Source organism: Ahaetulla prasina, chromosome 4 (assembly GCF_028640845.1).
Source record: "Ahaetulla prasina isolate Xishuangbanna chromosome 4, ASM2864084v1, whole genome shotgun sequence".
NCBI classification, from domain to species: domain Eukaryota; kingdom Metazoa; phylum Chordata; class Lepidosauria; order Squamata; family Colubridae; genus Ahaetulla; species Ahaetulla prasina.
The window spans coordinates 23,791,209-23,934,801 of NC_080542.1; the positions used below are offsets into that span (position 1 = coordinate 23,791,209).

Consider the following 143,593-nt stretch of genomic DNA (forward strand, 5'->3'; position numbering starts at 1 on the left):
TATTGTCATTTGTCGAACACCAACAACCCCTTGCAATGTCACCTTTCCACACCCTCCCCCCATTGGTTCAGCTCCCTGCTTGTTTATTGTTCTTCAAAGAATGACACCTGACCTGTGATATCCAACCTCATCACCATCTCCGTTGTTTCCTGCCCAACTCCATCTTTGTTCCTTCCTCCATCTTTTAATTCTCCACGCTTTGCTTTCCCCACCCCCACCCCACCCTTGGCTGAGTGACAAGAGTTCCAAAAGTGTTGCAGGCCACCCAACTTATGGAAAAGGGGGCCTAATATTTGAATGGTTGCGAGAGCATTTTGTAAAACACACGGTCTCACTTTTAATCTCCAATTTCACCCACACACTTTTCCCAGGTGTCTTCTAAAGCCAAGAGCTAGGAGGGCATCACAAAAGGAACCTGAGCCCAAATCTGGGAAAGCCCTGGAAACATCTGCAAGAATTCCACCGCATCCTGGCACCAACTCACAATGACTGAGCCTCTTCCCCTGCCCCCCCTCCAAGAGAAGCAAATCCACTGACCAGGCAGGCCAAAGAGCAAAGCTGCCATCTCCAATCACTCTTCTGTCCTCTGGAGACCAGCAAACTTAAACTAGCACCCCACACACACACACACACACACCCGGGGCTAAAAAGAGAGTTGGCCAAGAAGCTGGCCACTGTCTGCCTTTCTTGACAAATAAGTCCTGGCTCCAGTGAATGGAGCTGGATTGGTGGGGAAGTCAGCTATGGATTTCCAACCAAGAAGCTGGGGAACCCAAACTTCTGTAGGACGTGAGCTGAGAAACAGGGGACCAGCCAGTGCAATCATTTGGGGAACAGGTAGCTTGAACCAATGGGGTGCTCTGGCTTCTTTCCCAATCTACCTCAACTTTCTACATGTTTCTCTTTCGTGGGGTGGGGGAGAGAAATAAAACCTGGCGGATTTCCATTGTCCTTAGCCCCTTTTGCTTTGAAGTGCCAGCAATGAGGGGTTTTTTTTCTTTCTTTCTAATGACCAGGAGATAAATCACTCTGCAGCTCAGCCTCTGAGCCTTTCCATTCTGTTCACGAAAACCCGCTCCCTTAATTCCCATCCTACCTGTCAACCCCCTTATTAAGAGGCCGATTTAGACAAACCTCCAATCAACCTAATCATGCATTCCACCTCCCCCCCCCCTGCTCCCATGGGCAAGAGTTGCCTTTTTAGGAGCCAGTCTGCTGCCTAAAGAGGTGGAAAAGGAAAGCTCCTAAGCCTTCCCTCCACACGTCTTCAAGACACCTGGTTCTCTTTTGGGCAGGCTTGGGACTTCTCTCTCCATTCCAGACCCCGAGACCTGCGGTCAGAGCAGCCCTCAGCTGCCATTCCTCCTGTTGATGAGAGGTGTGGTTCCCCCATGTGTGGGGATGGATAGGGTCGCCCCAGCTCCACCAGCTCACCTTAGCCAGCTTCTCATCCAGGCATCCTTTTGCTTGGGGGGGGCCCTCACCCCGAATTCCTCCAGCAGACCTAAAAGGGGCCCATCTTCTTTTGTGCTTCCAATCCCAGCATCAAATGGCATTCTTAGCTATCTAAGGCCCTGCTATATGCATGTTGTGTGTGTGTGTGTGTGTGTGTGTGTGTGTGTGTATGCGTGTTTGTGACTGTGCGTGTCTTGGAAGCTGGACAAAACCCAGCAATACCCACCCCTTGAGCTATAACTCTCTCATTCCACAGTCACCCTCCCTTTTGCAGTGGGGACGATGCCCTGTTACTTTAATCACAAAGCCCCCCATAGAGAGCTAAAGATGCCTGGATCGGATGCCACTTTAACCACTACTACTAGTCCCCCACTACTTTCATTAGACATCTCTTCCTCACTAGCCTTTCTTTTCCGGGCTCAGCCCAAGCCCCATAACCATTAGGCTCGTCTCTCCTTTTTCTAGGACTCAAGTCACCCTCCCACTGGTTCCCACTCCCAAAGGGCCCAGGGGATCATTCCCAATTTTAAACCTGCCCACTTCCTGACGGCCACCCCCTGCCCTCCCTGCCCAGAGGCCACTCCATACCACATGAGAAAAGGAACTCTTTGGGGTGAAAGCAAAGGGGCATTTCCCCCCCTCCCCTCCCCCCTCTTTCTCTCTCCTAAAGGGGAAAAGAGAGCAGATGCCCTTCAGTTAAGCTGCATTTTCTCCCCTTTTCAACCAATACAGATTCCCTTCTCTGCTAAGAAAAGGCAGAGGCTGCAGTGAAGTCTCTATAGTCTACATGTTTCTGATTCTTTTGCAGTTCCAGACCAGTCTGGATTAATTCAGAATACAGTAATGAGGTTAAAATAAAAACACCTTTTTGGGGGGCATTTCATATTCTTGCAGTCTGGATGATCAATGCCACAAATAAACCAGGGGCGAAGGTACGCGCTCTCCCTCACACACATGATCGGAAAGGGAGGGGGAGACTAAGAGAGGGGCTGTCACCCATTCTTTTCCCCCCCTGCAAACCAAGCGGGGGGGGGGGCAGGTAAGAAGAGGCAATAAATGTGATGAGGTCTGAACTCAAATGAGGTCTGAACTCAAACCTCAGGCTGGGGGCACGTCCCACAGAAAAGGCAGAGGACAAAATTGTGACATCAGGGTGGAGGGAGAAATGGGCTTTTTTTCCCCAAGGGAGGGAGGGTCTCCTTCATTTTCCATCAAGGGTTCCCCCCTTTCCCTGGCCCCACAATAAGAAAAAAATGCCCCCCCCAAAGAGGCAGTGATGGAGCAGAAGACCCCCACCACCACCAAGTAATAAACCTCAGTGCCACGACTCTTCCACAGCACCGGGACATTTGCTGCGGGAAGGCACACATTCAAAACATAAAAGAAGGGGGGGGGGGAAGCAATGAATTAAATAATTAAATCCGGCTTACCTTTTCATGACAACTCCTGAGAAAAGGATAAACCAGGAAACTGAAGAGAGGAGCAAAATGTTCTCCGCCTCTGGAGATACACAGAGAAAAAAATGGTCTGTATTTTTCTTTCTTGATTTTGGGTGTTTTTTTAAAAAAATGTACTATTATTTTTTCCTAGCCTCTACCCCCCACCCACCCACCCCCATTTCTTTTCCTCCTGCGGGAAATTAAACAAGCGCTAAATCCAACCAGCCGCGGAACCAACAGCAACATCTTCCCCTGTCCTTCCCTTCCAAAAATTTCTTTCCGATCTTTATTCACCGCTCAGGCGCCCCCCCCCTTGCTTTTCTCTCCCACCCCCCCAACCCCCATCTGTCTCCGTTCAAGGTTGTTGCAGGCTTCCGCGCTACACATGTTGCATCCCAAAGTTAAAGCAGAACCTGGCGCCGAAGCGGGCCGGGCGAGGAGGGGCTAAAATAAATAAATAAAGGGGGGGAAGCCCCGCTGCCTTCTGCTCCCCACCCCCGCTTCCAAGCTGCCTTTCCCGGGGCCTCCAGCGTAGAAATCTCTGCATCGCTCACAGCTTTGAGTTTCCCTTCCTTTCCTTTATTTATTTATTTATTTATTTCTCTCTTAGACCACCCCTCCCTTTTATTCTTCTTCTTCTTCTCCTTCTCCTCCTACACCACCACCTCCCCCTCACCTCCCCCCCCCCACTCCCTTTTCCCGGGTCACCTTTCTATAAAGACACGCGGCGGTGCAAAAATAAAAAAATAAAAAAAAAAGAGGGGTGCGAGGAGACGGAGGGAGAGAAGCGCACGGGGAAAAGGTGGAGGAGAGGAGGGGGCGGACCCGTTGCGGGGGGGAGGCTTGATATATTTTTATTCCTTTAATGCAGACCAGACCACGTCGCCTGTCCTTTCCCCCCGATCTTGCAAGGCAAAGGCAGGCGGGCAGGCGCGCGCGCGCGCAAGCACCGGGGAGGGTCATTAGCATTCAACACCCATCCCTGAGCCTCACCACCAGCGCGGCAGAAGCAGGTTGCGAAGCCGGCGCAGCCGAAGGAGCCCAGCGCCGCAGTCCTGGGCGCTGGAAGGCGGGGAGGGAGGGAGGGAGGGAGGGAGAGAGAGAAACAGGGATCCGACCCGATCCCTGCCTTTCCAGAGAACCGACTCCCCGAGCCTGAGAAGGGAAGCTCGACGGTGCACGCGCACACGCCACCTGGCACCGGCAGAAGCTGGGTCCGGCGTCCTGGGTCTCTGGGCAGGTCTCAGAGGCCGCCGCCGAGCTCAAGGAGAAGCGACAGCTCGCCCGCTCTCGCTTGGAGGGTGAGATTGCGCTCCCCCGGGGAGACAGGATCTCTCTCCACCATCGGAGAAGATACCAAAAAGCAAATTCACCGCAGAGGGAAGAAGGTGAAAATTGACCCCCACCCTCCCCGGCTCCATTGGCTTCAAAAGTCCACCGCCCCTTTCCAAACTCACCCACGAGGGAAAGAATGGAGTGAAGGAACACACCCCAACACTTTCCGTTGCATAGGAGAATCATGGAGATCTGTGTAGATGGAGCCGTCCCATGTTTTAATAGGGCTCGGAAATAAGCACAGCAGCAACCGGGTTGCAGAGAAGATGGGGTAAGGTGGGGTGGGGTGGATCCTGCCGGTTCTCCTTGGCCGCCATCGCTTACGCCAGGAAGATCCCTTGGGTGTTTTTGCAACGCACGGGAGAGGACTTTTAAAAAATAGGTGTGAGAGTGCATAAAATATCCTGTCCCAAAGGTCAGGATAATGCACAAGGCAGTTGCTCTCTCTTTGCCTTTATCATTTCCGCCTTGTAGCCAAAAGGCCGAGGCTCGTTGTCAGGGGGACGGATGGGAGACCAAGCGGAGTTTTTTTTTAAGGGGCGGTAGTTATTCAGAGAAAGCTACAGAGGGCGCTGTGCCGCTTCCATCTGGAGCTGTAGATTGACCCCAGAGGGTGGCGTTTGGGAAGAGTTTCTAATAACAAAAAACGGGACCGCTTAACCCATTTTTGCGGGTCAGGGCACAACCGAAGGATCCCACTTAGGAGAAGCGGGGAAGCAGTGGTTGGATGCGTGTGTATGTACACTCCAAGACTGGGATGGGCTGCAAAGGTACAAGGAAGAAAGCACCCAACCGGTCACCTGAAAAGCAGTTTTATTAAGAATCATGCCATCAGCCTAATCCGGAGCGCATCGTTGAATTAACGCTGCTGGGCGGTCATTCGCCTTCATCTCCTGCAAAGGTCTTTCCCCGATTTCTCCGGGCTTGAGCCCACGCGAGGTTTGTGCCTAAGCGTAGCCGTTCCCGAGTGAAAAAGCATGTGCCGGCTTAGAGCCCCGCCAGCACCTCCCTACCTCAGCCTGCCTTTCGGTGCCTGTTCCTTGACCTGTTCAAGGGATCGAAGGCTTGGAAAAGCAGGAATGAGCGAGACCCACGGCTGTAAGGCCATGGATGATGCGAGGAATCCACCTGCTGCCCCTTCCACTTCCCTTGCGCTTTAGGACTTTGGTTCACCTACCTGAGCTGCAATTCTCCCTCTGACCAGGAGACAGCAGCAAAGAGTCCGACCGGGCCGGGTCTCTCTGCAGCCACCTAGTGGCCGCCCGCACGTGGGCCGCAGCACCCCAACTGGAGAAAAAAGAAAAGAAGAAACGAGGCAGTGAGGGAAGAGCCGTCGCCTTCAGGGAAGCGGAACATCCTCTTGTTCTCGCTGTTTTCCACTTTCATGCTGCTAGTGAGGGAGACCGTGCACAAGAGAGACTGTGTGTGTGAGAGAGAGAGAAGAGAAAGAAAGAGAGGCGGGGACGGAGGTCTTTTGGAGGGAGGAAGCGAAAGTGCGTGCGAGCGAGCGAGCGAGCGAAAGAGACTGTCGGGCGAGTACCGGTACTTATCTTCCCAAGAGGGATGTGAGGGGTGGGGGGTTACTGAGTTATCTCATCAAGGGAGTGGGGGGGGAGGGTCCTAAATTGCTCACCAAGAGGTTTACCTATGTGTATGTTTGTGGGTTTTTTTTACCAAGGGTGGGGGGATTTGAGAAGTTTGCTTTGGGACCCAGAAACCTTTGTGCACCAAGTGGCATCACAACTACCTCCTTGCCCCACAGACTTCTCCAACCCTGCAAGGCTTATAAATAGCTCACTTCACAGGGTTGTTTTTGTTATGGGGAAAATTGGAGGAGGAGGGAATATTAGATATGTTAGTTGCCTTGAGTTATTCATAAAAAATAATAAAGGCAGGATATAAAATCAAATAAACAAACAGATTCCAGCCCTGAGAGAGGAATGGGAAATACCATGTCACTCCTGTCTGTTTGTGCATCGGTCACATAACTGAGCACTTGGGGGGATCCTTGCCCATTTTCACATCGCTAATGCCAGATCAAACAGATTTTCAGTCTAATCCATTCAGCAAGACATCTTGTTCCCCAAAGTCCTTTCACCTTTGATTGGTGAGATTCTGAGGACTGGCATCTATCTTAACCACACCAAGAAGGAGAGGGACAGGATTTATGATGGATGACTTTGTCTTGGTGCTCAGTCTGCAAATGTCTTAACATTTACACACACACACACACACACACACACACACATTTCCCGTTTAAATCACTGGTACTCTTCTTGCCATACAAGGATGCTCAGATTTGGAGGGTTAATGTTGATGGTGCTCAGAGAATGATGCCAGTTTAGGGGCATAGGGCTAATTAGCAGGATGTTAGAAAAGTTGGCATGACTGGGTACCCTGCAGCACAGGTCCAGTTCGTGCAATTCTTCAGTGCAGAGAAGGCTTCTGCATCCATTAGGAAGGTGATATTAGGAAGATAAAACAGTTTTGCTTCTTCCGAAAGGCCCAAACAATTGTTTTTATTAACTATTGTTCTCCCCCAAATAAACAAAAAAATAACACCATCAGCAATGCAACACAATCTTATTACAGTTGCCAAAAAAGTTTTTGGAACCTCTTTGCTGACATCTAGCAGTGGTTGGGATCTTTTGTAGGTCTGCTACTGTTTACATTTAACCCAAAGTAGGCAATCTCATGCTGCTCCATCACAATAGGGTTTCCTCCTTGAGCAAGGAGTTGGACTAGAAGACCTTCAGGGTCCCTTCCAAGTCTGTTATTCTATTATTCTGTTAATTCTGAAATGCTGGCTGGGAATGACAACGCTTTGTGATCCAGAGCAGGGGTCTCCAACTTTGGCAACTTTAAGCCTGGAGGACTTCAACTCCCAGCAAAGCTGGCTGGGGATTTCTGGGAGTTGAAGCCCTCCAGGCTTAAAGTTGCCAAGGTTGGAGACCCCTGATCCAGAGACCACCAAAGGCTCCACGAATTGTGAATGGCTGTTTCAAAACATGGGACTTTCATCAGCTCCTGTTTCTCTCCACATTTTTTATTTATTTATTTATTTATTTAGTCACAACAGTATATATAAGCATAAGCATGAAATAACTATACGACATATAAGCATATATATAAGTATAAGCATGAAATAATTATACGAGTTGGATACGATCGAGGGGAACGGTAGGACAGGAACGGTAGGCATGCTGGTGCTCTTATACACGCCCCTTACAGACCTCTTAGGAATGGGGTGAGGTCAATAGTAGATAGTCTTTGAAACTAAACATTTTTATTTCCCAAAGAAACAGTGAATTAGTTTTCTATGCAGATAGTCCTCAATTTATGATCACAATTGGGGCGGAACAGTTGCTTAACCAGGCAGTTGTTAAGTGACTCACACCTAATCTTGCAACCTTTTTTTGCTGTGGATGTTAAGTGAGTCACTATGGTGGCTAAGCAAATCCAGCTTCCCCCATTGGTTTTGCTTATCAGAAGCTCCCTTGAAAAGTTGCAAATGGCAATCACATGACCTCAGGGTGCTGCATCCATCATAAATACACACCCAATTGTTGAGCACCTGAATTTTGATCACATGTGACAGTCGTAAGTGTGAGGACCAGTTATAAATCACTTTTTTCAGTGCTGTCCTAACTTGGAACAATTATTAAATGTATGGTCATAAATCAAGGACTACCTACCCTGTTTCCCTCAAAATAAGACATCCCCTGAAAATAAGCCCAATCGGGCTTTTGAGCACATGGCAATAAGACCAAGCGCTTATTTCAGGGTTCAGAAAAATATAAAACGGGTCTTATTTTCAGGGAAACGCGATATATTATTATTAGGCAGCCTTTGGCAGGATGGATCAACTATTTTGACCCTTTGTCTCCTTTGAAGGTGTTGCAACTTTGGGATGGAAATTTCCTTTTTCTTGCTGATACTTCTGTACTCCCCCTTTCCTTTCCTTTCCTTTCCTTTCCTTTCCTTTCCTTTCCTTTCCTTTCCTTTCCTTTCCTTTCCTTTCCTTTCCTTTCCTTTCCTTTCCTTTCCTTCCTCCTTCCTTCCTTCCCTTCCTTCCTTCCCTCCTTCCTACCTTTCCTTCCTTCCCTCCTTTCTTTTCCTTCCCTTCCCTTCCCTTTCCTCCCTTCCCTTCCCTTCCCTCATAGCATCTGCAACACTTGTCTGAAATGGTATGGGGGCTCCTGCTTACGTGGGGGGGTAGGGTTGGACTAGAAGACCTCCAAGGTCCCTTCCAGCTCTATTCTGATGGATAAACAAACACAACATTAGAACTGGGAAGTTTAAAGAGGGAGGCTAGAATAGGAGGAGCGTTTTAGCTGAGTCCTTCTAACAGCAGCAGGAAAGCAGAACAGCTTAGAAAAACAAAGAACTCCCTTCTCTATTCATGACGCTCGACTTTTGCTGGCAGGGAACAAGGGAATGGGAAAGAAAAGGAGAAAAAAATAGAAACAAGAGAATGAAAATTGCCAGGATTCCAGCTGCCTTTAATGAGGGAGCTCCATCCCATGTTTTAGGGAAAAAGGAAACCAGACTAATAAATTGAGGCAGGATAAAACTCCTACTTCATTCTCTGAATAGAAGAAAAGCACTTACAGAAAACCAGAACAGGTATCGGAACTCTTAACTTCTGAATACTTGCAAATCTGAAGAGAGGAAAGGCAACATGACACACAAAAATGTTACCCTAAGGAAAACAACACCCTGCATAAATGTTGCAGGGATTGGGGGGGGGAAAGGCAGCATAGCCACTTGGGGTTATTATGTTGGATTTCTGCAGGAATTTTGCAGATAGAATTCATAAATTGGGGACTACATCCTACTCCCATTTGCTCATATATCTTTCCTGGAGATTCTCTATAGGCTTTCTGCCTTCTTCCAAGGTTATTGTTCTCCAAGTGTAATCATTTGTGCACACACCCATTCAGAAAAGGAAGGGACTGTGCTGGCACTATGGGGAAAAAAAACCTGATCCTCACTGAAATCGCTTTCAGTGTATCTTCCATCTTTGTGCCTTTTTCTTTTGTGCTTCCTGATTTATATGTATGGGAGCTACAGGGAGATTGGAAAGGCTCTAGTACCATAGGTGAGGTGGTGTGTGATTGCAAGTGTGTGTGTGTGTGTGCGTGTGTGCATGCGCGCACATGTGTGCTATCCCTTAGAAGGACCCACAAGCCTGGTTATGATCTTGCAAAGTGAGGCGACTGCCACACTTCTATGCAAGCAAAACATGTGCTTCTGGTGATAAATGTCTACTGACACATGGGCTATAAAATAAATTCAGCCATGCAAGCAATCCTTTGAGAAGTAGATATTGATACGGCCTTTAGACATTTACAGATGCATGTATTCATGACTGCTACATGCATACACTATCATAGTGGGAGAGCACCAGGCTGTTCAGACCCATGCTTAAATCTAGCGTTCCTGTTTCCAGAGATAATTAAGCCAAGCCAAGTGCCAATGGGTGCACCCTCTAGACTTAAAATAAGCACCTCCCTTTTTGGTTTGGCACCAGCATCTGTCTTCTGGACTGTACGAGTAATTCTCAATTTATGACTGATTGCTTAGTGACAGGTTAAAATTAAGACAGACCCAAAAGCTACTTACAATCCCATTTCAAAGATACAGTGCCACATAACACATAACCCCCCAGAGTCACATGATCACATTCTTGGCGCTTGGCAATCAGCCCACATTTACGGAGGTTTGCAGTGTGTCATGGTCACATGACCACAATTTATGATGGTTTTGTCAGAAACCAGCATTTACTTCCGGTTTCTGGCAAAAACTGCTGCAGAGTGAACAGCGGATTTGCTTAACCATTACTCCAGAAAGGTTCATAAAATTGGCTCCGGTCACATGGTGGTTCATTTTATGACTGTCACCAGTTGCAGGGATCAATTATAGTTGTAACTTGGGGACTACCTATACCGATTCGCTGTATGAACGATTCATCTAGCTGTTATGACCTATTGCCATTGCTGGAACTAAATGCTGTTAATTTGGTTTTAATTACTAAATTTTAATTTTAATTTTAATTTTAAAATTAATTTTTTAAATTATCACATGCTACTCAATTATTTATTTATATTGCATGCTACTCAATTATTGAGAAGTAAAATAAGAGTTTGCAATGGTCGTTCCCTTTTCAGATTAACTACCAATCAGTTTGGGGTGATCTTGAACTCCAGTTTTTAAGAAAAACTGAGGGTAGTTTCCTATTCTTTTCTCTAGATGCCATTTATAAAACACTATTATGTCTCCCTATGCCCTATTTATTAAGTAATGCTTTTTGTTGTCCCTGGCTTCATTAAATCACACTTAAATTCAAAGAATCAGCCAGCTTCTAGATCAAAGATCTACATCTAAAAACTATTTCCTTCTCATACGCAATATTCCACGGAGATGTAAGCCTGTCTTATAGAAAAAGTATTCACCAGTTTGTCATACGAACATTTCTAAAAAACATATAAGCTCATTTCCAGGTTCCTAGGTACATCAAGGCAAGCAGGAACTGTTTGCAGTATATGTACAATTAAATATATGCATGCCAGAAAGTAAAGATTCTGATTTGCACATACTTTCAAACATAAATACGAGACACTATTAAAATACAAAGATTTAATTGAAGGACTTCAGTGTGCACCATTTTACAACTTCATGTCCATCTCCCCCTTTTTCCATCTCTCTCCAGCCCCATTAAGTGAATTTTTAGGGACAATATGTTCTTTGTTGCTGAGGGAACATTTTGTTGCAAAAGATGTACAGTATTCTAATTTGGTTCCTCCCTCCAGTATCACTCTAATACAATTAAGATGTCCATATCCAGAGAAAACCAACAGGCAAAGGCGCAATGGCTAATAATTTAAACAAACAATATATTTCTAGTTGACAAGAGAAAATTATTTGAACCAACTTACCAGGATCAGTCTTGTTTCTGGTACAAATTCTGGTATAAATTTTGCTTTCTTCTGTCTTTACAGGTACCAAAATTATTGCAAACCAACCAAGCTACAGGCCAATTCTCTGGAATATTCCAAGAAATCCTGGAAGTTTCAGTGATTCAACCATCACTCTGAAAATTGTGTGTCTTCATTGGTGCTCAAGAGAAAAAACACAGGTACTTAGAGGCACTTTTCTCCGTTAGCTGGAAGGAGGGATAATTTGAAACAGACTTGAAGAAGGCCTGGCATCTCAGCATGGTTTGGCTCCATCAACCCTTCACCATTGTGGTTCCCAGCCTCTTTTCCTTTAACTGCACAAAAGTCACCAGAGTCTTGATCTGGCTCTCATTCAGAATGCTCCTTTACTCCCTTTTATTTTTATTTCTCACACTACCAATGTTCACTAATATTTCCTAGGAGATATTGTATGTGGCAATTGACACCCCCTTTTATTGCTCTTCCACAAGCAGCATGAGATGCCATTTGGCCTCGAAGGTCTCTGTGGTACTGAACACGGAAGAAAATGATTCATTTATTCCTCCCAGCCACCCTTAATGATGTTGCCATTGCCATTGGCCATGGCTGCCTGGGTAAAATTAATGTTTCCCTGCTTTTTAAACCCTTTGTTAATTGCTTTTCTGGATGTGCTCTGCTCCGCATGAATGCGACCAAAACAACTATTGTGCTCGGAGATCTTTGGGTTTTCTGCAAGAGTAATGAGAACAACCCAGTGGGTTTCACAGGGAGAAAATCCACGTGGCTAAGGCAGATCCGGCAGTCTAATTGAAAATGAGAATGGTTAGACCCTGGATTTTCTGGGGCAGGAAACAGATGGGCTTCTTCAGTGCAGGGAGAGGAATAAAGTATCTTACTGACTGGTTCACAAAGGAGGGGGTTAGCTCCCTTTCAAACATTCGTTCCACCTGAATGGTTGCTAACAGCTCTATTATGAAAGAAAGCAACTCTGCCCAGGTTCTCACAAGCTGCCTCACTGTCTTGCATAGGATATCGATAGGCCTGGTGCCCTGGCTCAGGTTTTAAAGATGGGACACATGGCTGTGAAATGTCAGATATGGCAACACCACCAACTAAGCACTAGTAAAGGAACCTTCCAGAGAAAGAAGGAAAGTTTTAACATGTAGAAGGCTTCAAAGTCTCTTTCTCTCTCTCAAAAGAAGGAAAAAAATCTGGTAGCACCTACTTGTCTTGGATTACAACTCCTATAAACACCAGTCTGCATGATTATGAGATCTGTAGTCCAAAGCATGGAAAAGACCAGACTGGCTATTCTACAGAGTCTCTATTAGTGTTGAACAGGTAGTCCTTGACATATGACTGCAATGGAGACTGCCCATTATAGTTGTACATCAGGAATCATAAACTGACCGTCCTGATTTTAAAAACTTTTTTGCAGCAGTTTTTAAAGTGAACACAGCAGTCCTAAAACGAATGGGGATGTGTGTCATTAGACTGGCGCAGTTTTTCTGAAAGGCAGAAGTAATGTAAAATGTGGTCACATGACCATGGGTTGTTGCAAAAGGATGTAAATTTGGTTGTGTTGCTGAGTGCTCAAAGTGCAGTCACGTGACCATAGTGTGTTTGTGAGAGAGTGTGGGGGGAGGGAGAGAAGGAGGTGGAGAGAGAGTGAGTCAGAATTTCAGAATCTGGTCATAACTCCCTTTTTCCAGGTAAGTTATAACTTCAAATAGTTGCTAAGTGACCGGTTGTAAGTTGAGGACTTACCTGTAATACGTAAATGAAGTAATGGCGTGATTTGATTACTTTCTAAAATATAGAACACATAAGGGTCAGCTGTGACACATTTTAGTGAAGTGTGTCAAGGAAAAACAGGCTCAGGTCAAGATCAGGCAAGCTGCAAACTTGACATGGAAATAAGAAATAAACAAAGCATGGATGGAATTTAGAGAATGCCCTCTTTTCAGTTACCAGGTAGCTAATAATGAAAGAAATGTGCAGAAATTATCTTGCTCTTTTTATTTCCTTGCCAACCTCTTACCTAGAAAACCTTTAAGCGTTTTCCCGTCCACTTGTTAACTGGTGTATGAGTTATATCCCCCTGCCTGCATTTGAAATGCTTAAGTATATTCACGCACACATTTGCAGTGGAAGTACTGGAAGAAACTAGAGACTAATTTTGAGGTTGAACTGCCCTCTGTTGCCCACAGCAGAGACTGCAAATGCAAGGGGGGAAATCATTTTTAATGATTGGAAAGGAGCAAATGTAGATATTTGATGAAGTGCCTCAAGATTCTTCCCTAAGCAAGAATTGCTTCACATTCAATGCTGGGTAATAAATTCCGTTGAAGTGCATATGTAACTGTCATATGATTATCATAAATGCATGCACTTTACATGCAAGTACATATAAATACATGTAGTTGAGAGGAATACTCATCTTCGTGGGTGTGGGGGGAGTGAGTTTGGATGTTTACAACTTTGTAGACAGTGTGTTGCATGGGTCATCACTTATGCATAGAGACTCTGGGAAGCGAAGTTAAATAGCTCCTAGAAAACACTGCTAACTGCCAAGCTGATAATAAGCACAATCTTACAAGGTGATGTGGATATTACCTGCAGTTTGTAAGCAGGTAAATAGAAAACAAACAAAGGCCAAAGGATTGGAAAAGATCAATTTATTTTCCAGTACCAAAAAGATAGTACTGAATACAGCTCAAACTACTGAACAACTGCACGATTTTACATATGATCATGGTGAAGATTTTACAATCTAGACTTCAATAAAACAAGGAATTAGAAGTCTGTTAAGTTGGGTTCAAGAGACGCAGGAGCACCTTAGTTCACACTGTTAATACCTGATGGATAAAGAAGAGGTTTCTATTTTGTTTCTACTCCATTGATAGTACAATGTCTGTTGACTGTATAGATCACAATAAGCTCGGGATATCTATGAAATACACGGGTGTCCCAGGGTACCTCATCTACCCATTAAAGAATTTGTACAATGATCAGGAAACAAAAGAATGGAACAATTAGTCCTTGACTTACGAGCACAATTGGGACCAGAATTTCCATTACCAAGCAATGTGATTGTTTAGTGAGTTGTGCCCAATTTTACAAGCTTATTTGTATGCTATGGATATTAAACGAATCACTGCAGTTCTTTAGTGAATCTCCTGGTTGTTAAGCGAATCTAGCTTTTTCCTATTGACTTTGCTTATCAGAAACTAGCTGGAAAGGTCAGAAACGGCAATCGCATAACCTCGGGACACTGCAACCATTATAAAAACATACAGAATAACAGAGTTGGAAGGGATCTTGGAGGTCTTCTAGTCCAACCCCCTGCCCAGGCAAGAAACCCTATAACATTTCAGACAAATGGTTGTCCGATCTCTTCATAAAAATCTCAATTGATGGAGCATCCACAATTTCTGAAGGCAAGCCATTCCACTCCTGGTTAATTGTTCTCACAGTCAGGACATTTCTCCTTAGTTCTAGGTTGGTTGTCTCTGTAATTAGTTTCCATCATTGTTTCTTGTTCTGCCTTCAGGTGCTTTGGAGAAAATAGCTTCTTTGTGCCAGCCCTTTAGAAACTGGAACATTGCTATCATGTCACCCCGATCTTTCTTTTCATTAGATTAGACGTAACCGGTTCCTACAACTGTTCTTCATATGTTTTAGCCTCCAGTCCCCTAATCACCTTTGTTGTTCAGTTGCCAAGCAGCCGAATTTTGATCATATTACCATGAGGATGCTATAATGGTCATAAGTGCAAGGACCAGTTGCAAGTCATTTTTTTCAGGGCTGTTGTAATTTCAAATGATCACTAAATAAGTGATTATAAGGACTACCTGTAAATGGAAAAGAAGTGTACCTTATACAATCACTTTATTTATCTAAGTTACATGCATAATACATGCAGAGATGTTGGACTAAAAGAATTAGAAATTGGAACTAAAATTGTTGGGAGAAACATTCACAGCATGAGATATCCTGACTATACCAGTTTGATGGCTGGAAGCCAAGAACATAAGGAATCTCTTTTGAAGGTGAAGAAGAAAATGAAAAAAATTGGGCGACTGCTGAAATTAAAGAAACCTGAGATTGCATGAAAAGGCAACATCAATACAATAAAAAGGTGGAAAAGAAGCTGAAGCAGTAACAGATGTTTACCTTCCTAGGCTCAAAATTTGACAAGAATGGGGGCTGTGTAGCCATTAATTAAAACAGATGTCTGTAACTCAGAAGAAAAACAGATCTGGACAAAATATTATAGTTTAGAACCATCACGCTGAGAACAAAGTTTTTGTTGTCAAACCTGTGGTTGTAAGATACAGCTGCGAAAGTTGGACCCTCTCGAGAACCGAACAAAGAAAAATGGATATCTTTAATTGTGATGCTGGAGAAATACCTTGGACCACAAGAAGAACCTATTATTCAATATTAGATGAAGGAACAACCAGATCACATCACTGGAAACACCAACAATGAAGTTAAAGCATAAATATTTTGCACACATAATGACTAGCAAAAGACCCCTGATGCTTGGAAAAATCCAAAGCAATTTGGATGCAAGAGACAATCAATAGACAAGATGGTGGCTAGACTCCATTGTTGATAAAGAGTCAGAAGTGGCTAAAACACAACAAAGATAATCATATATGATATGCCAAGCTTGGAGCTCAAACAAACAGCCCATATATCAGGGGTGGTATTCAGCAGGTTCTGATAGGTTCTGGAGAACCGGTAGTGGAAATTTTGAGTAGTTTGGAGAACCGGCAAACACCACCTCTGGCTAGCCCCAGAGTGGGGTGAGAATGGAGATTTTACAATATCCTTTCCCCAGCAGTGGGGAGGGAATGGGGATGGAATGGGGATTTTGCAGTATCCTTCCCCTGCCATGTCCACCAAGCCACACCCACAGAATCAGTAGTAAAAAAATTTGAATTCCACCATTGCCATATATGATAGCGTTCAAAAAGGAATGAATGAAATCATGATGATTTCCATACAGAAGTGCCTTCCTTATATGATCTTCTTCAAAGAGAAATGGCCTTTAAAGGCACTTAGACTTGATCCTCCTCATTCCCATTGTAAGTACTTCTAGCTGATTTCAGCAAACATATTTTTGGAATAGTCTCTTAAACAGAACGCCCCTTTATTCTACCCACTTTCGTTTTTTCCCCATCAGACCCTTTCAACTCTTCTTAATGACAGGCTTTTTAGTTCTTGAGCAGCTCTCAGAGCTGAGAGGCTATATTCCAGTTTTTTCACTAAGAGAAGTAACTGGCCCATGTTCAGATTTAAGTCCAAATAAGCACCAGGTTTCGCACTGTGATTGCTTGTATTGTCACAAGGGGGTTCTGATTGGATTGATAGTACCGCAAGTCCTTACATTCATTCTTTTTCCTAAATAAGAAGACAATATCTCATTCAAATATTTCATTGGAAACAAGAAACAAACAGCTTCAAGTATTGGTAATTGTCAAAATGGTGTCCTGAAAAATTTATATCCTGGAGAATGTCTATATAGCCTTAGTGAGTTGCTTTTAGTAATATAGCAGAGTTTCTCAAACTTGAGTAATTGGCTGGCTGGGAAATTCTGGAAGTTCAAAATTACACATCTTAAAGTTCCCAAGGTTGAGAAACGCTGGACGATAAAGCTATCAGGAGAAATGTAGATGGTGAAGTGTTCCACATCAGGAATATTCATGTAGCGATGGAAACACCTTTAAAAAACTTTAAATCCTGATTTGAAATTGGTAGACACTAGCAAAAATAACCTTCTCCTTTTCTCCTAAAAACTGATGTGAATTGCAGCTTTGTGAACATGCACTGAGATTCAAGATTCCTGGACTTCCTTGAGGGCAGGTAAGTAGGTCAAGAACTAATACATCTAAGGGACTTCCAGATTCATCACTGTTGTGTCTTTTCTACCGATCAACAAAAGAGTTAAAGGTAGGTTTTCCTGCCTCTTGCTTTACTAAAAATTTATAGAAGACAGTGAGACAATAGTAGGTTTGGGCTTAGGGTCCTCTCAATTAAACTGTATCACCTTGTGGGTGTGAGGAGGTGTGTCTTCTCTGTCACTGCCCTGTTGTCTGGAACAGCATCTTCCCAAAAGATATGCAAACCCCTCCCCCATCTCTTTAATACCTGGGTTTGTTCCCAGACTGGGGTTAGTGTGTCTGTAGAACTCCTGTTTCGCTTTTATTGTTATGGTTGTTTTTAGCTCAGACTGCCATGTCTTGTTTTCATGTTTTTAAACTGTTTTTTTATTTATTAGAATTTTATCCTGTCTCTGGATATTTTTATCCTGTCCTGCCTTTATCACTTTGTAAGGAACTAAAAGTGGTGAACATGCACAATATTTCTTGCCTCCTCCTGTTTTCCCTACAACAGCAATCCTGTGAGGTGGGTTGGACTGAAAGAATGGCTGGCCCAAGGTCATCCAGCTGGCTGATACTTAAGATGGGACTAGAACTCACATTCTCCTGGTTTCTAGGCTAGAATCTTAACTATTACACCACACTGGCTCTTTTAGTTGTATATTTGGATACGATACTACCCGGAGTTTTTGGAGTGAGTAGCTGAGGATTACTGTTTGAATGTCCAACCACATCAGCTGCAACTTCTTTATGTTGCTCTGTGTTTTTCAGGAGGTGGTCCATATGCCTTATTTATTTATTGTTATTGTTGTTAGTTGCAAGTCGTGTATGACCCATCGCAACCCCATGGATAATGTCCTCCAGGCTTTCCTATCCTCCACCATCCTCTGGAGTCCATTTAAGCTCACACTTACTGCTTCAGTGACTCCATCCAGCCACCTCATTCTCTGTCGTCCCCTTCTTCTTTTGCCCTCAATCTTTCCCAGCATTAGGCTCTTCTCCAGTAAGTCCTTCCTTCTCATTAGGTGGGCAAAGTATTTGAGTTTCATCTTCAGGATCTGGCCTTCTAAAGAGCAGTCAGGGTTGATTTCCTCTAGGACTGACTGGTTTGATAGCCTTGCAGTCCAAGGGACTCACAGGAATCTTCTCCAGCACCAGAGTTCAAAGGCCTCAATAGAATAGAATAGAATAGAATAGAATAGAATAGAATAGAATAGAATAGAATAGAATAGAATTTTTATTGGCCAAGTGTGATTGGACACACAAGGAATTTGTCTTGGTGCATATGCTCTCAGTGTACATAAAAGAAAAGATACCTTCATCAAGGTACAACACTTACAACACTTAATGATGGTCATAGGGTGCAAATTTAACACTTAATGATACAACACTTAATGATAATCATAGGGTACAAATAAGCAATCAGGAAACAATCAATATCAATATAAATCATATGGATTACCAGCAACAAAGTTACAGTCATACAGTCATGTGGAAAGAGATTGGTGATGGGAATGATGAGAAGATTAATAGTGCAGATTTAGTAAATAGTTTGACAATGTTGAGGGAATTATTTGTTTAGCAGACTGATGGCATTCGGGGGAAAAACTGTTCTTGTGTCTAGTTGTTCTGGTGTGCAGTGCTCTATAGTGTCGTTTTGAGGGTAGGAGTGAAACAGTTTATGTCCAGGATGTGCGGGATCTGTAAATATTTTCACGGCCCTCTTCTTGATTCGTGCAGTATACAGGTCCTCAATGGAAGGCAGGTTGGTAGCAATTATTTTTTCTGCAGTTCTAATTATCCTCTGAAGTCTGTGTCTGTCTTGTTGGGTTACAGAACCAAACCAGACAGTTATAGAGGTGCAAATGACAGACTCAATAATTCCTCTGTAGAATTGGATCAGCAGCTCCTTGGGCAGTTTGAGCTTTCTGAGTTGGCGCAGAAAGAACATTCTTTGCTGTCATTTTTTAATGATGTTTTTGATGTTAGCTTGATGTTCCATTTTAGATCTTGCGATCTGGTAGAGCCTAGAAATTTGAAGGTTTCTACTGTTGATACTGTGTTGTCTTGTATTGTGAGAGGTGGAAGTATGGAAGGGTTTCTCCTAAAGTCTACCACCATTTCTACGGTTTTGAGTGTGTTCAGTTCCAGATTGTTCTGGTTGCACCACGAGGCTACTTGTTCAACCTCCCGTCTGTATGCAGATTCATCATTGTCTCGAATGAGACCGATCACTGTTGTGTCATCTGCAAACTTTAGTAATTTAACAGATGGATCGTTGGAGATGCAGTCATTGGTATACAGAGGGAAGAGAAGTGGGGAGAGCACACAGCCTTGAGGGGGCCCTGTGCTAATTGTATAGGTATCTGATGTGATCCTGCTTAGCTTCACCTGCTGCTTCCTGTTTGTTAGGAAGCTTGTGATCCACTTACAAGTCTGTTCAGGTACCTGTAGCTGGTTTAGCTTAGTTAGAAGAGTGTTTGGGATAATGGTATTGAATGCTGAACTAAAATCTACAAAGAGGACCCTTGGAGATTCAAGATGTTGTAGGATGTAGTGCAGAGCCATATTAACAGCATCATCTGTTGATCTATTTGCTCGGTATGCAAATTGCAAGGGGTCTAACAGCAGATCCGTGATGGTTTTCAAGTGGGACAGCACTAGCCTTTCAAAGGTTTTCATGACTACAGATGTTAAAGCAACTTGTCTGTAGTCATTCAGTTCCTTGATCGTGGGCTTCTTCGGCACTGGGATGATGGTAGAGCGTTAGAAGCAAGAAGGAACATAGCACATCTCTAGTGATTTACTGAAGATATGGGTGAAGATGGGGTCCAATTGGTCAGCACAGACTTTTAAGCAAGAAGGAGTTATCTTGTCTGGGCCTGGAGCTTTTCCTGGCTTTTGTCTGTGAAATAGGTCCTGCACTTCCTTTTCTGTGATCACTAGGGGTTGTGAACCCAATGGGATGGGGTCAGTTGTAGGAGGTTTGGCTGTTGTTGGTGTGTCTGAGATGGGGGTTGTGGAGATAGGTGACTGTAGTTTGCTTTCAAACCTGCAATAAAACACATTCAGGTCATCTGCCAGTTGTTGATTTCCTTCAGCCTGGGAAGGAGGTTTGCCGTAGCCAGTGATATTTTTAAGTGTTTTCCACATGTTTGCTGGTTCATTTGCTGAAAACTGATTCTTTAGCTTTTCAGAGTAGCTTCTTTTTGCTGCTCTGATCTCCCTTGTTAGTACATTTCTGGCCTGATTGTACAGCATTTTATCACCTTTTCTGTAGGCTTCCTCTTTGGAATGACGTAGCTGCTTAAGTTTAGGTGTGAACCAAGGTTTGTTGTTACTGTATATTTGCAAGTTCCTTGTCAGTACACATAGGTCTTCACAGAAGCTGACATATGATGTTACAGTATCTGTGAGTTCATCCAGGTCTGCGGAGGTATCTTTGGCGCTCAGCCTTTCTTATGGTCCAACTTTCACAGCCATACATTGCAACTGGGAAAACCATAGCCTTGACTATATGCACTTTTGTTGGCAGGGTGATGTCTCTGCTTATTAGTATGCTGTCTAGATTTGCCATAGCTTTCCTCCCCAGGAGCAAGCATCTTTTAATTTCTTGGCTGCAGTCCCCATCTGTGGTGATCTTGGAGCCTAGGAAAATAAATTTGTCACTACCTCCAGTTCTTCCCCATCTATTTGCCAGGAATTGAGAGGGCCGGATGCCATGATCTTAGTTTTCTTAATGTTGAGTTTCAAGTCAATATTTGCACTCTCCTTCTTCACCTGCATCAAAAGGCTCTTTAGTTCCTCTTCACTTTCTGCCATTAGAGTGATATCATCTGTATTTCTGAGGTTGTTGATATTTCTCCTGGCAATCTTAACTCCACCTTTTGATTCATGTAGCCCCACCTTTCTCATGATTTTTTCTGCATATAAGTTAAATAGACAGGGTGACAGTATACAGCCTTGCCAGACTCCTTTCCCAATTTTGAACCAATCAGTGGATCCATGTCCAGTTCTCACTGTTGCTTCTTGACCCGCATATAGGTTTCTCAAGAGACAAATAAGAAGATACTCCCATCTCTTTAAGAACTTGCCACAATCTGTTGTGATCCACACAATCAAAGGCTTTAGCATAGTCAATGAAGCAGAAATAGATGTTTTTTCTGGAACTCCCTAGCTTTCTCCATGATCCAGCATATGTTGGCAATTTGATCTCTATTTCCTTTGTTTATTTATTACTGTTTACTTATTAATTAGATGTTTTACCTTTATTATTTTTATAAATAACTCAAAGAATCAAACATACTTAATACTTCTTCCCTCTATTTTCCCCATAAAAACCACTCTGTGAGGTGGGTTGCATTCAGAGAGAATGACCTGCCTAATGTCACCCAGTGAGCTTTCATGCCCCTAGGCCAATAACTTATACACTACACCGAATGGGCTCTCTTCAGTATGAGAAGATTGCTCATCCTGTTTAAGCTATTTAACCTGAACACTTTTTCTCTAATTAGATTTGAGATGATCCAACCTTGAACATAAGATATATCTTAAGCACAGGGTTCATTTTCTCTAGTGGCGATGATGTCACTTAAAAAGTCTCAACAGCCTAGTAGCATTCGATCTATGGCTCTCGGCCAAAAGATTGGTGTTGATGCTACTTCAAAACCAAGTCTGTTATAATGATATAATCCTTGATGTGTATCTTTGGCTCACATTATAAGTGAATGGCAAAAAAGTATCAAAGCCCTTGGATGCTGATTTTGCTTTTTCAATTCTATCACAATATAAATTGGAGAAGCATTTTGCTAAACTAAAGCCAGAAATGTAATTTAATTTTTATACTTGAAAAAATATAATTCCCATTGGACGGATACCTGTCAACACCTGCCCTATGTGCTTCCTAACATGGAGGCCACGAAAAGTAAGGTGAAAAAGATACTGAGCGATGGTGCAGGTGTTGTCAAAAGATGGCACTGGCATACGCAAACGCATAAAATACTGTTACAAAAAATTACACAAACGTATCCAATCCCATAAGCCATCGCAAAAAACAGAAAGTGACATAGATCAGAGGAAAAACTGATCCCGCTACCAAAAAGAATACTGTAGAACTGTCAGGTAAAATCATCTATGGTGATTTTTGAATTACCATGCTCCACTAGATGTGGTTCTTGACTTAAGACCAGAATTGGGAAAATTTCCAATGCTAAATAAAGTGATGGTGAAGTGAGTTCCTACTAATCTTTTTTGCCAATGTTATTAAGTAAATTACTATGTTATTAATCACGTGTTCATTAAGCAAATCCAGCTCCATTTTTTGACTTTGCTTGTTGGAAGCTGGTTGGAAGGTCACAAATGGTGATCACATGACCCCATGTTGTGACCCAGACCCAAGTAGGTAGTAGTAAATGCAATCAGTTCAAAAGCAAACAGACTTTATTAGAACAGCTGAGAATTAACTCATTCTCAGGATTGTCCAAACTAAATCAAAGAAAATTCTTCATAACACAATTCTTCAGTCTTATCGCCAACCTTGGTTTAATTAGACAAACTGCCAAAGTCTTTTCTTGGCAAAAGTTCAAAAGCAGAAGACGCCAACAAGAAATAAATGCAGCAAGACAAGGAGCAAGGCTATCTTCCAACAAAGAGCCCAAACGCCATTGCTGGTCTTTTAAGCCTTATGAGAGGGGCCAGTCATCTTTTGACCCTACTCCTGAGTCGTCCTTTTTGCTTTAGCTGCTCTTGCCTTCTGGCAGCTCTTTTTATACATGCATTAGGAACAGGTTCCTCCTGTTCCTCTGCCTCACTACTGTCAGCCTCTGGAAGCTCCAGAGTCCACACATCACTCCCTGATAGCCCTGGCACCACCTCTGCCTCCGACGCAGAGCCCTCATCCGGGCCTTCCCCAGCCTCCAGGAATGGCCCTGTTCTTCCTCAGCCTCATCGCTGTCCGACTCAGTTGCCAGCTCCGCAGGCTGCTGGCAGACCACAACATCCCAGGATGCTGCAATTGTCATGCAATTGAGGATTGTTGTATTAATCTTGGAGCGCAGGGTGGGTGAGGAGGAACATTTCAAGAAACAGACCTAGCAGAACCTGAGGTATTTATGGTAGACTCTGGGTATTCCTCATCATAAATTGGCACAAATAGTTATATCATTATAATAGAATCAGTTCTAAATAGCATCTGCATCAATGCTTTAGCAGAAAGCTGTGCTGTTACAAGACAGTACTGGTACCCTGTGCTGTGTAGATAATATCATTGTCATTAGAGAAAAGGATCTCAAGCACTGTGCCAGAGATCGGTGGCCTATAGCCTTCAAGCACAATGCAACCCATCTACTTCTTTATACCAAATATTACATACTGAAGTCTAGCTACTGCAAATGTATAGAGAATATTCAAATAGTTGTGAAATCTCGGAGGCCACTCTCAGTTATGACTCTTTTCTAGGATTCATCAGTTATTACAACAGATCCCTGCCAAATGTAGCTACTACGCTATATCCCTTGAACATTTTACAGTATTTTAAATGGGAACGGCATGGCCCTGGCCAAAACAGCACACACAACCTCTCAGAGGAGCAAATCAACACCATCATATTAGTCATAATGCTCACATGTCATATTGTGCATTTACCAGTGAAATTCGTCTGGGATACCTCACAATATGGCTTTAGTGTAATTACAGCACTCAGAACATCTGGCAGTGAATAATACAGGCAGTTCTCAACTTACAACCATTCGTTTATTGCCCGTTTGAAGTTACAGTGGCCCTGAAAAAGTGACCCATGATCGTTTTTCACACTTACAATGATTGCAGCATCTCCATGGTCATGTGATCAGAATTTGGATGCTTGGCAATTGGCATGTATTTATGACAGTTGCAGTATTTCGGGATCAAATGATCACCTTTTGTGACCTTCTGACAAGCAAAGTCAATGGGGAAGCCAGATTCACTTAATTACCATTACTAACTTAACAACTTCAGTGATTCACTTAACAACCGTGGCACGAAAGTTCATAAAATGGGGCAAAATTCACTTAACAAATGTCTTGCTTAGCAACAGGAATTTTCGGCTCAAGTGTGATCAAGGACTGCCTGTAGTAGCTTTTCCATTATGGTCACTCAACATCTGAAGAGCAAAATTAGGCACAAATAGGCAGGAAAATACCAGTTTGGACAATTAAAAGTTTCAAGCAATATTTGTATGGAAGTAAAGTACCCTGATCCCTGATCAAAATCACGTGAAGTATTAGTACCGCTTTATAAAGTCTTAGTAAGGCCATACCTGGAATACTGCATCCAGTTTTGGTCACCACACTACAAAAAGATGTTGAGACTTCGGAAAAAGTGTGAAGAGTAACTAAGGTGATTAAAGGCTGGAGACAAAAACATATGAAGAATGGTTGCAGGAATTGGATATGGCCAGTCTAGAGAAAAGAAGGAGTAGGGGTGACATGATAGCAGTGTTCCAGTATTTGAGGGGCTGCCACAAAGAAGAGAGGATCAACTTATTTTCCAAAGCACCTGAGGGCAGGACAAGAAACAGTGGATGGAAACTAATCAAGGAGAGAAGAAACCTGGAATTAAGGAGAAACTTCCTAACAGTGAGGACAATTAACTAGTGGAACAGCTTGCCTTCAGAACTTGTAAGGGCTTCATCACGGGAGTTTTTTCAGAAAGGACAGGACAACCACCTATCTAAAATGGCATGCGGTCTCCTGCTTGAGTAGTGGATTGGCCTCCAAAGTCTCTTCCAGCTCTGTTCTGATTGATCATCAACCAATGTTGGCAATCATCAGTCCATAAGAAGAAATTCTGCTCATAGCATCCATTCAAAAAGTTTGGCTTTATTTTTTAAAAGGCTTAGATACTAAACAGAACTAAGGGATGCATGAAAAAGGAACTATTGAATTTTGGGAATTGAAGTCCACACATCTTAAAATTCCAAGATTGAGAAATAGTGGTCTACAGAGCTATCAGTAGAGACTGAAACTTCCACATCAGGAATATTCATGAAGCAATAAAAGCTTTAAGCCCCGATGTGCAATTGGTAGACATTAGCAAAAATAATATTTTCCTTTTCTCCTCAAAACTACAGTAATATGAGTTGCAGCTTTGTGAACGTATATTGACATCCTGTCTTATTTTGTTCTATACAGTAAGCAAACTAAAAAAACTGCAGGTGATCCTTGACTTACAACCCATCACTGAGAAATTATTTGAAGTTTCAACTTACTTGCAGAACGGGAATTATCTCAAAAGGGTAATTTACAACATGATGGTTGCCCACCCCCCATAATATGACCATACTTCAGATGCTCAGCAACATGGCCTTGTTTGTGGCCGTTTGCAGTATCCCATAGTCATGTTATTGCATTTTGCTGTATGATTTTACCAACAAGTTATATGTACATACATATGTATATAACAAGTAATCATATGCCAGTGATGTTCTTATATTTAAGGACGAACCTTCTGAAACCTAAGAGAACTGCTCAGAGAACTAAGCAGTCATCTCACACCAAAATGCGATTTACTGACCAGCTGGAGAAAAAACAGAAATACAAAAAGAAAAGATTATAACCAGTTTAGCTCAATATACTCAACTGTAATTTCTAAGTTACCAACAAAGCATCCGTTAATGATAAGTAGACATGGATAGTTGTACCAGTACCACTAGGCTGTGGTAACATGCAAAAACCACTAGTCTTTGATTTGTAATTATAAGGGCTATTACATTGGCAGAAAGTCAAATGGACACATGGACAGGCATGGTTAATGCCTTACTTGGGAACAACAAAAACCCCATACACTAGAATTATGCTCACTACAGATAAAAATTATAATGCTTTTATTAAGTACTATTAATTTATATAGCAGTCTAGAGTCACTTCATTAGCAAAATGATGGCATATGAATTTAATAAATAAACTAAGTTTTTATGCTATTTTCTGGCCAAAGGCTTTCAAAGCAGCTGTATACAAGAAAGTTAAACCATATAAAGGTATATCCTCGATTTACAACAGGGGTAGTCAACATTTTTATACCTACCGCCCACTTTTGTATCTCTCTTAGTAGTAAAATTTTCTAACCGCCCACCGGTTCCACAGTAATGTGCCATGTATTCCACAGTAATGCGCCATGCATGCCTCTTGCGCATCGTGGATTGGGTTTGGGGGTGGGACGCCGGCCAGCAGCTTTGCTTGTCTGTTACAGCTGGGTGGAGTGGGGGGAAATGCACGAGCTATTCTGGGATGAGGCTCTTTTGTTTGCGGTCGCACTGTAGCGCCATTTAGTTTTACTTACGTAACATGAACTAAACTTATGTGCAGGCGATACAAATAGTATATTTTCAGAAATTTAAATTGTCATGGGGAATTTTATGAAAACCTAATGAAAATGTTTTTAAATAATGCCATGATTTTTTTTAAAAAAGTCAATTAAATTTAAAAAAAAGGAAAGTGCTTTAGTATGGGACAAAACTCCTACCGCCCACCATGAAAGTTGGAACGCCCACTAGTGGGCAGTAGGGACCAGGTTGACTACCACTAATTTACAATCACAATTGAGGCAAAAATTTCTGTTGCCATTTATTGAGTTTTGCCCCATTTTGCGACCTTTCTTGTCACAGTTGTTAAGGATATCATCCCAGTTAAGTTAGTAACATGGTTGTTAAGTGAATCCCTCTTCTCCATTGTCTGTGCTTGTCAGAAGGTCGTAAAATGGGATCACAGGACCCTCGGGCACTGCAACCATCATAAATGTGAGTCAGTTGCCAAATGGCTGGATTTTGATGACGTGACCTTCGGATGCTACAACGGTCATGTGAAAAAAAGGGATATCCCTTTTTTCTTCGAACTGTCACTAAGCGAATTGTTGTTAAGTCGAGGACTACCTATAAGCCACTGGGTTAGAAAGGGACACATAGGCCAATATCTCATAGGTTTGTGTGTAAGAAGGGGTGTGTTTATGTGTTGGAATTTGTGCCACATAGTATGTTCAATCCGTTTCCTGGTCTAGTGCAAACGTGGCCCCAGCTGAGCGGAACGGTTTGTGGGGAGGCGCCTCTGCTAAATCTCTGGCACCGTCCTCGAAAAGCACAGCCGTTCCTCTTTCTTGCTTCGGGCAAAATGCCCGCAAAGTCAGACCCCCAGCTTGCCTCCGAGAAAGCTTTAAAAAATTATTGGTCGTGTTTTAATTGCTACAGGGCGAAGGCAGCGCAATGCATCCCTCCCTCTAAACTAAGCCTTTGCTCCACTCATTGGCGCCTCTTCTGGTGGGTGTGAAGGGGAAAGGGTCGCTCCGGCCCTCTTTTCCCACAGCCAGACGGAAGGCAGTTCTACAGAAATATAAAGTGTCCTTTTAAAGCTCCCCAGGAAGACAAACGCTCCCCGCCCCCATTTTGGCTTTCCACACCGGGGGGGGGGGGAGCGCGCAACTACAGCAAGAAAGGGCCCGCCCACCCGCTGGATTAATCCAGCCCATCTGTGGGTGTGGCGAGGCGTTTTCCCCTCCCCTTTCGTGGCCTTCGTTCCCAGCCATCCTTATGCTAAACTCTGATAATCCGTCTTGTCGGTTTAGATTGAAAGGTGGGAGACAATAAAGCCATTTCTCCTTCATCTCTCCCCCTTCCCCCGCCTCGGTTCTGTTGAGGGTCTCCTCTTGCCCCCTTCCCTCCCCACCCCCAACAGGCTCCTCTTCCTCTCTTTCGGCAGATTTCCCCCTGAGAAAGTAAAGCCAAGCTTTTTCTTCGGCAGCCCATCCGGAACGCCATGAATCTATTCCGCTTCCTGGGAGACATCTCGCATCTGTTGGCTATAATCATCTTGCTGTTGAAAATTTGGAAGACCAGATCCTGTGCTGGTAAGAAAAACGGGGGGGGGGGGAGAGAGAAAAGGGGAGATCAACTGATTCTTTCCTTAGGTCTCTGGGTGGCTTTATTTCTGGCCTGAAAGTGTTTGGAACTAGTGCAGGTATCTGAGCCTCAACCAATTTGGGAACTGATTTACATGTGCAATTTACCAAATTTGCTCTAATCCTCTCTTCCTTCTCTAAATCCTTCCTCTTTCTGTATACCGTGAGGGTTCACTTCCATGCTAAAGGTTACCACAAAGTAAACCTTTTAAAATCACACACAAGTTGAACTTTGTCTGTCTGTCTGTCTATCTTATCTATCTAGTCTTATCTTCTATCTCCTTTTTTAATTATATAGATTTATATTTCTAGAACTCAACTGGGTTGTTGTGACCTTCATTATATATATTTCTGTCTAACAGACAAGTGGTCAAAATTGGCAATGCTCTATCAAATCCTGTTCCTGTCAAGAGTGGCGTTCCTCAAGGCAGCGTTCTTGGACCAACACTCTTTATACTATACATTAATGATCTTTGTGACCATATCTCAAGTAATTGTGTTCTCTTTGCTGATGATGTCAAACTATTTAACATCACAGACAATACTTCTATCATTCAAAACGACCTTGATCATCTAACCGCTTGGTCTAAAAATTGGCAGCTCCAAATTTCAACCAGCAAATGCTCAGTCTTACATATAGGAAAAAAGAACCCCAAAACTAAGTACATACTAGATGGACATTACCTTACAGATGACCCCCATCCCGTTAAAGACCTTGGAGTTTTCATGTCAAATGATCTAAGTGCCAAAGCCCACTGCAATTACATAGCAAAAAAAGCTCTAAGAGTTGTAAACCTAATCTTGCGTAGTTTCTTTTCCAAAAACACCACACTATTAACCAGAGCATATAAAACATTTGCTAGACCAATTCTAAAATACAGCTCGCCTGTTTGGAACCCTCACCACATCTCTGACATCAATACAATTGAACGTGTCCAGAAATATTTTACAAGAAGAGAATAGAATAGAATAGAATAGAATAGAATAGAATAGAATAGAATAGAATAGAATAGAATAGAATAGAATTTTATTGGCCAAGTGTGATTGGACACACAAGGAATTTGTCTTGGTGCATATGCTGTCAGTGTACATAAAAGATACGTTCATCAAGGTACAACTTTTACAACACAATTGATGGTCAATATATCAATATAAATCATAAGGATTGCCAGCAACAAGTTATAGTCATACAGTCTCCATAGAGTTCTCCATTCCTCTGAAAACAGTAGAATACCCTATCCCACCAGACTTGAAATCCTAGGCTTAGAAAACTTGGAACTCCATCACCTTCGACAAGACCTAAGCTTAACTCACAGAATCATCTATTGTAATGTCCTTCCGGTTAAAGACTACTTCAGCTTTAATTGCAATAATACTAGAGCAACTAATAGATTTAAATTTAATGTCAACCGCTTTAATCTAGATTGCAGAAAATATGACTTCTGTAACAGAATCATCAGTGCTTGGAACACTTTACCTGACTCTGTGGTCTCTTCCCATAATCCTAAAAGCTTTATCCAAAAACTTTCTACTATTGACCTCACCCCATTCCTAAGAGGACCATAAGGGGCGTGCATAAGCGCACAAACGTGCCTACCGTTCCTGTCCTATTGTTTTTCTTTTCTTCTTTCTATATATATGCTTATACCTCCTTATATTTACCCATATATGTTTATATACTATATAATCTTTTGTATGATTCCTACATATATTGTTGTGACAAAATAAATAAAATAAAAAATAAATAAAAATAAATATATCTGGTATGACACAGTTTTAGAAAGACCCATTATTTGAAACTTGTGTTCTATATTTAAAGCCTCTTATTTATTACTTTTAGAGAAAGAATTGCTTTGAAAAAGTGAATGGCCATTCTGGTTTGGACAAAAAAAGCAGGGAGAAAAGAACCATTCATGCAGAAAAGTTGATGATGCTCTTTCTTGTGGTTTTTTTAAAAAACTAATTTGGTAAAGGCAATGAATAATGAGATGGAAGCTATCTGAGGTGGGATTGGATAAAACTGGGTGATCTCTTTGTTCTGACAATCTCTTTGGCCCTATAGAAAAAGAGGAAAGCCAAATTGTGGGTGTGGATTTTCTTAGACTTGAAGAAAAAGCATGAGTAGATCTGGGAAAGAGCACTGATTAAGCCCTGCTAGTGATGCTTTTTGATGGTGGGGAATCTCTTATTGTGCCAGTTCCAGGCCTCTTCTGAGTTATCTAAATTTTTTAATGCTACAAACTTTCTTTGTGTTAAGGAGGTGTGACATTGGATGATAAATCGTGAGGAGTTTTGAAGGATCATCTCTGTTTTTCCTAAGAGTCAAGACCTTCTACTCTTTCCCTTAATGTCAGAAATGGTTATTTTCTCATCTGATCATGAGTTACGTTGGCTTGTGCTTTTCTTGCAGGGATCTCTGGGAAGAGCCAAGCTCTCTTTGCCATTGTCTTCACTACTCGGTACCTAGACCTATTTACAAACTACATCTCGTTGTATAACACTTCCATGAAGGTACAGGAGTGATGTTGGATTATATAGTGTGTTATTGTGACTAGTTAGAAGGCTAATAGGCTTGGTGCCACAGAAAATAAAATAGTTATGAGTTTCCATTGTCTTCTACTTCTTTTCCGTATGCACACTTTGCTTCAATAATGTGGCATCACTATCAGCTACAAAAGGGGATAAGATAAGGCAAACAGTCTTTTATAATGGTGGTTTATGCAAAAAATCCAAAAGTACTTTCTCCTATTTTAATGAAACTTCCTGCTAGCTAATTATGAAGTCTTCATTTGTTTATCACAGAGCTTGTCATGTTAGCAGCATTTGCACAGTACAAGGAAGTAAGTTGATGAAGAAGATTTTGATGTGGACACCAGGTGCTGCACTGGCAGAGAATAAGTGTTAGATGATTGTTAGCAATGTTAGGTTTTAGTCTTAAAGAACCTCTTCACCCTGCGAGTAGTCCTGGATAAGCTAAATGTAAGTAGGTAGCATATTATTATATCAGTTAAAGGATAAAGCCAGTGTATTGGTTGACAGCTCTGACCTTGAAAAACAGTTGTAGAATATGTTAAACTGATTCCTGAGATTGGTGTCCAATTCTCAGTGTATCTCAATTAGAGATGGAAACAGCTTAATGGTATTGGGGGAGGAATTGGTTATAGCTGTCATTAGAAGAATTGTGGGAACTGATGCCCTCCAGATAATGCTGAACTTGAAAATTTGGCGAATATAATTATTGACAAGTTGCTTGGGAACTAGTTCAGCAATATCTAGAAGGCTTCATGATCGTCATACTTCATATAAATGAGGAAATACCAAGAAGGGATCTAGCTTGCAAGAAGGATCCCTAATATTTCAGAAAGATCCCCAGGGTAAAGGCATTGAAGGGTTCAGAGTTTTGGCATTGATTACGCTAAATATGAGAGATGAAATAATATTTAATCTCAATGACCCTTCTTGATCTACGTTCTCCTGCAGGTGGTGTATGTTGCCTGTTCCTATGCTACAGTATGGATGATCTATAGCAAATTCAAAGCCACCTATGATGGCAACCATGATACCTTCAGAGTGGAATTCCTGGTTATTCCAACAGCAGTGTTAGCTTTCCTAGTAAATCATGATTTTACACCCCTAGAGGTAATTAAATGTATGCTAGTGTAAACAAGCCTAAACCCCAAATACTTAACTTGCAGCTATATGATGTGTTTGAGTCCTATGGCTAAAATTGTTCATTTAATTGGCAGATGGCCATCTTTAATATTCTAGTCCCTGCTTGTTCTGCTACTTTATAGCTAGTTCCTTTTAGGAATACAAGCTCGAAGTAATTTTGCTTTCCAAAGCAGCACAACATTTATTCAGCTATTCTTATCTGCTCATGTGTTGACTAAATGCTACTGAATTAGAATTGTGATATACCTGCAGTCCAGTGGTGAAATCCAAAATTTTTTACTACCACTTCTGTGGGTGTGGCTTGGTGGGTATCGTGTGACTTGGTGGGCATGGCTTGGTGGGGATGGCTTGGTGGGGGTGGCAGGGGAAGGATACTGCAAAATCTCCATTCCCATCCCACTCCAGGAGAAGGATACTGAAAAATCCCCATTCCCACTGCTGGGGGAAAGATATTGCAAAAACTCCATTCCCACCCCACTCTGGGGCCAGCCAGAGGTGGTATTGGCTGGTTCTCTGATATACTCAAAATTTCCGCTATTGTTTTTCTTTGAACTGCCCAAAATTTCCTCTACTGGTTCTCCAGAACCTGTCAGAACCTGCAGGATTTCACCCCTGCTGTAGTCATTTAAACTGGAAACTGTTCTTTCTAACAGAAACAACAAACCAGCAGAAGACATTATTAAGCTTTATGTGATCTATGAGTTTACAACTTCCATTTTTATTTTAAAAAGAAAACTATCCAACAATAGATTGGAGCAATAGAGGTGTCAAGAGAGTACTTGGATCTAGATATAATTTAGTTGTAACTTGCCAAATCTTGACCATCTTGACTCATTGAATTCTGTGTAGCTGAAGCATGAACTGATTCAGCCTGGGTTCAGCCTTATATTGTGGGCGGATAAGTCAAAGGTTCAAACTTCAAAAACAATGTTGATTTCTGGCAATCTTCTTGCTGTAGTTTTCTGGGCAAGAATGCAGAAGTATGATTGACTCACTGCCTTAGTCCAGGGTGATGGTGATGATGTTGATTTTAATTTCTTGATATGGCCCGTAGCAATTTCCAAGTGTTTCCTCTCTATTATTATTATCATTGTTATTACTATTATTATTGATTAGACAATATTTGACTCAGCACTGCCATCTGTGTAGGCAGATCTCAAGACAATTCAGGCAGTCCTTGACTTACGACTTAATGAAATGATAACAGACCTCCCCAAAAGTATTTACTATCCAGTTCTGACAGCCAGCCCACATACACCCCCCACAGTCATATGACTGCATTTTGAGCGCTCAGCAACTGGCCCACATTTATGGCCATTTGCAGTGTCCCATGGTCATGGGACCATATGAAGTTTCTGTCCAAAACCAGCATTTACTTCCAATTTTGGGGGGAAATGCCCAATAGCAAACAATTGACTCACTTTATCGATCACGGATTCATTTAACCACAGTAATTCGCTTAATAATCACTGCCCAAAAAAAAAGACAGTAAAATTAAACCAGTCATGTGATGATTTGCTGTATGACCAATCATGACAGTAATGGGCAAGTTCCATTATGGTTGTAAGTTGAGGACTACTTGTAACCTATTAAAGGATGAAGGTACTTGGAATTCACAAAATACCCAGTAGAAAGGGTTTTTGAGGGACAGTTTAGAAAGAGATACATGTTGCACTAAGATTTGCAGAAAAAAGTATCAAAAAGTGAGCTGGAGCAGACATGCCCTAAATCTGTGACACAAATCCATCCTGAATCTTGCAGTGGAACGGTGGACCACACAAATGTTCAGTTCTGACTAACTGCTGTGATAGCAATACAAATTTGGGAATATAATGAGCTGTAATCAGAAAATATAAAGCTGTTTTTCTCCTGGATTCCTCCAGATTCTCTGGACCTTCTCCATCTACCTGGAGTCTGTGGCTATTTTGCCACAACTCTTCATGGTCAGTAAAACAGGTGAGGCAGAGACCATCACAAGTCATTATCTCTTCGCTTTGGGAGTCTACCGTGCCCTCTACCTGTTCAACTGGATTTGGCGCTATCAGTTTGAGGGCTTCTTCGACCTCATTGCCATTGTGGCTGGCTTGGTGCAAACAATACTGTACTGCGATTTCTTCTACCTCTACATTACAAAAGGTATTTTGCAACAAGAACAAACGGAAACTAGATCTGCTGACTGAAATCCCATTAGTATGAGATAGAGAAGTGCTCTTCTACCTGGAGTTACCGTGTTTGAGTTGGGCGGCCATATAAATGTATTTAATAAAGAAATAAATCTGTGGCAGCTTTAGCAAGGTGCTTGGGGATTTTAAAATGATTTGGGAATCAGTACATCTCAACCACATGTCTCAATGTGCGTTGACTAAATGTTATTGCTAAACTGGAAGTTCGCTAGAGGGCACTCTTCAACTAAACACAATCCTTTTTGATGCTGGGAAGTGTATTAACCAATAGCTCTTACTAATTGTAAGTTGACAAATTAATTAGCAGTTTCATCACCTTTTTTTCCTAGGATCAAAAAGAAGTTGCAGAAAAATAGTGTTCGCATATTCAAGCATTAAAAAGCTATTTCTAGAGGATTGAATAAAATAAAATCTGTTGGACTAGCCTAACAGAAATTGAATTAGTTGTTTTATTAAAGGGCAAGTGTATTAGTTCTTTTATTAAAGAGCAAGTTTATTAAAGGGCAAATATGTATTGCTTTTTTTACTGTTTTTACTTGTATCAAAATTATTTGAACTGTCTGTTGAGCACTGGAAACCTTAATGAAATGTGTGTCAATTTTTTTTAAAAATCTAAGATTATTACATTCAATCTATGTTCATGCATAGAGATCTCAATGGTTGGTTGAGGAATTCTGGGAGTTGAAGTCCACAAGTCTTAAATTGCCAAGTTTGGAGACCTCTGTGCATGCACCTAGGCATACATGCACCACTAAAGTATAATTACAAAGATAATATAGAAATTTAAAAGCAACCATAAGAAAACATTTTAGTTTGCGATACAGCTAGATATGTCTTCTTTCAGAAATTTCCTTTCAGTCCAGCTCCCCACCCTTTTTTATTTATTTATTTATTTATCTATTTATTAGATTTCTAGACCGCCCTTCTCCCGAAGGACTCAGGTACAGCCATATTAAAACACATAGGTACACAATAAATTTAAAATACATTTAAAATGAAATATTTAACCGGCCAATTTAAAACTAAAAACGGTCAAAAGACCGATATAAAACCCTAAAATATAAAATTATAAATAGATTAATACAGTTTAAAATTCAATTAAAACTAAATTAAACTAAAATCAAATTAAAATAATATTTAGGCTAGTCCCGCCCGATTGAATAGCAGAGTCTTCAGTTCCCGCTTGCAAGTACGGAGGTCGGGAAGTTGGCGTAACCCAGGAGGTAACTCATTCCATAGGGTCGGTGCTGCCACAGAGAAGGCTCTCCCCCTGGGGGTCACCAGCCGACACTGTTTGGCTGATGGCACCCGGAGCAGGCCCGTTCTGTGGGAGCGCACAGGTCGTTGGGAGGCTATTGGTGGCAGAAGGCAGTCTCGTAAATAGCCGGGCTAAGCCATTTTCAGCCCTCTTCAACAAATATTGGCATTGTCTATTTGCTACATATACTCAGTTCTTATTACTTGATTTAAAAAACTGTTTTGGATTTCTGCAACTTGTATTTTCGACTTGTTAAGACAGGTAGTCCTCATCTTACGACCGTTTGTTCAGTGACTGTTCAAAGTTACAATGATGCTGAATGAAGGGCCTTACCACAGGTTCTTGAAGTTATAACTGTTGCAATAACGCTATGGTCATGTGATTGTGATCTGGGTGCTTGGCATCCAGTTCACAATTACAAACAGCTGCCAACTATCCTACAAGCACGTGATCACCATTTGCAATCTTCCCTACTGGCTCCCCCAAAATGTCAATAGAAAAGCCAGCAAGGAAGGTTGCAAGCTACCACTGCCTGCTAAGAGAATTCCCTGTCATCTCTGGGGGCTGCCTGAAAAAGCTCCATGCTGAGATCCAAGTAGGATTTTTGCACAGGCTGTTTTCAAACCCACCCACCCGAGTTGAGGCCTCTCCTTTGGCACAAAGTGTTTTCTATATACAGTCCTGCTTGGTTTTTGGCACAGAACTTTTTCAGTCAGCCCCAGAGACAAGAGTGAGTCCTTTCCACTCTGGAGGCTGAAAACACTGCTGAAATCCAAGCAGAGTTTTCAGCCAGACAGGATTTTCAGGCCCAGAGTAGGGAGGCTTCAGAAGCCTTTGGAGCTGAAAATTCAGGCACTTCACAACTTGTCCCAACCCTCCCTCATATCCCCTCACTCCCTTTGCCACCCAACGCCTGGGACTTTTAACTTCTTACCAGCTTCCCAATTGACTAGAATTACGGGAAGCCACCAGGAAATGGCTTCACTTAATGACCAGGGCATTCACTTAAAAACAGCAACTGAACTACCTGGATTCCTGGCACTAAGCACAGTGGTTGTACTTTATTGATATCATTGCTTTATGACAATACTCCTGATCCCGATCGTCATTGTAGGTTGAAGAGTACCTGTATTGTTTTTGCTTCCTACAGATAGGCAAATAATTGAGATTATTACTGAAATATATACAGTAGAAGTAATAGTATGTAATATTTCTATTCTGCCATAACTTCTTCCCCTACATCTTCTTTTCATTTTTTGATTCCCTTAACAGTATGTTAGTATTTCATGCCCAATAAAATTGCTATCATTGTTTTGGGCAGTATATGAGCCAAGGTGGTGCAATGGTTAAGAATGAAGTACTGCAGGCTACTTCTGCTGACTGCTTCCGAGGTGGGTAAAATGAGGACCCAAATTGTTTGGGGGCAATATGCTGACTCTGTAAACTCCCTAGAGAGGGCTGTAAAGCACTGTGAAGCGGTATGTATGTCTAAGCGCTGTTAATGCACATATAGTGTTCTCATAGTGTTGTTTTGATAGGATGACTAGCATCCCAGCCGCCGCCACCCCGAGCCCTCCGCCTTTTAACTTACATTCTTGTTATATATGGTTCCCTTTTATTGATGTATCTTTATATGGTTTTTATACTTTTATCTGTATAGTGCCTAGTCACTCATGAATGAGATGACCAGTATCTAAATTTAATAGATGGATGTATAGATAAAAATCAAACATTGCTATCAGTATATGAAATAAGAGCACAAATGTTATGGTGTCCTATGTATAATGACTGTTCTTGGTTAATGGTTTCTTAATTAAAATATTATTAAAATACATTTTCTCTCTAGAAGCAATGGCACTATATTACTTGATATGTTGCCTAAAGTTTAATGAAGTTCTTACCTCTTCTTATTTCTATTTCCTCTTGCAGTTCTAAAAGGCAAGAAGTTGAGTTTGCCTGCATAAGTCAAGATCAAGACTGCAACGAAATACTTTGGCCAAGGAGAATGAAGGGAATGCTTCACAGAAAATTAGACATGCAGATTGAAATTCCTTTTAAAATATTAGTGTCCTATTGATCTCAACTTCCACCCTGAACTTTGATCTAAGTGTGGTTTGAGACAAAACATGGGATGGTCTTTCTACAAAACAGACTGCTATAATTGGGGGTGAGGTGAAGCACAGCTTGAATCCCAAGCTAACAATGACTACTCCTGGTTAATATGTAAATTGTAGATTTTGGGTTTTTTTTAACCCATTTTGATCATTCTGTGTCTATAATGCTCGAGTATTATTTTTAATGAATCAGCACAAGTAGGGAATACATTTTTTAAAAAATCTGTCCTCTCCATTGTCTTAGTTTGCACTCATTATTTTGAGTGTTATGTTGATAAATGCTAATATGAAATGCAAGCTTTTCTGTTTATGAAGGCCTGGTGCTACAAAGCTATCCAGATAGACAGGAATGCTTGCAGTTTCTTTCTTTTAAGTATGGGTTTCCTTGGATCTGTTTTTGAAACATTAGTGGCAAGAAAATACCTTTCTCCTTTAAATATTTGTCACCTACTCTTTCTTCATTTTTGTATTTGATGGTTAAATCTTCACTACAAATAAAATGGAAAAACTCTTCCCCTTATTAATTAGTGCCTTTGTGGGAAGGATGGGAATTTAAATAAAAATAATTCTGCTTTTCGCCAGTTTGTAATCTTTGTGCTTCAGAGTATATTGTGCTGTTCGTCTTCATTGTCCCATATTTTTTATAGTGCTTTTTCTGATCTCTCTTAAAGTAATCTTATTCTCCTGGGGCTTATGTTATTAAATACTTGTATTAGAACATGTTTTCTACAAATGCCCCATCACTTCTTGCTTCATCTCTAAATTGATAAAAAATTGTATGTTTTCATATGAAAACATTTTTAATCTGTTGTACTGCTGCTATGAACCTGAACAATCAGTGAAACTAAAATTCAAGCTATATTTCAGCCAATCTAGACTTCCAATTTGTTTACATCTTAAAGTACATTTATGCTTACTCAAAAGCAAAATCTTTAGAATACTTGCTTTGAAAACTATGAAGGCAAGATTGCACAAACATGCAATTTTATAAAAAGGTTCTACATTTAGGCAAAAAAAACACAAAATGCACAGGTACTGTATATGTGGTACCTTGCTCAATACTAGTACTTGTGAGAGGGATCTTGGAGTCCTAGTGGATAACCATTTAGATATGAGCCAGCAGTGTGCAGCAGCTGCTAAAAAAGCCAACACAGTTCTGGGCTGCATAAACAGGGATAGAATCAAGATCACGTGAAGTGTTAGTGCCACTTTATAATGCCTTGGTAAGGCCACACTTGGAATATTGCATCCAGTTTTGGTCGCCACGATGTAAAAAAGATGTTGAGACTCTAGAAAGAGTGCAGAGAAGAGCAACAAAATGATTAGGGGACTGGAGGCTAAAACATATGAAGAACGGTTGCAGGAACTGGCTATGTCTAGTTTAATAAAAAGAAGGACTAGGGGAGACATGATAGCAATGTTCCAATATCTCAGGGGTTGCCACAAAGAAGAGGGAGTCGGGCTGTTCTCCAAAACACCTGAGAGTAGAACAAGAAGCAATGGGTGGAAACTGATCAAGGAAAGAAGCAACTTAGAACTAAGGAGAAATTTCCTGACAGTTAGAACAATTAATAAGTGGAACGACTTGCCTGCAGAAGTTGTGAATGCTCCAACACTGGAAATTTTTAAGAAAATGTTGGATAACCATCTGACTGAGATGGTGTAGGGTTTCCTGCCTGGGCAGGGGGTTGGACTAGAAGGCCTCCAAGGTCCCTTCCAACTCTGTTGTTATATTATATTATATTATTATATTATACAATCACTTAGAAATAAGTCTCATTGAATTCAGTGTGTATAGGAAGGAGCCATTTCTAAACAGTCATATTAAATTACTATCTGTTGAAATAATTCTGTTTTTCCATATCAATCCATAGCTGATTTTCTTAAATTTATAAAGCAAAATTTGCAATTTGTTTTGAATTGTGATTAGTCATTGGAAAACGAATGTCTAGGCTAAGATTCAGAGCTTATTTACATAACTATGATTCAGCAGCAATTGATAAGTTGTCTGGTTTTGGTCATTGTGAATAACCATGATTCCAGTTGCTTCCTGTAGAAAACTGATTACTTAAAAATACAATTCAATACTGTATCATTATTAGATAAATTAAGATGCGGTACTTTATTATTTACATTTTCCATGAAATTCCTTGCAAAAATTTGTATTTTGTGCTACCCTCAGATACTGCCTGCAATAGCTGCTAGCCACTTCTGTGATCACATGAATTATAAAATTGCCCTAATGGTTATGGCAGTTACATCTGACCATCTGGGATGAATACACAGTCCCTGTTGTTTATACTGAATTTTTTTCTACATAATCTTATACTGTAGCATCCATATAACCCAAATAAGCAGCATAGAGCATCTGAATCAGTGGTTGGACAAAGGCATAATATATAGAATTCTTCATACAGCTTTACAATTTGTCTCTAATTTACCAATGCCAATAGAGAAAAGAAAATAGTCTTCCCATATGTTTGCTTTTATATCTTAAAAGAAGTTTTTAACTATAATACTTGCACAATGCTATATCCATTCCTGAAAATATAACAGTACCTTTGCAGTTCCATATGCATTATTTTTTCCTCCTGCATAATGGCTTTTAGCATTTTAATACACAGGTCCCCAATACATGAGCCTTAATTTGGCTTTAAAGGATAATCGGTATGTACGCCATCCCAAGAAAGATAGAAGATCTGGACTAACATTCAAGCTTTATGAAGCATTTATGTATTATTAATATTACACACAATGACATGTTATACTGTACTTTACAAATTCCTTGTCCATCCATCTTTATTTTTGCTTTGATTCAGTACAATCAACTTAGTAAAATTTATTTACTACAGGAACAAATAACTGCTTAGTCATCAGTATTCATTAATGTTAGTCGATGGGGTACAGGAATGGATGGGTAGGAAGCTGCACCCATGTTTTCAGGGAACCCCATATTATTGGGAAGAGAGGTGGTGGTGGATGTAGAAAGGGTGGTCAGAGCAACAGATCCTTCATCCAGCGTCCGCTTATATGGCACAGGTGGCTCAGCCCACAGATTTTTCACAGCCAGATAGGCTAGATATCCCTAAGGAGGAGAAGCGGTAGCAAGTCAAGTACCTGTAATCTTACATTATCTTATGATAAGAAATTTGATCTTGTCCCGGGTGATTTAGGATGATATTACAAAATATGATATAATAATAAATAAAATATTAGCCTTTCTGAAATAATTGTAAAGATTTATGAAATAATGAAGTATTTAGCTTGATAAGTAATATATTCTCTCAGCTATTTTACAACAACCACTTTGTTTCCAACAGACTAAGTAAAATATACTGAGTTTAATCATTTTCAAATGATGAATTGAAAAAGAAAAGTTTTCCAGAATAGGATTTTTAGGAGAAAATTGAGAAAACAAGTATTGGGTCCTTAATGTGATATGTATGTTTTCTGCAATGAACAGAATATCTACGAATTAACTATTCTTCCCACTTACTGCAATGCAGAACAATATTTGGATAAAGCTACAAATATAAACATCTATAAGCTACAAATATCCAAATATGATTTTAAGGTATCATAAATACCCATCAGTAATTGGGATTTTGTAGCAGGGTGCTATGCCTCAAAAATATTAGCTTTAAGATTAGGCAGCTAGACTAGTAGAGGATTAGAGGAGAAAAAACATGCAATAGCGTCTACCTATCTCTTTAGATTGGAGGCCCGGATTCTTTGAGAAAAGCAAGAACATCTTTTAGTCCAGATTGAGCCCAAACTTTTTCCGCCTACATTATATTATTAAAGTCTCTAATTCATATACTCTCTTTATGAAGTCTCCTACATATCAAAACAGTATCAATGACTATATGCTAATATTCTCCAGAGCCACATATATGGTCATATTCATGCTGAATTTAAGTGAAAAACTAAAGCCCAGAAGATCCTTTGTAGTAGATAGGAAGCAGTCTTGCCATGGCTAGATATAAGATCTAATTTTCCTTGGCCACTAATTATTTGGAACCACTAAAATTATAAGTGCTTTTTATAATCATATCTTGCAGAGCAGTAAAACTAATTGGAGTCCTCAAGGAAAAATATGTATTCCTGAGGCCATGGAGTGATAAAATATTTCATTTTTCTTGCTTTGGATACAGATATAAGACCTGTTAGCCTTGTTATTTGCTAGAGAAACATTAAGATTAACGACGACTATGGCAAATCATTGAATTCCCAAATGAACACTATTGGTGGATATTCCATTCCCTTTTATCATATAAATATTCCACCTCTCACAATACTAGACAACACAGTATCAACAGTAGAAACCTTCAAATTTCTAGGTTCTACCATTATCGCAAGATCTAAAATAGACAGCTAACATCAAAAACGTCATCAAAAAAGCACAGCAAAGAATATTCTTTCTGCGCCAACTCAGAAAGCTAAAACTGCCCATGGAGCTACTGATCCAGTTCTACAGAGGAATTATTGAGTGTCATCTGCACCTCTATAACTGTTTGGTTTGGTTCTGCAGCCCAACAAGACAGACACAGACTTCAGAGGATAATTAGAACTGCAGAAAAAATAATTGCTACCAACCTGCCTTCCATTGAGGACCTGTATACTGCACGAATCAAGAAGAGGGCCGTGAAAATATTTACAGATCCCTCACATCCTGGACATAAACTGTTTCAATCCTACCCTCAAAACGACACTATAGAGCACTGCACACCAGAACAACTAGACACAAGAACAGTTTTTTCCCGAAGGCCATCACTCTGCTAAACAAATAATTCCCTCAACACTGTCAAACTATTTACTAAATCTGCACTATTAATCTTCTCATCATTCCCATCACCAATCAATCTCCTTCCACTTATGACTGTAACTTTGTTGCTTGTATCCTTACGATTTATACTGTAATTGTTTCCTGATTGCTTAATTGTAGCCTATGATTATAATTAAGTGTTATACCTTGATGAAGGTATCTTTTATGTACACTGAGAGCATATGCACCAAGACAAATTCCTTGTGTGTCCAATCACACTTGGCCAATAAAAATTCTATTCTATTCTATTCTATTCTATTCTATTCTATTCTATTCTATTCTATTCTATTCTAGGTAGAACAATTATGGACAGGTTCTTAAATCTTGCACATGTTCTGCTGATATTCAAAATAGGCCTTTCCTCAATCCAATCAAAAGGTGACAGTGCATTTGTTTCCTCTTACTATTTAAGTGGACTTGATCAGATGTGTGGGTCAAGACACAGTTTGCCCTGAACTAAATGTAGAAAAAGTGTGTATTATTATACTATTTTCAGTACCAACCAATTTATACTGAGATTCTTGTCCTGAAATTAGCAAACTTTGGAGAAAAGAATCTGTGACTCGGATCTGATGAAAAAGGCTCCTGAAAAAGTTTACTCTTTAAGGGAGTTATAGAAATACACCATCTAACTTCCCTGGGCAATGATTCTGTTTCTGAGCTGTTATGATTCTCTGAAAAAATAGAATAAACCACTGAAATGTCTGAATACTTTCTGGCTAATGGCACACAATCTAAACAACTTGACATTCAGGGTGTGTGTACAAAAGACAAGCAATACCACACCCAAATATGGACTTACAAATGCTTGATTTCCCATGTTATATCTTGCTTGAAATGACAGTAACTGTATGTTTAGTGTTGTCCCAAGAACTGCATCTTGAAAAAAATAATTTTTCTCCCATATCTATCAGAAATACATATATTCTGTAGGCAGTGCAGTATTTTTAAAATAATACTACAGTGTGCTGAATGGTAGACCTGTCAGTTTGCTATTAAGGAAAGAGGCTTTTAATAATCCATGTGTAGGATACATAGTAGGGCGGAGACTACTATGTCATTCTTTGTCTTAAAGGGTTGGAAGATAATGCTTAAAAGTTCAGAAGGTGAAAGAATGTAATTGTAAGGTTGTGGAAGGAAATTTAGATTATCAAGAAAAATACTAGGGACTCCCAGTTGGTTTGCTAAGAAAAATGATCTTATTCTTGCATAAATTCAACTAAACAGGTTTAAGAGATTGTTAGTTGAGGCAGTTGTATTGGGAAAAGAAATTAACTGTATTTACCCAATAAAAATACACTTTCCTCCAAATAATTATTGGTAAATTGGAAAGTGGTTTTCCATATTGCTATTAAACAAATGAGCAGGGGCTGCAACTCTTACTATTGCTACCAAAAGGTATAGGTGACTGATTATTTGGAATATTCCTAATTAATATTCCCAAAAATTATTTGCCTGCTTTTAGTAATGCCTAAATCTTGAACTTTCTCTTCCATTTCTTCTTCTGAGACACAACAGTGATTGGTCTCATTCGAGACAATGACGAATCCGCATATAGACGAGAGGTCGAACGACTAGCCTTGTGGTGCAACCAAAACAATCTGGAACTGAACACACTCAAAACCGTAGAAATGGTGGTAGACTTTAGGAGAAACCTGTTCTGTTTCCCTCCCCCCAATACTCCCAGCAAAGAGTCAGTCAGAGGCCTCCTTTTCTCCTTTTATTTACATAGATATATGTCCTGGCCACGTCTACCCACGGGCCTGCCAAGTTTCTGGAGATAACGAGGAAATTATAGATAAGGCCAGAATTACTCACGAATATATTCTTCCCTCCATTGATACAGTTTGCCCACGCAAATTCATTGCTTTGTCCAAGACAAAAAACCAGGAAGTCCCGCCTCCTATTTATAGTCTCTGCAGATGTCACTGCATGACAATTATGACTTGGCTTTATCCCAACGCTGCTTCTGCTGCGTGCGCTGGTCACGTCTGCGCAGTCTTGCATCACTCCAAAACTGTTCTTGGGGCGTTGCCAAATCAGAAGAAGGCTCCAGAGAATCAGGCCTTGCCGGCCCCTCCTCCTCCCTTTGAGTGGGTGCCAGGGAGGGAAAGGGCTCAAGAGAAGCAGGGCTTGCCAGGTCTTCTCCCTCACTTTCTGAATCATCCGAGTCCAGGAGTCCGGGTCCAGGAACCTGGGTCACAACACAACCCTTCCATACTTCCACCTCTCACAATACTTGACAACACAGTATCAATGGTAGAAACCTTCAAATTTCTAGGTTCTATCATATCACAAGATCTAAAATGGACAGCTAACATCAAAAACATCATTAAAAAAGGACAACAAAGAATGTTCTTTCTGCGCCAACTCAGTAAGCTCAAACTGCCCAAGGAGCTGCTGATCCAATTCTACAGAGGAATTATTGAGTCTGTTATTTGCACCTCTATAACTGTCTGGTTCGGTTCTGCAACCCAACAAGAAAAACACAGACTTCAGAGGATAATTAGAACTGCAGAAAAAATAATTGCTACCAACCTGCCTTCCATTGAGGACCTGTATACTGCACGAATCAAGAAGAGGGCCGTGAAAATATTTGCAGATCCCTCGCATCCTGGACATAAACTGTTTCAACTCCTACCTCAAACGACGCTATAGAGCACTGCACACCAGAACAACTAGACACAAGAACAGTTTTTCCCGAAGGCCATCACTCTGCTAAACAAATAATTCCCTCAACACTGTCAGACTATTTACTGAATCTGCACTACTATTAATCGTTTCATAGTTCCCATCACCAATCTCTTTCCACTTATGACTGTATAACTATAACTTGTTGCTGGCAATCCTTATGATTTATATTGATATATTGTCCATCAATTGTGTTGTAAATGTTGTACCTTGATGAACGTATCTTTTCTTTTATGTACACTGAGAGCATATGCACCAAGACAAATTCCTTGTGTGTCCAATCACACTTGGCCAATAAAAATTCTATTCTATTCTATTCTATTCTATTCTATTCTATTCTATTCTATTCTATTCTATTCTATTCTACTCATTTATCCGTTTCCATCACTGTATCTCCAGCTTTATTTCCCCCCTTTTTCTTTCCTTGCACTCGCCATACATCTATTCAGTAGCCTTTCCTCACCTTCATTCTAGGGTGAGGTGGGTTGAAGGTTGTTATTGGGGTTTTTTTTGCTTCCTTTTTACCATTTCTCCTAAGATGGAGTAGAACATGAACAGCATGTTTGATAGATTGCAGATGATATGTTTTTTTTAAAAAATAAATAAGGCATCTTATTTTACAGGCAATTAATGTTAGATCAAGAGCCAGTTTGGTGTAGTGGTTAAAGCATCAGGCTAAAAACTGGAAGACTGTTTCTAATCTGCCTTAGGCACAAAGCCAAATGCGTGACCTTGAGCCACTCACTTTCTCTCAGCCTTAGAAAGGGAGCAGTGGCAAGCCACTTTTGAAAAAAGAAATGCAACAACAACAACAACAAAACTGCAGGGACATATCCAGGTAGTCTCTCAAAATCAGACACAATTGAACAGAAAAAAAAAGTCAGTAGCCATTAATTAAATTTGTATTAATTTTGTTTTGTATTGATTCTTCCCTTTTTTTGAGTGTGATATATGGTAGGATTTTTCCTATACTCATTTATTTCTGTGTACTCCAAGGAAGAGTACACAGAAATAAATAAGTACAGGAAAAATCCTACCATATATCACAGAGTACCTTATAATTCAGGGTCTTCTTCTTTGGGATATTTTTTTTGGCAGGACTATATTTTTTAAGTCTTGACCCCTGTTAACTACCTCTATACTCAACTCTTAGAAAGCAGTTTATTGCTACCAAGCTTTTAAAAGAGCTTTAAGGAATCCAAGAAACTATTAAGCATAACAGTCCATCTGGTTAAATTGATGATAAAATCATAAAGCACTCAGAAAAACACAACCTGTGGAAGAAAGATCCATAACCCTTCTACAAAGTTTAGTCTCAATTCAATAATTTCCTGTTAACTGTGATCATCTCTCTTCATAAGTGAGGTAAACTAACAAGAAATCTGCAATTTTCTGTAGTCTTTAAGACTTTGTTCAAAGGTGTACTTTCTGCAAAATGTACTTAGTAAACTGGCAGAGTAAGCAGTGGGAATTAAAATGCTCTGAGCTTGGCAGGAGGTCAAGTAAGTTGTTACCAATATGGTCTCTGCTGGATGTAAAATGTATGTTAACTGTTCAGTCTTCCTGAGTTAAAGAAGATCATTCATGAACTAGCCTGAGTTCTGAATTGCTTTACATTTTTCTGTGCCAAGTTTGTAAATAAATGAGTACTGCTATTGCCTGTACATGAAGGCTCCTCTGATTGATTCTATATTTTTGATGGGAAATGTGAGTCACCCAGTTCCATAACAAATGAAGGAATAAACCTGCTTCAGAACTCATTCTTGAGCTAGTTTTCTCATTCCCAGAAATTAAAGATACTAGATTTTAACTTTAAAGTTTTGAAACAGAGAGTAAGCATATTTTCCTCATTGTTGTATTTCTATACTTAAAATACTAATTTAAGTTGGTTTAATGTTTTCAATATAAACCATCAACTTTAATTACCAGTCTAAAGGAATCAGGGGTCCATTTCATGGTAATGCAAAATTATTTATGCCCTGGAAGCAATCTTTGCAGGAAATGGGTGACCTGGGTATGATTCCAATAAAAGAGAATATCGTAGCTCAGGGTTGAATTGTGGGGTCCTTGTGGCTCTCTGAGCTTGGTTTTTTTCATTATCAGAATTGACAATGTTCCCTAGTTTGGTAATGAAACATCTGCAAGAAAACAACCAAGCTCAGAGCACCAAGGACCCCTGAGTACGATAGTACAGAAAATTACAAAGAAATTCAACAAACAATGGAAGAGATAGAAACAGCAGAAAGCAAACAGAAAATGTTGTCTATTTTTTTCAATACACAAACATGAGTTATCTTGTGTAAGTTCAGACAAAATCTGAGAATAGTGCAGGGATACAGAACCTGTAGTGTTCTAAATGTCACTTAACTACAACTCCCGTCTCCCTTCTCTTAGTAACCCATTCTAGTAAAAGCTAGTAGAAAATTGGAAGATCAGTGGCATCTGAGGAATCATAAGATCATTAGGTTTATAATATGAGTGTCTATTTGGCAATCACTCCAAATCTAAGTGTTACATAGGTGTGCTAGTTTGATTTAGTTCAGTCTGATACATTGTTTTGAAATACCTACATTGTAGCAGTAGTACATTTAAGAATGATCAAATACAAATGTTATGCATGCTGAACCAATCTGCTTTTACAATTTAAAAAATTAATTTCATTGAAAAGTAAACATCATCCATTATGGGATTATCCTTATCTGATTTAATGAGTAAAGTAAATGATATATGCTTCCTTAAGGCAGTTCATTTGGCCTTAATAAGATGAAATTGCCTTTGTGGCTAATGATACTCTGCAGGGATGTACTCTGCTTCCATTGCAGACTCATTCTGAAATAATAATGGATGTACTTGACTGACTCACCCAGCATGGAACAGAAAGGAAGGCAAAGGCAATGCTAGCCCGTGCAGCACTAGTTCCCAGCAGGTAGGAGTGAGTTGACCGGTTCCACTGATTGGTTAGGATACAGAATCCAACAAACCACAGGCATGTCCAAGTCACTGAGGAAAGAAGATGACTAAGAATGTGACACAAATAAATAAGTAGTGTGTTAGCATAAGTCCTGTGAGACCCACTACTGTATCTAAGGAAAAAATAGTATTTTCATTATTTCTTTTATTCTTTTGCCATACCCTATATAAGGACTTCTAGACCACCAGTGCTTAAAAATGATTGGATATTGGATTTTTTTTGTTGGTGCTGTAAGAAAATCGAGGGTTCTTTAACACTAATGTTTTTGACTTGTCCAATTATAGCTTTGTTTCAGTTTCAAGCCAGCACATATTAAAATAATTTTAGAATAAATTATTCCACGATTTAAATCAGATTTAAATATTATTTGATTGATAAAAGATGAACTATATTCTTAAAATATGAAATTATTTCATGAAAAGTTTGGCTCTATTGATAAAGATATTATATAAATGGACTAAACTCATCCTTTTATTAAGGAATTGAATCAGAATCTGAAATCTATTTCTGAAATGTTTTCTGTTCTAAAAATGAAGATAAAATAATATGTCACTACATGGTATAGATTTAATAAGCGTACTGCTCTTCACTGTCCAGCCCCAGTACAACTCCTTAATATAAAGAAAGATAAATTGTATTTTTTAAAAAAGTGGTTACAGGTAGTCTGCAACTTATGACCACAATTGAGCCATCTAGTCATAAGTTGTTCCAATTGTTGATTACCATGTGATCTGACTCAATTTTACAACTGGTTTTATGAAGGTTGTTAAGTGAATCAAGGGATGGTTAAAAAAAATTAAGTGAATCAAGCATATCTAATATCTGCTAGAAAACAGCAAAAAGCATTGCAGATTGCACTAATGTGACTGTGGAATGCTGCAACTAATCATAAATCTGAGCTGGCTGCCAAGTGCCTAAAATGTAATTTTGTGACACAAGGAATGAGTTTGGTAGTCAAGGATGAATCAAAAGTAATTTTCAAGTCCTTCATAACTTCAAATGTTAAACAACTGGTCATTAAGCAATGAGTAACTGTATGGTGATCAAGTTGTTGACTCTTAGCAACTATATTAAAAAAAATTCTCCATAGTGATCAGTCCCTACATGCACTACCAAGTCATTTATCAATGAACCCACTAATGATTATCCATCCATCCAGCTTGCTGCTGGTCATCCTCTTCTCCTCTTTCCTTCTACCTTTCCCAGCATTAGAGCCTTCTGTAGAGAGCTAGGTCTTAATATCTAAATAATGTAGTTAATCCTTTGTAAATATTAATAAGAAAGTGTACACCATTAGTCAGATCAACACATAAATTATCTTAAGGTCATACATTTTCGGGGGGGGGGGGAGAGGAAAGAAAGCAGTTTGAAATAGCTAAAAGACCAGAAAACAAGATAAAAAAAGAAAGTGACCTAAAACTGCAAAGTGAGCAGAGCAGAACAGAAAGTTTGTATCTCTTCCTTCCACAATCATTGAATTTGTATTGTTTCCTCATTAAGAAAACAGAATCTTGGCTTTAGTTTCTCAAAGAAACTTACAGGAAATTATCAGACATATTAAAAACAATAAATAAAGGCAACAAAGAGCAATAAAATAACTAGAGGGCCCCAAATTATCTGAAGTAAAATTTTTAACAGAAGATCCCCATGGAAAGGAGAAGTTGTTTTCCCTGGAAATAAGGTACAAAGCCTGGAAATGTGCCCATTTTCATCACTACTTATTGTTAATACAAATAATAAAGGAACCCAAAGAAGATCCTCTGAAACAATTTTAATAACTGGATAGATTCATTTGGAAGATCAGCAATAGTGTAATCACAACATGGTCAAATGTAGATGAAATCTAACAGCAGTTGGATTGTAAAATAAGGTTGACATTTTCATTTTGATAGAACTTGTGGTTTCAATGGGGAAGGTGGTTGGGAGACACCACGATTGTAATGGCTTGCTATCTGGGGGGATAGTATAGGAGTGAGAAAATATGAGGACAATTTTGATAGATCTACAAAGTAAAATATTTAGAATATAGGGGTTCTCAGGCATCAGCTATCTTCTAATTATTGTTAAATATTGAAATTTAGCTGATTATTTTCAAAATAATGACAAAACTACTCACTAGAGAAAGTAACATCCAATATAAGGATAGCATACTTGAATTTGTGATTTGTAATGCAAGTATCATAGACATCACAGCCCAAAAAGAGGAGACACTGGAGAAAAGAAAGTACACCGACTGTGATGCCATAGCAGCAGGCTGCCCCATTATCATTAAAAATACAATGTAGCTGGGAAGAGGTTGTCAAGTTTTGATATCCATCAGTCACCAAGGAGGCAAATATAACCAGAGAAAACACCTGAGGCAAGAAAAAAAAATGGGTGTGTTAAATACAAATGTTTGAATACTATGTGTTCCATGAAATACATTTTTTACAATCAAGTCTAACTGATCCAAGCATCATTCTTTTGGATCTGCATTGAGGCAAAGAGAAAAATCAACCTGATCATTCACCTCTTCTATAGCCATAAGCTATAGCAACATAAGGAGCAGGGAAATTGTTTTTATCTCTGAAGGTCAGAACCAAAGGACATACATACTGTCTATAGCAGGGGTCACCAACTGGTGGTCCGTGGACCACTGGTGCTCCACAGAAAAATTATTTGCATTTTTTATATTGCACTAAAACAGGGGTCCTCAAACTATGGGCCCTGGGCTGGATATGTGCAATGAACATTTGCTGCAAAGTCTTTCCCTTCGGGGTCTTTTTGTATGGGTCAGAGAGGGGCAGAAATTCTGACCCAGGGTCTGCTTCAGCCTCCTGGTGTGGGACTTTGGGTGAAGGCTCGAGGAAAGCGCCACTGGTGGTGAAGAACTGGAGGGCCTTGTTCCAGTGGGACTGCCTCATGGCCTGGAATTGGCTGCCCATCTCGGCCCTCTCAGCCCTCTGAGCTTCCAGGTACCGGTACCTGGCCTTGCACTCCCGCAGGTCTTCCCTCTGCTTGGAAAGCCTATGCTCCTAGTCCTCAGTGAGGTGCTTCTGCTGAGCCTCCTTCTCGGTCAGATCCAATTTGAACTGAGCTGTTTTGCCAACTCTTTCTTGTGGTGGGTATTCAGCTCCAACAACTGCTCCTCCCAAGGAGCCCAGGCGGGCAGGCAGAGTGGCTGGGAGGGAAGGGGCAAGTAGAGGCCGACGAGGCGCCCCTCAACGTGAGTAAAATTAAGTTGGTCATTACACAGATCATAGTAGTGGTCCTCGGGATTTAAAATTATGAATTTAGTGGTCCCTGAGGTCCAAAAGGTTGATGACCCCTGGTCTATAGCACAGCTGAAACAAGGAAGAAAAACAATGGTGGAAAATAATTTTCCAAGTAGTCCACCAAAGTGCTATTCACCTGAATTTTCTATGGAAAAGAGGCAACTCCTCCTCAGGACAAGCAGCTCAATAAAAAGCTGTGTGTATAACTCAGGAAATTTGGAGACTTGAGCCAGTGCTGAATCATACTCATGTCTGAGAACAGACTGACTGCATACAGTTTATATGCCTTTGACATATATGCCAAAGGCATGTCTTGAAGATCTCCATAGATTTAATAGGAATTGTATTGGCATCTTGTGCTTTAAATGTTCCCTATATCTAAGAGATTTCATCAGACATTAATTTTATTCAAATAGTTTGTGGCTTTGAACTTAATAGCTGGATCCTAGTTAAAAAACCAAAATAACAAACCTTATTTTACAAGTACTGTAGTATGGAAGTGAGGTACCAATAGTCACATTTGTATACAAAATGATTACACTAAGTGAAAACAGTATAGTCAGACATATGTAATTATTATTCAGATAGTAGAATTTGGTCTATGAGAAAATGATGAATGTGGACACAAAGGCAGGCAGGTCTGCTTCCTACAAGGAAAGTCTCACTGAAGGAAAGCTTCATTAGAAACTGGCAGGAAGTCAGAAGTTGCTCCCACTCTCACTGCCTTTTTGCTCACCCATGGCCATTCTCTTTCTCGTTTTAGTCAGGAAATTTCTATGTAATGACCCAATGGGTCACAGGTTATCTACTTGTTTATAAAGCAAAAGACTGGATTATATTTGAAAATAAAAATATTATGGCTATTGCTGATATAGTACAACCTATCCTAATAATGTGTGTTGTGATAGCCTCTTTTTGATTCCCAATTATTATGTTAGAATACTATTTTGAAGTTAAAACTGCATCAGAGATAATATGTGACCCCAAATATAGAAGAAGCCACCATTTAGTTAGTACTGTTATTTTGTCTCACCCCTGCTAGTGTTCTAGCAACAATCTGAGGTTGTATGAAGAAGTGCACCATGTCATGGTCTGAAAGGTCCCGTAAGACTGAAGTCATTTTTCTCATCCTGTAGTTGTCTTTTTGTCATTAGAACAAAACTGAATCTGGAAGGCAGCTGTAAATTGAAGCTGAGAAACATTATCTGAATTTTAAGAATATAATACAAATATTGCTAAGATCCTATCTACCAACACCGAACATTTAAAAAAAATAGTTGTTTTTTCAGAGTTCTGTTCCTGCCTTAGCACATCCCAACAAGTCTTTAATCTACCTACCAGTCATATGGAAGGTTAACAAAACTGTGATTATGAAATATTTAAAGGCAACTTATAGAATTTTCCATTATCTTTTAAGATGACTTTTAAGAAATATTCCTTTAGTTGCACAAAAACTGAACTAGCAGCTTTTTGTGAGTGATAGCCATACTTTTGATATCTGAGTTTAACAATATCATTCTATTTAGGCAGTTACACCTTTGTTACCGTCACTCCAAGATATGCTCCGGAGCCTCAGTTATAGGATGAGTTCATGCATGAGTACTTAGTTAAATGTCATTTTCCAGTTCATATTTAAATTTAATAGAAAAGAGGGCTACAATCAGCTATCACCCCAGTGATGGAGCACAATCAAATACTACTCAGTATGCCTTTTCATTTTGTTCTCAGAATCTAATTTCATAGTAAATATTGCAAATCTGATTAGTTTTATCTGAAAAAACTATGTGCAAAAAAGTTTTACTATTCAAATTTGTTGTGTTATTCCCTTGAAAGGAATAAACCAGTGCTTCTCAATTATTTTGTCATGCCCCCCTAGGAAGAAGAAAACATTTTTCGCGTCCCCCGCGCGACTGTAAATAGTATCATTATTAAAAAAAACAAGGTCAAACGCGCCCCCCTTTACGGAGCCTCGCGCCCCACCTGGGGGGCGCACCCCACTATTTGAGAAGCACTGGAATAAACTTACCTATTTGGTTATAAAGATTTACTTCTCTATAGCAAATAAGAAATCGACCTATTATTTTAAATTCCATGTGTAAATGCAGCTCTAAATACATTCCTTTGATTTCTTTTCCTACCTGAGAAATACTGAAAAATGTCTAGTTTTAGCACAAAGGATATGTACTGAAATCTCTGCTCAGCCAGACTTACTGGGCAATTTTAAACTAGAATTTCTCTGCTGTTAGAATAAAACGAGGGAAAAGGAAAGGTACGTAACCTAGAGAAAGATCCATTTAAGGTACAATTAAATATATTGAAATAAGTTGCTCCTTTTGGATAATTATATTGTTTTGTGTTCCTCAATATTTAACTACAGCTACATATATTCTTTGCCTTGGGGAAAATATTGTAACAAAGAATCCAACCTGTGCCCCTTATTTTTAACTCTCCTTTCCTCAGGCAGGAGTTGGCTTCAATCCCTACTTTACTACCGTATTTACATATGAATACATCCTGAAAATGGCAGATGGGAGAAAGCTTAAAAAGCTCAAATGAAACAGTTGTAAGGGACTTCACGATAAAGCCTACGCAGAAGTGAAGGACACAGCGTTTTACATTTTCCTGATCATCCTGGAACATTTCAGAAGCGTCCTCCTTCCTCACTTACCCCTTGGGGAAAGTGAAGGAAATGAAGTTTTTCCCGCCTTTCCGATCTCGTCACATGCCCATGGAGGGAGGGGAAAAGGGCTTGAGAGAACTCGAAGCCTGAATGGTCAAGAGAGCTGCCAGTGTCTCTTTTCGAACGCTGGAGCGTTCAACGGGCAGTTGGAAATGACTGTTGGGGGTGGGAGTTAGAATGACGCCTCAGAGGATTCTAGAGAACCCCGCGTGCGCTGAAGAGGAAGTGCAGTCTTATTTCGGCGGCGCGAAGTGTTGGGCGCATGCGCGTCATATTAAAACCGAATGGATTGGAAAGTCTTTCTGATACTGTGGAATTCATTTGATTGTTGCATGCGCCCCGTGGTTTGGCCATAGAGACAGGAAAGGAAAATGGTATAGAGCAACCAACTCGGCTTCTCTTAAATCGAAACGTTTTCAGTAGTTCTCATTGAGTAAAAGACGAATGATACAAAATGTCTCCATTGTGAGCCTCGAAGGTATTTTGCAGAGGCTGAAACAGAACAGAGTTCATGGGCAAATAAGTTTTACGCTTTGCGGGTAGCTGTTTTAAATTTTCTATCTCTAGTTTATGGGCTCAGTTTAACTCGCGACAATCGACGTAAGCCACTGCGCAAGCGCATGACGCAATGTGAAGTGCACCGGGAATAGCTAAAAGATTAGACTTGCGGGCGGAAGAAGAAAGAAACATTGTGCGCATGTACCCCCAGATTCAATGTCAGGCTTCTTTTTAAAGGTCAGAGCTCGTTGCTCCAATAGTGGACTTTTTTTTTTTTTTGGTCCGAATTGGATTTGTAGTTAAAACAGTTTTTGTGTGTGTGAGTGAAGAGGGAGAAAAAAAAAATAACCTCCTTGGTTTGTAAGTTGGGGGGAGGGGGCTTTAATTTCAACGGTTTGGATAGCCTGATGAATTTGACTTTTAACCCCTGTTGTTCTGTCCTGTTCTGTTGCTTTCACATGCAATTGCGGGTGGTGGTAGTGGGGAAAGTACCTTTTTTTGTGTGCATGGTACCTCCATGTTAACTGAGCATTCTTTGCCTGCAGCTTATCAAAAAAGATAGATTTGCTCTACTTGATTTATGAAGGCTTTCTACATTTGCTGCTTTGAAAGGTGCCCACCACAACTCTTCAAACAGTGTGGTTGTAAAATAATGTCAGCTTGAGGAAACTTAGCCAAGGAATATGAATATGCCTGTGCTGCCATTTTTTAACTGTTAAGCTTTGGACTCTCCCAGAATGCTGAGCATAACCCGGTTAGCCCTGGGGACCAAGATTATAGGGTTGTCTTTGCGTGGCAAGGCATCCCTTGCTACCACGATGGTGAAATATCGGAAGATGCGGAAGCCAGCAGAACCACAGAACTGGGCAATGGATTATCAGGAGAAATACATCCCGTTTTCCAAGAACCAACTGGTTGAAGCCCTGGTAAAGGTAAAAATAGGCTTCTGTGTCAATTCTGACATCCCTGGAATGCATTGCACAAAATGCATTGCATCCCTCTCGGCTTTCGGAGTGTTTCGTTGCCTCAGAACAGCATAAACAATTTTTACAATGTGCAGATAGTGCTTGGTGAAATCATAGAAGCAAGCAAAATATATCACCCCTACTCATAGACAATACAAGCAGCAATAGTGTGAAGTGTTATACAGTAATACGTTATATACTGGTTTACTTGATGTGCATGATGCATTTGGATTGCGAAATATAATTTCTCTTGACCCAGTCCATGCTTGCTTTAGTATACCAGGTGTGATTGTTGTTGTTGTTTTAGTAAATTATCTGCAATCTTGATTTTGGAATCTTAATTTTCCTTCATTTCACAGCTCTTTTTTGCCTGTTAAGTAGGGTCTGTCTTCATGAAAATGTGGCATATGAATTAAGCCGATCTTAAAAAACTTGCTTCGATGGGGCAGACTTCTGAAGTGATGAGATGGGCCAAATGGGATGAACCTTTGGAAGAGAACATTCTGAAGAGATGAAAACACTTCTTGAAACAAAATGCTGTTCGTGTAGAAATTGAAGAGTAGAGGAAACAGTGGTTTAAATTTTATTAAACAAATGTAAAGAAATGGAGAAAAAGCATAGCCTGTGGAGAGGAGGAGAAGACAGTTATCCTATATGCTGAGTGGCATGGCATGGGGAAAAAATGAAAGGGTGACAAATTACAAGCTTTTGTAGGAAGGAGAAAAGGGTATAAAAGGGAATGAAAGAGGAATTCTAGTTACAATTGGTAGCTATCTAAATTCCTTGATGGTTGAGGAACGGCAACGCCCTAATGTTATCCTGGAAGCCCTTCATGTTTCCTTTGATATATAGGATCTATTATGATTAAATCTGAAAATACACCTTTCTCATTTAAATGGGAAGACTCATATTAGAGAGACTCACTCTTGAAAGGTAGAATGGCCTTTACCAGACAGAAGCAGTCCAGATACTTAGCACAGATTATAAAAAGTTGACCTCTAAGATCTGGAGTGTATTGGACAATAATGATCTGGAGAATATGAAGTGAATTCTTTTGAACTTTACTACTAGGCATATAGAGGTTACACAATGTATTTATTTATTTATTTATTTAATCAAACTTTTATACCGCCCTTCTCCCAAAGGACTCAGGGCGGTTTATAGCCAAATAAAAACAAGACAAACATAATAAATACAGAATAAAATACTATTTAAAAAACTTATTCGATTTGGCCCAAGTTAAAATCTTTAAAAGAATAAAACCCACTAAAATTAAAACCAAATAAAAACTAAAAACCCTATGCCAGTCCTGCACGGATGAATAAGTATGTCTTCAGCTCACGGCGAAAGGTTCGAAGGTCCGGTAGTTGGCGAAGTCCTGGGGGAAGTTCATTCCAGAGGGTGGGAGCCCCCACAGAGAAGGCCCTACTCCTGGGGGCCGCCAGCCGACATTGTTTGGCGGAGGGCACCCTGAGGAGTCCCTCTCTGTGGGAGTGCACGGGTCGGTGAGAGGCAATCGGTAGCAGTAGGCGGTCCCGTAAGTAACCCGGTCCTAAGCCATGGAGCGCTTTAAAGGTAGTAGTAACCAGCACCTTGAAGTGCATCCGGAAGACCACAGGTAGCCAGTGCAGCCTGCGCAGGAGTGGTGTCACATTGGAGCCACGAGTGGCTCCCTCTATCACCCGCGCAGCTGCATTCTGAACCAACTGGAGCCTCCGGGTGCTCTTCAAGGGGAGCCCCATGTAGAGAGCATTGCAGTAATCCAAGCGAGAGGTATAAGCCCTTTGTGCTTTAGACCTAGATTAGTGCTAAATTATAATACTTATATTCCCATAAAGGGACAAATTAAGGATAATGATCCTGCCATATAAATGTACCCACCTTAATAATGATGTATGAAACTTCTAGAAATCAGGACTTTTTTTTCTTGTCCAGGAGTTCTTTACAGCCACTTCTACTTCTACACCCCAATGAAGTTGTTGAAGTGCTGTCCCGGTGTTTGGAGGCCGTACGGGTCTGGATGGGGAGAACCAGGCCCAAGCTTAACCCCCCCAAGAGGGAGGGGCTGGGGATGCCGGCACCCCGATTCAGTCAGCTGCAGCCGCGGCTGGCTGTTGGAGGCGAGTTATTGGCCCCAAAGGATAGGGTGCGCAACTTAGGTGTCCTCCTGACGATCGGCTGTCGCTTGAAGATCATTTGACGGCCGCTCCAGGGGGCCTTCCACCAGGTTCACCTGGTTCGCAGTTGCGCCTTCCTTGATCGGGATGCCTTATGCACGGTCACTCATGCGCTTGTTACCTCTCGCTTGGATTACTGTAATGCTCTCACATGGGCTCCCTTGAAGTGCGCCGGAGGCTTCAGTTAGTCCAGAATGCAGCTGCTGGTTATAGAGGAGCTACACGAGCCCCATGTAGAGAGCATTGCAGTAATCCAAGCGAGAGGTATAAGCCCTTTGTGCTTTAGACCTAGATTAGTGCTAAATTATAATACTTATATTCCCATAAAGGGACAAATTAAGGATAATGATCCTGCCATATAAATGTACCCACCTTAATAATGATGTATGAAACTTCTAGAAATCAGGACTTTTTTTTCTTGTCCAGGAGTTCTTTACAGCCACTTCTACTTCTACACCCCAATGAAGTTGTTGAAGTGCTGTCCCGGTGTTTGGAGGCCGTACGGGTCTGGATGGGGAGAAACAGGCTCAAGCTTAATCCCTCCAAGACGGAGTGGCTGTGGATGCCGGCACCCCGATTCAGTCAGCTGCAGCCGCGGCTGGCTGTTGGGGGGGGGGTATTGGCCCCAAAGGATAGGGGGGGGAACTTAGGTGGCCTCCTGACGATCGGCTGTCGCTTGAAGATCATTTGACGGCCGCTCCAGGGGGCCTTCCACCAGGTTCACCTGGTTCGCAGTTGCGCCTTCCTTGATCGGGATGCCTTATGCACGGTCACTCATGCGCTTGTTACCTCTCGCTTGGATTACTGTAATGCTCTCACATGGGCTCCCTTGAAGTGCGCCGGAGGCTTCAGTTAGTCCAGAATGCAGCTGCTGGTTATAGAGGAGCTACACGAGCCCCATGTAGAGAGCATTGCAGTAATCCAAGCGAGAGGTATAAGCCCTTTGTGCTTTAGACCTAGATTAGTGCTAAATTATAATACTTATATTCCCATAAAGGGACAAATTAAGGATAATGATCCTGCCATATAAATGTACCCACCTTAATAATGATGTATGAAACTTCTAGAAATCAGGACTTTTTTTTCTTGTCCAGGAGTTCTTTACAGCCACTTCTACTTCTACACCCCAATGAAGTTGTTGAAGTGCTGTCCCGGTGTTTGGAGGCCAGACGGGTCTGGATGGGGAGAAACAGGCTCAAGCTTAATCCTCCAAGACGGAGTGGCTGTGGATGCCGGCACCGATTCAGTCAGCTGCAGCCGCGGCTGGCTGTTGGTGGCGAGTTATTGGCCCCAAAGGATAGGGTGCGAACTTAGGTGTCCTCCTGACGATCGGCTGTCGCTTGAAGATCATTTGACGGCCGCTCCAGGGGGCCTTCCACCAGGTTCACCTGGTTCGCAGTTGCGCCTTCCTTGATCGGGATGCCTTATGCACGGTCACTCATGCGCTTGTTACCTCTCGCTTGGATTACTGTAATGCTCTCACATGGGCTCCCTTGAAGTGCGCCGGAGGCTTCAGTTAGTCCAGAATGCAGCTGCTGGTTATAGAGGAGCTACACGTAGCTCCCATGTAACACCGATCCTGCAGGCTGCACTGGCTGCCTGTGGCTTTCCGAGTGCACTTTAAGGTGTTGGTTATGACCTTTAAAGCGCTCCATGGCTTAGGACCTGGGTACTTACGGGACCGCCTGCTGCTACCACATGCCTCCCACCGACCCGTACGCTCCCATAGAGAGGGACGTCTCAGAGTGCCGTCCGCCAAACAATGCCGGCTGGCGGCCCCCAGGGGAAGGGCCTTCTCTGTGGGGGCACCCACACTCTGGAATGAGCTTCCCCCGGGTTTACGTCAAATACCCGACCTCCGGACATTTCGTCGCGAACTAAAAACACATCTTTTTATCCGCGCGGGGCTGGCTTAAATTAGTTTTAAGGGAAATTTTATTAATTTTAAATGGGGTTTTTAGTATGGAAAATTTTAATTTCAGGCTAATTTAATAAGTTTTAAATGGTATTTTAATTTGTATATTGTGTTGTTCTTACTTTTGCCTGTACACCGCCCTGAGTCCTTCGGGAGAAGGGCGGTATAAAAATTAAATAAAATAAAATAAATAAATAAATAAATAAATACTATAGTCATGGTTAAAAAGGTGGAGAAACATAAAAGTATGGATTGGAAATCTGAAGTCTGTTTATGAAACATTCCATTTTTTTCTCTCAAAGCATATAATTGAAGATGTAAATTTCATTACAGGTAGTCCTCAACTTATAACCACAATTGAGCCCAAAATTTCTGTTGCTAAGTGAGATATTTGTTAAGTGAATTTTGCCCCATTTTACGACCCTTCTTGCCACACTTGTTACTTAAGTTGTTAAGTTAGTAACATGGTTATTAAGTAAATCTGGTTTCCCAATTGCCTTTGCTTGTCAGAAGGTTGTGATCACATAGCCTAGGAATACTGCAACTGTCATAGTCAGTTGCCAAACATCTGAATCTTGATTATGTGACCATGGGAATGCTGCAATAGTTGTAAGTGTGAAAAACCTTTTTTCAATGCCATTGTAACTTCGGACAGTCACTAAATGAACTGTTTTAAGTCAAGAACTACCTGTATTGTTATAACGATATTTGAGATGCATGTTGCTATTGACTCTGCCATATATTTTATGTCAAGTCTGATTATATCTCTCTCCTAAACTGTTATAATTTCAAGAATATTTACTACTTTGTACCCCTTTTATTGGAATTTTAAAATGGAACTTTCTACATGCAAAGCATGCATTATGTTCTTGAACAGTGGTTCCTTCTCTAATAGATAGAAATTTATAATCAGGCATTGTACACAAATATTCCAAGATACGTTGATTACTAGAAATGTTGGCTATCCAAAAATTCATCTGTGAAGACCGAACCGAACAATATGCCTATACCTCAATGAAGATTCAGACATGCCTATTGAAGAATTTACGCTAATTACCATTGTAGATCAGTTCTGCATTGGGGAAAGAGGAATTTCCCAGTAGCTATGACTGCAGAATTCCTACTCTTAAGTATTATTCAGGTCATGTTCAAAAACATTTATCTCAAACCAATTTTAAGCTGTATTATAAGTGGCTTGAAATAAATGGAAAACTGTAAAGATAATAGTGCTGCAGCAAGATGCTATATAGGCTACTAACTAACTGTTACAGAGATGACTGTGCACCAGAACTGAGTAAACAGTTGTGTTTATTTTGGTACTACTCAAGGAACACCTCAATAAACGGACTGCTTCTTATGGCCATTTAACACTTTAATCCGGCTCCCTTTTTTCCTTTCTCAGGAGTTCCACTCTTCTAATCATGAAGAACGCAATTCATTCTTGCAGTTTGTGTCTCAGGTGGACTCATCCCTTGTACACCATTACTATTCTGTTTTGGAGAAGCTACAGGTAGTTGCAAACTTTCTTTTTGCAGGCAATTTATAAAAAATATTCCTGTCTACGTAGAAGATAGCAAGGGAGATGACTGTTAGACAACAATTGTTTGTAAGGATTTTAATATTACTAAGCATCCCCCCAAAACATATACATGGTTTTTTTTTAAAAAACATACCATTTTGCCATGTTTCTAAATAAAAATAGCTCCTTACCAAGTGGGATGTCAGAGAAATGCAGTCACTGTGTGCCTCTTTGGTTGGGTTGCTTGACTTCCTTTGCTAATAACAGCTTCATTTCCTTATACAGTGTTACCTTGGTACTCATCGTTAATTGTTTCCGGGAGACACAGTGAGCACCAAAAATGAGTACCAAACAGATTTTTCCCATAAGGAATAATGTAGTGAGTAACAAGGCAGCTTTTGCATTGAGTACCAAACAAATGATGAATATTGGGATAACATTTTTGCATCAAAATACATTGAATATAAAATTTGACGATTTGCAAAGCAGATGAGTACCAAGGTATCACTGTAATTAATATGGAAACCGAAAGGATGGAGAAATGGATCCATCCTCACTATCTGTCCTTCCATTATGAATATGAGGTCATGGCAACTTGTCTCTATCTTGAGCATGGATAAGATTGTAATCCTTTATGCGATACTCTGTACATGAACTCTTGCGCCTGTGAGGTGCCCCCACCTCACAGGAGTGGCCCGCTTCATTACCTAGGGCCGGCCTCAATGACGGGTCTTGGGACCCACAGAGGTGTCAAGAAAGAGCCTTTGGGGGTTTTTAGATAGGGAATTTTTAAGGGGAGGGAGGGTTAGGGCGGGTGTTGGGGGGAGGGGGGTCCAGTTCCTGCGCATGCTCGCGGCGTTCATTCTATAGACTCGAACGTTATGGGGGAGGATTGCGTTCCTTCTGGTGAGAGTGGTCCCATTTGCACGGTAAGTGGGAGGGGCAGATATGGCGGAAGTGAGGGATCGTATCGACTTTTGGGGGCGCGTACTCGATGTTTGAAGGCGATCACACGCCCCGATCCCTCAGACTTCTCCCATTCCCCGGATGGTCAAGACCCTCAGAGCCTAGGCCTCCGGTTGATGTTGTGCAACGCACGGTCCATGGTCAATAAGGCCCCCCTGGTTTGTGATCTTATTCAGCGGGGTTCCGCGGACCTTATAGGTGTTACGGAAACCTGGTTGGGCACAGAAGGGGGCGTGCTCCTTGTTGAAATGTGCCCACCGGGTTTCCGAGCATTCCATCAACCGAGGGCCCAAGGTAGGGGTGGGGGGGTGGCAGTTGTTATTAAAGAGAGTCTAGAGCCGAGGGAGACCACTGTTCCTCAGATTGCCGGCTGTGAATCCCTCTTTGTGAGATGGGGTCATAGATGTCAGATGGGCTTGCTGGTCACGTACCTGGCTCCTTGCTGCGTGACAGCAGCCCTGCTTGAGCTCCTGGAGGTGCTTGCTAGAGTGGCGGTTGAGACCCCCAGACTTATGGTTATGGGGGACTTTAACCTGCCATCGACCGGCATGTCATCGACAGCAGCTCGGGAGTTCATGGCTTCCATGACAGCCTTGGACCTGACTCAAGTAGTTGATGGCCCCATTCACGACGGGGGTGGCACGCTGGATTTGATTTTTATCTCTGGACAGTGGTTGAAGGATCTGGACTTGAGAGATTTAGTCATTGAACCTTTGTCATGGTCAGATCACTCTCTCCTTCATCTGGACTTTCTTTTTTTTTTTTTTTTATTCAAAAAGTTTTACAAAAAATTTTTCCCCTTTCCCCCCCTCCTCTCCCCTCCCTTCACAACCCCCCTCCCCCCCCCCGACTTCCCGGAACGGGCACAAGGTATAGTTAAAAATAAAACAAACATATGCTAAAAAATTTTCATCCCAACTTAATTATACCCTTAATTATAATCATCAATTCCTAACTTCCCCCAAAAACAATCAAGAATAATACATCATAATCATTCAAAAACAGTCTGATAACTCTTAGTCTGATATCTACGTTGAATATAGTCAATCCATTTTTTCCATTCCTTTAAGAATCTTTCTTGCATATTGTCTTTCAAAAAGGCTGATATCTTCGCCATCTCAGCCAAATTGGCAACCTTCAATATCCATTCTTCTATTGTAGGTACTTCTTTTTTCTTCCAGTATTGTCCTATTAGTAGTCTTGCTGCTGTTATTAGGTTTAAAATCAATTTAGTCTCAATTACTGTACAATCCGTAATAATTCCCAACAAGAAAAATTGCGGCAGGAACTTTATCTTCTTTTTCAAAACATTTTGTAAAATCCACCAAATTTTTATCCAAAAGGCCTTTATGTCCTTACAAGTCCACCAAATGTGAAAATATGTAGCGTCATCACAATTACATCTCCAACATTTTGCTTGCATATCTGGATACATACACGATAATTTTTTAGGATCTAGATGCCATCTATAAAACATTTTATAAAAATTTCCCTCAGATTCTGTGCCTGCGTGAATTTAACATTTCTAACCCAAATTTTTCCCCAAGTTTCCAATAATATTGGCTCCTGAAAATTTTGTGCCCACTTTATCATACAATCCTTTACCAAGTCCCTTTCAGAATCTATTTCAAGTAACACATTATACAATCTCTTTATATGCTCCTGAGACTGATTTCTAATTTGCTTTACCAAATTATCCCCCTTCTGCTCTATATCAATTTTCTGATCTCCCTTCCATCTAGCACGTAGTTGCTCATATTGAAACCAAGTATAATTTTTCCCTTCCTCTCTTAATACTTGCAGAGATTTTAACTGCAAATTACCTCTTTCAGTATACAAAAGATCTTTATATGTAATCATTTCCTGATTCTGTTCTATGTTTATATTTTCTATTGTATGTCTAGGACTTGCCCATATAGGAACCTTATAATTTAGTTTATAAGAGTATTTTTCCAAACACGCAGAAGGGCATTTCTTAGCACATGATTTTTAAAGGCCTTATCCACTTTTTGTCATAAATTAAATATGCATGCCATCCATATAGCAAATCATAACCTTCTATATTCAAAATTCTGTCCTCTGTTAAATTAAACCAATCACTTATTGCAGAGAGCAGCTGCTTCATAATATAATTTAAAATTAGGCATTTTAAACCTCCCTTTCCGAGAATCTTGAATTATTTTCATTTTAACCCTAGCTTTTTACCTTCCCATATAAATTTGTTAATTCCTTCTGCCATTCCTCAAGATTCTTATCTTTCTTAATTATTGGTATCATCTGAAAGAGGAATAAAATCTAGGTAAAACATTCATTTTAATAGCAGCAATTCTCCCCAGCAAAGATAATTGCAATTTTTTCCAAACAATCAACTCCTTCTGAACTTTTTGCCATAAAACCTCATAGTTATTCTTATACAATTTCACATTTGACGATGTAATATAAACCCCTAAGTACTTAACCTTCTTTACAATTTCAAATCCTGTTATTTCCTCTAGTTTTTCTTTCTGTTGTCTGGCCCTATTTTTATTATCACTTTTTGTCTTTTCTGATTTACCTTAAACCCTGAAACATTCCCATATTGATCAATTATTTCCAACAAAGATTTACTAGAATTTATAGGGTTTGTTAAAGTAATCACCAAATCATCTGCAAAAGCTCTTAGTTTATATTCATATTGTCTAACTCTAATTCCCTCTATCTCCTTTACTTCTCGATTTTATCCAATAATGGTTCTAGAGTTAAAATAAACAATAATGGTGATAAAGGACATCCCTGTCTTGTTCCTTTCGCAATCTTAAAAGGTTCTGTTAAGCTACCATTGATTATAATCTGTGCTGTTTGCTCTCCATAAATTGCCCTAATTATTCTTAAAAAACCATCTCCAAATTGCATCTTTTCTATTAATTTAAATAAAAAATCCCAATGCAATCGATCAAAAGCTTTCTCTGCATCGAGAAAAATAAATGCTGCTGGAATAAAATTTTCTTTTCTAAGTACTCCAATAAATTAACAATCTGCCTAACATTATTCCTCATCTGTCTCCCTTTTATAAATCCAGATTGATCATTATGAATTCTTCGCTGCAGAATCAACATTAATCTATTAGCTATTATTTTAACAAAAATCTTATAATCATTATTTAAAAGTGAGATTGGCCTATAGTTCCCAGGTTTAGAACAATCCTGTTCCTCTTTTGGTATCAATGAAATAAAAGAGGTTCTCCATGAGGGGGGAATTCCCCCTCCTAGTTGTATCTGATTAAATAATTCCTTAAGTGGACCTAACATCTCATCCTGTAAATTCCTATAATAACTAACTGTGAGCCCATCCGCACCAGGAGATTTCCCATTTTAATTGTTTAATTACCAAAGTAATTTCTTCAGAGGTTATAGGCCGATTCAGTTCATCCGTTTGTTCTAAAGTTAAATTTTTAACCTTATATTGCTTCAAATAATTATCAATATCCCTATATATTATCTTTAAGATATAAATTTGTATAATATTCTAAAAAAGCTTTTTAATTTTATCCTGTTGATATCTCTCTTTGCCTTTGTATTCTATTTTTCTATAGTACGTTGTTTTGTCTTTTCCTTAAGGTGTATGCTAACCACCTACCAGGTCTATTTATGCTATAAAAAGTATTATGTTTGGCATATTGTATATTTGTTGCCACCTGATCAGCCATTATCATATTAAATTGATTCTGTAATAACTTTATTGCATCTTTAAGTTTTTGATCATGTGGATTATGTATTAATAATTGTTGTTTCTTATAAATTTCCTCTTCTAGATACCTACGCTGTCTTTGTTGCTTATTTCTCTGTCTATTATTAAGATATATTAATACACCTCTCATAAAAGCTTTACTGGCGTCCCAAACCATTTCTATCGATGTTTCATTATTCAAATTATAATCAAAAAATTCTTTCATCTGCTTTTTACATTGATTTACATTATCCTGATATCTAAACAAATTTTCGTCTCTAAGTACTCCAATAAATTAACAATCTGCCTAACATTATTCCTCATCTGTCTCCCTTTTATAAATCCAGATTGATCATTATGAATTCTTCGCTGCAGAATCAACATTAATCTATTAGCTATTATTTTAACAAAAATCTTATAATCATTATTTAAAAGTGAGATTGGCCTATAATTCCCAGGTTTAGAACAATCCTGTTCCTCTTTGGTATCAATGAAATAAAAGAGGTTCTCCATGAGGGGGGAATTCCCCCTCCTAGTTGTATCTGATTAAATAATTCCTTAAGTGGACCTAACATCTCATCCTGTAAATTCCTATAATAACTAACTGTGAGCCCATCCGTACCAGGAGATTTCCCCATTTTTAATTGTTTAATTACCAAAATAATTTCTTCAGAGGTTATAGGCCGATTCAGTTCATCCGTTTGTTCTAAAGTTAAATTTTTAACCTTATATTCCTTCAAATAATTATCAATATCCCTATTCAATATATTATCTTTAAGATATAAATTTGTATAATATTCTAAAAAAGCTTTTTTAATTTTATCCTGTTGATATCTCTCTTGCCTTTGTATTCTATTTTTCTATAGTACGTTGTTTTGTCTTTTCCTTAAGGTGTATGCTAACCACCTACCAGGTCTATTTGCGTTACAAAAGTATTATGTTTGGCATATTGTATATTTGTTGCCACCTGATCAGCCATTATCATATTAAATTGATTCTGTAGTAACTTTATTGCATCTTTAAGTTTTTGATCATGTGGATTATGTATTAATAATTGTTGTTTCTTATAAATTTCCTCTTCTAGATACCTACGCTGTCTTTGTTGCTTATTTCTCTGTCTATTATTAAGATATATTAATACACCTCTCATAAAAGCTTTACTGGCGTCCCAAACCATTTCTATCGATGTTTCATTATTCAAATTATAATCAAAAAATTCTTTCATCTGCTTTTTACATTGATTTACATTATCCTGATATCTAAACAAATTTTCATTTAATCTCCAAGTTCTTCTACCCTCTTTTCCATATTGCAATTCCATCCAAACAGGACTATGATCAGACAAACATCTTGGAAATATCTTAGTTTTCTTCACCCTAAAAAGCAAATCATTAGAAATTAAAATAAAATCAATACGTGAGAAGGATTGATGCCTATCAGAGAAAAAAGTATAGTCTCTTTCCTCCAAATTCCGCAGTCTCCATACATCTCTTAACTCAAATCTTCTATCATATCAAAAAAGGATTTAGGCAGCTTTGCATGTGCAGGTATCTTCTTGGAAGAAATTCTCTTGTCCTTTCGTGTATCTATTACTCCATTCCAATCTCCCAATATAATGCACGATTTATAATCCCATAGAATCAACTTATCATATAACATTCTATAAAAATTTTCTTGTTGCTGATTGGGTGCATATATACCAAACAAGAGAGTCCTTTTTGTTTCTATTGTAAGTTCAATAGCAATATATCTTCCGTGAATATCTGCCTCTATTAACTTGGCTGGTATATCTTTTCTCAAATAAACCACTATGCCATGTTTTTTCTCCAAAGCTGAAGCAACAAAATGTTTACCTAACTTTGAGTTTATTAAGTACTTTTGATCTGATAGTTTAATATGCGTTTCTTGTAAGCAAATAACATCATTTTTAAATTGTTTCAAATAATGAAATATATTTCTTCTCTTCTGAGCTGAATTCAAACCATTGACATTCCAAGTCAAGATTTTATTTGCCATTACTGGGCTGCTGAAGCTTTTGAGCAATCAACTGAAGATCGTCCTCCCGTATCTTCGGCCGTGCTCCTCCCACCGCTTCTGTAGCAGAATCCTGAACTTTACTTTGAGTTTGTTGCTCCTTTTCTTTACGCTTAAGGGCTCCCCTCGTCAGTCTTTGTTCTTGTGGTTGTTCCTCAGATGGTAACATCACTGGAATCACCTCAGCTTCCACACCCATTTGAGTCTCTTGAATTCTTTTTTCTATTATTTCTATTTCAAGTTTCAGCACTGTAGAAAGAAAATCTTTGGCCTTAAGCACTGTGTCAATTCGATATCTCCTTCCTTGATAATACACTGTCAAACCAACTGGAACCTCCCATCTAAATTGAATCTGGTATTTCTTAAGTTCTTGTGTAAAAAATGTAAAGTCCTTTCTATCCCTTAACATCTTGGGAGGAATCTCTTTCAAAACCTTCAACTCCTGTTCTCCTATTTTCAAGTTTTTCTGAAAAGCAACTTGCAAAATTTGATTCCTCACTGTTCTTTTCAAAAAATAAACCACAATGTCTCTAGGAAGTTTCTTTTGCCTAGCAATCCAAGAATTAACTCTATAAATTTTGTCAATTTGATAAGCAACCTCTTGTGGATCAAGTTCAATAAATTCAGCCAGAGCTTCTGATAAATTTTTAAATCTTCCCTTTCTCCTCATTCAAGCCCCTAATTCTCAGAGCTCCTTCCATCATTCTATACTGCATCACCACCACTTGATCTTCATTTTGTCCAATTTGATTTGCATTCCCCCATTCTATTTTCTATTTGTTGATTTGACTGAACAATTTCTTGCACTTCCTCCTCCACCACCTCCAGTCTTTTGCCAAACCTTGAAAAGCCATCAAGATATCTTCTTATTTTTTATTATTCTCTTTATTTCTTCTCTTATTTTCTCATTATTATCCATAATCTCCTTAAACCTTTCTTCAGACACTTTCCCTTGCTCTTTAATCAGATCTTCTAAAGCTGGTTCAGAACCCCTTCTACCCCCAGTCTTAGGTGGTTTAGTAGCCATTTCAGTTTTTAAAATTCACAAAATATAAGTCTAGAAACTTCTCTTTTTCCCCTTAAGTATAAGAGCTCCCTTCACTTCATTAAAATCCACACATAACATTTCTTATCTTCTTAGTTACACAGGCTGTATGAAATTCCATTCGTCACTTTCACTCCCTTTCAGGCGCCATCTTTAAGAGTCAATTAAAACAAAGAAAAAAAAGTTTCTCTTTTTTAAAAGGTAGAAGTCAGGAAATCAAAAATACTTGCAATCCAGTAATTGTTCGCTCGCACTCATTCCGTCTGCTTAAAGAGATCCATAAAGATAAGACAATTAGCAGAGATGGACACTTTCTTCTTTTCCTGCTTTTGCAGGCACGCACTGAAGTCGGAGCATGGCAGGAATATTTATGGGACCGTCGACCCTTCAGGGCTCTGCTTAATTAAAAACAAAGCCCCTGGGGAGGTCTACCAACACTTCCCTGCTGCTCTTATCTTTTCCCTTTCATCCAGGGAAAGAGATTAAAGCCGGCTTTTCTTGGCTTTACGATGTTCAGTACGGAGCCCCTTAATTAGGAGCTCAGCGAAGAGGTGGCGCCACCGGAAGTCTTCATCTGGACTTTCTGACCGCCACTCAACACCGCAGGGAGACGGGACCAATACGTTGGTTCCGTCCCAGGTGCCTGATGGACCCGGAGAGGTTCCAGACGGAGCTTGGGCCATTCCCTGAGGGTCTGGCCCACGGCACGGCTGAAGAACTAGTCACGGCTTGGGAACTGGCCGCGGCTGGGGCTCTAGACCGTGTCGTGCCTTTGTGGCCTCTGACCCGGCGGAGGTATCAATCAGCTCCTTGGTTTTCTGAGGGGCTGAGGGAGATGAAACGCCGGAGAAGACACCTAGAGAGTTCTTGGAGATTCAGTCGTTCGGAAGCTGATCGGACACTAGTTAGGTCATATACCAGGACCTACCTAGTGGCATTGAGGGAAGCGAGACGTTGTTACGTCTCCTCCCTCATTGCATCGGCAGATAACTGCCCGGCTGCCCTGTTTCGGGTGACTCGCTCTCTCCTTCAACAGGGGGAGCGGGATGACCCGTTGCAGGGATGTGCCGAGGAGTTTAGTGGTTATCTATACGATAAAATTGTTCAGCTTCGGGATGGTCTGGATCAAAATTGGGTGGATCTGGGTGGGAGGTCGGAGAGCTGTCTTGTTGAGACTGTTTGGGATGAGTTTGACCCTGTGGCTCCCGAGGACATGGACAGGTTATTGGGGAGGTTGAATGCCACCACATGTTTACTGGACCCGTGCCCCTCCTGGCTGGTACTGGCCTCGCAGGAGGTGACACGAGGCTGGCTCCAGGGGATTACTAATGCTTCCTTGTTGGAGGGGGTCTTCCCTGCCGCCTTGAAAGAGGCTGTGGTGAGACCTCTCCTCAAGAAGCCTTCCCTGGACCCAGCTGTTTTAGGTAATTATCGTCCGGTCTCCAACCTTCATTTTGTGGCGAAGGTTGTAGAGAGTGTGGTGGCATGTCAATTACCCCGGTACCTGGATGAAACTGTCTATCTAGACCCGTTCCAGTCCAGCTTTCGGCCCGGGTACAGCACAGAGACGGCTTTGGTCGCGTTGGTTGATGATCTCTGGAGGGCCAGGGATAGGGGTTATTCCTCTGCCTTGGTCCTATTAGACCTCTCAGCAGCTTTTGATACCATCGACCATGGTATCCTGCTGCACCGGTTGGAGGGATTGGGAGTGGGAGGCACCGTATATCGGTGATTCTCCTCCTATCTCTCTGACTGGTCGCAGACGGTGTTGACGGGAGGGCAGAGGTCGACCCCGAGACACCTCACTTGTGGGGTGCCACAGGGGTCGATTCTCTCACCCCTCCTGTTCAACATCTATATGAAGCCGCTGGGTGAGATCATCAGTGGTTTCGGTGTGAGGTATCAACTGTACGCTGATGATACTCAGCTGTACTTTTCCACACCGGGCCACCCCAACGAAGCTGCTGAAGTGCTGTCCCGGTGTCTGGAGGCCGTATGGGTCTGGATGGGGAGGAACAGTCTCAAGCTCAATCCCTTCAGTCAGATGCAGCTGTGGCTGACTGTTGGGGGCAAGTCATTGGCCCCAATGGAAAGGGTGCGCAACTTGGGTGTTCTCCTGGATGGACAGCTGTCTTTTGAAGACCATTTGACGGCCGTCTCCAGGAGAGCTTTCTACCAGGTTCGCCTGGTTCGCCAGTTGCGCCCCTTCCTAGACCGGGATGCCCTATGCACGGTCACTCACGCTCTTGTGACATCTCGCCTGGATTACTGCAATGCTCTCTACATGGGGCTTCCCTTGAGGAGCACCCGGAGGCTTCAGTTAGTCCAGAATGCGGCTGCGTGGTTGATAGAGGGAGCCCCTCGTGGCTCCCATGTAACACCTCTCCTGCGCAGACTGCACTGGCTACCTGTGGCCTTCCGGGTGCGCTTCAAGGTTTTGGTAACCATCTTTAAAGCGCTCCATGGCTTAGGGCCGGGTTACTTACGGGACCGTCTGCTGCCACCGACTGCCTCCCACCGACCCGTGTGCTCTCACAGAGAGGGACTCCTTGGGGTGCCGTCCAGTCGGCGACACCCAGGGGAAGGGCCTTCTCTGTGGGGGCTCCCACCCTCTGGAACAAACTTCCCCCGGGACTCCGTCAACTTCCCGACCTTCGAACCTTTCGCCGTGAGCTTAAGACACATCTATTTATTTGCGCAGGACTGGGCTAGGATGTTAATTTTAATTTAGTTTTTAATGGGGTTTTTGTATTTTAATTATAATTTTAAATTTGGCCTTATTTAATAAGTTTTTTAATTAGTGTTTTATTTTGTATTTATATCTGTGTTTTTGTGTTTTTAATAGGCTGTAAACCGCCCTGAGTCCCTCGAGAGATAGGGCTGTATAAAAATGTGATTAAATAAAAATAAATAAATCTAGTAGTCCTCGATTTACAACCATTTGTTTAGTGACTATGTGAAGTTACAATGGCACTGAAAAAATGGACTTGCGATTAGTCCTATCACTTATGGCCATTGCAGCGTCTCAGTGATCACAAGATCAAATTTGGGTGGTTGGCAACCAAGATATTTAAGAGGCTTGCCCTGTCCCATTGTCATGTGATCACTCTTTGTGACCTTCCCAACCATTTTCCCATGAGCAAAGTCAATGGGGGAAGGTGGATTTACTTAACCATGGTGAAAAAGAATATAAAATTAGGAACAATATCAAACAATCTTGCTTAGCAATGGAATTTAATTGCCTTGTTTAGTAATGAAATCCCATTTGTTGTCATAAGTCCAAGAGTTCCAGAAAAGCCATTTCTCAGTCACAAACTGAACTGTGATTTGCAGTAAGTTAGTGTGCTTTAAAATTGATCCAGCATGTCTGAATCAAGACCAATATCTACCGGATGTATTATGAGACTGTTGCTCATCTCAAAAATGTTACAGAATGCAGGAATGTCTGCAGCTGGTCCAATAGCAATATCTCCATTAGCTTTCACCCTCTGTGGGGATATTGTTTTGAAAAAAGAAGAGCTGGGGAGAATTAGCTCTCCTACATCCTGCATGTTACATTTCCAATCTTGAGCAGGAATCAAGATTGAGATTTATTTTTTTGCTTGCGTGAGCAAAAGTTGCTAAAATGCTGATCCCAAAGCAGATGAAATGATAAACAGTGACCGGTATAATTTCCTGTTCTCTAGTATAGGGGTCTCCCCAGCCTTGGCAACTTTATGACTTGTGGACTTGGACTGTGGACTGTGCTGGACTGTGGATTATATTGGCTGAGGAATTTTGGAAGTTGAAGTCCACAAGTCATAAAGTTGTCAAGGTCAGAGACACCTTCTCTTGTACACTTTTACTGCATGAGAAACTGGAAGAAGAGTGGTAGCATCTTTCCTGACTAAAACATTAAATTTTATGCCCTTTAATAAAGTGTGTTATTGTAGTCAGAAAAGATGTTGCCAAACTCCTGCTGATTTTTATCATCACCAACTTAGATGACTCCCCTCCTACAACATTTTCTGGATGAGTGTCAGTGAAATGTTACATTCCTGGGTAAAGGAATGTGGGGTGGGTGAAGAAAAATCTGCATTCTCTGCCCATTCAGCACAGAAACTAACTGGTAGAGCAAAGACAGAATACAGGTAGTCCTCAATTTATGACCACAATTGAGCCTAAAATTCCTGTTGCTTAGTGAAACACGTGCTAAGTGAATTTTGTCCCATTTTTGCCTCAAACATTTGTTAAGTGAATTTTGCCCTATTTTACGATTTCTTGTCACAGTTAAGTGAATCACTTCAGTTGTTAAAGTTAGTAACCTGGTTGTTAAGTGAATCTGGCTTCCCCGTTGACTTTTCTTGTCAGAAGGTTGCAAAAGGGGATCTCGTCACCCCAGGACACTGCAACCATCATATATGTGAATCAGTTGCCAAGCATCTGGATTTTGGTCATGTGACTATAGGGATCTGAGTTTGAAAAATGGTCATAAGTCACTTTTTTCAATGCCATTGTAGCTTTGAGCAGTCATTAAATGAACTGTTGTAAGTCAAGGACTACTTGTAATTCATTCCTTCTGCTTGTTCACCCACTGTTGTTGTGATGATGATTTCAATACTATATTGCTCCTAGTGACCAGATATAGAGCAAATATGCTGTATTAATACTAATTGCATTAATCCTCCCACTTACGCCTTCCCCTTCTAGACACTCTATACACCTATTGATCCTGATCGGGACACACTGCAGGAATTCCCTTTGACAGATGCTGAACGGTTAATGAAAGAGCAGAAAGTTTTGGCCACGATGGAACCACTATTGGATCAGGCCAACTTCAACAAGTTGTCAGAAGATGCATTGGCTTATGCACTGATTGTCAATCACCCTCATGATGAAGTCCAGGTGTGGCCTGCAATAAAGATCACCCCCTCTCCACCTTTTTTCTTCAGGTTGTCCCATCTGTGTTATATGTGGTAGGGACGAAGGGGTCTTGAAATGGTAAAACAGACTAACATTTTAAGTGCAGATAATAACTCGTGGATTTTCGGAATGAGTCAGCTCGCTCAGGCTGTAAGAAGCCTGTTATTAAACACAGCTGCCTGCAATTACTGCAGGTTCTAGTCCCACCAGGCCCAAGGTTGACTCAGCCTTCCATCCTTTATAAGGTAGGTAAAATGAGGACCCAGATTGTTGGGGGGGGGCAATAAGTTGACTTTGTATATAAATATACAAATAGAATGAAACTATTGCCTTACACAATGTAAGCCGCCCTGAGTCTTCGGAGAAGAGCGGGATATAAATGTAAAAAAAACAAAAAAACTCGCCATGGGACAATTCAACAAATACAAAAGATAAATGAATTTCAACGGAATCATGGCCAATAAGAATAGAATAGAATAGAATAGAATAGAATAGAATAGAATAGAATAGAATAGAATAGAATAGAATAGAATAGAATAGAATAGAATTTTTTATTGGCCAAGTGTGATTTGTCTTGGTGAATATGCTCTCAGTGTACATAAAAGAAAAGATATATTCATCAAGGTACAACATTTACAATACAATTGATGGTCAATATATCAATATAAATCATAAGGATTGCCAGTAACAAAGTTACAGTCATACACTCATAAGTGGAAAGAGATTGGTGATGGGAACGATGAGAAGATTAATAGTAGTGCAGGTTTAGTAAATAGTTTGACAGTGTTGAGGGAATTATTTGTTTAGCAGAGTGATGGCCTTCGGGAAAAAACTGTTCTTGTGTCTAGTTGTTCTGGTGTGCAGTGCTCTATAGCGTCGTTTTGAGGGTAGGAGTTGAAACAGTTTATGTCCTGGATGTGAGGGATCTGTAAATATTTTCACGGCCCTCTTCTTGATTCGTGCAGTATACAGGTCCTCAATGGAAGGCAGGTTGATAGCAATTATTTTTTCTGCAGTTCTAATTATCCTCTGAAGTCTGTTTCTTTCTTGTTGGGTTGCAGAACCAAACCAGACAGTTATAGAGGTGCAAATGACAGACTCAATAATTCCTCTGTAGAACTGGATCAGCAGCTCCTTGGGCAGTTTGAGCTTACTTAGTTGGCGCAGAAAGAACATTCTTTGTTGTCCTTTTTTGATGATGTTTTTGATGTTAGCTGTCCATTTTAGATCTTGCGATATAATAGAACCTAGAAATTTAAAGGTTTCTACTGTTGATACTGTGTTGTCTAGTATTATGAGAGGTAGAAGTATGGAAGGGTTCCTCCTAAAGTCTACCACCATTTCTACGGTTTTGAGTGTGTTCAGTTGCAGATTGTTTTGGTTGCACCACAAGGCTACGACCTCTCGTCTATATGCGGATTCGTCATTGTCTCGAATGAGACCAATCACTGTTGTGTCATCTGCGAATTTCAGTAGCCTGACAGATGGATCATTGGAGATGCAGTCATTGGTATACAGAGAGAAGAGAAGTGGGGAGAGCACATAGCCCTGTGGGGCCCCTGTGCTAATTGTACAGGTATTTGATGTGATTTGATGTGAGGGCCTTTTCTGTGGGGGCTCCCACCCTCTGGAACGAGCTTCCCCCAGGACTTCGTCAACTTCCTGACCTTCGGACCTTCCGCCGCGAGCTTAAGACACATCTATTCATTTGCGCAGGACTGGACTAGGGTTTTAAATTTTTAAATGTCTAAATTTTAGATTTGGTTTTAAATTGGGTTTTATTATTTATATGTCTATTTTAAATATTTGGCCTTTATAATAAGTTTTTTAGATGAATGTTTTACTTTGTATATTTATGTGTTTTTTATATGGCTGTACACCGCCCTGAGTCCCTAGGGAGATAGGGCAGTATAAAAGTACGAATAAATAAATAAATAAATAAATAAATCTTGCTTAGCTTCACCTGCTGCTTCCTGTTTGTTAGGAAGCTTGTGATCCACTTACAAGTCTGTTCTGTAGCTGGTTTAGCTTAGTTAGAAGAGTATCTGGAATGATGGTATCGAATGCTGAACTAAAGTCTACAAAGAGGACCCTTACATAGGTCTTTGGAGACTCAAGATGTTGTAGGATGTAGTGCAGAGCCATATTAACAGCATCATCTGTTGATCTATTTGCTCGGTATGCAAATTGCAAGGGGTATAACAGCGGATCCGTGATGGTTTTCAAGTAGGAAAGCACTAGCCTTTCAAAGGTTTTCATGACTATAGATGTTAAAGCAACTGGTCTGTAGTCATTCAGTTCCTTGATGGTGGGCTTCTTCGGCACTGGGATGATGGTAGAGCATTTGAAGCAAGAAGGAACATAGCACATCTCTAGTGATTTATTGAAAATATGGGTGAAGATGGGGGCCAATTGGTCAGCACAGACTTTTAAGCAAGAAGGAGTTATCTTGTCTGGGCCTGGAGCTTTTCCTGGCTTTTGTCTGTGAAATAGGTCCTGCACTTCCTTTTCTGTGATCACTAGGGGTTGTGAACCCAATGAAATGGGGTCAGTTGTAGGAGGCTTGGCTGTTGTTGGTGTGTCTAAGATGGGGGTTGTGGAGATAGGTGGCTGTAGTTTCCTTTCAAACCTGCAGTAAAACTCATTCAGGTCATCTGCCAGTTGTTCATTACCTTCAGCCTGGGAAGGAGGTTTGCCATAGCCGGTGATATTTTTAAGAGTTTTCCACATGTTTGCCGGTTCGTTTGCTGAAAACTTTAGCTTTTCAGAGTAGCTTCTTTTTGCTGCTCTGATCTCCCTTGTTAGTGCATTTCTGGCCTGATTGTACAGCATTTTATCACCTTTTCTGTAGGCTTCCTCTTTGGAATGTCGTAGCTGCTTAAGTTTAGGTGTGAACCAAGGTTTGTTGTTACTATATATTCGTAAGTTCCTTGTACGTACACATAGGTCTTCACAGAAGCTGACATACGATGTTACAGTATCTGTGAGTTCATCCAGGTCTGCAGAGGTATCTTCAAAAATATTCCAATCAGTGCAGTCAAAACATGCCTGTAGCTTTAATTTTGATTCCTCCGTCCAGGTCTTCACTGATTTAATTGTTGGTTTTGTGGTTTTAAGTCTTTGCCTGTAAGCAGGTACAAGGTGAATCATGCAATGATCAGAGTGTCCTACAGCTGCACGTGGTAAAGACCGATAAGCATCTTTTAGTGTTGTGTAGCAATGGTCTAGAGTATTCTTGCCTCTGGTGGGACAATTGACATGCTGAAAGTATTTTGGTAGCTCTTTCCTTAAGTTTGCCTTGTTTAGATCTCCCAAAACGATGGCCAGTGAATCAGGGTGATTGGCTTCAGCCTCCATGATTTGGTCAGCTAGAGTTCGTAATGCCTTGTTTACACAGGCTTGTGGTGGGACATAAACAGGAATTAGAAGAAATTGAAGAAATTGAAATTGAAGAAATTGAAGCAGAAATTGAAGAAAACAGCAATTAGAAGAAATAATAAAGTTAATCCAGAAATACAAGTTAACAATAATTTCAATGAAAACATGGTCACTAATAATAAAAGTAACTGAATGAAACGATTGATACAGTGTTGAATTGTCCTGCGGCGAGTTGGCCATGGCAAGTTGATTGTGCATATTATCCTGGACCCTTCTTCCTACCCTCATGTTTTGCCTGATGGCTTTCTGTTTGTCAGCATCATTTTTATGTGTGATGTCTTTGACTGCAAACAGAAATGGAGACGTTTTTGCTTACAGTCTCATTATCTCAACCCAGGCCTATCAGTTTCCAGCACTTCTGTCTTCTGAGACTCTTATAGTAAAATGCAAATCCTATCCCTTTTCCCCCTCTTTTAAAGTTTGGTGAAGTGGGATTTTCTTAGGCTGGGGTTACGCGCAAACAGAATCTTAGAATTTCTTTGGATCTTTCCAAGCCCAGAGATAAAAATTTCACAACTTCTCAGTATTATTCAGCCTTTTGCTTTGCTTTACTTTAACCTTGTCCAGCAGGATATCTTTTGATAGCCTTTTTCTCGATTTTATAGCTTATATCACCATCTAAAGTTGCCTATGTTGTGCCTTATTCATAATTAACATGTAGCTTATTAGAAAATTGTATGCTGCCTATTAACTTTACAGCTTTGGTTGTCTTACAAGATATGGTGAAACATTGCTACTATCTATTAAGACATCTATCTATTACATTGTTACTATCTATTAAGAAATGAAATGCAGTTTATACAAAGTTCTTTTTGGCTAGTGGCTGGATATCTGAACTGCTAGAGATCATAATTTCCTTTATTTTTTGAGGCTGCTGAGGGAGTAACATCACCAGGCAGGTAGATGCTGAATGGTATTAAATCTAAAGGAAGACTTACACTGTAAAAAAGAAGTTTTTTGCCAAAAAAAAAAAAGCATGAATCATGTATCTTAATAGTTTGCTTCCAAAATTTAATAGTATGGCTTTTGAAGGCCACCAAACAACTTTGGGGATTACATTCAGTTCACAGTTTGCCTATCCTTTGATAGATTCTGATTTATTTGTTTGTTTGCTTGTTTCTGCATCTGTTTTGTATTTGCTAAAAAAATATAAAAATTAAGAAAAGGTGCCAAACAAATTGCTGTCCTGGAAGCATTACTGCTTCAGATAGGAAGGCAGTTCAGAGAGTGGTGAGGATAGCAGAGAATATTATTGGCAGTTCACTTCCTTCTTGTTTGGGACGCTAAACATCCTCTTCATGACCTGTTGTCCTTGCTACCTTCTGGGAGGAGCTTTCCAAAGAACATCTAGATTCAGTGACAGTTTTGTTCCACACAGCATCAACCTTGTGAACTCTCAAACTTCCTCTTTCAGCTCTATTCAAAATGGACTGTGATTAATATCTCTCTCTGTGTGTGTACACACACACACACAAAGTTTTTAGAGCAGGCAACAGAATTTTATTTTTAATGTGGACAAGTGTGCTCACAGGAAAAAATGACTATAAAGGTTATCTTTTATTTTATTCTATCCTATCCTATCCATCTTATCTTGTTTATATAATTTGCCTTTGTGCGTAACCCCAGCCTAAAAAAAATCCCAATTCACCAAATTTTAAAAGAAGAGGAAAGGGATAGGATTTGCATTTTAGCTGTAAGAGTCTCAGCAGACAGAAACGGATAGGCCTGGCTTGAGGTAACAAGACTAAGCAAAAACCTCCCCTTTTCAGATTGCGGTCAGAGAAATCACACATAAAATATTTACGTTAGGCATGGAATTCCCATTACAGACATAGGATCCTGCTGCCCTGCTAGCATCCAAGCATGTAACACATGACTTGACATCTTGGGTTTTCTCTTGGTAGGCTGTGGGCATGTGCCCATGTAGTTACTTTTATCTCCTTCGCAACCCATTCCTGAAACAGCAACAAACACTTGATAGTCCAGTGTTAAAGTGATGTTTTCAGCCTTAAGCCAGCAGTATTCAGCAGCCACTGCAAAATATATAAAATTTGTTACACTTTGCTTCTTGTTACTTTAGAGGCAGTCCGGTGACCTGATTCAGATCAACCTGAATCTATTGGTTACTTCACATTGGGGCTGACGCTTCCTTTCAGCTCCCTGATACACTTCACCAAGGCCATCATTGCACATAGGTAGTCCTAAACTTACAACTACAATTGAGTCCCAAGTTTATGTTGCTAAGTGAGAAATTTGTTAAGTAAGTTTTACATCATTTTATGACCTTTCTTGCCACAGTTAAGTGAACCACCGCAGTTGTTAAGTGAATCAAGCTCCCCACTGATGTTATTTGTTAGAAGGTTGCAAAAGGTGTTCATGTGACCTGGTCATAACAGTCATAAGTCTGGAAAATGGTCATAAGTCACTTTTTTCAGTATTGTTGTAACTTCAAATGGTCATAAAGGAACTGCCGTAAGTTGAGGACTATCTGTATTATTTCGGTGAGTGAGAAAATCCACTCCTTTCAAACCAGATTGGCCTGTTCTAACATCCCCTTCTGGAGTTTACAGATCAGCTACAGGTTGTCATATGGCTGATTCATGGAGATGATGAATATGAAAGCCATTGTATTTTCCTTAGAGATCCAATTCGGCGTAGTGGTTAAGGTGCTGGCCTAGAAACCAGGAAACTCTGAGTTCTAATCCCACTTTAGACATGAAAGCCAGCTGGGTTTCCTTTGGGTCATTCAGTCACTTCTATCCCAACTCACCTCACAGGATTTTTGTTGGGAAAATAGGAGGAGGAAAGACCATTATAAATTGTATGTTTGCCCTCTTGAGTCACTCATAGAAGTAATAAAGGCAGGATGAAAAAACAAATGAATTTACCATTTCCTAGAGGTGACAGGTGCTACAAGAGGTAGCAGGCTGCAGGTGGAAGAATCTGCTGCCGTCCAAACTGGGCGCTCTCATTTTACCAAGCACTGCTCAGCAGTGTTGGGAAGATACTGGATTTTGACATGCGCTTTGATTCATATGGCAGTAGCCCTCTTTCTAAGTATACCTGGGGAAGCCTACAGATAAGCAGACTTGAGTAGGTGACAGGGATTTTCGTCTGCCTTCATCAGTAGTACAGTGGTAGATGGTTTGTTTCCCATCACTTTGTGATGTTCAAAATGTGGGAGTCCTTAATAACTTGTATTTTCATGTCAGTTCTGGCTTCCGTTCTTCAGGTGACAGTGAATTTGGATCAGTACGAATACATCACCTTCTGGGCTCTGGGCCAACGGATAGGACCTCTGCGAGTGATGGCTGCAACTCGAGCCCAGAGGGCAGGCTTCTTCAGCACTGCTCGGATTCCTGCAGACAGGCAAGAAAAAAATGGTCTCCTTAGTATCTGTTGCCACCTGGAGATCCTTTTGGGGGAGTATTCACAAGACTCGGCCTTCTAACAGGTCAGATTTCTGTCCATCAGTTGATGTTACCTACTTTGTCTTAAGAAGAGCAATGATGGAACAGACCATAGACTGGCATTCTGGTAGTCTGAGTAGGGTCCTAACACCAAATATTGAGAACAGCTTTGCCCTCAAGATATTTCTCTGCCACTGAATTCAGAAGCATATCATCTCTGATTCTTGACCTAGTCTAACAGCCATTTTCCTCACCTATTCAAGATGGCCCAGTCACATATTTAAGAAATCAGTTGCATAGTTTGGTGAATTTATGTGGTTCTTTTCCTGTCTCATAAACCTGAAGCTCTTTGCTTGTAACACTCTGTTACTGAGCTGTGTTCCGCCCAGTTTTATGTGCTGTTGTAAATGAGATACTATAGATGGGATGCTTTACAACTTGGAGGAAAATACTTTATGACTTTTAAGTGAAATGTTCATATAAAATAAGCTTACTGATTTTTTTTCCTTGAAATTTCTCTGGATAGAAAACTGAAAAATATATTCTTAGGGGGAAAAATGAATGTTCTTTCTTAGAAGTTAAATGCTTTCATCGTGATTCATTTCATCAAATGCTAAGGTTTGCCTGCAGAAGCTTTTTTAGGACATTCTTAATCTGAGCTGCATTTGGGTAGGCCAGATTGTGCTCTCTTCCATCATACCTGCTCTGACAGGGTTTGATTACTGTTTCCCAGTTCCTTTAATCAGTGTTTTTCAAGTTCAGCAACTAAGACGTGTAGATTTTGGCATGCTGGCTAGGATATTCTGGGAGTTGAAGTCCGCATCTTAAAGTTGCTGTGGTTGAGAAACATAAAAATGTATATGACACTTAAATTTCCAATAAGTCTGTTGGATGGTGATAGGCTTATATGTTTAATTTATTGTTTATAACCCAATTCGTAGCTTGAACAGAAGCCGTATCTGTGGGTTCTAATTTTGACTTAAGGACTGTGGACTTAGAGTGACATTCAGCTGATCACTCAATCTCAGCCTTAGGAAGAAGAAATCAAAGGCAAACCAGTTTTGAAAAACCTTGCCAAAGAAAACTGCAAGGACTTTTCCAGGCAGTTGCCAGGAGTCAAAAAATTGTCTTAAAGGCACAAATAATTTAAAAAATGGAAGGGATATCCCAGAAGTTTCATTCTACCCTATTATAGTTGGATGGTAAGGAATGTGAAGGTATAGATAGGAAGTTATATTCCACAGGAAACTTCCTACTTTTTACCAGCTATTTTTTGCATTAATCTTATTTGCATTAATGCTGAGATATTATTACCAGGCATAACAAAATACCATATTGATTGTTCTTCATGAATTAACACAGCAAAATCAACATAGCTTGACATAGCAAATTACTATACTGTGTATTTTTGTTTAATTATGGCAGGTTTGGTCATGCTTGACTGATTGTCCAGACTGATTAAGGATGCCTGGCAACATAGGACATTTTTGGCATGTGATAGTGGAAGACAGTTCTAAAGCAGAAAGGATTATGAAATGAAATTAAAAAATGAAAAATAAGCCTTGCCAGATAGGTTTTAGTTGTTCAACTATGGAAGGTTACATGCAAGTTAATTTTCAGCAACCAAATTGGGATACTTTTAATTTACATCTTAACAAGAATAGAAGTCTCACAGAAATGCTCACAGTTTTCCACATTGTCCCAGTCAACTTTAAGGAAACATCATTCAGGGGCAAAGATTATTTGGGGAGAAAATTACAAATGTTGTTTTTAATTATTATTTGTTATTAATTTTATGTACCGTATATTGTGTTTTTCCTCTCAGTGGGATGGGGTGATTTGGCTACAATCAGTTCATCTTTTGTATAAATATTTTTTCAATAGTTTGCATCCTCCAGATCATCTTTGTTGGCAATACCTGGCATTTTGTGACCCATAATAATGTGCCCCTTTTTTTCCAGAGTTCTTGTATCATCACCCCTCAAGACCAAAATCTGAAACTTTTTGTCAAAAGGGTAATTGAGTTACTTCCTTGCCTATAAAAGACCCACCAGTTCCTAATCCAAGTATTTTACAACCGTAAAAAAGATGATAGACCTCATTTTTTCTCTCGTAGTACAGTGAGTTTATCTGGCCTTATCTATGCCATATAGTGATGATGTAGTTATTCTTCCCTTCCCCTGCTTTCTCAGAGAGACTGATTTGCCTGAGTAGTTCTCTGGAATTCCAACTTCAATATAAATATCTGACCAGATCATTGGAGATTTCTCTGATTTTCCTGTTGGAGATTGGCTATTACAATTCAAAATCTTTATCTTTTGATGGTTCCACAAACCTTATGAAACATGTGGCCCTTGTAATCTCTAAAGCTTGCATATTTTTATGCAGTACAGACAGAGAACGAGGTGGCTCGATGGAGTCACTGAAGCAGTAGGCATGACTCCAGAGACAATGACAGTAGACAATGGACTCCAGAGGATGGTAGAGGACAGGAAGGCCTGGAGGAATGTTGTCCATGGGGTCGCGATGGGTCGGACACGACTTCGCAACTAACAACAACAACACAGATAGTCCTCGATTTACAACAGTTCATTTGGTGACCGTTTGAAGTTACAAGGGCACCGAAAAAGTAACTTATGATGGTCATACTTCGACCATTGCAGCATCACCTGGTCACATGATCAAAATTCAGACACTTGGTAGCTGGTTTATATTTATGACCGTTGCAATGTATCAGGGTCATGTGATCCCCTTTTGCCATCTTCTGACAAGTAAAGTCAATGGGGAAGCCAGATTCATTTAACAACCGTGTTACTAACTTATCAAGTACAATGATTCACTTAACAACTGTAGCAAGGGGCCGGTTTAGCTCACGCTGGTAAAAGCCTGTTATTAAGGCTTATTAAGAACACAGTAGCCTGCAATTACTGCAGGTTCGAGCCCGGCCCAAGGTTGACTCAGCCTTCCATCCTTTATAAGGTAGGTAAAATGAGGACCCAGATTGTTGGGGGCAATAAGTTGACTTTGTAAATATACAAATAGAATGAGACTATTGCCTTATACACTGTAAGCCGCCCTGAGTCTTCGGAGAAGGGCGGGGTATAAATGTAAACAAAAAAAAAAAAAAAAAGCAAGAAAGGTCATAAAACCAGGAAAATTTCAATTAACAACTGTCTCATTTAGCAACAGAAATTTTGGGCTCAATTGTGGTCGCATGTCAAGGACTACCTGTAGTTGTTCAATTGTGGCACTATCTATATACCAGATAAACTGGGATATCGTTTTTATGTTAAAAGAGTCTTTCTGCGTTCTGTCTTTTAGTAAATTTGGAATGATCACTTCTGAATTCCTCCCAGTTTTAGGGCTAATACTCTTCAGTTTGGTGCATATTCCTTGATCCAGCACATTCCTTCTGCAAGATAAAGTGATTACAACATAGAAGACAATATATGAATTTAATGTGGGGCCATATCAGATTCTGCACAATATCCAACAGCTGTCATGGTTGCAACCGTATTGATGGAATATGCTCTTCTGTAGATACAACAGTGCTTTCCAGCTCTTTTTTATCGTCACGCAAATTACCCATTGTAACTTCAGTTCAAACTTACCTCCAGTGCGAGATTTATTCTAAGATTTTTTTCTCGGACCTTGTGTAGCGCTACTCTCAATGGATGCGACTTTACGAATTTGGGGAGTTCAGTGTAATGATCTGGTTATCAATACCAAATAGTCCCAGTTGGAGATCCTTCTCCAACTAATGGAGCTTCTGGCAGTTATGGAAAGCTCTTAAAACTTTTTAGGGTCTTGACTAGGTGGTACTTCGCCACCAATGATACAGGTCGTCCTTGATTACAACTATCATTTATCGACTGTTAACAACAGCACCGGAAAAAGTAACTTACCATCAGGCCTTACAAACCATTGCATCACCCCCAGGACTATGTGATTCAGGTGCTTGGCAACCAGCGTGTATTTATGAGAGTTGCGGTGTCTGGGGGTCATGTAATTGCCTTGTGCGACCTTCGCAGTCGGCTTCCAACAAGCGAAGTCAATGGAGAAGCCAGATTGGCTTAACAACCACATAATTCATTTAACAACTGCAGTGATTTCCTTAAAAGCCGTGGCAAAAAAAGGTCGTAAAGTTGGATGTGACTCATTTAACAACTGCCTTGTTTAGCAACAGAAATTCTTATTCTAACTATGGTTGTAGGTTTAGGACTGCAGGCAGTCCTTGACTTACGGCCACAATTGAGCCCAGAATTTATGTTGCTAAGTGAGAAATTAGTTAAGTGAGTTGTGCCCCATTTTATTTCTTGCCACATTTGTTAAGTGAATCACTGCAGTTGTTAACTTAGTAACCCAGGTTGTTAAGTGAATGTGGCTTCTCCACTGACTTAGCTTGTCAGGAAGTCACAAAAGGGGATCCCATGACCCACCCACCCCCACTCCAACACTGCAATCATCATAAATATGAGTCAGTTGTCAAGCATCTGAATGTAAATCACCTGCCCATGGGGATGCTACAAAGGTCATAAGTGGGAAAAATGATCGTAAGTCACTTTTTTCAGTTCCGTTGTAACCTTGAGCGGTCACTAAACAAACTGTTGTAAGTCAAGAACTACCTGTATCTGTACCATTTTATCTGAACCAGCATAAAACCTGTAAGAGTTCTTTTTGCGTTTTCTGGGCATTCATCCTATGTTGGTATTTTAGCTTGACAAGGCCCTGACCTGGAAGATTCCACCCCAAAGACCCCGTCAGTTTCATTGCACCAAACGTGTAGCAAGCGATTTAATTATCATGTCTTCTATATAAGCTTCCACTATCAACATGCTGCCATGCTAGCTGATCCCTCATATATTGCAGCTATGCTAGGTATCCCATGCTCTGACATGTTTGGAGCTCTTTGAATTGGATTGGCAGCTTTTATACAGGTAGTCCTCGACTTATGACTGATCATTTAGCAACCATTTGAAGTTGTGACAACAGCCCTCCCTAAAATACTACAATTCGCTCCCGAAATTACCTCAGCTGCAGCATCCATCTGGCCATTTGCCCTTATGATACTTTAGCATGGCCCCACCATTTACTCCCCCATCCTGCCCTGCTGGGTCCCCCCACACAAATACACTGGTCCTGCTTTGCCACCCCACTGTGTACCATATGCCTGTGTCACTGGTTGCTTACTTACCGTTCATAGATCCGCAGAGCTGAGGAGGTCTGAGTAAAGAAGGAGAACAGGTCACTCTGTTGCTGGGCGATGTGGCACAACCCACGTGGCCATCTTTTTCTGATTAAAAAATAATGTTGGCACAGCTAATGCTGGCAGAGCTAAGGCGAGCATTAGTGAGAAAAAGAAAACCAAAAGCTTTGCCAGCATTATTTTTCGGGGGGAATAAGTGAAGCCCAAGTGACCTTGGGGCAGGAAATGGAGCATAGGACATCTTGGGGTGTAGGGATGACCAAGGCAGGTGGACGTGCCTATACTAGTCCTAGCAGGGTCTCTTCCCGCCCCGAGGCACTCCATACTCCATTTAATGATCTGCATGTTTGTTTAATGAATGCATTGGGTGAGCAGGAATTGGGGGGAGGGTGTCATTAAGTGAGGAGATTCACATAACAGCCCTCCTGACTCTGAGCATAATGGGCAGGCTCCATTACTGATGTAACTTAAAGACTACCTACCTATAAAGCCTTATTTTGAATGATGCATTTTGATGGTTAGCGACGTCATAACAGGAGTACCTACCCTCCGAAAATACTGTAAAGGTTGCTATTGCGATTTTGTAGCTGCGGTTCTTTGAGTGATGACATTGATCTGTGCATTCGTGTGGCCCACCTTCCATCCTGTGTAGGCAGCCATTGCACTGCAGCTATTTGTGTTGGCCTGAAGATACTGAGGTAAAATGATAGAAAGAGTATGACTGTCTAAAACACGAAAATCGGCTTAGCTCTAGAGAGTTCCGAACTAGATGGTAGAAGCAAATGACCAATGTGTGAATGCATTGATCACCTCTCAAAAAATCAGAATAAAAGGCCAGCAACCTATTCTTTTTACAATATTTTGTTGCAGAATTTAGAGGTTTGGTCGTGGAAGTAGAGAGATGGAAACTGTGAGGAACTATGAAGTTGCTGATCAGGGCAGGGGTTGGCATCATTTTTAGGTGTCTTAATTCCATTCCTTTTCTCCACCAAACAAAACCAAACACAACCCTCCAAATTTTGACATTTTTTTTATCCCATTCATGCCCAGTCTCTTCTGCAAAGACACTGAAATTATATTACAAGTAGTCCTCAACTTACAACAGTTCATTTAGTGACCATTCAAAGTTTCAACGTCACTGAAAAAAGTGACTTATAACTGTTTTTCACACTGAACAACTGTTGCAGCATCCCCATGGACACATAATCAAAATTCAGAGGCTTGGCAACAGACTTATATTCATGACGGTTGCGGTGACGGTGGCATATGATCATCCCCTTTCGCAACCTTCTGACTAGCCAAGTCAATGGGTTGGCCAGATTCATTTAACAGCCATGTTATTAACTTGACAACTGCAGTGATGTGGCAAGAAAAGTCGGAAAAATGGGGCAAAACTCACTTGCTTAGGAACATAAATTTTGGATTCAATTGCGGGTGTGAGTTGAGGACTACCTGTAGATTGCAACGTCCATTCATAGATTCATATGGAAAAACACCAACATTTTCTGTGTTTCATTTTTCTTATAAGATCTTGGCCTTTTTTTGGGAATCTGCCAATAGCATCTAGGAGTGTGGCAGACCACGAACCGTTGGTCCATATCTGAAGAATCTGTATCCGCTTCCTTAACATCGCTTTTCTTCAGTTCCTCTTTTTCTTCCAATCCAGGCATTACTTTAAACGAGTGATAGTGGCTGCCCGAACCAAGAATTCCCATCTGGTGCTGAAATGCTTTAAGGACATCCCTCTGGAAGGTCTGGAGCAGCTGCTGCCCTTGGTCAAAGTCCGCACCTCCATCTTCCACAGAGCTCTGCTCAACACCATGCTGGTTGTGAGCGGCTTGGCCCTCTTTGTGAACGTGGGCATGGTGGTGCTGTCCGACCTCAAGATAGGAACCACCACTCTGCTCTTCTTCTTTGCTGCCTTGATGGCCTTCCGGGCCTGGAAGGTAAGTCAGTCTCCAGGGTTTCCAGAAATTCAAGGGCTGTGAGCCAAAAAAACAAAACAAAAAACCCTGCTCAGACCTTCAAATTAATTAAACGCAGCAATATAATGTTTTAATAACTTTCCCCTTTCAGTAACATGAACGATTATAATTCATGGGCAATTCTTGAAGGGGCTCTTGGGGGCTCCGGACTAGGGAGATGGAGAGGCGTGATTATCCTTGTAGGAGCAAGCTTAATTTAATTGAGGTTCTTCTAGGGCAGAAAGCAGGCTTGGCCTCTTTCCCATGCAGCTGTCAAGAGCTTTATGGCAGAACACATGTCTTCTGCTTAGAGGAATCTCATGTGGTACAGCTGGAAAAAATAGCTCTTTTTTAGTATGTGGAGAGCTGCTGCCAAAGAGACAGCTCTGAGAGAGGAGGTCTTTAACTTCCTGTAGAAGGAAGATTTATGTCTTCCCGCAGACATTTTGGCTTTCTTTGAATAAATATCTGGGAAGGGAGTCCAGAACTTGGGGTTAAGATTTGCTTGGGACGAAAACTGATAGCGGCGAAGTACTTTTGATGCAGGGGTAGGTAATCTTTTGAGGGCTTAAGCTGCACTTAACTTCTGGGGTTGCAGAAGGGTTGCATGGTGAAGGCTGATAAATGCAAAGGAGACAGTGCCCTGCCTTGGTTAGGGCTTGATTAGATATTTTCCTGATATTTTTTTTTTGAAAGAAGCAGCAGGCTGAGGTTTCTCTGTGTCTTAAATTTGTTAGAATTCGTAATAATGTCTGTGGTTCCTGCTTCACTGGCAAGAAACAATGCCAATAATTTTCTTCATTCTTGTCCCTTAACTTTAGCAGAAAAGAGAGGCCGCTCAAAGGGACTGCCTCTTTTCCATCGAGACTTAACTGTATGACCCTTCCATATTGGAAATATTCATAAACATTTTACTAGCATATCATAACTGCAGTTTTGTTCCCATCATGTTACAGAGAGGTGACTTGCTTCCTCCAAGAGGCCAGGATCTCAGTTTGCGTTTTGCTATGTCTCTCATGCATATGACCCTCCCCTCCCTCACACTTGGCCTCGTAAAGGATTCAAATTCAGAATCAGAATAGAGCTGGAAGGGACTTTGGTGGTCTTCTAGTCCAGCCCCCTGCTCAAGCAGGAGACCCTATATACCATTGTCCAGTCTCTTCTTAAAAACCTCCTGTGATGAAGCACCTACAACTTCTGAAGGCAAGCTGTTCCTCTGGTTAATTGTCCTCACTGTTACGAAGTTTCTCCTTAATTCCAGGTTGCCTCTCTCCTTGATTAGTTTCCATCCATTGTTTCTTGTCGTGCTCTCTGGTGCTTTGGAAAATAAATTTACTCCTTCCACTTTGTAGCAGCCCCTCAAAATACTGGAATGGTGCTATCATGTCCCCCCTAAAAGTCCTTCTTTTCTCTAGACTGGCCAAGTTCAAATACTGCAATTGTTCTTCATATATTTTAGTCTCCAGGCCTTTAATCATCTTACTTGCTCTTCTTTGCACTTTTTCCAAAGTCTCAACATCTTTTTTGTAATGCGGTGACCAAAACTGGACACAGTATACCAGGTGTGGTCTTTAGGAAGATAGTCCTTGACTTACAGCCAAAATTGAGCCCCAGATTTTTGTTGCTAAATGAAACATTGGTTATGTGAATTTGTCCCATTTTACAACCTTTCCTGCTACACTTGAATCACATGCAATTATTGAATTAGTAACACAATTGTTAAGTGTGAATCTGGCTTCAAGCTGACTTTACTTGTCAGAATGTTGCAAAAACTCAACACATGACCCTGCAACTATCATAAATATGAATTGGTTGCCAAGCGTCTGAATTTTGATTATATGACCATGGAGATGCTGTAACAGTCATGTGTGAAAACCAGCCATAGCTCACTTTTTTCGGTGCCGTTGTAACCTTGAACAGCCATTAAATGAACTGTTGTAAGTCAAGGACTACCTATATTCTGTATTGTTTTCCTAGGTCTTTGGCCAGCGGAGGAACATCCACTCTCTCGAACTGGTGCATATGCTGTACTACCGCAGCACCTCCAATAACTCAGAGCTTTTGGATGCCCTGACTCTGCGGGCCCAGGAGGAGCATGCCAAGGAAGTCATCTTGGCGCACAGTTTCCTCTTACGGCGCCACCAGCAACAGCAGCAGCCCCTTCCAAAGGAGGCAGGGGTGGAAACAGGTAAGTCTAACTCTGATTCCTTGGTCTGGAATAGGGGTGCCAAGAGACGAATGGGGCCTTTCTCTGAGAAGTCATTTTCAGTAGGCTCTCTCTGACTCCTCTCTTTGCATTTTGCAGACTCCAGCCTTGTTGAACACCTGAGGAAACAGGTTGAGGCTTGGCTGCGTCTACGCTCTGGGCTTGAAATTAACTTCTGTGCCGAACGTGCCTGCAAGCATCTCAAGGAATTGGAAGTTAAGGGAGCAGCCCATCCTGTCATTGGATAAGAGCTTCCTAGGATTGTTTTAATTGGTGTTTGGGGCTCTAAATCTGCCTTGTCCCTGTGGCATTGAGCATGCCAGGCTTGGAAGGCGAGAGGATGCGAACCTTGTTTTTCCAAAGCATTAAAAGAACAGGGCCCTGTGGTGTAGTCACTTGTGCCACATGGATCCTTAGAAGCTATTGGATTTCAGCTCCTGAGATGTGCTTCCTTTAACGCCAGATTTTCTTCCAGATAGCCTGTTGAAAACGTGCTGTAATGTTTGCATGCTATGAAAATACTATTTGGAGTACAACCTTAGACCTCATTATACAAAGCCATTCTGCACCTCAGATTCTCTTCTTTGCAGAAAGGGACTTTCTTGCTTTTAAAATATCAGCACATTTTATTAGACGCGCTGTGTTTTTTGTTTTTTTTTTCCTTTGAGCTGTTTATTTTTCTTTCCCCAAGGAATGAGTGGAAGCACTTTACATTTGAAATGAGCATTGTGCAAAGCAGTGAATCTCTTTTGCATTTAGGGCGAGATGGGTTTTTAATATCATGTGCTAGCCTGCTGGGGGCATTTCTGAAAAATATATTAAATCACTTCTATAGCACTTTGAAATGCATAGTATACACTTAATGCCAAGCTTGAAAGCCATATTGCACACTAGGCTTCCTTGCTTTAATTTTTTTTTCCTGCCAGTTTTACAAAGGTGGCAGAGGTTCATGCTTTCCATCCTGTGTGGTCCTGAACAAAATAGCAGGTTCAGATTGTTTGTAGAGAAAAAAATTCAATAGGTAAGTTCTGATTTACTGGAAGAATAGATCCCTATTCCTCTCGGTTCAGTAATTTTTACACTAAAACACAAACATTTGCCCTTCAAATTTGAAGTCTGGTAATTTGCACATAGTTAAGGAATTCTGTTATGGGGGCAGTGGATGCGTTGCTGGAAGACCAGGTCATAAAGAGATTGTCATGGAGAACATGGTATTGCCAGGACTCATTGTTTAAGTAGGGTCTTGTCTCTACCCCTCAGTGTGACTGTGGTGCTCCTCAACAAAATATCCATCACATTGTGTCCGAATGTCCATCAAGAGGACATTACACCAGCCCAATGACTGATTTTTTTTAACATAGACCACCCTGTCCTTGAATGGCTGGGTGGACTGGACATTAACATTTGAACCACTATAAGTCCATGTATTTGCCGTACGCTAAATAAATAAATGTCATGGAGAAAATATATGCGGTCACTAAGAATTGACAATAACTTGATGGCATATTATTGGGTGCATGAATTGGAGCGTTTTCACTGCATGTGAACCTGTTCTTATTCTACTCCTATGGTGGCTCCCTGCATATTGACTTTTGTCTATATGGATGGGTAGCTGATGTATGTTCAATGCATGGGTGTATGTATTTTATTCTAAAATACATACTGCACCTGTTCTCGAAACAGGTGCAGCCTTGCCCACTGCTAGCTGGAAGACATAAGGCCCCTCCCATTTCTCTTTCCCATCTTCCTTCGTCTCAAGAAAGCCTATGTATTCTTTGGGGAGTTGCCAGAGAGAAGCATGTATCAGATCTGTCTTCTGTCCACACAAGTGAAATTATGACAGGAGCAGCAAGAGCAGCAATCCAAATTTCTCTAGTTTCTATTTAAAGGTCAATCATAGACTTTTTTTTTTTTTTGGCTTTGCGATGAGTGAGGGAAATGCTGTTTAAAAGTGTTCCTCTGGTCTCAAGAGATCCAATAGTAAACACATTTGTAGTATAATGATTTAGGTTGACAACATTTCCACGCTGTTCATTTGAGATCCTTCAAGGAGACTAGTGCTGCTATCTAGTTACCTTTTCAAGATGTTGACCGAATTGATTTCCAGGGTGATACCTATCTGGATGGTGGTAGGAGAGGAGCCTCAGAACAGACAGCTTTGGCCTAGCTTTAAACCTGAGTTTAAATCACAGATTATCCGCTTCCACCCAGTGGGAATGCAGTCATAGTTTGTGGGAGATACAGGATGGTCTCTTTCTTATGTGCAATAAACTTTTTTTGTGCATCACTGCATTTTCCTCTCTTCAGTGTGTCTGTTTTTGCATGGCTTGCTGAACCCTAAGGTGCTTTTTCAGAAGCAAGTGGACTTTGTTTTTCCTTGAAGATGTTTCACTTCTCATCCAAGAACCTTCTTCAATTCTGGTTTACTGAAGTTCCCAGTTCTTGGAATTTTGGGAACATGTTGTGGTTACAATCTTTTTTGCCACACTTGTTAAGCAAATCACTGTAGTTACTAGCGAATCATGTAGCCGTTAAGCGAATCTGGCTTCTCCCATTGACTTTGTGAGACGCTGGCTGGGCAAGTCGAAACTGGCAATTACATAACCCCGGGACATTGCAACCATTGTAAATGATTGCTGGTTGCCAAATTTTGATCATATGACCATGAGGATGCTGTGGCGGCCATAAGTGTGAGGCTTAGTCATAAGTCACTTATCAGTGCCATTGATAACTTTGATCAATCACTAAATGAATGGTTGTAAGTCAAGGACTAACTGTAACTTGTTGTAGGTCATTTCCGAATGGCACGTACAATCCAAACAGATGTATTTTTGTATAGATACCTCTCTTGAGAGCTCAAGGGTAGATACACCATTTCTAGCTACCACTGAGCATCAGGGACAGAAGAGCTTGTAAAACGAATGGATTATATGTTGTCATCTAAAGCATGATGGTGAGTTCAATTCCTGGTAGAGGGTTTAAAAATCAGAATAACATCTGGCTATCCGTGTGTAAAGACTATCAATAAAAATGCAACTGTTCACGTGGTGACTCGTGGTGGTCCATATAATTGTCAGGGCAATTTCTTTTTGATTTGAGTTGGCTGGTACTCAGCCCCCAATAATATCCTTGTTGGATATTATATTAGAATTTGACATCTGGGCAAAACAGTGGTTGATTTCAAAGCAATAACTACTCTGCCTTTTCCTCAGCACAGGCAATCCTTGTTTAATGACCGTCTTGTTTAGCAGCTGCTTGCAGTTACAACAATGCTTAACTTTTGCTCAATAGTTGTTATTTTTTTTTTATAAATAATTTTTATTTCCATTTTCAAACATTATATTTATGTACAAACTATTATCCATCATTAATCATTAATTTTTATTTATTACTAATTCAGGCCTGCCCGATTGCCACTTCCTTTCTTCACAACCTCCCTCTCTACCCTCTACTACTTTCCCATCCATCCTCACCTCCTTCACTTTACTACTTCCTCTCCTCCTTCTCCACTCCTTCCTTCTTCCACCCTATCTAACCTTCTTATTCCCCTCCTCCTTCTCTACTCATTCCTACCTACTTTCTTCCCTCCTTCTACTCCTCTCTCCTTTTCTTCCTGAAATGGCAGTCGAGCATCCCCAATATCATTTAAAATTTTTAATTTCATATCTTCAAAAATTACTGTACATTAATAATCAATCCATGTATCATTTCCCGCCCTTTCCCCCCCCCCTTCCCCCCCCCAGACTTCCCAGAGCAAATACCGGTATTATGACCAACAATCACAATCTAACGTATACCAAATATACATAACCTCCCACCTTTAAAAAGACTTCCGGTATGGCTCCGCTTCGTGGAGAGCAGCTATGATTTAGCTGCTAACTCCCTAGTCAGTAAGAGCTGTCAGGACATCGTAAATCTGGGTCCGACAGCTTGGAATTCTTTCCTTCGGGCAAAGAAGGAAAGATGAGCATTCAGGTTCAAAGTTGAGACACCCTGATAAGCTTCAAAGGCTTACGGGGGAGATCTCCTTCCATAGCCTAATAAGCTCCTGGCTGGGTGAGGCTTCTGCCTTTATGGCGGACAAACGAAGTGTCCAATTTCCACGGCTGGAGTTGATTTATGATGGACTGTAACGTGGACGGAGCAGAAACTGGAGTTTTAACATTTGTTTGTAAGAAGACTGCAAGCCCCTGAGGATATATTTGCTGCGAAGATAGGAGAGAAGAAAGCAAATGGCGGTTTTGTGGAATGTGTATATTGAAAATGAAAGTTAAAGAAATGCTTACTAACAGCTAGCGTCAAAATAGAAGATATATAGGAATGATTAAATGGAAGAAACGAGAATCTTATGATTTATATTTTTTCTTCTTTTTTGGGATTATAGTGATTTAGAAGAAAAGTTTTTTGAATTTTTCTTTTTGAATTTTTTCTTCTTCTTGGTCCATTATCAAGCTATATATATACATATACATATACATATACATATACATATACACATACACATACACATACACATACACACACACACACACACACACACACACACACACACACACATATATATATATATATATATATGGCTTTTAAGCAAATAGTGCCAAAAGTCATTAAAAACTTTGAAATTTATTCAGCTCAGATTCAAAAATTAAAAGAAGAAATTAAAAAGGAATTAAGAATTTTTTTACAGGAGTTTTTGGAGAGTCATTTTTTAGAAATAGATCAAAAATTTGATGAAATAGAGAAAGAGATGTTGGATTTTAAGGAAGTGGTGGAAGAGCAGAAGAGGGAAATGAAAATGGTAAAGGATGCAATTGCGCAAATATTGAGCTCTTGTATTCAGATGGAGGATGATTTTGCAGAAATTAATAAAGCTAATTTAGAGTTGCAAAGGAAAATAGAAGAAACTCAAAAAAATCAAAACAATTGGAACTTAGATAATAAGATGGAAGATATACAGGCAAAGGTAGATAGGGCAGATGAAGAAAGAGTAATATTACAATATAGATTAATGGAATATGCTATAAGGGTGAGGGGGTTGAAACAAAATAGGAAGGAAAATTTAAAGGAGATTTTTACGCAAGCCTTTGCTCAGATAAAGGGTGTGGAGCCGGAAGATTTTGAGACTAATATTGAAAGAATTTATCGTGTTAATTCTTGGTGGGCAAGACAAAATAGAGTACCGAGGGATGTGGTTATTTATTTTACAACTAAAAAGGTTAGGTATGAAATTTTGCAAGCCTTTTATAAAAATAAATTTCAAATATTGGGACAAGATATAAAAATGATGAAGGAAATTCCTCCTAAAATGTTAAGAAAGAGAAGAGAATTTGCTTTTTTAGTGGATGAGTTTAAGAAACATCAGATATATTTTAGATGGGAAGTCCCAATGGGTTTGTCAGTGAATTTTAGAGGCAGAAAGTATTTTCTTAATTCAGTTATGAAAGCAAGACATTTTTATATTAATGTTTTAAAGAGTGGGAATCCTTTGTTGTTAGATGCTAAGTTAACTGGTTTGGAAATGATGGAAAATAGAATGGGAGAGGGGAGGAATGTTTAAGATGTGAATATGATGATTATGGTTAATTTTTGGAATTGATTTGTTTAGGATATAAATTATAGGATTTTTGTTATTTGCTATTCGTATGGTATAAATCTATGGGATGATATTATTCAATTGTGAAGGATGGAAAGTGAAATTTATGAATTTAGATAATGTGGATGTAATGATTTTAACTGCTTACTGTTATATTGTGGATGAATACTATATTTGAGAGATTTTATTTGAAATGATATTTGATTGATGGAGTAGTATTGGAAGATTGGATATTAAATCTTATGACAATTGAAGAAATATATAAGTGATGAAAATTTGAATTTGAGAAGCTGGATTGTAAATTAAGAAATGGACTTATGAAATTTGAAGGAATATACAAGTGGCTGGGAAAAAAAATTGAACTTTAGAAGATGGATTAATTTTTAAAATGGACTGTAAGAAGAATGGACATTAAATGTTATGGCAATTGAAGAAATATATAAGTGATAAAAATTTGAGTTCGAGAAGATGGACAGTAATTTGAGAAATGGACTTATGAAATTTGAAGGAATATACAAGTGGGAAAAAAAATTGAATTTGAGAAGATGGATTAATTTTAAGATTGGACTGTAAGAAGAATTAATATGTGAAGTTGGTATTGCTTCTCTTCTTTTCCTTTTTTTTAAATTATTCTTTCCTATCTTTTTATTTTTATTGTGAGGGGATCTAAAGTTTTAAATAGTTGTTATTTTTTTATAAGCGAGATGAATCAACTTGTGCAGGTGTAATAAAGGACAGATTCCTAAGATGTGTACATTGCGCTTTGATGCCACCGCTGAAATTAGCTTCTTCCAACATCCACTATTGCAGTATACATGGGAACGTCCCCATGTATATAGTTTGTCAATTCCTACTCTTATTTCTCACATAATCTTTCGATTTCTAGTCTTCACTACTTGCCTCTCATTATTTCCTTCACTGTTCCAAATCAGTCTTCACTTGCCCCTTTCTTTTATTGAATTAATTCGTCCCAAGCCCGTAGAATAAGAAAAACTAAAATCACCCTTTAGAAATATAGTGTTTGTGTATATGAACATATTGCTCACAGTGAAAAGGTAAATGGAGAGATTCCTGGTTAGCATTTGGATGGGAGACACCAAGATTTCAGAGCTATTGCCTGAATAGTTGAAAAAAAAAATTGAGGTGGTAGTAGCATAATTAGCCATATGGTTGCCAGGAAACTTTAAAGTGAGTGTACAATGTGAGGGAAACTACAAGCACTGCTATGCAATCTATCCCAGGCCTAGATCAAAACCACTGTAATTTAAATCTCATGTTAAAATCCCCAATCCCAGCTTTCTTTATTGTAAATATAAAATGGAGGCAACTTGGCCACGTTGGTCAGGCAATCTTTTTATCTGAACATCTTTCCCAAATTGTGATTAATGATGGTAACGTATTTTTGCATTGAGACACAGATTAGGATGGAAAATCCTACAGAATAAACCATAACTACATCGTATTAATACCTACTTGTTTAAAACAATGTTTTTCAAACACAGTAACTTTTTAAGATGTGGACTTCAATTCCCAGAATTCCCCAGCTAGCATGGGAATTCCAGGATTGGAAGTCTGCCCGTTTTAAAGTTGCTAAATTTGAAAAAACAGTGACTTAAAAACTTCAACAATGGCACTGAATGCTCTAAGGGTGCCTTCCAAAGAGCTAATAGTCTGCAGTAGCCAGCAACCATTAGTCCTTTGCAGAAACCCCCTATTTAGTAACTCCTCTTTTTAGTGCAATCTTTTTGTTAAGTCTGGGCTCTTATTATTTCTAAGATTGCTTGTGTTCTTACAAAAAGGCAACTATTTGTGCTTGGCGGCGGATAGATTCTTCAGATCTCAACAAAATTAAATATTTATTCATTCCCAGGCACAGATCTGTGCTTTGCCAGATGGCAAATTAGCACCCTCCGTAGACTTCAAGCTGCACTTTTGCCTAATATGGATGGGTTACTCTGTCGAGAGAGAGGCAGACAGTCCAGTAGTTATACCACACAGGCAGTCCAAAAGCAATGTGCAAAGTTAATAAGGGATCCGAGAACCAACCCATCACGACCGCTTGGTTCTCATCCACGAAAATAATAGAGTTCTGGGGAAGCTTGTAAGCAGCGTAAATGTTGAAATGCCACAATACAGGTAGTCCTTGACTTATGATCATAATGGAGCCCAAAATTTGTTGCTGAGTGAGACATTTAAGTGAATTTTGCCACATTGTATGACCTTCCTTGCCATAGTTGCTAAGTGAATCACTAGTTTTTAGTAATATGGTTGTTAAGTGAATCTGGCTTCCCCATTGACTTTCTTGACAGAAGGTCACAAAAAGTGATCACGTGACCCTGGGACACCGCAACCGTCATAAACATGAATCAGTTGCCAAGCATTTGAATTTTGATGATGTGACTATAGGGATGCTACAATCATCGTGTGAAAAACGGTCATAAATCACTTTCTTCAATACCATTGTGACTTTGAACGGTCCATAAATGAACTATTGTAAGTTCAGGACTTCCTGTAAATAATAAGTACAGGTATCCTTGCCTTAAAGCAGTTCATTTAGTGACCGTTCAAAGTTACAACAGCATTGAAAAAAGTGACCATTTTTCAGTTACAACCTTTGTAGCATCCTCATGATCATGAGACCCAAATTCAGATGCTTGGCAACCGAGTCATATTTATGACCATTTTGGTATTTTCCGACAAGCAAAGTCAATCGGGAAGCCAGATTCACTTAACAACCAGGTTACCAAATGCAGTGGTTCACTTAACTAACACCTGTAGCAAGAAAGGTCATAAAATGGGGTAAAACTCACTTAACAACGAAGTTTGGGCTCAACTGGGATCGCATGTTGAGGTCTACCTGTAGTTTGTAAGGCAGTGAATGAACAACTGCAGTGTGGATTGCGGCTGACCTTGACATAGCTGTGAGAATTATATTTAAGTTGCAATTTGCTACAGGTACTCCTCGCTTACTGACTGCCTCATGCAGTGTCAAAACTAGAATTGTTGTTTTTTTAAAAAAGACAGCTGACACAAATTCTGTGGTGCAACCATGCTGGCATCCCAATCACATGATCACCATTCAGGCCCTTCGCAACGAGTACACATTTATGCTGCAGCATCCCATAGTTGAATGACTGCTATTCACGGGCTTCACAATTGACTGGTGACAAGCAGAATAATGGAGGACACGGTCATGGGACACCTTACTGTCGTGATTCACTTAACAACCAAATAGAAGTGACATCGTAAGCCCATCGTGGTCGTATGATTTTATGCTTAGTGGCCACATCACTTAGCGATGGAGTTGATGGTCGCATTGTGTCGGCTAAAGAAGAGCTACCCGAATCATAATCTTTCATGGTCTCCTCTCTAAATAAGCGTTTCACTTGTGAAAGCTAGGAGAATTGGAGTATAAAGTATTTGCCACCCCAAAGAAGGAAAATAACAGCGCTGTCAAGTCTTTTCATTGCTTTTTAATTTCTAAAATACATATAAAATATAAAAGCCATTGGAAGAAGACAAAAAGGGGACATTTGTAAAACATCAATTTTGGGGCTAGCAATCAAGTTGGAGGAGAAGCCAACCTGTTGAAGAAAGATGGTACACAGGGATAATTTTGTGAACATTCCTCATAATTCTGTGAACATTCCTTAAATTGCAGATTTTTGGATATGCAGCCTACAGTCCCTATAATTTTCAGCCAGTAGGTTGAGAATAAAGGGAGATACATTTGGAAAAAGCTAGAAAAAATACAGTTGAAATATTTGAGTATGAGTGGGAACAAATACTGCTGGCAATGTACATCCACTGAACAGTGAGTTACAATTGGTTGTAACTCACTGAATGAAGTTACTTAAAGTTACAGGTAGTCCTTGTTTAGTGACCGCCTCATTTAGTGACTATTCACAGTTGTGATGGTGATGAAAAAGAACTGCAGTCGATTCTCATATTTATGATCTTTACAGGTCTTTAAAGTAAAGGGAAGCTGAAGAAAGATCACAAGCAGCACAAGTGTTTTTCATTTAGCGACTGTTTTGCTTGATGACCGAGTTGCCAGTCCCAGTTTTGCTTGCCAAATGAAGACTACCTATACTATAAAGAAATCTGAAGGTTAAGAAATAGTAGCAAAGATTTTAGATACAGAACAACCAATATCCCACCAACTAAACTTTTTATCCCACGAATCTATTTCAAAGCAATTATTTTCCCAATCTACTTTTCCTATGTAGAATATTCTGGAGGGGAAGCGTTCCAAAAATAGGATGAAACTAATATGTGGGAATAGAGGTAAAAAATTTAGAAATGGCTGACAACATCAAGTGCATAACTGAAGCTCCCTGATTTTGTATATGTGTTGCATACAAAAGGCAGGATCAGTTGCATAGTTATGCTATCTTGACTTTTTTGACCTCCCCCACAAATACTCCTACTTTTAGAATAATAAGAGGACATTTTTTAAAAGATTACTAAAAAATTTTCAGAACAAGCAACAAGCACAGATTCCTGTGGCCTGTTCTTCTTCAAACTTTAAAAGTTCAATGATTTTTTTCAACTGCAATTTAATAGGTATTTTATCAACGCTGTATTTTGGGTCCCAAGAGGCAAACGTGAAAAGAAAGAAAAATCTGCAATAAAACTAACATGTTATGAAACAGATTCTTATTTAAACTTCATTTTAAAATGTTTTTTTAAACCCCCACGAGATTATTTTACATTATGTTTCAATTTGCCTTCCATTTGCAAAAACTTTAAAAAAGATATATTTTATATCTATACTACCAATGCATCTCCATGTTTTTCCCATTAAAATACATATTTCAAATAAAAATTGGTTTCTATTAAAAAAAAGGGGGGGGGAATTGCCTGCCATACTTCAGGTTATCAAAAAGGGAGATTATTCATTTAAAAAAACAACAACACTACAGGAGGAATATATTGTTCCCTCATTTTCAAAAGTAAAAAGTGGCTATAATCTACATGTACATAATTACAAAAACAAGAAGCAAACATTTCTCTAGATATTAGGAGAATAGGCCGATAGAATGGCATGATGTCATATCATTTTGCCAGCAAAATATTCATGTATTTAATTCATGGTAACCTCTCAGACTAAAGAAATGCCCAGTGTATGATGGCACAACTTTAACTTCCCATAGATGGGAGGCATATAAAAATACAGGTAGTCCTTGACTTACAACCCTTCCTTTACTGATGTGTTTGAAGTTACAACAGTACTGAAAAATAGTTTTCATGCACTAAAGCATTCCCATGGTCATGTGATCAAAATTTGGATGCTTCGCAGCTGACTTCGGGAAAACTAAACCAATGAGGAAAGCCAGATTCCTTTAACAACCACATGGTTCATTTAACAGCTGCAATGATTCACTTAACAGCTGTAGCAAAAAGGTTGTGAAACAGGCCACCACTCACTTAAAAATGGTCTTGCTTAGCAACTGAGATTTGGGGCTCAGTTGTGGTCATAAGTCGAGGACTACCTGTACGCAAACAAAAACCATGTACTTATAATGCAAGAACCCCCACGGATCAAGTTACCCATTGTATAGAATTTTGTGCCATCAGTGCTTTCAAAAACTGTGAAGAATGAATGCGTAGCTAAATTGAAAGGAGCAAAAGTCTCCTTCCAAGATAAACGGAGAAGTTCCTCTATGGTAAGTCACTCTTTCTTCCGAAGGTGGATGTAGACGATCCCACTGACAAGGGCCAAGGGAAAAGCAAGCCAGGCTAGCACAAAACAATGACCATAAGAGCCACCAGGCATTCGGTTCTGCTGGAACGTATCCACGTGGATAGTGTAGATCAAGGCAGCTGTGAATACTGAGACAGCTGGGAAGAAACCAAGCAAAGGTGAATTAGGATCAAGTTACAGCTCCATCTTGCTTCCCTTTCTTCAGCAAGCAACCCAAAATTACATCCTTCCCATCTATAGAGACAGTGATGGTGAACCTTTCGACACCGAGTACCGAAACTGGAACATGTGTGCATGTGTGCACATGCCAGACCACTGAAGAACAGCTGGCCGACATGGGTGCCTGTATTTTGGCTGTTTTTCAGGCCATTTTCAGGCCAATTTTTGGGCCGTTTTGGGCCAAAAACAACCTGAAAGTGGCCAGGAAAACAGCCAGAAAACGGCCTGATTTTTGGCCGTTTTCAGGCTGTTTTCTGGCACCCACGAAGACCAGCTGGCTGACGCACCGGAAACCAGAAGAGTAACTGGTGATGGCGCGTGTGCCTACAGAGAGGGCTCTATGTGCCACCTCTGGCACATGAGTCATAGGTTTGCCATCACAGATATAGACAATTCCTAGAGTGCAAAATCTTACCAGCCACCTATTCAGATCTGCAGTAGGCATCCCAGGATCAAAGAATTCAGAGCACTAGAGCTAAATGGACAGAATGAGGGTGGGTGGGAGGGAGGAACAGATTTAATGATGTTTGGGATGTTCTTGAACTTTTAGTTGGTAATTCTGGTGGGAATAGCTGGGATCAGCATTTCTTAACCTTGGCGACTTTAAAACAGGTAGACTTCCCCTCCCAGAATTCCCCAGAAAGCAATTCTGGTTTGGGAATTCTAGGAGTTGAAGTCCCTCCATCTTAAAGTCACCCATCTAAAGGCTATTTGAAGAGCCAAGCTTTGCCACTCCTGAACTCCACTTAACTCTGGTTTACGAGGTCCTTATATTAAAAAGATAATTTGGGCAAATGGAACACAACCAGATTCATCCAGGGTTCCAATGAGCACTTTGCAAATCATTCCAATTAAGATAGACCGTAATATGCTGGGGAATTCTGGGAGTTGAAGTCTATACACCTTCAAGTGGTTAAGATTGAGAAACATTGATCTATGCAATGCCACCTTCCATTATATGTTGCACATGGAAACATCCGGTCCCCTACCACTCGGCCCAAATCTTTCTTCCTTGTAGATGCTATCATCTTTCTCTTGTACTGTGATTTTACAGACTCCAAATGGTGATTAAACGGGACCAGGGGTGAAATTCAGCAGGTTCTGGAGAACCGGTAGAGGAAATTTTGAGTAGTTCGGAGAACTGGCAAATACTACCTCTGGCTGGCCCCAAAGTGGGGTGGGAATGAGATTTTGCAATATCTTTCCCCCAGGAGTGGGGAGGGAATGGGGATTTTGCAGTATCCTTCCCATGCCACGCCCACCAAGCCACGCCCACAGAACCGGTAGTAAAAAAAAATCAATTCCCCTACTGTATTGGGCCCTTACCAGTCAATATCTGGAAAATTCCCGTGGCATAAAACAGGCTTCCCCGCTTCATCGTGTAGAGCTGCCACATGAAAATAATGAAAGCTAAACTGGAAAAAAGAAGGCTTAAAACCATGAATGCCTGGACTCCATGAAGCCATTCTGGGGAGAGAAACCATTGAAGAGAAAAAACCCATTAAGAGCAGACCTTATCAATTTGCCTTCTCCAGTAAATTTTCCATCAGCCCAAATGTCTAAAACGTATTAATTCTGGGAAATTCTGGAAGTTGAGCATCTGAAGAGCACCTGGTTTGGGAAAGACTACATAAATGCATCCTTATCTTGAAGCAGAATAGTGAAAATTACACAAGCATTCAACCTTCTCTCAGCCTTCTTGCCAAGTTTGACCCTTTCCTGAAGATTGTAGGAGATGACCAGGCTGGGCACAACGGAGGAGTCAAACGCATCATAAATCATGAATCCCTGCATGCCCACAAGAGATCTTAGTCCAGCCACCTTGAATACCTTCTTAATTCCCGCTCATTTCCCTGGTCTATTAGTAGCTCAGGTTCTTGTTGAGATCTTAAGTCTTTATACTCATTTGAGCTGCCTGAATCTCCTGATTTGCCTGCCATTTGAAGAGAAGTGGCCATAGATGGTCCTGGGCTATTTCCACAAAACACAAAGTATATACTCACGACTGTCAGACACCGGTTGACAAGTCCAGTTCTGGTGCTCCATCAGACATTCATTCCAGATGTTCACTGTTTCTCTGTTAGGCAGAACCCACCATGACTAGAACAACAATAACAAAAATACCCCAGCAAAAAAAGGAATTAGGACAAAAAAAGATGAGGCCAAAGAGATCACCTTTCCAAATGGGCGAATGAGTGTTAATAAACTGCCTCCAACCCATAACTGGTTGGGGAATCCAAATAAAATCTTGTTTTTGCAAGGCCAATCCCCTGCTCTAGCAGAGACTCTATACCAGTGATGGCTAACCTTTTTGTCATCACGTGCCGAAAGTGCATGCCCCACCCATAATGCAATGCGCATGTGCTCCCCTTGTCTGCCCCACCCCCGTGCATGCGCATGTGACCCCTATGCTCCCCCACCCCTGTGCGCATGCGCACACTTCCCGCACTCTCCCGCCTCCCATGCATGACCCACCGCGCTCCCCTGTGCATGCACGCATGACCCCCACATGCAGCCTGTCCCCACGCATGCACGGCAGAGATCCAGAAATCAGCTGGCCGGCAGGAGGCACAGACACACGCATGGGGGAGTTGAGCTGGGGAAACGGCTCGCATGCTGTCAGAGAGGGCGCTGCGTGCCACCACTGGTATGTGTGCCATAGGTTTGCCATCACGGCCCTATAGCATTTCAGACTAGCCAGTCTCTTCTTAAAGGCCTCCAGTGATAGAGCACCTACAACTTCTAAAGGCAAATTGTTCCACTGGTTAATTGTTCTCACTATTAGAAAGCTTCTCCTTAACTCCTTAACTATAGAAGTTGGTTCTATAGATAGATAGGCAAAATGAATGGATGAATGAATGAAAGAAAGAATGAATGAATGAATCCTTGAAATTGAACTACATATTATACAGGTAGTCCTCAAATGTATGACTGATCTTTTAGTGACCAGTCGTAGTTCAAATTGCCCTATGTTGAGGCTACTTATGACCTAGATTCAAAGTTCTGACAGTCGCCCCACCCCCCATAGCTATATGTCCAAACTTTGGGCACTGAGCAACATGGCTGCATTCACAAACATTTGCATTGTCCCATGAACACACAATTGCCTCTACAACAGTTTCGACCAAAATCAGCACTTCTGGTTTTACAGAAAATTGTTGGTTCACTTAACGATGATGGCGATTTGTTTAATGACTGCTGCAAAAAAAATTGTAAATGAAGTCAGTCATGTGACCGACCTATTTTATGACTATCACAACTTACAACCATGGTGATCAAGCTTCATTATGGTCATAATTGTGACTAACTGTACCTGTAATTGTAAAATTTGTTTTCCCATCCTGTGGAATCAAGGAGGAAAATGTATTCAATGGAACAAGAAGCATTTGAAAACATTTTGGCTTTCCAAAATATTTTTTCCAAAACTTTTTCTCTTCAAGCTATTCTTCTGTAATTGGATTTATGTGCAGTCTCGTAGTGATGCTGCCAAGCTCTGGAGGCTGCCACACATTCCTGAATCTTTCTCCCAATAACTTCTCCAAATGTCTCTTTTCTCAGTTCTTCTTTCTTGGTTTGGCTCCATTCTGCCCCCCACCTTTTCTCTGTTCCTTCATTTTCTTCTCTTCGTGGACAGAGGAACTTTTGATTTTTTTAAAAGATGTCACATACGGCAGTCCTCAACTTATGACGACAATTGAACCCAAAATTTATGCTGTCAAGTGAGAAATTTGTTAAGTGGGTTTTACCCCATTTTTCTTACCACATTTGTTAAGTGAATCACTGCAGTTCTTAAATTAGTACCACAATGGTTAAGTGAACCTGGTTTTTCCATTGACTTGGCTGATCAGAAGGTCGCCAAAGGGCATCACACGATTCTGGGACACTGCAACCGTCATAAATGTGAGTCAGTTGTCAAGCATCCAAATGTAAATCACATGATAGTGGAGATGTGTTGTGGTCCGTCAGCAGCCTACGGAGCTGGCAATGGAGTTGGACAGTGATGAGGCTGAGGTGAGGCCAGGGCCATAGGAAAGTGAGGTGAGGACTCCAGAGACTGATAGTAGTGAGGCAGAGGAACAGGAGGAGCCTGTTCCTAATGCACGCATGAGAAAAGCTGCCAGAAGGCAAGAGCAGCTCAAGCAGAGGGGACAACTCAGGAGTAGGGCCAAGAGATGATTGGCCCCTCCCATAAGGCTTAAAACAGACCAGCAACAGCATTTGAGCTTTGCAGGAAAACAATGTTGTAGCTGCATCTTCTGCTTCGTATACGTCTTTGTTTTTGTGGCTTCTGGAAGTTCACTACGAAGGACCTTTGGCAGTTTGCCTAATTGGACTAAGGTTTGTTAGATAACTGAGGAATTTGTGTTGGGAGGCATTTGTTTTACTTTGAGTTGGATGACGCTGGGAATGAGGTAATTCGAATAAAGTTTGTTTTTCCGCGGACTAAGTTAATTACTACCTACTTGGGTCTGGGTCACAAGAGTCTGTTGTAACGGTCGTAAGTGTAAAAGATGGTCATAAGTCACTTTTTTTAGTGCCGTTGTAACTTTGAAAGGTCACTAAATGAACTGTTGTAAGTTGAGGACTACCTGTACAGGTAATCCTCGACTTACAACCATTCCTTTAGTGACCGTTTGAAGTTACAACAGCACTGAAAAAAACTGATTTATGCCCATACAGCATCCCTTGTACAGTATGAGCATAGCAACATGGGAGCATTGAGAGCATCTTTTTGGTGAGACACAGGCAGAAATCCAACAGATGACTTCTCTTTTTTTTTACCCCCTGTGGCCAGGAGGGAAAGGAAAACGATTACAGGTAATCCTCAACTTACATTTGTTTAGTGATCATTCAAAGTTACAACAGTACAGAAAACTTGCGATCTTTTTTCACACGACTGCTACAATATTCCCATAGTCATGTGATTAGAATTTGGACACTTGGCAACTGGCTCGTGTTTATGATGGTTGCAATGTTTGGGGTCATGTGATTCCCTTTTGCGACCTTCTGACAAGCAAAGTCAATGGGGAAGCCAGATTGACTTAACAACTGTTACTAACTTAACAACTGCATTGATTCACTTAACAACTGTGGCAAGAAAGGCTGTAAAACGCAGCAAAACCCACTTAACAACTGTCTTGCTTGGCAATGGAAATTTTGATCTCAATTGTGATCATAGGTTGAGGACTATCTGTATTTAGGCCTCCTGACGTTGTAACTGGTGGAAACCCTAACCTACTATTAAAGAATCAAGTTTGGGATTGGGGAGCAGCGAAAGGAAAAAGTTGCAAGAGGAGAAATAAAACAAAAAGGGGTAAAGCAAATATCTTGCAAATTACTTTCACTCCAAGTGATACAGCAGGGGACACAATGTAATGTATCCATCAAATGTCTCAAACACAAACAAATATTTTAAGGCAGGGTTTCTCAACCTTGTAATTTTAAGATGTGCGGACTTCAACTCCCAGAACTCCCTAGCCAACATTGGTAGCTGGAGAATTCTGGGAATTAACATTCACCCATCTTCCAGTTGCCGAAGTTGAAAAACACTGACTGGAGGAATTCAGCTGTATGGTAATTTTGGCTTATTTTGTTTTGTTGGAAAGGTACAGATTCCTCATCCAAGATAAAATTATTAATGAGCTAAACAAGTCATATGTGCAAATTGTTCAAAATGGAACCAGGATTCATGGTTGTAACCCAGCCTTTTCCTGTGTTAACAGGCATGGTTCTGTGATTTTTTTAATCAACAAACTACTAATCCTGAAGGATTTGTCAGAGATTCCTGAAGCAAGGAAAGAGACACAGATTTGTTTGTTCAAGAGAATTATCTGTCTCTTTTCCCGGCAGAGATTCAAAATGCCACCAATGACAATTCACCATTCAAAACACACACACATACACAACCATCTTAAATCAGAGGAGGTTAATATCAATAATCTTCCCAATACTAGTTATCAGAATAACAAAATATGAGGATAGAGACATATTCTTTGGGATCAGTATAAAGCAGAATAAGACAATCTTTCTTTTATTTAAAGAAATCTGTTTTAAATTTAAAAGAGGGGAAAGAAATACAGTACTTCAAAAAAAAAAAGCTTTAAAAATTGAGCCCATAAAGGTTTTTCAGGTTGTGTCATATCCCCCATCAGAATCGTTAGTTGGTGCTTGTTTCCCAAATGCATTTTTGTTTACCTTTTAAGAGGGCTCTCCCAACATAAAGGGTATGCATAAGTATGTTTACAGATGTGTAAATATATTCTGCTTTTGGGGAGAAACAAAAACCAATTAGAAATGCAAGGAGCAAGAAGAATTTCAGGCAGAAATGTAATGGCATTGGGGAGTCTTTGAAGTGTCTATGGCCTTCTCTTAGGCACTACTCTTGACATCTGAGGAGCAATTATCTTGAATAAAAAATTATGGCTGCCATTTTCAAGGGATTCTCTTCAGATCAGTTTATGAGAATTCCTCACACATATTTAGCTTGTGATTAAATCTTATTATTCTTAACAGAGGAGTAAATGTGTAGAAGCCAAGATCATCTGCGGCACATCTGAATGTCCTTTAACTGCCTTTAACTTTGGTTCAAAGTTTTTGCCTAATCAATCTTGAAGAAAACAACCAGATGTTATAGCATTCCTCTCATTCTTGGCCCTTAAACAAAGGCAGATTAATTTCTTATTTTTCTGAACTAAAAACTGAAGTGGTGTTTTCCATCCGTTCTTGACACCAGCCTTGCTATCCACGTAGCTGGTGGTTTGATGGTGATCAAGCTTATATTGTAAAAGGTGAGAGATCAAGCCAACTACAACTACAATATGTCCTTCATTTTTATCATTATTTTTTCAGCAACAGATAGTGATGATGGGTAGAAGTAAGTTGTTCAGCATTTGTTTTTTAATTCCAACCCACATATGTGTAAAATCTTCATCCTAGCAGTAAACATTCTATCACCTGGATACACAGATGATGAGCAAATACTAAAATACAGAAGAATGGGTTGCTGATGTAGGAGAAGAGGCAGAACCTGGAGGGAGGTGGAGTCAAGGAAGCAGTCAGCTTGGAGTCCTTCCATTTCCACCAGAAATCCAACTCCAGCCCGCCCTTGAATTCTATTGACTGTTATCTAGCACCAATTTAATGCTGACCATTCATTGACTAGATTCTTGTGTATAGTCATAAGCAATAAATCAGCTAAACTACAACTTAACATGTGGTCCTGAATCTTCATGCCTGATAGCTATGGGTTTTTTTTCCCCCCAAGTGAAATGCTGAGCAAAGTTATTTACTATCCTTGATTAAAACCTGGTATCTCATCAAAGAATCAGAGGAAATTGTCTCTACAGTTGAGCTTACTAAATCATGCAGCACCCCTTGTGAAATCCAGATGGCTGGACAATTCTGAGAATTGTAGTGTAACAGAACTGGGCAGAGAAGGGTAGGGAATGTAGAATTAGCTAAGCAGCTCTCAAACAAAATATTGAAACTGCAGATTAAACACTGGAATATTTCAGTTCTTATTTACCTTGTCCAAAGTGGCTACGAAGAGTAAGATGAGGATAAGAACATGGAGGGCTGTGACCGCAAAGAGAAGGAAACTCATCCTGGAAGCTGAATGGAGAGAAGAAAAACATAAATTAAGTTTACACATGTCCTTCCTTGTGGCTGGTTAAAGAAAGCAGGAACCACTGTCTTCCCAAGCAATATTAATCCCACTGTGTTTCCTCAAACTGATAAATTCTGCTGTCTCCAGATTCTGCATCCCAGAAGCTTTCTCCCTGTTATCCAGTCATTCTCATGTCCCTTTCCAAGGATCCACAAATTTCAATTCCAAAGGGGAAAAGAATGAAAAATTTCTCCCGTTACTCAGACCTTAGCCAGTTTATTCCAAATTGCCTCGGGATGCTCAGATTTTAAAGCCCGTCCTTAAATGCAACGTATTTCCTCCTTCCTCCTACCCCCACGTCAGAGAAAGCAGAATCTGGGCTCCTGCAGCTAGTTTAAATTCCTGTGGCTGTAAGCCTGGCTTAATATGATCCAGATGTTTCAGAGTTATGTGAGCTGTGGGCAAGAAGAAAGAGGTAAAAAGGGGTAGTAATTGCCTAGCTATGTTGCCGCCCTTTTCAGTCCCATCAAGACTGCACACGCGCATGCATACACACTCACAAACGGTTTGTTTTCCTCCAAATAGCAAAGAGGGAATCAAGTGTTTCTCAACCATGGCAACTTTAAGACATATGGATCTTTACCAGGGGTGAAATGCTACCAGATCGGACCGGATCGGGAGAGAAGGTAGCGGAATTTGGTTCTGGTTCGCTGATCCGGTAGCAATTGCTGCCTGGCCACGCCCCCGAACCAGTCCACGGCCCGCAGTCCAGCCTTCGCAACACCGGAACACCGGGAAGGCAGCTCGCCACCTGCTCGCCCTCGGGTGAGGGGCCGGGGCCCATTTCCCGAGACCCCGGAGCCGCCGCCTTCCCCAACCAGGTCAGGGAATGCACCATTCCCTGTCTCTGGCCTTTCCCCTGAGCCGCCGCCCGCTCTTCCTTCACCCACTTGCTGCCCGCTCGCCGCCTGTTCCCCCTTCGCCTTTGGTCAGGGCCCAGGGATACCTCATTCCCCTGAGACCCCGGAACCACCCCCTGCTTGCTGCCTGCCTCAACCGGGTCGGGGAATGCACCATTCCCTGACACCAGCCTTGTCCTGGAGCCGCCGCCCGCTCTTCCTTCGCCACGCAGCATATACTTACTTTCTTCCAGCGGCTGGCTGCCAGGAAAGGCAAGAGTCCAAAAAGTTAGAGTCCCTCTCCTTGAATCTGCCACCGCCATTGCTGCGTTTTTCATGCACCGACTGCGCAAGCGCACACCCGTTTATTTCATTTATTTACCAGCGGCAGGTTGGGTGTGCGCTTGCGCAGCCAGCGCATAGAACAAGGCGGCATATTCAAGGAGAGGAACTCCGGTAACTTTTGGGTGCTTGCCTTTCCTGGCAGCCAGCCGCTGGAAGAAAGTAAGTATATGCTGCGTGGCAAAGGAAGAGCGGGTGGCGGCTCCGGGACAAGGCTGGTGTCGGGGAATGGTGCATTCTCCGACCTGGTTGAGGAAGCGGCAAGCAGGGGGCGACTCCGGGGCCTCAGGGAATGGGGCGTCCCTGGGCCCCGGCCCCTGACCAAAGGCGAAGGGCGAGCAGACAGCGAGCGGGCGGTGAGTGGGCGGCAGCTCTGGAGAAAGGCCGGAGTTGGGGAATGGTACATTTCCCGACTCCGTTGAGGCAGGTGGCGGCTCCGTGGCCTAGGTGAAGGGAGAACAGGTGGCGAGGGAAAGGTAAAAGAAAATTTTTTCCCTACTGGGTTCTGTGGGCGTGGCTTGGTGTGGGGGGGTTGTGACTGAGTGGACATGGCTGTGAGTGACATTGAGTTGGCCACGCCCACTCAGTCACAGGACACACCACCCACCAAGCCACACCCACAGAGTAGGTAGCAAAAAAAATTAGATTTCAACCCTGATCTTTACCCTCAGAATTCTGAAAATTGAAGTCTACGTGCCTTAGAATCATAGGGCTGGAAGGGACCTTGCAGGTCTTCTACTCCAACCCCCTGCCCATGGCAGGAGACCTTGTATCATCTCACTTTATCTTTTTCCAATCTTTTCTTGAAAGCCTCCAGCAATGGAGAACCCACAACTCTTAAAGCTGCTGGAGTTGAGAAACATTTTAATAGGCAGTGCAGAGCAGAGAAAAGAAATCTGGGGCTGAGTTTAGAATTAAGCAATAAATGCTTTCACTTTTCTCATCTGAGTCTTGTTGCTAGCCACTTTTTTTCAGTTTGTTTTAGTGCCAAAATTCCCGTCACTATATAGCTTCATCAATGAGGAACATGGCTCAGATTTGTGGTTTTCTTTCCACACTGTCAAATTTATCACCAGGTATTCCATTAACAGCAAATTTGATTCTCTAGTGGGGTTACTTGTGTGACCATATTCTGGCCGTAATCCGTGGGTTGCATTCCTACTTTGCAATTTTAGATGTACATTAAAAATAATGTACCGGTGTTCATTAATCTGGCATTTAAAACAGATTTAATACAGGTAGTCCTCGACTTAAGACCACAATTAAGCCCAAAATTTCTATTGCTAAGTGAGACAGTTGTGAGTCTTGTCCCATTTTACGACCTTTCCGTAGTTATTAAGTGAATCACTGCAGTTGTTATTAATAACATGGTTGTTAAATGAATCTGGCTTCCCCGTTGAATTTGCTTGTCAGAAGTTCACAAAAGGCGATCACATAACCCTGGGATACTGCATCCATTGTAAATATGAGCCAGTTGCCAAGCATCCATATTTTGATCATATGACTATGGGGATGCTGCAATGGTCATAGGTGTGAAAAATGGTCATGAGTCATTTTTTTCAGTGCTGTTTTAATTTTGGTCACTAACAAATAGTTTGTAAATTGAGGACTATCCGTAATTCATCACCTTCAATTTATGAATGGAAGAATTTTGGTTAATCCATCAATTCAATTATTTTGGAGAATCCAAGTCTTTAATCTATTGTAGCTCATACCATAGAATATGCTGGCCAGGGCAAAGGGTGCTATTCAGCAGGTTCTGACAGGTTCTGGAGAACCGGTAGTGGAAATTTTGAGTAATTTGGAGAACTGGCAAACACTACCTCTGGCTGGCCCCAGAGTGGGAGGGGGGATGGAGATTTTGCAATATCCTTCTGACGGGAGTGGGGAGGGAATGGGGATTTTGCAGTATCCTTCCCCTGGACTGGGGTGGGAATGGAGATTTTGCAGTATTCTTCCCCTGCCATGCTCACCAAGCCACGCCCACAGAACCAGTAGTAAAAAAAAATTGAATTCCACCACTGGCCAGGGCTGTTGAAAATTGTAGCTTAACCCCAAGCATAACTTGGCCAATGATATGAGCCATCGGAATTTTTGACTTGGCAATATCTGGGAGGTCCCATGTTACTCATCTCCAAATTCTAGCATGGATGACCAATTTTCTGAGGTTTAATCATATGATTTTGAGATGGGAGGCATATATTATTATTACTTAAATAAAATGGAAGTGGCCTAAATATTGTAAAATCTCATCTGAGCAGTTGGAAGACAACAATAGCACCATTGTCCTTGTCCTCTTAGCAAGAAAACGTTTCGGGGTCAAACCTTACTAATGGCCTTCAAAGCTTTGAAAAAATATTTCATTTCATGTTTTGCTCAGTTCTTAACCTTTTGTGTCTTGGACCCTTGTTAGAGACAGGTGAAACCTACAGGCCCCTTCTCAGAAACACATTTTTAAGTGTATAAAATAAAATAGTTAAATCAATTGTAAATGTTATCCCATCAAAGTCCACTGATACCACCACCACCCTGAAATCTTTCCATAGACCTTCAACTCCATAGACTGCAGGTTAAGTGTCCCTGTTTTAGAATAAAATAAGAGAAACCAGTCTGGTGGGTTGAGAGAGCTATGTCTTCTATGGCTGAGAATTTTGGGAGCTGTAGTCCCTATATATTTGGGGTGTTAATTGGACAATATGAGTGTAAACAAGAGGATAACCACAGATATGATAACTCAGAGTAGGACTGCAGTTTAGCACAGAGATCTCCAACATTGGCAACTTTAAGCTTTGCTGGCTGGGGAATTCTGGGAGTAGAAGTCCGCCAGGCTTAAAGTTGCCAATGTTGAAGACCCCTGGTTTAGCAGATCTCATTATCCACTATGTGACTGCTTTTCAACCTGATCTGCTTCTTCACTAATGCTGCAATATTAGGCTTGAAGGGGCATTTCCTTCATTTGTAATCTAAACAGAAATTCTCCATGGACTTAAGCTCAATTGTTAAAACTCTTTTCTGCTTTCTGTTACACATGGACGTAACTGCCAAGTGACGTTTTTCTGACTAAAAAGGCGTTCCCTTCCTTGAGTAATTCTCCACTACGAATTGGAGTTTCCTGACCTAGGCAGTAAACAACCTTCTCCAGTCCAGGAAGGGATCAGAGAATGGCTAGAGTGGGAAGGCTGTGAAAGAGTTAACCTACTGCTGAATCAAAAGGCACCCCTTCTTGGAAAGTTTGGTTACTCTGCAAAGATGCCTAAAACTGCATAATTATAAGGTAACATGCACAAAAATAAGTTCTGCAAACTTAGCAGCTCTCCCTGCCCTGCAAAAAATAGGGGAAACCTTGAATAATGCAGAATAAGATTAAAAGGAAGCTCTGTTGTATTGGAAGAGATGTAAAGGTAGTCCTTGATTTACGACCACAATTGAGTCCAAAATTTATGTTGCTAAGTGAGAAATTTGTTGAGTTTTGCCCCATTTAATGACCTTTCTTGTCACATTTTTTAAGTGAATCACTGCAGCTGTTAAATTAGTAACACTGTTGGTAAGTGAATCTGGCTTTCCCACTGACTTTGCTTGTCAGGTCACAAAAAGGGATCACATGACCCTGGGACACTGCAAGTTATATATATATATATATATATATATATATATATATATATATATATATATATATATATATATATATATATATATATATATATATATATGAGTCATTGCCAAGCATCCGAAAGTAAATCATATGACCAGGGGGGTGTTGCAACAGTCATAAGTACGCAAAATCCTAAGTCATTTTTTCAGTGCTTTGTAAATTTGAACTGTCACTAAATGAACTATTATAAGCCGAAGATTATCCTGTAATTGAAGGAAAGTTTGCATAGAATGAATTATAGTTTAGAGCACACAATATTCTCTACATATTTATTCAGCAAAATATAGAGCCAGTGAGACTTTCTTCTGAGTTTGTGTACATCGGGCTCCAGATTTAAGTTAAAATTCTACAGGCAGCCCTCGACCATTCATTTAGTGGCTGTTAGAAGTTACAACGGCAGTCAAAAAAGTGGTTTACAACTATTCTTTGCACTTACAACGGTCATGGTATCCCCATGATCATGTGACCAAAATTTAGGTCCTTGGCAACCAGCATGTATTTACAAAGGTTGCAGCATCCCAAAGTCACATGATCAGTATTTGGGACCTTCCAAACTGGCTTCCTACAAGTAAAGTCAGTGAGGGAAACCATTGCCAATAACCATCTAACTGCAGTAATTCACTTAAAAGCCATGGCGAAAAAGGTAAAATTGGGTGTGACTCATTTAACAACCACCTTGCTTAGCAACCAAAATTCTCGTCTCAATTTGGTCATAGCTCAAGGACCTGTATTTAAATCTTAAAAGTTACAAAGTAATCTGCATGAAATCCAGCAGTTTCACTGCAAGGCCATTTTCAAAACTTTTTCAGCTTGTTCCTTCTGCCATATTTAAAAGTTGCTTAATGGGGTACAGCAAACCGAAAGCAATCAAATGTATTAACAATAAAGTGAGTTGGGTTTGCATTCGGTTGTGATGTAATATAAACCCATTTTAGAAGAACATAAGCCAGAAGTGGGGAATCTGTAGTTTTCCAGATGTGCTGAATAACAACTCCTAGCAGCAGCCCCAACAAGGATAGAAGTGAGGAATGCCACAAAAATTAATGGGACAACACCCGGAGGAGGATCATATACGTCCACCTTCTTCACAACTTCTCACACCCAGATTTTTCCCCAATAAAGTCGGTGTGGAATGAGGGCAGAACCGAAAGCCCTAAAAGTTTATTTTATGCCAAAATTTCTCGCACTCCAGCCCCCTGCTAGTTCTCCAACAACATCCCCCTGCCTCCCAAGAATTAGCGTTTTAAAATTTATTAAGAATCGCGATTGGCTAAAATTTGGGGATTCGGGAGGTGGAGCCTCCATTGGCGGCTATTCCACTACCTTTCCCCCCAATAATTTTAAATGTAAAGTTTGATAGAGATATGGAAGCATAACATGCCTTTTCTGACTTTAAAAAAAAAAAGACTACTGTTAACAGGCTAGCCAAAATACGGTGCCAAACAATTAAAAAAAAATAACGAAGGCAATGATCCGTGTCCGGAAAGGAAGGCGCGAAAGATAATGGATGCTGGGCGGGTGAGAAAAGCGATAGCTGGAGAAAGGATGGGCGGTTTAGGGATTAGATTAGATGGCGGGGAGGGAGGGGGGAGGACGAGTAGATCGGCCGTCTGATAGGGCGGCGCCGTTTCTCTCCCTTCTCCCGATCCTTTTTCAGCGGGTAAAGAAACCGCTTGCTGTCCTTCGTCGCCTTCCCGCCTCTCACGAGTCCTCCCCAACTCTAAACAGATGAGACCCCTCCTAAACTCCTCCAAAAGTCCACTCCCCACACACACATACCGATTCTCACTTCGATCGGTTTCAGAACGACCCACTCCCAACTTCTCTCCTTATCGCCCACCCGCGTGGGTACAAGTACCTGTTGGCAGCGCAGGGCTGGCTGGGCAAGGGTACAACCGATCGGTCTCTGTTAGCGCTCAGTACTTCTTCGGAAGTTTTTTCCTCTGGACTGCCCCCGTTTCTTTTTTTCTTTTTTTTTTAAATACAAATTTAGTTCATCCTGCTCGTACCACGTTCTCCTCGCCCTGCCCTTGGCTCCTGGCCACGTGGGTGGGAACAGAGAGCGCGTGGCTGGCCTGACGCCTCCGTGAAGGGAACTGGGAAAAGGGTGGGCCGGGGGTCGCTTGAGAGACGGCTTTTCGAGAGGGTTGGGTCTCCTCTCTGGCGGTGCCTCTGCTTCGTTTTTGCCAGTAGTTGCAAGGAGAGGCAGATAAAGGTAGTCCTTGACTTATGACCATGGTTGAGCTCAAAATTCCCATTGCTAAGCAAGACATTGAGTTTTGCCCCATTTTAGGACCTTTTCTTGCCACAGTTGTTAAGTGAATCACAGTAGTTGTTAAGTTAGTAACACAGTTGTTAAGTGAATCTGGCTTCCCCATTGACTTTGCTTGTCAGAACATCACAAAAGATGATCACATGACATCAGGACACTGCAATTGTCATAAATATGTTCCGGTTGCCAAGCACCTGAATTTTGATCACATGACCATGGGGAATGTTATGTGTGAAGTGTGTGAAAAAAGGTGCTAAGTCACTTTTTTCACTTCCTTTGTAACTTCAAATGGTCACTAAACGAATGGTTTTAAGTCAAGGACTACCTGCAATTGTTTTCCCCTGCCCTTCAGGGAAAAGTCACTTGTTGGATTTCTGCCTGTATCTCACCAAAAAGACAAATGGGGAGGAAAGGGCAGTCTTGGTGTTCATACACTCCTGTGCTCAGACTGTACAAGTGATGCTGCACAGCTCAAAATTCAGGAAAAACATCTTACTAGAGACCCCTTGGAGTTACTGTATAGCCGTGATGGGCCTACCGGAAGTAGGGAAACAGGCTGTTTCCAGAGGGCCTCCTGGGGGGGTGGGGAAGGCCATTTTCACCCTCCCTTGGCTCCAAGAAAGCCTCTGGAGTCTGAGGAGGGTGAACAATTTATTTATTTATTTATTTAAATTTTTATACCGCCCTTCTCCCGAAGGACTCAGGGCGGTATACAGCCAAAGATAAAAACAATAAAGTATACAAAATTAAAATATCAATTTAAAATACATATTCAATAATGGCCGAATTAAAAACGTCAATTGACCTAACCTAAAATACCCCATATAAAATTACAGAAAATTAAAATTTAAAATTTAAAAAATTTAAAAATCAGGCCAGTCCCGCTTGGATAAATAAGTAAGTTTTTAATTCCCGGCGAAAGGTTCGAAGGTCAGATATTTGGCGCAAACCGGGGGGAAGTTCGTTCCAGAGGGTAGGTGCTCCAACAGAGAAGGCCCTTCCCCTGGGGGCCGCCAGCCGGCATTGCTTGGCGGACAGCACCCTGAGAAGTCCCTCTCTGTGCGAGCGTACGGGTCGGTGGGAGGCATAAGGTAACAGCAGGCGGTCCCGTAAGTACCTTTACCCTTAAAATGGACCTACTGGGGCCACTGTGCCATCAAATGCCAAAAGTGGGGCAGTTGCGCATGCATGAACAGGGCAAGGCACGTTGAATTATGGGTGTGGCCACGTGTGTGCATGACCCCCCTGCACTCCTCCCGCTTTTGGCACACAATGGCTGTATAGTATATTGGGTGCCCTGTTGGATTCACCTCTGATCAGACCATTCCAATTCTTCGTGACTTGATGGGGTTCATTTGTCCCAACACTGGGTGTCAGGAATGGCTCCCTTGAGTTTTTGTAAAGTTATGCTTGGGTCAGATATCCAGCCACCTTGTCTTCTCTGTTCAAGATAGTCCATACTAAAGACCATACTTGGGACCAGAATTTACGTTGCTAAACTAGGCGCGAATGATTTTACAACCTTTTTTGCTGTGTTTGTTAAGTGAATCACTACAGTTGTTAAAAGTGAATTGTTACTTGTTTCCCTGAAAATAAGACCCTGTCTTTTTTTTTTTTTTGAACCCTGAAATAAGCGCTTGGCCTTATTACCATGTGCTCAAAAGCCCAATTGGACTTATTATCAGGGGATATCTTATTTTGAGGAAAACAGGGTAAATGAATCTGGCTTTTCCCATTGAGTTGGCTTGTCAGCTGCCAACTAAGGTCTCAAATAGCGATCATATGACCTTGGAACATTACAATCATCATAAATACATGCCGGTTGCCAAGCACCCAAATTTTGATCATGTCACCATGGGGATGTGGCAACAGCCTTAAGTACAAAAATCAGTCCGATAAGTCATATTTCTTTCGGGGCCATTGTAACTTCAAAAGGTTGCCAAATGAATGACTGTAAGTGGAGGTCTACCAGTACTTACTTTTCAATTGCCTTCCATTTTCCAATATCGGGATCTTCTCCAATGATTTCTGCCTTTGCCTTTTGTGTCCAAACTATTTAAACCAGGGGTGTCAAACTCAAGGCCCAGGGACCAGATCCAGTCTGTAGGGTGCTTAGATCTGGCCTGTGGGGCCGACCTGGAAACAGCAAAGGACTGGCTCATGGTGCCTCTGTCAGCAGAAACGGAGCTAGCAGAGGGCTAATAAAACAAACTAAAAACAAAACAAAAGGAGAAATGTTTCCCCTTTTGCATTTGAGCATGTAAGAAGGGACAGGAAAGGGGAAAGAGGAAAGAAAAAGAAAAAGAAGGAAAGATGGGAAGAGAGCAAGGAAGGAAAAAGAAGGAAAGGGAAGGAAGAAGAAAGAAGAAGGAAGAAGGAAAGAAGAAGAAAAGGAAGGAAGGAAGAAGGAAAAGAAAGACGGAAGGAGGGAAGGAGATTATAATGAGGGTGAGATAGGGTCTCAGGGAAGTCCTGCTAAGTTAGCACTTGGCTACCACAGGTGCCCCGACATGAGTGACGGACTGGCCACGCCCACCATGGCCACACCCACACCCGGCCTTCCAAGGTCAAACACAACCATGATGCAGCCCTCAATGAAACCGAGTTTGACAGCCCTGATTTAAACTTTAGCTTCATTTTCTGTCTTTCTGATGAGCAATGTACCTTTACCTCATTAAGGACCAAATGATTCATTCAGTCTAAGATATTCTCAGCAATTTCCTCCAGTGCCACTAATTGATTCTCCTTCGTTCAACTTTTGACATGGCCCAACTTTCATATCCCTATTTTACAATTGGAAAATCTATGGCCTTGACCAGGGGTGAAATGCTACCAGTTTGGACTGGTTCGAGTGAACCGGTAGCAAATATTGGGGCCGGTTCAACGAACCGGTAGCAATCGCTGGCTGGCCACACCCCTGAACCAGTCTGCAGCCTGCAGTCCTGCCATGCTTGCCTGCCTTCCATGCTGCCTTCCTGGCATCCCCATGTCAGCTTGCGAAGGCAGGCAAGTGGAAGGCCATGTGGAAGGCAGGCAAGCATGCCAGGGCTCGGGGAAGGGAGCTAGCAGCCTACTTCCTTCCCCGCAGCCCTGCCATGCTTGCCTGCCTTCCACGCTGTTGTCCCGGTGGTCCCCCATGCCTGCTTGCCTTCCAAGGTCGGCGTCCAGCCCGGCCAGTGGGTGGGCAGGTGGCCCTTGGTGGAGATGCCGCTGCTGTGCTCCCCTGGGATATGTGCGGCAGCCTTTCAACGGCAGCGCCGGTGCCCCCTCAGCCCCCTCAGCCCAGGAGCAGCGGCTGCATCTCCACCAAGGGCCACCCACCATCAGCCTTACCAACGCACTGGCTTTATTGGGTATGCTGAATACGCCAGCAGAGGATCTCTAAAAGGTAAGGCCGATGCTGGCAGCAGAGGAGGGGAGGGAGACCTGTTGTTCTTGGTTCCTCGGAAGGACATGGCAAGGCTCGCTCGCCTTTTGGGCCTGGTGTGCTCAGCTTCCAAGGGGCCTTTGGCCGACCGCTGCCAGCTTGCCTTCCTGTCTGCCTCAGGTCTCGCCTGCCCTCCTGGAGCACCACTGCGCTGCCACCATTCACTTTCTCCCTTCTCCCACTGTGAAACAAAAGCAAACGGCTTCGGGAGGTTGCTTCGGGCAGGCGGATATCTGCAGCCAGGCGGGGAAGGAGGGCAGTGAGAATGGCAGCAGCGGGCAAGGGAGTGCCAAGATGTAGGGCTACCCACATTGACAGTCCAAAGGGAAAGTTCCACGGACTCTGCAGTGGTGCAGTCGGGCCTGGCCCTCTCCCTGTGCAGGGGGCTTCCGCCCTTCTCGCGTCACTGCAGGAACTCGGCCCATGGAGTCCAGCGCTCTGGGGGAAGGAGGCTCAGCTGGGCCACCGCTTCCAGGTGGCGAAGTGGGAAGCGGTGGCACAGCTGAGCCTCCTTCCCCCAGGGCGCTGGACTCCATGGGCAGAATTCCTGGAGTGGCCCCGGTGGTCAAAGAGAGCAGGCAGGTGCCTTGGTGGGAATCCAGTGGTTACTTCGCAGCCCCAAGCCCCACGGACCTGGCATGGGAGGCCCGGGTAGAGAGCGGCCTTTTCTGCATCTTCCTCCTCCCCTTTTTGGATCACCTTGCAGGGGGGGGGTTTGCCTTTTGCAGAAATGGGAGGGGGGGGGCAATTTGGAGGATTGGCGGGGGGGAAGTGCGTCCCTCCAGGATGGAGAGCAGGGCAAAAGAAGGCTCCGGGGTTCACTTGGGCAGTCAAGCCAGATGGCGGAGGGAAACGCAAAATTTTGGAGGCTTCAGAAGGGCAGAATGTGCTTCAGAATGTGCACCTCCTGGTTCTAACAGTGAGTGACATGTGTGAGGTCAAGTTGGCCACGCCCACCCAGTCACATTACCACCAGGCCACGCCCACAGAACTAGTAGCAACAATTTTTAGATTTCACCACTGGCCGTGACAGTATATATGCTTGGTTGTCAACAGGATGCTTCTGAACATTCATGTTTTATTTGGATTGCATTCACTATATGAGTACAAAATTGGGTCACCCCTTCTGCTCAATTTGGATGTCTTCTCTTTTTGATAAGTTAGGTTACCATCTTGTTTTCAGAGCAAGACAGCCCAAAGCGAATTCCATCTAACAATGCTCCAGAGTCAGGTATCACTACAGTTAGTCTTCAACTTAACGACAGTTCATTGAGTGACTATTCAAAGTTACATTGGTACTGAAAAAAAGGGATTCCTGAACAGTTTTCACACTTATGACTGTTGTAGCATCCCCAGGATCGTGTGATCAAAATTCAGATGCTTGACTCACATTTATGACGTTCGCCGTGTCCCGGGGTCACCTGATCACTCTGTGACTTTCTGACAAGCAAAGGCAGTGGGGAAGCCAGTGAGTTAAAAACTCTAGCAAGAAAGGTTGTAAAATGGGGCAAACTCACTTAAAAAATGTTTCACTTAGCAACATAAATTTTGGGCTCAATTGTGGTTGTAAGTCGAGGACTACCTATACTCTTTTATTTTTATGGCTTTTTTTTCTTTCCAGCTCTCTTTGATTCTCTAACAAATACACACACATAGACTTTGGACACCATAAAAGCAAGCTAATATTATTCTAGCATGTCCTTTCATGGACTTTAATTCTCCTCCTTAGATTCTTTTGGCATTATTCTCTGCTGGCAGTTATTTTTCCTGGCAGGAAAATATGTCTACTGCATTGGAGAAGAAGAACTGAAGGGGAAAGGTACAGAAAAATAATAGACACACAGAGAGAAATGTTGCTAGGCTAAAATCTAATTCAGTACTCTTAATAGTGGCCAACCACTTATCCTTAGCAGCTGCTATTCAGTGGTACATTATCTCTGAACGCAGAAAATCCATTTAGTCATTAGTATTAGGAGTTTTATATATTATGCAGTTATAGTACAAATATAGAATACAACATATTCTATAAAGAATGAATTTATGTTATAATATTCTATTATAATTACATTATAATGTTAATGTAGAGCCTCTAAGCTAAAAGGTCCTTGTCATATAATATCAATCACTATACACATACAATTTAATGGGTGAAAATATACTATATTTTAAAGCAATTTCAGAAAGACCCAAGGAAAAGAAGCATTTAAATGTTTTATTTCAAGTTTCTATCCACTTGAAGCGACCCAATTCCACAGGTACCCTGTTTCCCCTAAAAATAAGACTCAACTGGAAAATAAGCCCTAATGTGTCTTTTGGAGCAAAAATTAATATAAGACCCAGTCTTATTTTTGGGAAAATACTGTAGTTTGATGAGTGTCTTTTCAAAGAACCACAACTAAGTGAGAAAGACTCTTAATAAACAAGTCACTGTTATCTTTATTAAATAAGTCTAATTAAGAAATCAATCATGCATTAAACGAATTGGGTACCATCCAGCTGCACTGAGATTGCAATCCAAACAGCAAGATAATTCTAATCAAGAATTCTTGGTGCGTTCCCGATATATCTGTGGCACAACAGTCTCTGAATAATGAATTTGTCCAGATCCCAGTTAAAGGCTATTAGTACATCATTTTATTGCAGTAAGTAATAATTAATCAGATATTCTATAAAGTAATACTTTTAGAAATCTGCAGATCACATATTTTCATTTGTAAAACAACCCCAAGATTTGGGATTCTAAGGCCTATCACAGCTGTTGCTGGTACCTGGTTATAAAAGTGGAAATCTAACCCTGAACTAAAGCTTACTTTCTTGGGCTGCAAAAATACAGGATGACCATTAGATGGCAATGAGGGATTAATATTTTCTGCCTCTCTTTGCTATTAGCCAGGGGTTTTATGGACTTCTGCTACCTGGATCTGATGTTCATAGTAATTGTATAGAGGTAGAGGTAGAGATAGCCAGAAACAGACACAGAGATTAATTTTTTTTTAAAAATGGTGATTCTTTGCAGGGAAAGAAAAAATAGTGTACAAAGTGTCATTCATACTAGCTGCCTATTACATTCAACCAAACCTTCCACTATTGCATTTCTGGTTAACAACTTTACAAGTCTGCATCATTTTCAGGGAAAATATCCAAAGGCACTTTACTGCTGTGTGTAAAAATAACAGTGTACTTTGTAATATTAGGTCTGTAGTAGTAAGACAATTTGATTATTTTTATACAAGGAGATTTACTATCCCCTTGAAGGCTCAAGGTAGTTAACAATGATGTACAGAGAGATTAATTGCAATCATAATTCCATCCTCTATAAAAACATGTATAATTGCCTATCCAATTGAGCAGTCAGACCCATTCATATGCAAAATAATTGTCTGAATAGGACAAACTTTGCTTCAGTGGAAGGGTAGTTGACTCCATCTACTTTTGCAGTCTTAAGATGCTATTCCATTCAAACAATATATTAAACCATAAGGTGCTTCATAGTTTTTTGGTTTAGCTTTTCTTTGACCCTTGCATTTGCGCTTTGAGAGTCAATTTGATGTAGTGGTAAATGTACCAGACTAGAAACTGGGATACCATGAGTACTGGTTCTGCCTTAGGCACAAACCCAGCTGGGAGACCTTGGGCCAGTCACTTTCTCTTAGCCCTAGGAAGGAGGCAATGGCAAACTATTTCTGAAAAGAAGTGCAAAGAAAACTGTAAGGGCTTGTGCAGTCTCTTGTCCAAGCAATCTGTGAAAATTGGACACATTTAATGTTCAGGGAGAAAAGTACTTTAAACTCTGGTTTGTTGCTCAATGACATTTAAGGACTCAGTTTGCTGTGATTAATTAAATAAACCCATATTTTAAACACTTAATGGTTTATGCAATGGATGGACCCAATCATTATCCCCAATGTTAAGATTAAGCAATCATGGATTACACAATAAAACTATGTATACTCCACAAATACCCTGACAAAAAGGGGCCTGTTTTAAATCACAATTCAGATCAATATATACAGTGTATATACCATGGAAAAACCAAAAATTTTAAAAGTGCCAAAATGCACCTCAAAAATTGGATTTGGCTTATCTGCAGATTGTCTACTAATATATATGGTATATTTAATGCTTTAGGTATTGGATAGACCAGAAAAAAACAGATTGAAGCCCTCATTCAGTCACATTAGCCCAAACTATTTCACAGAAGAAATGCTATGTATGTTATGTATACCATATGGAGATCCTAAATGAGCTATACATTTAAGAAATGTACTGTCATCAAATTTACTACTGGTACCAACATGCCCAAAGATAGTAAAATATTTTTTGTTTATTGATTAGATTGCTATCATACCTTTCCATCAAGAAAGAATGGAACAAATAAATCACATTAGATGTTTCAATTTTATTTTAAACAAAATTGTGATTTTTTACATATACAAGCCACCTTTCTTCTTCATGGAGATTCAAGAAGTTCTTAGCAAGTGCCACCTTTTCTGGAATATGGCTTTGCTTTGTGAGATAAAAGGACTGACAAATATGGAGAATGAACAGGCGGCAAGAAAATAAGATAAGGAAACAGAATGAATTGGCAAATTACTCATTCATCTAGAAATAAGTAACAGGTGCAGTGATAAAGACATAAAGATAAAGATAAAAGACACAGTTTCCCAAATAGGCAATTTCCAGGTGTTGGAATTTTAATTCCCAGCATTCCACAGCCAGCATAGCCCTTGATCAGAATTCTGGGATTAATTGGTAAGCACCAGTCACAAGAGATGGGTATTATTTCCATTTGATGCAGGTTGCAGAAAAGATGATTAGAAAGTAGACTCTTTTCTTTTTCTTTCTTTCTTTTTCTTCCTTCCTTCCTTCCTTTTCCTTCCTTTCCTTCCTTTCCTTCTTTCAATTTTAAGACATTTTTCATAACTACTAGTCCCCTTTTTTCAAATAAAGGACTAACTCATCAAGAAGAAAAGTTATAGCTGAGTCTATTTTCTTCTGTGGGTTTTTTTTTCCATTTGCAGTCATTTCTTAAATATAGGAAATCATTTAAGAAGAATCCAGCACCTGCAGTTAGGAATAATACAATCATTTCTATAATTTCACAGTTTGCTGCATCATTCATACAAAAAATTATGGTGATCTGATTGATTGATCCACCAATTACTGGTCACCAAAGGAATCATTTCAAATAAAAATCCAAGGTCTGAACCCCACAAAAATGCTGTCATTCTAAATTCTGCTCTTTTTATTATAAATACAAGGAAGAATGTGACATTTTGATTAGAATAATAGAATCTGAATTCAAGTAGATCCAGCCCAAATTTAAGAGTCCATTTATTCGATAATAGTTTCAACAATTCTTATTTGTAGCAAGTTCTCAGAAATCAGATTCCCTTTAAAAGCACTTGTTTTAACCTCAGTTTCCTTTCTATATCATGGGACCTAGTGTGATATTTTAAGGCCGATGTGGAGATTATCTGTATGAAATCTACATCAAAAATCTTATTAAAAACATTTTGATTTAAATAAACAACAAAATTTGGTGAAGAAATACAGGATTAAATAATATTTGAATATAAATATACAATTTAGATGTGCTTTTGTACAGCCAGCATTCAGATCTGTCTTATATTTCTGCAAAGGTCAGCAGATGAGGTGATATTTCCTGTTTTATGATGCTCCCAGTCACATGTGCAATCTTTGATCTTTCACTACATTTCAATCCTGTCTCTTTTCAATCTAATGTGAGAACCAGGATGAGATAATAGTTAAAGGCTGGGAGCAAGACTGGAGACCTCTATACAAATCTACTCCTAGTCATGAATTTTGTACCCACCCAGTTCTCCTAGCCCAATTTATCTCACAAGGCTATAGTAGAAAATCAGAAAAAGGAGTATTATACTTGAAATTTCTAGAAGACAGTCAGTATACAAATTAATGGAGTGTTGTGTATGCTAAAATTTTTATTTTAAAAATGGAGAGATGTGGTCTTTTCACATTCCGTACATTCTGATGTAGATTTTTGGTGCTCTAAATTAACAATATCCACAATCTGAAGCTGTTATTCCTTAAGATGATGGGCAAATGCAAGAAAAGTTCGCATTATCAAAGGAGGCTGCAGTGTTACACAAATCTGCCTCTCCCGATTTTAATGGATCCCATTTAATGTGTTTTACTAATCCCTTGCAACTGGGATAAACCGGGGGGGTCCCTTACCAGGTTCTGGGTCTCCCCAAAAGCCATGAGGACTAGAAGCATAAAATGCAGGAATGCACTCAAGCTTTCCATGGGAAATATATACAGGACATTCATTCTCTGCCAATCTGTTTATGAAATTTGCTTCCTACATCACCTTTAATGTCCTTAAGGCAGTTTCCAACAAAACTGTTGTCACAACTGTGACATCTCTCATCCTAATCTTTAGTTCTGGACGGGGTTGCATTACCTGAGACAGACCCACTGCACAACTTGGGGCTTCTTCTAGACTTGTGATTCCTGTTCAAAGAGCAGGTGGCAATCATGGCTAGGAGAGTCTTCGTACAACTTCGTGTTGTGCGCCAACTCAAATCACTCTTGGTCATTTCAAATTTGGGATTACTGCTAAGTGCTGTACGTGGGGCTACCCTAGAAGATTGCAAGGGCAGCTTTGGAAGCCCCTAGGGTGGCACATGTAATACCACTGATGGTCAATCTGCTTCTGAATGCAATTCAAGGTATTGGTCATTACTTTTAAAGCCCGCTCTAGCATCAGTCTGGGATATCTGCAGGACTGTCCTTTCCCAATGGGATTGGCCAGCCCCATTCGTGCTGGCAATAGGGGCCCTACTGCAGATCCCATCAGTCAAGGAATTTCAGCTGGTGGGAAGCAGCCCTTTTTGCCATGGCCTCTGTCCTTTGGGACATCTTGCCACAGGAGGCGAGATCTGCTCTCACCCTTGGGGGGGGGGGAAAGCTTTAAAACTTGGCTGTGCAGGTTGGCTTGGAATCCTGAAGAAGCTTTCAGTTGGTGCAAAACATAGAGAAGACACCACCCTCACCTCTCCACTCAAAACCCAGGGTTTTTGATTTGTTTGATTTTTTTGGTAATTTCATCCGGCTTTGTATTCATAACTGATTTTATATCTGCATATTTTACCACGTTGCAAGCCGCTTAGAGTCGCCTCCAACTGCGAGATGGGTGGCAAATAAGTTTAATAATTTATTAATTAGTAACGTAATTGTGTTATTAATCCTCTGGCACTGGGAACGACCCTATTAACAGAAAACAGAGCAAAGAGCGGTTTGTGACATCTTGCCAGCCTAGCAGAAAACGTACATCATAAGTCATCTCTCGGGACGGGGACACACACACACACACACACACACACACACACACACGACTCCTCCCAATCACGCGGATGGTGCAAGATTTCCCCGCGTCTCCACCAGGCTCCTTGCCTGCTCCTTCCCCACCCTCTCTCGGGCTTCCCCTCTTGCTGTCCCCCCTCGATCTCCCCCGCCTCTGCCAGTTTCCTTTCCGAAAACCGTCTCCGTGGCAACCGGCTTCAGCAGGACAAACTGAACGAAGGATGTGGTTTTGCATGAGACTTCAGCGATGGAACATTGCCATGGCAACCCGCCCGCGCCGCCCCTCAACCAGGCTCCGCCCGGGCGGGGAGGGGGGGGGAAGGAGTGGAGAGACGCGAGTCTTGGAAGGGCGAAGGCAAAAGGAAGGAACGAAGAAGGGAACTGTTAGTCTGGCACATGCGCAGTGGGAGGGAGGGGGGCCTAGGAGGTAAGAGGAAGGGCTTATTGGGAGGAGTGGGGTTTAAAGGCCGCTGTAGTTTGAAGGGGAAGACTGGAGCGGAGGCCTGTTAGGCGGGTTGATGTGATTAGGCAGGGCCTACAAATATTATTTCTAGCCACGTGACTTTGCAGCAACCCTCCTGTGGCCTTCCAGGACCTTAAGGGCTGACATGTTGAAAGGGCTTTGGTATGAGTTGTTAAATTGAGGTTGGGAGACTATCCCCTATTACCACATGGCTGTGTGGGGCTCTAGCGGGACCCCCCAGGTCCTTGGGGGTTAAAGTGACCTTTCCATGAATAGCAGAGTCCCATGACTAGAATTTGGTGAGGTTAGGCTTGGGGTTTATCTAGCAGGATTTGAAAAAGAAATTATCCCCAAGAGTCGGTGCCTCCTATGAAGGATTGTTTTGATCTTTCATAGGAAGCACCTGCTTTATTACACATTTTTTTAAAAAAATTATTTACATTTATATCCCACCCTTCTCCGAAGACTCAGGGTGGCTTACAGTGTATAAGGCAATAGTCTCATTATATTTGTATATTTACAAAGTCAACTTATTGCCCCCCCAACAATCTGGGTCCTCATTTTACCTACCTTATAAAGGATGGAAGGCTGAGTCAACCTTGGGCCGGGCTTGAACCTGCAGTAATTGCAGGCTGCTGTGTTCTAATAACAGGCTTCTTACAGCCTGAGCTATTACGGCTATTAATGTGAACAGGCAGGAATTTTTGTGATTTCAGCTACTTATCCTTTGGGATCTCAAGTTCTGAATCTTAATACCACATGCTGAAAGGAGGACTAGATCTGTATGTATCCACACTTAAGCTACTATCCAGTTAAATAGAGCCTGCTGACAATTCTTCCTAGGCAGTGTTGGGATTCAAATAATTTAATAAAAGATTTTCTGCCCTAATGATTTCTTCCAACAACCAGTTCACCAAACTGCTCAGAAAGTTAATAACCAGTTCTCCCGAAGTGGTGCGAACTGGCCTAATCCCACCATTGATCCTAGGCAAAGTTGATGTATTACAGGTAGTCCTCAATTTACGACCACAATTGAGCCCCAGATTTTTTGTTGCGAAGTGAGATGTTTGTTAAATAAATTTTGTCCCATTTTACCACCTTTCTTGCCAGAATCGTTAAATGAATCGCTACAGTTGTTACGTTAGTAACATGGTTGTTAAGTGAATCCGCTTCCCCATTGACTTTGCTTGTCATAAAGTTACAAAAGGTATCACAGGACCCTGGGGCACTGTAGCCATCATAAATATGAATCCGTTGCCAAGCGTCTGAATTCTGATGACATGGCCATGGGGATGCTGCAGTGGTTGTAAGTGTAAAAAACGGTCATAAGTCAGTAGTGCCATTGTAATTTTGAACTGTCACTAAATGAGCTGTTGTAAGTCAAGGACTACCTGTATTATAACATCTAAACTTGTTAGATTGACATAATAAAGTGGCAGCCTCAACTTTAAGGCACTGCAGAGCATGGAAGTGTTTACTCCGTTCATGGGTCTGAGTTCATATTATGCATGTATTGGAGGAAGATTCCATCAAAATGAAAAATGGAATACAAGCAGAGGTTCAAGAAGAAAAAGTCTGGAAAAGAAAGTAGCCTGGAGTGAGGGTTAAACATGAGGCAAATACAAGACAAAGTTTTGGGGAGGAGGAAGTACATCCCTTTAGGCAGAATGTATAGAGAATAGAGCAATGCCTAAGATTTAAAAATGGTACGGTATTTGACTAGGCAGCTGTGGTTACATTGAAAATCCAGTAACAATTAATAATGATAAGTCTGAATGGGATGTTGGTAAAATCTGAAAGCCTAAAACTTTATAGTATATAACATGATAGAAAATTACAGAAACGTATGGAATGTAAAGTAGGTGATGGGGATAGGAAACAGAGCAATATATTACTATCCCTGGATAAACTTAAAGGTTTCTTGAGGTTAACAATAAATATACATTCTTGTGCAATCTTGTTTTAACTCATTCAGTCGTAGTCCCTCTTAACAAGTGCTGGAACTATGATTTAACAGCTCTCAATCAATCATCTTTTTTATTTTTTAAAAGTCAAGGGATCTGTCACTTTCTAATGTTTTTCCTTCCCTATCATAATTCATTTAACCTTTTTTTTAACTTCCTGTTTTGACCTTCAATTTTTAATCCATTTTCTTTGGTTGGCATCCAAAATTACCTGTAAATGAATCAAGGAAACACTTTGGTTAGTTGGGTATAACTCAACACGTTTCCCCCCCTTCCCCTCCCATCTTTCATCAGGATTGGTGGAAAGCTGATGCATTTCTTGGAGATGGTTGCTAACAACTGAGTGAACAAAAGCAACGGGTGATGTTGGCTGGAGAGATCAGAAGACTGTATCAGAGCATACCAAAATACTGACTGCCTAAATATTAATTGTATATTTGTCATAAGGGTTTTCTAGAGAACAAGGTACTTTTATTATTTTTTGTTGGGGAAGGAGTGCTGATTTCACTCAGGTTTCAAATGCTAGGAAATTATTAGGCTAAGGAGAAAGGTTTGTGAGATAGTGATGAATATGAAGATAAAAATGAAGGAGGTTTTGTGGTTTTGAACTGAGTCATATTCAGGCAAGGATGTTGAAATGGAACTGATTCTAACAAACTCCTAAATTTCTTGGGCAAATAATTGCATTTTAGCTAAAGTTTCCTCCTAGAATTGCTTTAAGTAAAAACAACTGTGATGGAAGGGTGAAATGCATTTTCTAACTCATTAAAAGAATATTTCTTTTATATGGAATAATTCTTTTGGGAGAAAGCAGATAAAGCTAAGGAGCTAGAAAGATAATTTTTAAAGTCTTAGGATCATTGATGAATTCAGGTGGTAGGTATGCAATTGTTAACTTTATGAAAAGTGGTTGGTGTGTTTAACTCTGCAGACATTTTCAATAAAATTGCTGAAATAACTATAAGCTCTATTTTTCAGCCAGTTCAAGGAACCTGGAAGGCAGGCTTCTGTAATCTGTTGCCCTCCAGATATGCTGGGATCACAGTTCTCAGACTACCAAACTACATAGTTTATTAGGCCATATTTGATTGGGATTCTGGGAACTGTCATCTCAACACTTTGGAAAAGAGGTAGATATGGCTAGATTTTTCCATGATGTCCTATGCCGAGACTTAGTGATAGCCAGATTTTAAATGTGGTAGTAACAGACAATGTTACATCATGTTCTCCCATGTTCAGGCTTATTCATATCATATAGGATGTCTCGACTCATCCTTAGATTGAGACTCCAGATTATGAATTTGCCATTCGACCTTGCTAAACTTCAATTTAAGTCTGTTCCTCCCTAAATAACCCAGTGAAACGAGCCTGTTTCATTGTACAAGTTAAGTTATACCAAGTACCAGAAGTGAGTATCTGGTGAGGATTTCTTTTATAGGAATAGTTGAAATAATCACTTTTATGGAACATCATTTTAAAGGGAAAGGTTACCTGTAGTTTGTTGTTTCGTCATTGCCATTTAAATGATAGCCATTTGGATTTTAATCATCTCTTCAGAGGGCTTAGGATGATGCATATAGGCATCTTCCACCCATATAGTTGTGTAGGTTAAAACTTGTTCTTCAAACACATGGCTGGCCAGGGAATTCTGGGAGTTGAAGTCCACACTTCTTAAAATTCTCAACGTTAAAAAGCCCTGGTGTAGACCAATAACTCTTAGTGGCTTATATAGTAAAGAATCATTATAGTGGTTGTAATCCAACAGCAATTTGCAAAGCAACACTTTACTTGTCCCTAAACAAAAAGAACAAAACAGGCTCGTGGTTAAGGCACATTCTACAGTTCAATGATTTGCATAAATCTGTTTGTTGGAGAAAACAAATTCGTTGGCTGTGTATCACATGCCAAGTCATAAATCAGTTTTACGACAATAATACGTACATTTATTCAACATGCTAAGTCAGAGGCGTAATACATGATGTGTAAAACTGGGCCCCAGGAAATGTTGTGACACCAGATTTTCAATTTGGGGCTCCTTAATTACAGTTTGAGTCTTTTAGCCATTTTTCACATGCTACGTTTCATAAAACAATTATTTTCAGAAAGTGATATAATGTTTCAGAATTCTCATTCTCTTTCTCTCAGCAGATAGAAATTGAAGATGCCGTTCTTCAAATCTGCCTCAAGCTTTCGTTCGGAGAATAGTGATGTGGACCTAGAAGGCATAGGTAATTTCCAAGAGAGGGAAGAGGATATTGTGATGGTGATGATGAAGACCTAGGAGATATGGGTAACTTTTAAGGGAGAAAAGGAAATTATCACAATAGGAACCATCTGCACTGCCAGATTCTACATTGGGGTTAGAGATTTTGGAGCCTCTGAAACAGGCCTGTAATATGATTTTAAGTGTTGAAACAGGAAAGCAAGAAGCTATCTTGCACTTCACGTTATGTGTCCCTGTTTGTTTAAAAACCCACTGAACTAAGTCAAATGTATTTAAACCACTATTTGGTTTGTTAATGATGAACTATTACTTAGTCTCTAAGTAATTGACATTGATGTTCTTTTTGCTGACTGTGAAAAGAAACTTCCAGAGTTAGTTTTTTTTATTTCATTTTGTCACAACAGTATACACAAACATTGTCATAAAAAAACATATCATGAAGAAAATATATATATATATAAGTAACGAATATGCATCAGCTATATTAATTTGATATAATGAAGGGAACAATAGGACAGGAACGGTAGGCATTTTTGTGCTCTTATGCATGCCCTTAGTTATGTTATGTTATGCCTTAGTTATTATTATGTTATGTTATTATGTTGTTACATTATTTTATTATTATTGTTATGTTATATTATTATGTTATTATATTATGTTAGTTATTATTATGTTATGTTATTATGTTAGTTATGTTATGTTATGCCTTAGTTATGTTCTGTTAGTTAATATCTGGATTTGGTGAAGGTATGGTGCAATTTTGCCTCATTGACTGGGACGGTGGTTGTTTCAAAGTGACTGTCAGGCTGCGATCCAAAAGTTTTGTTTTTCCTTCTTGCAAATCATATCTCTATCAGTGACTTGAGAGTAACTTCTATTGGCATCCTGCTGTCAATTGAGTTGATAATGCAATGCAGTACAGTACAGTACAGTACAGTACAATACAATATTTTAGCCTGAGAGTTGGATAACTTGTGACTTTAAATCACTAATCTGCGATAATAATTCAAGTTCCCCCTGCTTTTCTATCCTGTTGGAAAGCCCTTTATCCTCATAGATCAAAAGATTTGGCAGGCAGTAGCTAAGGACTTAGAGCAAGTGTATTTTTGACATTTAGATTTACTGAAGGTTTCCCAGAATTTCATCGTCTATTTTATGTGCTGCAGTTTTTCTTGGTCTAAATCTGTTATAAAATATCTGTATCATCTTCATTTCAAATATAGCTTGACAGTTTCATAAAGGGTATTTGACTGGAGGTGTTGCTGTGGTTTTGTTTCAAAAATGTTGATGTACTGCTATGGAAAGTGTGAAATCTTTAGAGAAAAAAGTTGAGAAAATGTAGGCTGTATAGTAAAGTGTGCGGATGTGCACCGCTAAAAGAGCTGCTCACTGAGCTGAGCAAACAATAGTGTAGCAAAAACTGAGGTAACAGAATCTTTGCATGTCTCCCTATCGAATCAAATGATAATATTCCATTAATTTTTGACTGGACGAGATTGGGAGCTCATTCTCAAGCCAGATTAAAATGCTGCCAAGGAAGCCAGCTTTTGAAAATGAACAGCAAGAAATAAGCTCTTTGTATCCCAATAATAAAGGGGCCAAAGAAACAGAACCAGGGCACCGTGGCTGTTTTCCACATGCCTTGGTACATTTTGTGAGCTACTCTTTAAGCTAGAGCTCTTCATTGTATATTGGTTTTGAAATTGGAACTAAATTAAAGGAGGCTGAAACACAAAAGTCTTTGCTAGCTAGGGGCATGAGTCTCTGGTAGTATGAGGACCTGGAGACTGAGTTATTAAACTGTGAGTGGGCAAGTATGTCTGCCTGTACTTGGCTTCAGAATTGTCCAAAGCAAGACAGAAATAGAGGCAGAGGATGGAGTAAAGCATGTATCCAGATCAGATTAGGTTGCATAAAAAAATTCTTCCCTTTTTCTATTTCACATGTTCAGAAGAAGCACTACCATTTTTATTTTCCAACAAACCCTATAGGGCCTTGATACATTCTTCTAAATAAAGGAAATGCTTTTCAACAAACTAGCTTCTCATCTACATTTTTAATGAATTTTTTTCTGGAAAAGCAAAACATATGGGGCAGAGGGACTTGCCAGGTCAGCAAGGAACATATCTGTGGCTACTTTAGTGTATCTGAGCCTTATGTCATTTATCTCTGATCTAGATAATAAATTTGTGTATTCTCAGTTTGACTCCATAGCACAAAGGTGGGGAACTATGGCTCCTTTATGTGACTTGTGGATTTCCAACTCCCAGAATTCTGGGAGTTGAAGTTCACAGATCATAAAAGGGCCATAGTTCTCTACCCCTGCCATAGCATATGATCTGAAATTCAGAAGGTGTCTTGGAGAAAAGCAGAAATTATTTTCTCATTGTTTAGGTTCCTTATGGATATATGTAAGATGATATAGCTTTTGGTATTCTTGGCAGGTGCAACTATGAGATAGGTGGAAAATAAAATATTCTGGTATATGAGTACAAGAATAACTGTCCTGATTTTATGGCAAACTTCAGGGAACAATCTAGGCCAGAGGGTCTTCAAAGAGTGTAGGGAGATTGTGATAAGACAGTGACATATATTGATTGGGCAGGGACAAAACTGAATTTAAGCAGAAACATCTAGTTCTCTACATTCTTAAAAGTGCTTTTTATAAAGTAATATAGGTGTGTTAAGTTTAGCAAAGAGAGAAAAGTAATTTGTGTAATTTTTTGTCTAGCCACAAAAACTGGAACTTGAAAATTAGCTTGATCCAGAAAATTAATATTGGCCAAAGAAGATACTGTCTGTTTATGCAGAGGATCATACATAAATCATAAAGCATCTTATTGCTCATTACACAAACTGACAAAATCTATTTATTTGGACAGGGTCACAGAACAAAATAGAAATAAGATACTCAATCCTAAACTCAGTGATCCCTACCCCAGGTGTTTTGCTCCAGATGTGATAAACAGGTCTTTTAGAAGGATTCCTGCTTCACTTTTCAGTGATTGGGAAGGGACCTCATCAAAGAATTACCATACTGGCTTGTCTTCCTTATCACTTTTCTTTCTTTCTACCTGCATTTCCAATGACATTATCTTCCACCAGCCGAAGGCGAGTTGGCCAAGTTGCAACGCCAGTTCCGTCTTTTAGAAGGTGATCGCCATGCTTATGCCTTGGAGTCTCGTGAAACCATCCGCAGACAGACGTACGTATTTAATCAAATATCATTCATCAATTCTTCATTTCTCAGAATGTATTGTGAAATCTTCAGCATGTGTAGGCTGGGAGGAGAAACTACCTTTTCCTTTCATCTTATGCAAGAGTTTAACCATTATAACTTAATTGACCTTATATTAGGGACAAAGTAAGAGAAATGAAGGTGATTTGGAAGAAGCTTCTCATGACCTTTTATATACTTTTAAAATGTCTCACTGATTATGTCTACTTCATTCTTCAGTTGCATTGGACCTCAGCTCCTATTTTGGCCATGGGATTGAGTGGGGTCAACTTCAAAACACATAAAGGTGCTTTTTCAAAAAGCAGCTGGAGTTTCTAGAAGACTGTTCAATCAGAATCAGTTCTGATTGAATGGTGGAGAATGGAAGGATTTATATTCCTTGCAGTCATGTAAAGAGCACATGACTTCAAGGAATATAAATCCTTCTGTTCTCCACCATTCAGTTAGAACCGATGAAGCTTCTTGGATGAGAAGCAAAACATCTTCAAGGAAAAAACAAAGAAAGTCCAGTTGCCTTTTGAAAGAAAGCATCTTTTGGAGAACCTGGATGACTGAGAATCTCCACAGACATTCAAAACACATAGAATATGCCTAATTGAATTATAGAAAATCTACAAAATCTGTTCCAATTGCTATTATTAGAAGTAGCATTAGAAATAGTTCCCTCAGATGTCCATCTTGTTTGTTTCCAACCTTATACGTTTTAGCTGAGTAGCTGATTTCTTACCTTATTATTTTCCAGTCCTGAATAGTTTTCATACTTTCTTAGCCTCATCTTTTTTTGGTTAGCGATGACACCCTGCATGCATTCTTTGATTTCCATCTTCTGAGCTCTCATTTCCAGTTTTGGCTTTTGAAGTAGTCTGGATATTATATGCCTTACTTCATGGAGAAAATTAAAAATTGAAACATTAAAAAAAAATCAGTCTCTTTCCTTTTTCCTTCTTCATATGTTGATCCAGATGTTGACATAATGCTGATACACATGACAACCACTATGCTCTTAGCAACATATAATTGACCATTGTGAGTGCGCATGAGTTGCTTTTATTTAATACCATGTGGCCATGTGGCCTACCCCACACAATGCTATACATATATATATCCATTTTGTAGGAATAATTGGTGTCTATCATTATGCGTGCTTGCAGAATTGTGCAATATTGATCCAGGATTTTATCCATCTTCATCCTATCCCTTTAATCCAGTGTATTCACAGAGAATTCAGTATTCCTACTTTCTTTCCTCTTCTTATTTAAATTACTTCATTTTGCCTACTATCAGGAGAACATCCTTTCCTGGTTTTCTATCTAGGCATTCAAAAATTATATCAACTTTAAGGGAATCATGCATTTTTATTTCCTCTGCTTATTTTACAGTGACAAGTCCTATTATCCCAACAGTCATCTCTGCCCCAGACAATTAAGCTCACAGATTTCCTAATGCAAATGTTAGAGTGGATTGTCCAAACTGGCTTTCTTTTAAATGCACATTCTACCTGAATCTCCATTTACCCTTTATTCCCCATTCATAATTTGTGAAATACATGTTCAACTGCAAGTTCATAGCCCTCTAATCTTTCCTTGCCTTGTGCCACAAACTCTCCCGAACTGGCGCTGCCACCACTCCCAACCAAAATTCACCATCATCACCACCATGAACACCTTGTTCCTGCCCACCAGGCTGCATCTCGCCACGCTATTTTACCACCTCTGAAAATTCCCACTTCATTTTCATTGGACAGGGTTGAGGTCAAGCGCCTGGAAAAAGAGAACGAAGATCTACGATACAAACAGGCTGTGGCTGAGGGCCATGCCAACCAGAAGAAGGAAAAAGCCCAAAGTGAAATTCTCCGGTCCTTGTTGACTGAACGGGATTCAGTGAAGGAACAAATAATGAAAGAAAAAAAGCGGATAACTCGGCTTGATCAGGAGGTATAGAGAAACAGGATAAGACCAAGATTTATTTTTCTAAAATGGGATGAAGCAGCAGGTTGGAGAGCTAGGATTCTGGGACCTTAGAAGGTTGATGTAGTTATGATATGAAAGAACAAGAGATTAGGCATGTGCTGATACCAGGTCTTAGAGACAGTATGGAAATGTCTAAGATGGCTGTCTGCTACATAGCATCCAGTTGATGTATTGGGTTTTTAATTTTTAAAATACTCAGCCCTTTGGTCATATGGCTGAGAATTCTAGCAATTACAACCCTCCTACATGAGGGAAAAACGATACAGATAGTTCTCAATTTACAACTAGTTGCTTAGTGACTGTTCAAAGTTTGGCTGTCCCAAAAAGGGGCTTATGACTTAGATCTTAAGTTCCAACAGTCAGGCCCCCTTCATGGTCACATGATTGAACTTTGGATGCTTGGCCACATTTATGGCTGTTTGCAGCATTCTGTGGTCACATCACTGCATTACACAACGGTTTTGCTGAAAATTGGCACTTCTAGGTTTTAGTGAACCATGCTTAACGGTGCAAAAAAACATAAAATCGGTTTGGTTGCCTGACTGACCTGTTTTATGACCATCACGACATAACATTACAATGGGCAGGCTTCATTATGGTCATATGTCCACAACTACCTTACTGTCTTTTTGTTGTTGTTTTTTGCAAATGTCTCTTTCACATTCAGAAAATTGGAAATTGGTGTAAGAGTAACTGAATTAAGATTTAGACCTCTGGGTTAAATATAGGTATGAAAAATGCAGCAGGGATTGGCATTTAGAGCCTAAGATCAAACATCAGAGCAAAAGATGTGAGAGAGTATAGATTTCTCCAAATATCTAATTTCTCAGGTCTGAAACGAACCTGCATTTCACTTCCATTAACTACTGTAATTTCCTTTCCTGTTATTAATAGATTGAAACCTGGGAGAACCGTTTGGCTGACCGGAAACAGATGATGGGCAGTGACAGCATGATACAGGAACAGAGAGCCCATTTGCAAAGAAAGATTCAGACAGTGGAAAACCAACTAGATAAGGTACAAATAGTTAGGAATACCCAGATTTGGTGACAGAATTTGTGGTAGTCTAAATTTTCTTCATTCTGCTCACTGTTTCCAGATCACCTCTGAATTCAGTTCTCAACTCGTCTTGAATTCACAACTACGTGAGGATCTAGAAATTCTCCGAGTTGGACATGATCACTTTGAACAGCAGCATAAAGATTTAGAGGAGGTAAAGTGAATTTAAAAGAAAATTGTTGAATTTGTTGGGATTCTTGGCTAACAGAATTTCAAGGAAGACTGGAGTCATGTTATAAGTTAATAAGGTTCTGTTAGAGAATTCTGGGATTCAGTTGCTTAGCAAGAACCTTTGTCCAGAATGGAAAGGTATGATTGGCTATTTTGGTATCTTAATACTGAGGTGCCAAATTAGCAAATAGGAAATCATGGACTTAAAAATGCAGTTTGGAAAGTTATTTTGGGTTATAAAGCTGAGAACATAATTTAACAATGAAATTCTGATGCTTTGAGTTATATTGGGTTCTGCATACATTTGTTGTTAAAATCATTATCCAGAATATTCCAATCTGTCAAAAATACAAGTTGACTGGTCACCCACTTTTTGTAGAATTTCCAAAATGTAAACTGTTGCACATGTATGAAATTACATGGTGAAGATTACCTTACTTTATTTGTTAATGAAAGCATTAATAAATAAATGGATTTCTTGACTTTTTCCATGGAAGTAGAACCTGCGGCTTTTAATGCCGCTGCAGATTTCCCAAACACACCTAAAGGATACTTTATGCTTGTGGAATTACAGCCTAAAGAATAATCATCAAGCCCAATTTCATTCTTTTTATTTTATTTATTTATAATTACATTTCTATACCGCACCATCTCCCAGAGGACTCAGGGCAGTTTACAGCCAAAATTAAAATACCCACACCAATACAATATAAATATAATAAATAACAATATTTAAAAACAATTAAAAACAAATATTTACTGGCCAAATCACTAAAACAGTCGAAGACCGATTAAAACCCATTAAAATTTCGCTAAAATATGTCTTAGGCTAGTCCCGCTCGGTGAAATAATAAGGTCTTCACGTTTGAAGGCCCAGAGGTCGGGGAGTTGGCGTAACCCCGGAGGAAGCTCGTTCCAAAGGGCTGGTGCAGCCACAGAGAAGGCCCTCCCCCTGGGGGCCGCCAACCTACATTGTTTGGTCGACGGCACCCTGAGGAGGCCCACTCTGTGGGAGCGCACAGGTCGTTGGGAGGCAATCGGTGGCAGAAGGCGGTCTCGCAAATACCCCGGTCCTAAGCCATGGAGCGCTTTAAAGGTGGTAACTCTTTCTTGAGATTCATCAGAGTTTAGGAATAGGAGAATTAGGAAGAAAACCCTATAAATAGGCATGTTGCTAAGTTGAAGGTGAGGATGTTTTGGAGAGAATGAAAGCCCAGTGACTGGACTTCAAAAAGGACATGGAACCTTTGTGCAGAATGGTAAGATTGTGTTGCAACAAAAGTTTTCTTTCTCTGTTTGTCTCTCTCAGGAACTGCTGGAGACTCGTAAAACCATCATCAATGTGGTCAGCACCTCCTCTGCAGCTTATGATGCAAGGTTAGAGGAAAGCAATGCTCAGTCGTTGTGGGGAACCTGTTCCTGAATCTAGATGTGGTCTTATATTGCAAAGAGTTTATACTTCCACTAGTTCAAGATTACTGCTTAAATGTCATGCTGACTTCCCTTTTATCTGTAACTTTCACTTTACTTGTCTGATTGATATGGCTGCCTATCTCACCTGAAGTGATCCTAAGTGGTGCACATTAAAACCAGGAATTAAAACATGTTAGAACAGTAAGAATACATAAAATAAGACCACAAGAGTGAAGACATTAACATACAATATAATCAACGTGCGGGCTTCCAAATTACCAGGGAATCCCCAGTCTTGCCGTAAAAACCACATTTTGAGGTCTTTCTGGAAGGTCATAAGGGCTGAGGCTAACCTCATCTCAAGAAGGAGTTGTTTCAGATGATGGGTGCCATAGCAGAAAAGTTTCACCTCCTAGGTCCTGTCAGATAGAATAATTTTGCAGAATAGGACGTGCAGAAAGCTTGTCTTTCCCAAACTGATGGAATGGATAGATATTGTATGGAAGAAGTGCTCCCTCAGATAACATTTTAAAGCCCATGCCATGTAGGGCTTTAAAGGTCAAAAACAGTACTTTGAATTGGACCTGGAAACAAACTGGCAACCAATGGAACTCACAGAGCAAAAGTGTAACGTCTGTCCATCTACAGCAGTGTTTCTCAGCCTTGGCAACTTGAAAATGTGTTCATGCCAGTTGGGGAATTCTGGTAGTTGAAATCCACACATCTTCAAGCCGCCAAGGCTGAGAATCATTGATCTATGGATACATACCATTGCCCATGCCACTGCATTCTGCACCAGCTGAAATTGATATTCTTCATGAATACTCTTCTTTATCCATGCATTGTGCCAGTTTCTTAATTCTTAACCATGCTTCCTCCATAGTTCAAACTTTTAATATTGTCCCTTTAATATCAAAACTGGTCATTTACATTATGTAAAATGACAGTGAGATCACTGAAATTATATGCTCCCTGTACATGTATGCAAACCATGCCATGAAGACAATCTTGCGTTGTGACTTTGGTTGAAGGTGACGTCAACACTGCAACTGTCTCTGATACTCTGATCCCCCAAATTATGAAGTCTAACCTCGTTCTGATATTCTTAATCCATTACTGTTGGATTTCTTACTTTCCCATAAACAGAAGAACTAGAAACTGAGCCAGGGTATACAATTTAGGGCCTGTCAAATTTTTCAGCTTTCAGTTTCCAAACATTAGAGGTGCTCAAAAGTTGTGACATGCCTTGGAGATTGTAAAGATATTTTGGTTACTTTAATATAATTTAGATGTGCTTGCTAAGTAACTACATAAATATCATAACTTTTTATCATTTGTTTGTTTTACATCATATGATGTATGTGTAAAACACAACCATTGTAGTTCGACGTTGCTGTGGCTTATTTCTGGTGCCTGTGTTTGTAGGCTGTGATTCATGACATGATCAATGTGTTTATAGCAAAAACTAAGAAAGCCACTGAGAAGAATTCTAGCAAGTGTCAAGGGTAAGATGCAAGCAGTCCTACATAAAGCAGAAGTAAGAGCTCAGATCTTGCTGTCTTTCTCACACTTGAGCACCACAATGGGTCAGAAGCCTTCTCCTTTTATTATTTATTTATAAATTTATATGCCATCTTTTTTGTGTGGCAGAAGCTGTTATTCTCCCTGTTTGTTAGTTAATGGACTACTCAGATTTTAGGTTGTTTGCTTCTGACATTTTAAGCAATCTACTTAAAAAGATGTTGAAACTCTAGAAAAGGTTCAGAGAAGAGCAACAAAGATGATTAGGGGTCTTGAGGCCAAACTGTACAATGAATATTTGGGGGAACAGATATGTCTAGCGAAGAGAAGGACTAGGGGTGACATGATAGTCTTCCAATACTTGAGGGACTGTCACAGAGAAAAGGGGTGGAGCTAAACTCCAAAGTACCTGGGGCAGCACAAGAAATGACAGATGGGAAATTTTCAAGAAGAGATTGGACAACCGTTGTCTAGAATGATATAGAGTTTCCTGCTTAAGCAGAGGGTTAGACTAGAAGACCCACAAGGGTTATTCCATGATTCTAAAACAAAGCCACAAGGAAGAAAGGCAGGAGCAAAACGGGGAGAGATTGGAGCCCTCAGTACTGATGTTCAGTCTGCTGAATAAAGTTTATTTCATTGGCATTAGGGATTCCTTTCCCTAACCTCATCCCTTTTCTTTTTTCCCACCCAAGCAGACTTTCCTCAGTTGATGAAACTGAAAGATCCCAGGCTGGATAAGCTGGGATTGAAATTTAGCAGAAATCTTTTCAATTAGAGATACCAGGAATTCCATTGTGAGAAGAGTGCTGGGCTAAAGTTGGAAGGAGCTTTCTGACCCACAGGTGCTTTTGGCTTCATTGCAAACGGAATCATCTGTGCCCTGACCATTATGAAGATAAGTTAGAAAATGCGATTCTTGGTTCTGCCCACCTCTTAAATCTTGCCCTTATTTCTTCTTTGGGATAAATGTAGAGATGAAGCTCATTCCCGTTTGGGCCAGCTGCGAGACAAAGCAGAGAAGGACTTAAAACAGTATATCTCTGAGATGAAAGAATTGGAGCGCTTCCTGGAGAATGACCGGCGCGTGTCTGAATTCGTCAACATCAAGCTGCAGGAAAGGACGTTCACTGAGGAAGCACTGAAGGCCAAGGCAAAGAAACGTGTGTATTTATTGTGCAAAGGATTGACTTGCAAGTTTCCATCTTTAGAAGGGAAGATGACTTTGATGCTGTAGAAAGCAAGCTCTGAGTCAGGAGGGATGCACTGATTTAAAAGCAGGCGGTTCTGGCATTCAACCATCTGGGTAACTGCCCCTGTTAAGTTACTTGAAGCCAGTCATTTTATTTATTTTTTAAATTTATACACTGCCCATCTCACTATCAAGCGACTTGCAATGCCATAAATAACAGTATAAAGAAGCTTAAAGGTTAAAAGCATTAAAATATTAATTAATTAATTAATTAATTAAGTTTATTGGCTGCCGATCTTACCACATTGTAATTCTGGGCGGCTCACAGTTACATATAAGCTAAAACATAAAATGTTAAAACCAAACTCTACAACCAAAGACACATGGGGGGGTGGGGAGAGAGAGAGGGATCTGTTACCTTACTCAGTCCAACGTCTCCATTGCGCTGCTTCCTCACTGGGGCCCCAAACCGATTGGCACGTCTTTAGGCCCTTATAAAAAGATAGGAGGTTGGGGCCAATTTCATATTAGGGACCAAGATATTGGGCACTGAAAGTTAAAACTTCAAAATTAACAACCAAGTGAATAAAAAGGACCAATGCATAAATAGTTATGTAACCATTACAAATTATTTACTAAAGTGTTTTTACTCCTGATACAGGGCGCTGTAAAGGAAGGTCAATTGGTTGTCAGAAGAATTTTAGACAGTTTAGCTGTCTGCTTTTAAATGCACACATGGGTAAAAAAAGTGCAGTGAAAAGAAGATGCAGGCTTCATTCACTTGTATAGATCTTAGATGAAGTTTGTTTAAGAAATGGGCAAAGACGTCTTCAAAGATGGTACTTAGAAACACTGTAAGAGTTGTTTAAAATGAATATTCTGTTGTTGGATGAATTAGGAAGACCTTTGGATCAAGCCTGGTGCTGTTGCTGGTTCATAAACTGCAATGATTCTAGATGAGGCTAGCATGGCTCCAGTGGTCTCTGTTCCAATAGCCTGATAACTTGGTTACTGTAATGAAGTTGTGCACATCTGGGACCCTCTGAGAGACTGCCAGATGTTATCTAATTGCAGTTTTTAATAAGACAGAAGGGGGAAATTATTACAGATGTGACTTGGGAGTGACCATATTAAATATGAATGAAAGCAGATTCAGCTTTTGTCATGATCACACTCACTCCTTTTCAGATGTCTAGTACAGCACTCTTGCCAGGTTTGGCATTCAATTTGGAAAAATGTTATTAAAAATTTATTGATAGAACAATTTAATGGTAACATAAATGTTTTGGATCTACTGAAAAGTGATTAAATTGTAATGGTTCTCTTTTTATTTTTAATTTGTATTCAGACTTTAGGCCCTTATGAAGGGAAGGTTTCAGCTGTTTACAGAAAAGAGATTTAGCCCATGTAACATTAGAGGAAAACTGGGGTCCTTTCTCTCATTTTTTCTCTCTCTCAATAGAAGAAGAACGCAGACGGAAAGACAGTGAGGAAGAGTTGCTCGAATCTTACAGCAATGCTTTTGATAAACTTCTGGAGCTCACTGGCTCAAAAGATCTGAATATGGCTCTGGATACATTTGTTAAAGGTGATGTATGTGAATGGCAGTTAGTTGTTTTTTTTGTTGTTGTTTTTTTAAAGGATCACTTTGTACTAGATAGTGTTCACTGTCTTGGCCTACTGAGGTTGGCCAGCCGAGAAGAGCCCACTGACTGGAACATTTGTGAGCTATTCC

The 143,593-nt window shown here is 40.5% G+C and overlaps 5 protein-coding genes and 2 long non-coding RNA genes across 21 annotated transcripts in view; 4 read left to right on the forward strand and 3 right to left on the reverse strand.

Annotated features, from left to right (window-relative positions):
* Positions 1-5,716: 5,716 nt before the first annotated feature.
* LOC131197012 (uncharacterized) lies at positions 5,717-17,150 on the forward strand. The gene is made up of 3 exons (XR_009154861.1): positions 5,717-5,771; positions 11,231-11,367; positions 16,991-17,150. It is a non-coding gene; the product is annotated as an uncharacterized LOC131197012 (long non-coding RNA).
* Positions 17,151-27,514: 10,364 nt separating this feature from the next.
* On the forward strand, positions 27,515-37,784 carry KDELR1 (KDEL endoplasmic reticulum protein retention receptor 1). 2 transcript variants are annotated; one of them, XM_058182353.1, is made up of 6 exons: positions 27,515-27,656; positions 27,825-27,930; positions 30,392-30,492; positions 31,462-31,620; positions 33,537-33,789; positions 37,024-37,784. In XM_058182353.1, exons 2-6 carry the CDS (start codon positions 27,840-27,842, stop codon positions 37,056-37,058), a joined length of 639 nt encoding a protein of 212 aa, XP_058038336.1. In that variant the 5' UTR covers positions 27,515-27,656; positions 27,825-27,839; the 3' UTR covers positions 37,059-37,784. The 2 variants fall into 2 exon arrangements, with proteins under 2 accessions (XP_058038336.1, XP_058038335.1); XM_058182352.1 differs by having other exon boundaries at positions 27,537-27,656; positions 27,783-27,930.
* A 142-nt stretch (positions 37,785-37,926) lies between these two features.
* On the reverse strand, positions 37,927-53,864 carry SYNGR4 (synaptogyrin 4). Of its 3 annotated transcripts, none has more exons than XM_058182350.1 (5): positions 53,618-53,864; positions 51,983-52,127; positions 49,812-50,049; positions 47,588-47,724; positions 37,927-40,293 (listed from the first exon to the last, which is right to left on the reverse strand). In XM_058182350.1, exons 2-5 carry the CDS (start codon positions 52,076-52,078, stop codon positions 40,075-40,077), a joined length of 690 nt encoding a protein of 229 aa, XP_058038333.1. In that variant the 5' UTR covers positions 52,079-52,127; positions 53,618-53,864; the 3' UTR covers positions 37,927-40,074. The 3 variants fall into 3 exon arrangements, with proteins under 3 accessions (XP_058038333.1, XP_058038332.1, XP_058038334.1); XM_058182349.1 differs by having other exon boundaries at positions 51,983-52,140; XM_058182351.1 differs by having other exon boundaries at positions 51,983-52,140; positions 53,566-53,864.
* Positions 53,865-54,250: 386 nt separating this feature from the next.
* Positions 54,251-92,620, forward strand: TMEM143 (transmembrane protein 143). Of its 4 annotated transcripts, XM_058179717.1 has the most exons (8): positions 54,264-54,364; positions 54,864-55,059; positions 60,587-60,694; positions 73,143-73,337; positions 80,026-80,162; positions 87,076-87,355; positions 89,351-89,561; positions 89,679-92,620. In XM_058179717.1, exons 2-8 carry the CDS (start codon positions 54,865-54,867, stop codon positions 89,825-89,827), a joined length of 1,275 nt encoding a protein of 424 aa, XP_058035700.1. In that variant the 5' UTR covers positions 54,264-54,364; position 54,864; the 3' UTR covers positions 89,828-92,620. The 4 variants fall into 4 exon arrangements, with proteins under 4 accessions (XP_058035702.1, XP_058035700.1, XP_058035701.1 ...); XM_058179719.1 differs by lacking the exon at positions 54,864-55,059 and having other exon boundaries at positions 54,251-54,364; XM_058179716.1 differs by lacking the exon at positions 54,264-54,364 and having other exon boundaries at positions 54,411-55,059.
* A 6,005-nt stretch (positions 92,621-98,625) lies between these two features.
* EMP3 (epithelial membrane protein 3) lies at positions 98,626-115,629 on the reverse strand. Of its 3 annotated transcripts, XR_009154795.1 has the most exons (6): positions 115,456-115,629; positions 108,624-108,709; positions 103,102-103,198; positions 102,425-102,565; positions 100,726-101,016; positions 98,626-99,264 (listed from the first exon to the last, which is right to left on the reverse strand). XR_009154795.1 is itself a non-coding variant. In XM_058179720.1 (5 exons), exons 2-5 carry the CDS (start codon positions 108,699-108,701, stop codon positions 100,847-100,849), a joined length of 486 nt encoding a protein of 161 aa, XP_058035703.1. In that variant the 5' UTR covers positions 108,702-108,709; positions 115,456-115,629; the 3' UTR covers positions 98,626-100,846. The 3 variants fall into 3 exon arrangements, 2 of the variants coding, with proteins under 2 accessions (XP_058035703.1, XP_058035704.1); XM_058179720.1 differs by having other exon boundaries at positions 98,626-101,016; XM_058179721.1 differs by lacking the exon at positions 115,456-115,629 and adding an exon at positions 108,971-108,992 and having other exon boundaries at positions 98,626-101,016.
* ODAD1 (outer dynein arm docking complex subunit 1) overlaps positions 112,378-143,593 on the forward strand; it is a 40,304-nt gene continuing 9,088 nt past the window's right edge. Inside the window, exons 1-11 of one of the 7 annotated variants that reach the window (XM_058179709.1) lie at positions 127,092-128,114; positions 128,217-128,412; positions 129,365-129,535; positions 131,216-131,298; positions 134,400-134,499; positions 136,277-136,466; positions 137,397-137,519; positions 137,602-137,715; positions 139,042-139,109; positions 141,642-141,829; positions 143,321-143,446. In XM_058179709.1, the coding sequence (XP_058035692.1) occupies positions 131,232-131,298; positions 134,400-134,499; positions 136,277-136,466; positions 137,397-137,519; positions 137,602-137,715; positions 139,042-139,109; positions 141,642-141,829; positions 143,321-143,446 (976 nt within the window). In that variant the 5' untranslated portion in view covers positions 127,092-128,114; positions 128,217-128,412; positions 129,365-129,535; positions 131,216-131,231. Of the gene's footprint in view, positions 113,220-115,095; positions 115,116-126,692; positions 127,071-127,091; positions 128,413-129,364; positions 129,536-131,215; positions 131,299-134,399; positions 134,500-136,276; positions 136,467-137,396; positions 137,520-137,601; positions 137,716-139,041; positions 139,110-141,641; positions 141,830-143,320; positions 143,447-143,593 lie in introns of those variants that run through there. The other 6 variants (XM_058179708.1, XM_058179713.1, XM_058179710.1 and 3 more) reach the window with 6 other exon arrangements.
* LOC131196654 (uncharacterized) lies at positions 123,706-135,516 on the reverse strand. The gene is made up of 3 exons (XR_009154796.1): positions 135,260-135,516; positions 130,562-130,864; positions 123,706-124,360 (listed from the first exon to the last, which is right to left on the reverse strand). It is a non-coding gene; the product is annotated as an uncharacterized LOC131196654 (long non-coding RNA).

Bases quoted from the DNA above. Each gene is read 5' to 3' on its own strand.
- EMP3 (XM_058179720.1), bottom strand. From the start codon at position 108,701: ATGAGTTTCCTTCTCTTTGCGGTCACAGCCCTCCATGTTCTTATCCTC. The intron at 103,199-108,623 runs GTAAATAAGAAC...TTGTTGTTCTAG, and splicing joins TCGTAGCCACTTTGGACAAG to TCATGGTGGGTTCTGCCTAA. The intron at 101,017-102,424 runs GTAAGGGCCCAA...GTTTCTTCCCAG, and splicing joins AATTTTCCAGATATTGACTG to CTGTCTCAGTATTCACAGCT.
- KDELR1 (XM_058182353.1), top strand. From the start codon at position 27,840: ATGAATCTATTCCGCTTCCTGGGAGACATCTCGCATCTGTTGGCTATA. The intron at 27,931-30,391 runs GTAAGAAAAACG...CTTTTCTTGCAG, and splicing joins GAAGACCAGATCCTGTGCTG to GGATCTCTGGGAAGAGCCAA. The intron at 31,621-33,536 runs GTAATTAAATGT...GGATTCCTCCAG, and splicing joins ATGATTTTACACCCCTAGAG to ATTCTCTGGACCTTCTCCAT.
- TMEM143 (XM_058179717.1), top strand. From the start codon at position 54,865: ATGCTGAGCATAACCCGGTTAGCCCTGGGGACCAAGATTATAGGGTTG. The intron at 80,163-87,075 runs GCAAGAAAAAAA...CTTCCAATCCAG, and splicing joins GCTCGGATTCCTGCAGACAG to GCATTACTTTAAACGAGTGA. The intron at 89,562-89,678 runs GTAAGTCTAACT...TGCATTTTGCAG, and splicing joins GGAGGCAGGGGTGGAAACAG to ACTCCAGCCTTGTTGAACAC.
- SYNGR4 (XM_058182350.1), bottom strand. From the start codon at position 52,078: ATGAGAAAAATGACTTCAGTCTTACGGGACCTTTCAGACCATGACATG. The intron at 47,725-49,811 runs GTGAGTAGTTTT...TTCTTTCCTCAG, and splicing joins ATTGGATGTTACTTTCTCTA to TGACTTGGACATGCCTGTGG. The intron at 40,294-47,587 runs GTGAGTCAGTCA...TCTCCTCCTTAG, and splicing joins TCCTTTCTGTTCCATGCTGG to GGATATCTAGCCTATCTGGC.